The following is a 121,896-nucleotide window of genomic DNA, read 5'->3' on the forward strand; positions in this document are numbered from 1 at the left end:
ATTTTTAGCTATATTATAGCAAAAAGAAAGCTTAAAGGAGGCAACGGTCTTCATTACAGTCTCAAGAGCAATTCCCAGACATTAGCTGCTGCCTACATCAATTCTTTTATTAATGTGAGTATAGTATTCAGACCAGGGAACACGCACTCTTAGGCTTCATGCTATCCTCTGCTTAGTTAGATCCATTTAATTAGCTCCATTAATAAGCAATAAGGCTTTTAAAAGTAACAATTCCTTTCTGCTAATCATTTCTCCAGCTCCAGGACAGCAAATGCTGTCTTTTAATTGGTAGAACTGAGAGGGTAAAAAAGTTTGCTAAATCCATGAATCATGGAGGAAGCTGCAAGCAACTTTAATGACTAGGATATTTTTAATGCAAATTCTGATGCAGTTTGTGGCTTTAATTGCACTGGTTACTTACAAGAAATTTACATAATCAAACTCACAGCCGGTTACTGTAGGCAAATTGTAATGGAGGATTACTGACATCACCAGAGCATATACATTAATGACAGGAGTCCATCTCAACTATTGACGGATAAGAAAAGGCACAGAGACGGGGTCTGTGGGACTGACTGTGTCTCCTCAAAGCACAGGTCAGTCATGGCACCAGTTTCTTCCTGGGCTGATTCAAAGGACAAGTAGCTCTGAACAGCCCTGTGAACCGTGTCCCTCACAGCAAGGCAAACACAGCTTTACAGGGATGCAATCAAGCACTTCTTATCTCTTCGGTGTGCTCATTTTTGAGCTTTTTGATTCGGTGATTTTATTTGCCTAGAATTATATGCTGATAAAATAGTACTAACCTGTTTGATGCCCTGACTGATTACTGAAGCCTTACAGGCAACATAAAACCCCTACACCTTCCACCCACGTCTGTGCTGCATACAAGGGGTGATCCAGGCACTCTCAGATCCAACAGCAGGTTTCACAAGCAGAACCAGGGCAGTGCCTCCCTAGCAATAAATGCAGATGCTAATTACTTCCGCTGAGGCAAGGGTTGTGTGTGATGATGAAGGATTTCAGCTGTTTTGAGGTCAGCCTTAGACAGTAATTAAAAAAAAAAAAAACACAACCAAAAAACAACCTTCCCAAGCTTGTTTCACCAGGAAGAAACAAAGGAAGGTTGGGATGTTTTTTTCAGACAGCACACTAAGTCAGGTCTTAGGAGGCCAAGCTATACACATATTTTGAAATGCAGACATATAATGAGAGAGCTTTGCCTGCTGCTGAGCTGGAGGATTGCACATCCAATGCTGGGAGCCGGTGACCTGCTAGAGCTGACTTTTCTCCCAACTGCTGAGATGTGTCTTTACTCCTAAGGACCTAAAGTCAGATCTGTTGCTGAATCACCTGCAGCATTGTAGATTTCCTACTTTTCCCTTTTTGCTACTACTGGTTCCTTCTGTAGACACTTGCCTGCACACTCTTCTTCTGGAGTATGAGAGCTTAGTGCCTTTGCTATTCTTCTGCCACTTGTTTAAAAAAAGATCCCACTTCTTCAACTCTTCCATGTAGAGTGATCAAAGTCTGACTCAAATGCCTGGCACACAAGTCATAATAATACCCCAGGAGATTTTATCCACAGTACTAAAATGAGAAAGACCAACATGCAAAATGCTACTGAAAATGTTTGTAAGAGAAATCTGGCAAAAGAAAAATCCCATCCCACTAATCCAAACCTGGACAGACAAGCCCTTAGAGGATTCTTGTCAGAAGGAAGTTATCTAAGACATTTGCAATTATGCGATACCTAATTGCTTTTAAATTATAATGGTACCAGAAATGGTCGGTCTACAGCCTGTATGTTCTCTGGAAAATGTTTTTAATCTAACAAGACAAGAGACGTTTCAAGATGTTATTGTAAAATTCATGAGTATTTTTGAGGCACGGGCTGAGCAAAAACAGAAGAGGCCAATGGCTTTTAAGTCAATTTAAAAATATACTGATTTTCATGGCAAGAAAACAGTTCCTGTTGTGGGATCTCTGTGAAAGCCATTTTAAAGAGGATCGTAGAAACCCAGATAAGCCAGAACTGAAAATGCTCATATTGGAATTCACCTCTCTTCTGAAGGTAAGAAAACACAGAACATTAGACCCCATTAGATTTCTGGGCCATGTTTCTGTCCGCACAAACACTGATTTCAAAAGCAGTTAGTTCTGCTTCTCTTGCAGCTGAGGGGTAACATCCAGCCGTCTCCAGCTCCTGCTGAGCACACACCACCAACACAAAATTTGTTTTAAGAAACTGGACTCTCCTGCATGCCACTGGAAGAGCATCGGGGCTCTTGGATGAGCGAGTGTCCCTGGCAGAAAAGCGGCAGAGCCTGCCTTTGGGGACATGTTCCTGAGGAGCAGTGGTGGACACGATGCACTGGCCACGTTCTGGATCGCCTTGGAACACCAAGGCTGTGCATGTGGACAGCTGGGCTCGCCTGTGCAGCAGCAAATGGAGAGGCCCTCGGGAGAAGGAAGACCCGCTCCGCTTCCAGTAAGGTTTTTAGAGACAAAAGAATTCCAAGACTTAGGACTTTGTACCTCTTGCAACAAATGAACGGCAAAATGCATGTGCATGCTAGTCATTGGAAAAAGTCATGCTCAGCTGCAGAGAGTTCATCAAAAGTCACTGAAGCAATTGCTCCTTGATTTGTTGCCCTGTGTTTTTGTTTAGCTTGCCCAACAACAGCAGCACTGAATATCAGAGGCGCTGGCCCATGAGGAAATCCCAAACAGCAAGGGAAAGAAGCAGAATATTCCCCCAGCCAGTGGAACTACTGAACTGCAAAACTCAAGCTGTGGAAGGTAAACGAGGGACGGCATAAGAGCAGATATGGCCTAATTACCAGTGTCACCAGCCCCGTCCTTGCCTCTTCGTATCCCACCTAAAATGCCCCCTTCAAAAGCACTCCTGCTTGTGGCCACAGCCGCCGTTCATACAGGACCCGCACAGACCCAGCCAGCGCTCCTCAGCACCAAACGGGCAGGGGCTGAGCCTCCGCCCTGCAGCCAGGGAATGGAGGCAGACAGAGGGTAAGGGGTATGGTGAAGTCCTGCAGCACATCTGTGTCACATCACGGACAAAAAATAAGGGATTTGACCAAGCCCTGCAGCACATCTGTGTCACACCAAGGACAAAAAATAAGGGATTTGACCAAGCCCTGCAGCACATCTGTGTCAGAGCAAGGACACAGGATAAGGGATACGACCAAGTCCTGCAGCACATCTGTGTCGGAGCAAGGTACTGAAATAACGGTCCCAAATTTGCACGTTCCCCATCATGCCAGCCATCCCCTCTTTCTTCACTGCCTTTATGGAGGCTGTTCCTTTTCCCAGTTGTGCATTATATGCAGAAAGTCTGCTCAAACATCTGCAGACAGCCTGTCACTTTACCTTCCTTCCTTCCAAATTATTACTCTCAGTTCTGTTCCTTCAAGGCTCGTGCCCGAAGCACACGAGAAGAGCAAAAAACAACAGCATTTCTTCTCTTCCTATTAATGTTTCAAAGCCAACCGACTCAGAATCACTGCAGCAAAGCCGTAAATTATGCATCGCAGCCCACCGGAGCAGGGGGAGGTGGGGGGGGCATGGCTTTCCCACCACTGCTCCTAGGCCTGCCTGCCTGCTTGCTGCCGCAAGGTGCCATCCCACGAAGAAAATATCCCATGTTCTCTCAGAAAGTGGGAAAAGGGCCTCTTTCCAAGTTCCTGATGCTCCTTGGGATGGGCTGAATTCTTTGCTTGGGAGCTCGGGATGGGGGCTGTTGGCTGGCGGGGGGTGGGGTGGGTGGTGGGTAGGGTGGGTTTATGGATGGAACTTGAGGAACGTGTCCCTCATCCTCATGGGCCCTCAGCTGTGCAGGGATGAGGGTGGCAGGAGAAGGGTGGCGTTCCCCTGGGCGCAGGGAGACGCAGGCCTTCCCCTCACACCCTGAACAGCGCACCCAGGGCGCTCGCCTCAGCCATGGCGGTGAGGCTGCCGAAAGGCGCCGTTTGCTGGGCTGCCCTCGATGCGGAGCATGTCCCCATCTTGGCTGCCACCACCACACGGCGTCCCCTCCGCCTCCCCTGCCCGCCGGGGAGCTGCAGGCCCCGGCCCCCCCGGCCCGCAGGCCCGGCCGCTGCGCGGTCAGGGGCCGCCATCTGCCGGCAGCCGAGGGGAAGGCCCAAGGCCCGCCGCGCCGCCAGGCCTACGGCACGGAAAGTCTCCCCAGGCCGCTTCCAGGGCGATTCCCTTGCTCCAGGATCCTTCCCCGTGGATCCTTGTTCCACTGATTCATTGCTTTGGGCTGTTTGCTTACTTGTTTACCCATTTGGGGCCTTTTAGTTCGTTTTGTTCTGCCCAGGAGGGTTGTGCCTGGGGGCGGTTACCTCAGATTAAACCCAAAATGATTTAGTGAAGAGTGACCCTTCCTATCTGAAAGTTCATTATTACGATATGTTTTCATTTTTGGAAAGTAAAACCATATAGATCAGCAGTTCGGGTAATGTTAGAATCTTGGATCTGCTATGTCCAAGTTTCTTTAGGCACAAAGGATTTATGGCTACTGGTCCATTGTCATAATTTCCTGAAAAGTTCAGAATAAATTAATACAATAATAAGACAAATATTACTTGAATTTTAAAACTGCAATAATGTTTTAAATTCCTGGTCTTGTAAGTTAGCAAGCAGCAAACGCTGAATGTGCACGTTCACGCTGGTGAGCAAGTTGCCTTTGGCGATGTGTCATAGACACAGAGGGGCAGTGAAAAATGAATTTAAGGCATTAAGAACAATTAATGTTTATTAAACAAAGTTTATTGAAAGAAGCACAAAGCAAACAAATCAGATTCTTAACCCGTAAAATGATTAAATCTGTTCTGATGCAGATAATGCTCAGTGAAGTAAATAGTCCACAGGAAGGAAAAATGGTGATAATAATCAACCATACACAAACAGCAAATCTCATTCCTCAGCATAACAGTTTATCGCCTGTTCATCTGAAATGAAAACTATGGCCTGTTAATCCATTGCCTCCAGAATGAGCATTTCTGAAGATTAAGAGGTTGAGAGGAGTAAGTTAGTTGCAGATAAAGTGCCTTGGTTCATGGCCATAAGCAAAGATCACTGTGGTCAGGATTGATAAAGCCTTTCCAACGAGCAGGAAACCCATCTGTCACTCTATCAGTCACCGGTAACTATTAAAGGCAATGGTCTAGAAGTGCCCTCCAGCACAGGAAGTCCTTAAGACACTAACAGCCTGACAGCAGCACTATATATGCTCTATACTTTTGCATTCATCTCTAAATATTCACTACTGCTGTCGCCAAAACCAGGGTGTGAGACCCAGCACAGTCATTCTAAGCACCTCTATCCATCCCCGTGTCTTTATGCTGGGTTTAACAGCATCATTTGTTTGCATAAGCAGTGATAACGAAGTGTGTGTCATGCTCACTTTTAGTGGGTCGCCTCAAAGTGATTAACAGCCTCCTCATGCTGCAAGCACTTGGAATGGCTCCTGCTTAAACGTGCTATTGATCCGCACAAAGAGAAGGTCCAGCAGCCAGACCTGCTCTGCAGGGATCATTACGTGACCATCAAACCAAGCACGATGCTTCAACCCAAAACCAGAGCTGGAACGGCTCATCTTCATCGTGCTACACAAATGCCACGGCTATAAAATCCACAGCCCCTGACAAGCCAGACGGATAGGCATTTTGCAGGAAAGGGCTGTACTTTACGCTGCATTATAGGATGTGCTTAGCTGAATAGCAGCGCTTCTTTGGAACGCTTTCCAGTGGACATGTTTTTGCAGCTGTTCCTAGCAAGCAAAGAGCCTTCAATGGGCAGCGGGCAACAAACAACCTCTGCAACACTTTTGAAAATGGCTCGTCTTGCTTTATTCCCCAAAGCCTCTTCTTGAGGCCTCCCTGGGCTTCACAAAGGTCTCTGGCAAGCACAGGGATATTTCCCCACTACTATGCTGCTGCAAAAGCAGAAATCTAAGTGTCCAGCCTCGTCAGGGGGTGGTGTAAACTGGAATTTAATTAGGTCACTGCCTGGATACATTAAACACAGATGTCCAGAATCAGGAGATTACAGATTTATTGGGCATTGATTAAATGAAAAATCAAATAAGATCTAGGAGAGTCACAGATGACTGCTGCAGCCATTTGCCAGCTCTCCCTAAGGGCATCTGAGGCAGGCTATAATTAATATTACACAGTCCTGACAGGCAAGATAAAAGTTCTGGCCAGGCCAGGATGTAATTTAGCATCTATTTATTCTTCAGTATAATTTATTACCTTGAACAAACATAGTGCGGGCATATTTGTAGCTAATATGTTATGATTTCTCTGTAAAGGGTGTCAGGAGCACACTACACATGCTGTTGTTCTCGCTCCCCAGGCACGGCAGAAAGCTCCACCGCAACCCAACAGTCTCCAGCTGAAAAAAGAGAACTTTGCAAACAGAGCTGCCAGCTGTCCTCTGTGGGCAAGGAGCACTGGCTCACGCCACTGCCGCCCCATCAGTCCCTGGGAAGTTACACCACACCAGGCACCCTCCTGCAGCAGCAATCCCGGGCCATGCTGCTCAAATAAATGCTTTAGCAAATCCCTGCATTCATGCCCTTGGATTAGTGCCTGCTTTTAACACTGCTAGTGACAGGAAATTCTGGCTCCAATTAAATCGATGGCAAAAGTCCCATCGACTCCAACGCGCCAGAATTTCAGCCTGGTTCCCATAACCTCACACTGCAGCATGAACCGCTGTGTCCCAAACAAGTTCTGCTGGTCTCAGTACAGCCTTTGTGGAGCACTATTCATAACGAACATGGGCTTCCAGAGGCTGCCCTTTCAGAGAGCTGGTATAAATAACTAGAAATACCTAGGCAGAGCTGTGTGGGAAGGAGGCAGCAGTTTCTAGCCAGCTTTCAGGTTCCAGCATTCAGCTTGCCTGTACGTTCAAGACAGATACTATTTCTTCTGTGATGTTTGATCAGCCCGTAGCGTTACAGAGGCACGAACTAGTCCGAGTCCTGCATCGACTGACAAGTGCTTTTAAAAAATGAGAAGCCAGCTATGCACATCCCTTGGGATTCATAACTGCGTACTTCCACTTGGTCAGTATTTTCTCCTGAAGGAGGAGAGGTGCAGCTTTACCAGAGGGGATGGAGTGTTTATTCCCACTTAAAGCAGGACTAGTTCCTTCTCCTCACTCCAAAGATGTTACCAAAAATGGAAAGAGCTGCAAGAAGGAGATTAAATTAGTGAAAAGCATGAAAAAATGAGGACTGGCGTTGCCTGTGATGGCCCCATGCTCTGCCTCTGACAGCCAAACAATATTTCAGCAGCAGCACGTACTTCAAAGCAGCGATGTACTAATGCAGTTAATGGAGATGAAACACCCTGAGACTAGCGAGAGGCCAAGGAGCCGCGTTTCTGATTGGTATCGTACGAGCAAGCCGTAAGTCACAGGGCACTGAAAGCCTGTGGTTGGCAGCAACTCTCTTGTCCCAAATGAAGCAGGTTGAAAAATCCTAAATTAGTTCTACTGTAAAAAGGGGAGGGCAGTTTCTCAGGGGAGCTTGGGGGTAAAAATGTCCACTGGCAAGTAGAAAGAAAGAACCTGAGATTTGGATGAATACCAGAATCTCCCCTTTCTTTACAGCAGGAAGAGAAGTCGCAAAAATCAAATTCTTCTGGCAAGAGGCATACAGTTAGTTGGGAAAAAAACAACAACAGCAACAATACCCCCCAAAAATAGCTAATGCTTGCTTTGCTTTTATTTTCTTAAAACAATTCCTTACCACTTCCTCCATCTCTACAAAATTACTCCCTCCTTTCAGAACCTCAGCTGAGGCCCGGGTTGCAGGCAGCCCCTGCCCTGGGTTGATCAGGTGGCTTATTCCTGTTGTCATTGACAAGACTCTTTATAATCCTATTAATCAGGCTGTGGGCCATGCCAGGAGACACAGCAACTCTATTTGTTACTGTTGTCTGTGGAAGGTAACACCGGCTACACACAGAATACTGATTCTGAGCAGCTTCTGACCTCTGAGTTGCAATGATCGCTTCAAGTTAAACGTTGTCTATTGAGTATAGTGAAGCCAAACTTCAGAGCACTGGGCACTGCCCTAGCCACAGGGCATCTGACAGTTTAGCTTCCAAAACTCCTGGATCAATTATTAAACCTATAGCCTGAAACTTGACGTGTTTCGCGTAAGAGATGAGCAGCAAGAAAAAGGGAATGCATGTGGCCGTGCCCATCCCTCAGTGACCTCTCTCAGGCTAACATCAGACACTCTGGGAAGGGCTGGGGGGTAGGGAGGTGGCAAGTTCCATCACACAGGGTTTTGGCAAGGCTGGCTGTCTCTTCCAGGCTGCAGGCAGGAGCAGCCACAGCGTCAGAAAACACCTCTCACTGCTGGTCACAGACAATCCCTGAAGTACGTTAATCTCCACACTGCGACTCCTTCTCCACGGCTTAAGAGAAGTAAAAGAAACTTCCCTTTAGCTAGAAGATCCCGAGGGAAAGTTCCATGTGATGTCATCTCATCTGCCTATGTACCAGCCCTATCTCCTGCTGGCCCACGTGGCTCCTCATCACAGCAAACAGGCGTCCAGAGGCGTTTTGTTCAGCAAGAACTGACCCTGGGCTGCAACAGACTTTGCTGCTCCATTATGAGACTATGCAGATGGAAAAGAGAATCACAAAAGAACTTCTTATCATGTTCCATTTAGGAAAGCGATTTCCCCTTCATTGTCAAAAATAATTGCCTGCCACCCGAGCAACACAGTGCAGTTAAGCTGCATCTTGCACAGAGAGGTCAGTTCAGATGTGACTCCCACACATCAATAATTTCTGAAGGACACGCTTTTCTGCACTGCAGGTACATGGAAAACAGTGCAGATGTATCCTCTCATTTGTAGGGTCTTCTCTTTGTATTTCCCCTTTCCCCACCTCTGCACCAAACATGCTTTCCATGAGGTGCCCTTAAAGAATCCCTGCCCAGCGTCTTAAAATCTAATTCATCCTGACTGGTACGGGCCAGGACCTGTGTCTCAGTGTCAGTCTGTCAGGTCACTCAGCTTCCGGTGAAGACCCCTCTAGCATCCCAGGGACCATAGCACAATATGACCTTGTAAGAGTCCTTGGGTTTACTACACAGAGCTGTGCATCACAGTTGGACAGTTATTGACTTTATATTTCTTGTTGTTTATCCAATTCATTAACCATTTTCCTAAAAATCCCTGGTCAGTGAAGAGCAGCATCGCGGATGATACAATCACTTGTACAACTGCTGGTCCAGGACAGAAACCACTGCAACACATGTACTCAAGAATAAGCCACAGACCCACCGAGAATGGAGCATAAGACAGCCCAGATGCTGAGCTTGGGTGCGTGCACACAACCATTTGCTAATTTTCCATAGCAGACCTGAGAAAGCCTCTTGATGGATGTTATTACAATAGATAGCTTTTCGAGGAAAAGCTTCTACCACAACAAATTGATATTTACCAAAGGCAAAAAAAAAAAAAAAAAAAAAGGCCAAAACAATTCAGGCTGAAAAATCCCTAAATGCTTCTGGCTCCTTTCTGGGCTTTTTAAGCACAGGTCTTCCTGTCTCCCAGATCTCATGATGAACAATAAAGTTACCACAGAGGAGACTTGATTGAAGAAAGGATGTTCATTTTGTCTGTAGAACAAAAAGAGGTACCTCTGACAGATGTGATGAAAACATTTATCAGCAACCTACTTACCTGAGACCAGGGTAAATGTGTCTTCACATCACGGTAATATATGAACACGCAGACTGTGCCTTGCGCTTGGCAGGATGACAAGGCACACAATTAGTCAGCAACGCCAAAGATTGTTCCCAGTGCCATTAAGTCCTTTGTGGGCTGATAAGAAAGAAATGCATGCCAAGGAGCAGCACAAAAGCTTGTTGAGACAGGACTAAATACGAGGTCTCTAATGAAACAGGGGGGTTGCCAGCATCCACTCCCTCAGGTTCTCAGACAGACGCTGCTTCAAGCTGCATCTGGGCAGATGAATGGGGCTGCACAGCTCAATAGGGACAGTGGTTACCAGCTATGTACTCATTTTTAAATGATGTAATTTATTTCAATGACAAATGCCTGGTAATTTCCAGCAGCTGAAGCACGCTTTACCAGCCCCCCCCAACAAAAGCAGCTGAGCATCCCTGGACTGAGGCACTCGCAGCCCACTGCCACGAAGGGAAACTCATCACCACAGCCCAAGCAAAAAAGGCAGATAGGCTCGTTAATAGATGCACGGAGAGCTGACTCAAGATGGAGTTTTTGGATAGTCCAAAAGCATCCACTGGACTCACAGAGGACGTTTGCTCCTGGCTTTGTCACTAGGAGGCTATGTTCAGGCTGTTCTTCATGATTGGATTTGAGTCCTCTTCCACCCATTGTTTCCACGGAGACTGCAAGGTCTCTAGGATGTAAAATTCCTCTTAAGACAAGCTTATGCCTGAATTTAAAAAACCAAACAAAATAAAAACCAAAACCAAGCTGATGCTTTTCTTGACCTGCTACAGAAAAGGTGGTACCTTAGGTAATAACAGTAAAGTTAGTATTTCCGAAGGAAGAAGGTGGTGCCACACAAGTGCATGAGGTCTGGCCCCAGGTACCAAAGGGAACTAATAAAGCATCAGTGTTTTGACATCCCAGTGCTTCAAGCTTCCCACCATTCCCACAGCTGATGAACTGATCCTGATGACACCACTCGGTGGCAGGAGCAGTGTTGTGCCTTTGGATTAGCCTTTGTCTGGGGAGCTTAACCACCAATTGTATGTGCTTCACTGCTGTAGAGCTGATAATAACAACAATAGTAATTATGATTGAGAAGGGTCTTTGCAACAATTAACCAATTAACAGCGTTAAAGCCTTTGTTTGTGTTAGAGCATCTTTAGATGGAGGTCATTCCTCCAGCACACAACTGCTAAGGTGAGATGTCTCTGAAAGCAGCTTTCTCACTGGACTTATACACATGCATTCCCACCTTCACGGTTTGGAAGAGGAAGAAGAAAGGTGGCAAACAGGCTCAGAGACAGGTAAGGTAAGACCATACATGTCACAGCACTCTCCAAACTATCAAGCTGCAACAAGATCTTTTACCATCTCATACCAGCATACTCTTCACACCAGTCCCTCTGCTGCCTTCTCCTCATCTCATCGAGGGCACGTGTTCTCTCTCTGCTTTTTCCTCTCTCACCTTCTCTTCCTCGACTGCTCTCTCTTCATTGGCTCTCAACCACCTAACTTAACCAGCCACAGCTGCACCTTATCTACATGGGCCAACCCGCCACCCCTGAAGCCAACCCACAGTTGTATATTATCAATGCTAATTAACCCAGCTTCATTCCTCTACACATACACTGCCTTGTGATGTTTTTCTGTGGTGCTCCATGCTCTCTGACTGACTATGAAGGCTCTTTTGGAGCAAATAGATGCCTTTGCAATGTGTTTAGCTGAAGAAATCTCCCAAAGAATTCCTCTGGAAGCTCTTTCAAGAAACAGGAGGTAAGCCAGGCTGTTTGATGGGAACGTGGGGTGACTCACACCTCGGTACAAGTGCAGAAACATGACTATTTCAGCCCTTTCCTGCACCAGGAAAGAGTCCTGAGCCAGTAAAAAAAATAGTTACATTCAAGCAGCATCTTCCTCTGTGCATAGACCCTCCATGCACAAGCTCTCCTCGTACTCTTCCTCTTCTGCACTCACTACAAAGAGGCTATCAACAGTTTTATGCTTTCATCCTGGCCTTCTGCACACAGGAAAAGCTCCTCTGGTAGCTCCCGAAAATACTCCACTTGGCATTGAATCTGCAGTGGCATCTCATAGGCAGAGCACCTGGCAGGAGCCTCCCTCTGCTCTCAGCCTGCTTGGATGGGCGAAAAGTGTGGAGGAAGGAGTCACTGCACTTGCGAAGGACTCGAGAGGAGGAAGCGTGTCCTAGAAACCTTAGGTAAACTCAGTGTCTGTCCTTGCCAAACAGCGTGAGGAGGAGTCTTCCAAGCATTGCAAGTAACAGGAGCTACGCCACATCCTGAGTAAACTTAGCAGCTAGTCCAGGACAGTATATAGGTAGGAGAAATCATCCGCACGATACGGAGAGCGGTATGGACAATAGATGGGGGAGCATGGCAGGAGAAATGGAACGGATGAGCAAACTGAGTGTCTTGAAAATTAAGAGTTTTTTTGAGGAAGAAGATGGCATACAAATAGGATAAGGAGATGATAATGAAAACCCCTACAGAAGGAGGAGCGAGTAGCCTGGAGCTGCATTACGTGTGATGAGTATGATCTCCATTTCAGCCCAGATGGCCAACTGACAAGCGTGAGCAGGACCAGCCAGGTTTATACAAACCCCAGAGCACTGCATCGCACATGCGCCACTTTGACTCCATGCCTTGTTTTCCTCCTGGTCAGGCATCACGCCAGCTATCCCTTCCACACACATTCTCCCCTTTCTTTGTCCTGCATGATTTATATGGCATTTAAATAATAAATTGCATGGACGTTGTGGAAGTTATAGCACTTAGAGTAGGTCATTAAATAAATCACTATATAACTCATATAAATGAACCTGGATCTTGCAATGGTTGCAATGGGAGGGTTTCATTGCGGGGGGTGGGGGTGGGTATCAATCCACAGAGTTTATAAAATTGAAGGATTGTCAGGGATTTGCAATATTTAAGTGTTGTGTATATTTAGAGTAAGAATATGAGAGTGATTTATGTAGGATGACACGTTGGTTTACAGTCGTTCACCTGGATGCCTCTGACTCTGTCCCCCAGCCTTGCCTCTGAAGGATTGAAAGAAATGGAGAAAGAAAGAAAGAAAACCAGTGATGGGTGGCTGGCCAGAGGGACAAGGACAGGCAGGAAGGACAGAGCAATAGAAAAACAGCTGAGGGACAGGGAGCAGGATGCCTTCCCCCTCAGGAAGAAGAAGAAACGATGTGATGAAGTGACCGCAGCTGCCATTCCCAGTCCCCCGGGGGGAAGGAGACGGGGAAATCAGGAGTCTAATTAAGCCTGACAGAAGTGAGGCTGGGGAGAAGGAGTTTTGAAGATGTGGGTTTACTTCTCATTCTCCTGCCCTGATCTGACTGCTAACCAACTGAGCTGATCTCCCTGAGCTGGGTCTGCGTTGCCCATGACTGTAACTGCTGAGAGACCTCCCCATCCTCACCTCGACGCGTGAGCTGCTCCTTCTATTTCCCCTCCGCGGTCCAGCTGAGGAGGGGGAGCGATAAAAGCAGCTTTGGTCCAGCCGGGGGCAACCCACCACACCAAAAAATCCCCAGCAGCACAGGAAAGAGAGGGGGGCAGAAGAGGGGCAGGGGGGTTGGGGATGCACAAGAGGGGGGCCATGGCCCCAGGGATGCGGGGCTCACCACAGCGCTCGCTTTTGGCACCCGCCGGGAGAATTTGACGTGTCAGAGCGAAGCATTCAGAGCAGGAACACAAAACCCCCCAGTTCTTCAGCGCCAGGTCAAGGCATGCCAGGCCCCAGCCGGGAGCTGCCGATATTCCACTAAACTTCACCCAAAATGTTGAAGTTTCTTGTTTATTTCGACCCACAAAAAGCCAAGCGCTGGGCGGGGGGGAATCAGCGCAGGAAGGGAGCTGGGGATGCTCGTCCTCCCTCTGCATCCCCACGGCCGCCGCAAACCCGGCTGGGGGGGGGGCGCTGGACTGGAACCCGGCTATGGAGGGGGCTGAACTGGAACCCGGCTATGGGGGGGGGGGGCTGGACTGGAACCCATCTATGGGGGGGGCTGGACTGGAACCCGGCTATGGAGGGGGCTGGACTGGAACCCGGCTATGGAGGGGGCTGAACTGGAACCCGGCTATGGAGGGGGCTGGACTGGAACCCATCTATGGGGGGGGCTGGACTGGAACCTGGCTATGGGGGGGGGGGGGCTGGACTGGAACCCATCTATGGGGGGGGCCTGAACTGGAACCCGGCTAGGGGGGGGGGGGGGGGGCTGAACTGGAACCCATCTATGGGGTGTGCTGCACTGGAACCCGGCTATGGGGGGGGCCTGAACTGGAACCCATCTATGGGGTGTGCTGCACTGGAACCCGGCTATGGGGGGGGCCTGAACTGGAACCCGGCTATGGGGGGGGCCTGAACTGGAACCTGGCTATGGGGGGTGCTGCACTGGAACACGGCTGGGGGGGGGGGGGGGGGGGGGCTGGATTCGAACCTTGCTCTTCGAGTCGCTTGTGAGGCTGTTTCAAAAAAAAAAAAGCATTTGTGACCCCATTGCTCTAAAATATCGTTTTTGTTTTAAAAATTCGATTTAAAATTTTAATTTCCATTTTCCCTCTTAAAAGGAAGCCTTTCGTTTCGAGACAATTTTTTTTTTCCAAATTTTTTTCAAAATTTCTTTTTTGAACCGTTAATAAATACAATTATTTCTATTTTTAGGTATTATTTCATGGGGTTTAACTTTCTATTTATACCGCACAGATGTGCAAGCGTCGAAATAATTAATAAATCGATACGCGGGGGGGGGAGGTGGGGAGCTCAGCAATATTTTAGGGTCGGAGCCCCCCTGGGTTGGGGGGGGGTGTGACGTCAGGGCTCCCTTGACCACGACTTGCACCCACCTTCCCGGTGACGTCACTCTTCCACCCCGCGCGTGCGCAGGGCGCCGCCCCCCCCTACCCCCCATCCCCCCACCCCCCCCAAAGGCGGTGCGGAGGATGCGGGGCCGCAGGTGGGTGCGGGGCTGGGCGGGGGGGGGGGGTCCGGGGTGCTGGAGGGGGTGTGCAGTGCGGGGGGCGGGGGGGTGCACGCGCGGGAGGCGGGATTTCGGGGTGCAGCCGTGTGTGTGTGTGGGGGGGTGATGTATGCGGAGGGCTGCTGGGGTGCAGAAGGGAGGGGGCTGCTGGGGTGCAGCGGGGCGGGGGGGGCTACACGGTGATGCGGGCGCGTGCACGGAGGAGGGGGCGCATCGGGGGCGCGGCGCCGTGGTGCATTGTGGGTAATGCATGCCTTTCGGGGGGCAGCGGCGGGGGGGTGCGCTGGCGTGCACGCGCGGGGCAGGGGGTTTGGGCGTGCATCGTGCTGCAAGGGCCGGGGTACGTCGAGGGGGGGGGGCGTGCATGGGGTTGGGGGTGCCCCCGTTGGGGAGTGCGGTGGCCGTTGCGTTGATGGGGGTGTGTGTGTGCATTTTTGGGGTGCAGCACGGAGGGGCGTTGGGGTGCGGTTGCATTGAGGGGATGCCTGGGGTCGGGGGGGGGGGCAGCCGGGCACTGCCTGCCCCGGGGATGCTCCGCTGCGCATCAGCAGCCGTACAAGGGTGGTGCATTGTGGGATGCGCACGCGCTGCGAGGTGGGGGGGACGGGGACATTTTGGGGTGTTTGAGGGGTGGGGGTACTTGGGTGTGTGGATGCACAGCGCTGCACATATGGGGGTGCGTGCAAGCAGGGGGTGCAGCCTGCACAGCTCATGCATGTGCAGCTCATGCATGTGCAGGTCTGTTCGTGCTCCTGTTTGCAGGTGCCCGGGAATGGTGCAGGCATGTCAGGGTCTGTGGTGCATGTGCATGCCCAGAGGTGCATGCGTGTGCTAGGTGCATATTTGCACACCATGTGCGCTTGCATCCCTGTGCACGCACCCCCCTAGTGTGAATGCACCGCCTGAGCACGCATGCAGCGTGTGCACCATGTATGAATGCACTGCCCGAGCACACATCATCTGTGTGCACCCGTTGCACACGTGCTCACCCGCATGCGTGCAACATGGGGTGTGTGTGTTCTGCATGCATCCAATAGGGCAGGGCATGTGCAGAGTTGCAAGCAGGCACGAGGTACGTACCTGCAGCATGCGTATTCCCGGGGTGCATTGTGCACGGTGTATGTACATGCAGTGTTCTGCATGTGCACGCACCCTTTGCACACATGCACCATGACGTGCGTGCAGCGTATGTGTGCACCCTGCATGCATTCACCCACAGGTGCTCGCAGGGAGGGTTGCACATGCACCCACCCTGTGCATGTGGGGGGGTGCATGCATGCTCAGGGGTGCGGGCGTGCACAGGGTGCATGCTGCATGCGTGTGGGGTTCGTGCATGCACACATGCTGCACATGGGTGCAGGTGCATATGTACACAGACTACTCAAAGCCCCAATCTGGCCAAGTTTTCCCCCAAAAGATGTGGGATGTTTATGCTCTCCTCCCCCTGCCCAAGGGACGTGTGACCAGGACAGGGTGAGTGGGTTGGGGTAGTGGCACCTTTACTGGTTACTACTGGGTTACTATTTGCTTCCTGCGAGGCTACTGCTAAGATACTCTCAGTAACCTTTCGAGGGAGTAGTGAGACACTATAAAGACACAGCTGGAATACTCTGAGGATACTGCTGTGATGCTACTAAGATTTTACTAAAGTTTACTAAATACTGACAGGATACTCTGCTGACAGTACTAAGGCACTCGCAGGGTGGCACAAAGATACCGTCAGGATACTATGTGTATGCTGCTGTGGTACTGCAGGAAGGCTACTAAGGTACTATCAGGGCACTACCAGGATGCTATCAGGACATACTAAGGTATTTTCAGCATCTTTCCAGAACTGATAACGGTGATACTACTATGAAGGTACCACTGGAACAGTGCTGACACACCATCAGTGTACTCTCAGGATACTACAACAGATAGAGTTAAGTTGCTTTCACCATAGTAACATGGCACTAAGATAATATCTGGATATTACAGTGCACTATCAAGATACTCTCAGTACACTACTACAATAATAGCTATATAACATTACACACCACTATTAGAATCCTATCAGAACACTGCTCATATACTACCACGATACTGTCAGGGCACTAATAGCATGTAACTAGGATACTATCGGAATGCTCTTGACATACTATCGGGATGCACCCACCTGTGCTAATACAACATCAGGACAATGCTGTGCCATTCAATGGCTGCTACTAGGATACTCTGAATGTAGCACAAAGGTACTATCAGGACACTATTAAGGTGTTATTAGGGCGCTGCCTGGATACTACAGCTGAGATACTTTGACAATGCTATTGAGTCACTACTAAGATACTGCAAGGCCATTACTAGGATGCTACTAAGATACTATCAGGGTACTACTATGATAGTATCAGGATATTATCACAATGCTGCTATGATGCTGTCAGGACAATATTCATTTTTTAGTAAGATGCGATAAGGATGCTAGTAGAATATCTGTGGGATACTTCCGAAATACTATGAGGACACTAGAAAAGATAGTGGTAAGATACGTCTGGGATATTATCAGGCCAACACTCAAATTTTGGGATACTGTCAGTGTATTACAGGTACTAGTGTGATACTTTGAAGCCACTACTAAGATAGTAGTGATATAGTATAAATATACCACTGAGATGCTGCCAGTTCAGGAAGAAGGGTAGTGTTATGGTATTTTTTACATACCATCAGGGTAGCACTAAGCTACAGGGGCCACTGTCAATGCTTTGTTGCTACTAGTAAAGTACTACTAGTGTAGTGTGAGGATATCAGCATATTTCTATGAAGACAGTACTAAGATGCTGTTGGGATACTACAGAGATACCGCTGGTTGTGTAATAGCCCTGGCAGTAGGATTTCAGGCAGCATGGCAGCAGCAAAGGGAATGGGGAGCCCTGGTGTGGTAACCTGTGAGTAGCCCGGTGCCTCATGGGCACCCTCTCCCTGCAGCTAAGGCAGCACTCCAGCGTTGAGGATGGAGGCACCCCTGGTAAGCCTGGAGGAGGAGTTCGAGGAGGGGCCCGGGGATGATGGGGGGACCCCGCAACGCGCTGCGGACCCGGCGCTGGCCGAGCTGGAGAGCTTCTCGGCCGAGATGATGAGTTTCAAGTCGATGGAGGACCTGGTGCAGGAATTCGACGAAAAGCTCACCGTCTGCTTCCGCAACTACGACGCTGCCACCGAGGGTCTGGCCCCTGTGCGGGGCCGTCTCCAGGCGCAGGAGGAGGAGGAGCGCCTCCAGGATGAGGAGTGAGTAAGGTCCCCCTACTCCTGGGGGCATGCGCCTCCTCGCACACCTGCAAAATCCACCCCCCCCGAATGCGAACTGCCACCCTGCATTGCAGTGTGGATGTGCAACACACTAAAGCAATGGGGTAGTAATCTGTGAGTAAGCCCCCTCACAGCTTGTGTGCCTCCTTGCACCCTTGTGAGACTTCTCTGACCTGCTGCCTGCATTGTAGCGTGGTTGTGCAACGTGTTAGGAATAGCACTGTAGTATCCTATGAGTAAGGACTCCCTCAGGGTCTGCATGCTGCCTTGCATGCTGGCAAGGTACACTCCACATGCAACTCAGCCCCCTGCATCATGGTGTAGTCGTACAGCAGCATGGAGTAGTAGCTGTGTAATATCCTATGAGTGGCTGTGTAGGATCCTTAGAATACCTGTGTAGTATCTTATGAGTAGGCCACCTTTGGGCCTGCATACCTCCTTGCATGGTCATGAAATGCACCCTCTCCCATGGCATGCAGACCAGCCAACCCCATTGCAGCACAGTTGTGTAGCACATCAGAGTAACAGTGTAGTATCCTATGAGTGATGCCCCTCTGGGGCCTGTTGCACCTCCTTGCATGCTTGCAGGATCTCCACCACGTGCAGACCAGCCCCCTGCACTGTGGCGTGGTCGTGCTGCACCTTGGAGTAGCTGCATAGGATCCTTGGAGTTGCTGCATGGCATCCATTGGGTAGCGGTGTAGGATCCTTGGAGTAGCTGTGTAGCATCCTACAAGGCAGGCACAGTGGGGTGCCCCATGTTGCATTGCAGAGGATCGTGGAAGTTTTAGTATTCTGTGAGGAGAGGCCCTGGGGGGGTTGAGTGTAAATCTTGAGTAAGGTGTGAGTAGAACTTAGCCTCCTGCTTGCAACGTGAAAGCTCTGCACCAAGGCAGCAGGCAGCCACTCTGGGGCAAAACCTGCCCCAGTGTAGTGGCATTTGTATTAAAAATTAGATTTTCATTAAAACCCTTTTTCATTGTTGCAAAATGCCATTTTTGGGCCAAATTTGGTTTTTTTCAGCAACATTGCTATGTTAACTCTTTTCTGATGGATTTTTTTTGCTTTTAATTGAGATTATTCCCCAGGTTGCAATGCCTAATACTCATTTTTCACCATTCAAATTGGTTCTTTTCAACCCAAAAGCCCCCAAATCTGTTTATGTTGGGATGGGGTTTGGGGTTTTTTTTGGCTTTTTTTTTCTTTTTTTTTTTTTCTTTTTACCGAAACCTGCTGAGGCCGAATTGATTTTCATAATTGGCTGAATTGATGGGTTTTCAGCAAAAAACGCATTTTGGCCCCATGCCGGGAGCGCCGCGCTGTCGCCGGCAGCCGGTTCGCGGCGCCGCTTTGTGCTGCTTATTGTGTCTTTTTGGGTCAGTATGGGCAAAACAGGGCTTTTTCTTTTTTCTCCCTCTTGAATGAGCCCTGTGTGCATGGGTGGGGGATGGGCTGGGACCGTAAAGGCGTGGATTTCCCTAATTATTAACCATTTCTTGCCATAATTAAGCCAAAAAGCTGCTGCTTGCCTGACCCTGAGGGCTGCTGACCCTTTAAGAGCAGAGAAAAAAACCCAATTTTTGGGGGGTGCTTAATTTGCTGCGGTTTTGTTAAAAATAGGAATATAGTTGTTGTTTTTTTAATATACATATTTTTGTGCATTAAATTGTGAAATACATCATTTAGGAGGGAATGAAGCTCAAGTGAGGAGGGAGATGGGATAATAAGCAGGTTGGGGGGGAGGGGCAGATGGTTTTGGGGTGATTTTGAGGGAATCGAGCTGTGCTTGGGTGTGGCACGGTGTGGGAGCGAACATGCCATTTCTGGTGGGAAAATGGGATTCCCTTCACTGGGGTGGAATTTTCTAATTTCTTTGTGTGGTTTTTCCCCCATTTTTGACCTTTTCCCCCCTTTTTTGACCTTTTTCCTGATGTTGCCACTTTTTAGCTCTTTCCTCCCGTTTTCCCCATTTTTTCTCCACTTTTTCTCCCTTTATCCCCATTTTCCCCTTCGTTCCCCCTTTCTTATTACATTTTCCCTTTTTCCCCATTTCCCCTTTTCCCCCCATTTTTTCCTTTTTCCCTCGCTTGGCCGTTTCTCTCCCCCTGCTCTCCCTTTTCCCGTCTTTCTCTTCTCCCCCTTTTTCTTTTCTTTCCCTTTTTCCTTCTTTACCCCCTTTCTGATTTTTTTCCCATTTCCGCTCTTTTACTCCATTTTCCCTTCCCCCACTTTGCCTCATTTTACCCCTTTTGGCCCTTTTTCCACCCTCTTCTTTTTTACTGTCCCTTTTTTCTCTTTTCTCCTCTCTGTTTCCCCCTTCCCCCCCCCCCTTTCCCCCTTTTTCACCTTTTTCCATCTTCCCCCACTTTTCCCCTTCCCCTCTTTTCCCCTTTTTACCGCTTTTTTCTTTCCTCCCTTCCCCTTCCCCCCTTTTTTCCCCTTTATTTCCCCCTTCCCCCCTTTATTTCACCTTTCCCCCCTTTATTTCACCTTTTTTTCACTTCCCCCCCTTTCCTCCTTTTTTCCTTATTTTCACCTTTTTAAACATTTATTCTCTTTTTCACCCCCCCTTCCCCCCCCCTTTTCCTCCCCTTTTCTCCTCTTTTTTCCCCTCTTTTCCCTCTCCCCTCCCTCATGCACCATTTTTGGGGTGAAATTGGGCAAAATTCATTCAGCTCTGGGGGGGGGAGAATGCAGCACCCCCACAGCAGCGCGGGGGAGGGGAGGTTGGGGGGTCAGGGCAGCTTTGGGGTGCTTTGGTGCATTTTGGGGGCTGAGGGCCATGGTTTGGGGTAGTTTGGAGCAGTTTTGGGGTAATTTTGAGCAGTTTTGGGGTAGTCCCACGTGTTTCAGGGCTGGGTTTGGGTGGGTGTGGGGGACTTTCAGGGCATCACAGCTGGTTTTGTGGGTGTTTCAAGGTATTTTGGGACATCACGGTGATGCTTTGGGGTGGCTTTTTTGGGGCACCTGGAGACATTTTGGGATGTTGCGGTGGCCTTTGGGGATATTTTGGTGGCAACGTTTCAAAATTACATTTGGGGGCATCTCAAGTGGTGGGGGCAGGGTTTTGGGGTACTTTTGGGGTATTTCAGGGCAGGATTTCATGATGGTTCTTTGAGAAGCTTTGGGGTCTTCTAGGGCAGCGTTTGAGCTCTTCTGGGACATCGTTTGGGACGCTCTGGGATTTTTGGGGGGGGGGTGCATTTCAGGGTGTTTCTGGGGCTGCGTTTTGGGGTGTTTGGAAGCATTTTGGCACAGCTTTCTGGGAGGTGACATTTTGGGATCGCCACTCACCACCCGCCTCCCTGCAGGGTCTGGGATGCTCTCACCGATGGCTTCGCCCCCCGGGGTTCCCCCCGACCCTGGCTGCTCCCTGAGGCTGAGGCCCCCGACAGCACCGACCCCCAGGTATGGCTGCAGCCACCAGCTTGGCTCCCCCCAACCCCCCTGTCCCCACATGACCCCTTGGCGATGCCTGACAGCTGTCAGTCAGCCCCAAGGCTCAGCGACCATCAGGGCACTGCAGACCCCCCAGAAACTGTATTTTTGGGGTGCCACAGCACCCGTGCTGTGGGTGTCCACATTTTAGGCTGAAATCACCCTGGACCAGGCAGGGTGAAGGGTTTGGTTTGGCAAGCTGGTCTTTGCCAGTTGGCCCCCAAGCCAGGGGTGAGGTGGTGTGGTTTTAGGGGTAGAAAATAAAGTGTTTTCTTCATTGTAATGAGTTCATGCTGCGAAGAGCTGTGGTTGGGGTGGTGGGAGGGCTGCAAATACGCCCCCAAATCCACTGGATGTAACCCATGTGGATGTTAGGCAGCGAAATGGGGAAGAGAAATTTCTTGGGTTATTTTCTGCTAAAAAGGTGAAATAGACTCTGAAAGGTGGTAAAAAGGAAGGTGCCTCCCTGTCCAACATCTCCATCCATCATCTCCCCATCCCACATTCCCCTCTGTCGTCTCCCCGTCAAATGTCCCCATCCCATATCTCCATCTGACCTGTTCCCTGTTCAGCTTCACCATCCATCGTCTCCCCATCCCAACATCTCCCGCATCTCCATCCAGCATCTCCAGCACCTCCCCATCCAATATATTAAAACATCTCTACATCCGACATCTTCATCCAGCATCTCCATCGGACATACCTGTACTTCTCGCTGTCCAACTTCTCAGTCCAGTGTCTGCATCCAACAACTCTCCGTCCGGTGTCTCCCCATCCGACATCTCTATCCAACTCTTTGCAACACCTCCCCATCCAATGCTTCCCTCCTCATTGTCTCCCTCTCCCGTGTCTCCATCCAGCATCCCCATCCAATATCCCTGTCCAACATCCCATCCAGCATCCCTGTCCAGCATTTCCCCATCTAGCATCTCCATCCACCTCTGTCCAGTGTCCCTGTCCAACACCCTCCCATGGATGTTGGATGTTTCCATCCAGTGTCTCCATCCACCTCTGTCCAGTGTCCCTGTCCAACACCCTCCCATGGATGTTGGATGTTTCCATCCAGTGTCTCCATCCACCTCTGTCCAGTGTCCCTGTCCAACACCCTCCCATGGATGTTGGATGTTTCCATCCAGTGTCTCCATCCACCTCTGTCCAGTGTCCCTGTCCAACACCCTCCCATGGATGATGGATGTTTCCATCCAGTGTCTCCATCCACCTCTGTCCAGTGTCCCTGTCCAACATCCTCCCATGGATGTTGGTTGGATGTTCCCATCCGGTGTCTCCATCCAACATCTCCATCCAGTCCTCTCATCCAACATCTCCATCCAGCTCCCTTATCCAACATCTCCCCCTCCAGCATCTCCCTGTCCAATATCCCCATCGGATGTCTCCATCCAGTATCTCTCCACGTGACCCGCCCCATGCCGCATGTCCCCTGAGCTGTGGTTCCCTGGTGGCTCTCCCTGTGCCAGGGCCAGGGCCATGCCTGGGGCCATGCTGGGGCCATGCCTGTGCCGGGCCGTGCCTGCGGTGCCACCAAGGCCACCCAGCCTGTGTCTCCTGCAGTTCTGCGAGAAGGAGGAGGAGGAGGAGCTCACTGAGAGGAGTGAGCAAGACTCGGGCATCAACGAGGAGCCGCTGCTGACAGCTGAGCAGGTACCCTGGCCCCCGTGGGCACCGCAGCGCCTGCATGTCCCCCAAAATCCCGCTGTTAGCTCCTGCTGCGTGGCCTCAGCCCACCCCAGCCCCATGGTCGTGTGCTGGAAGCGCAAAAAAAGGCCAAATCCTGTCATGGGGAGGTGGGATGCGGGGCATGGAGTGCAGGTTTGGTGCAAGTTGTGGGTGCTGACATGGGATTTGGGTGCAGGTGGGAATGTGGGGTGCAGGTGCTGGATGCAAGTGGGTGGTATGGGGTGAAGGATGAGAACAGGGGGGCAGAGGCGGAACGCAGCTGCAGGATGCCGGTGCAGAGGCAGGATGCAGGTGTGGGATGCAAGTGCCAGATGCAGGGTGCAGATGGTGGATGCAAGTGCCAGATGCAGGGTGCAGATGGTGGATGCAAGTGCCAGATGCAGGGTGCAGATCCGGGATGCAGGTGCCAGATGCAGGGTGCAGATGGGGGATGCAAGTGCCAGATGCAGGGTGCAGATGCGGGATGCAAGTGCCAGGTGCAGGGTGCAGATGGGGGATGCAAGTGCCAGATGCAGGGTGCAGATGGGGGATGCAAGTGCCAGATGCAGGATGCAGATGTGGGAAGGGGATGTGGATATAGATGCAGGGTGTGGATGCTGAATAGAGGGCGCAGATGCAGGATCCAGGGTGCAGGGTGAAAGGAGCAGGATCCAGACGTAGGTGTGGGATGCAGATTTAGATGTAGATGCAGGTCTGGGGTGTGAGTACCCTGGCAGGGTGTGAATGTGGGATTTGGATGCAGATGGGAATACGGGATGCGGTTGCATGACGCAAATGGAGGACGCGGGGCACAGATGGATGCAAATGCAGGTGCAGATGCAGGATGAGGGGAGCAGGATGCAGATAGAGGATGCAGGTGGAGGATGACGGATGCAGGTGGAGGATGGGGAATGCTGATGCCGACGGAGGATACAGGTGCAGGATGAAGGGAGCAGGGTGCAGATGTGGGCACAGGGTACGGATGCAGCATGCAGATGCAAAGGCATGATGTAGCTGTGGGCTGCAGGGTGGAGGGGCGAGGTGGAGGTAGGATGCAGGTGCACACGGAGGACACTGGTGCCCTGCAGGTCATCGAGGAGCTGGAGGAGCTGATGCAGAGTTCGCCTGACCCCGAGGCCGACCCCGAGGCCGACCCTGAAGTGGGGGAGGAGGAGGAGGAGGAGGAGGAGGAGGAACCCGAGGCCGATGCTAAAGGCGAAGGTGGGGGGGGGGCCACGGAGCCCATCCTTCTGCGTGAGCTGCGTTCTTTCTCCCCTGCCTTCAACAACAACTGCTCCCACGAAGGTACAGCCAGCAAAACCCGGTCCAGACACTTTTTGGGGGCAATTCCAACCAAATTGGGCAACTGAGTCTCTGCAGGCTCAGGGCTGGCTTGCTCCAGCCTTTGCGCAGTTCGGCCAGGAGAGGGCTATTGGCCAAAAAATTAAGCCCACGTGGATCTTGCTTTTAGTATTGCTTTAAATGCACCCTGGGTTTCACCAAGAGCACCGTGCATTTTGCAGAATGTCTCATACGCTGCACCAAATGCATTTTGCTAAATGTGTTTTGTGCCTTTCCCTAAAGCACTCAGCACTTTGCAAAACGTGCTGTGTCAGTCATCAAACGTACTGTCCCTTGCGCCAGCGGTGTCGCGCACCGTCCTTTCTCGGTGTGCACTGAGCTCTTTGCTGCGCTTGCCCAGCATTTTGCAGAAATGCCTGGCCGTGCTTTGCATTTTGCGGTTTGCAGCCTGCGTTTCGGGAAATGCACTTGACAGCACCGTGCCTGTGACGAAACGTGCTGGGCAGTTCACTGAGCCCTGCAGTGCATCTTCCTGACTACGACATTTTATTTATTGCACCATGCATCGCACTTACTGCACTGGGTGTTTCACCAGTTGCACCAGGCAGCCCACTAATAACCCCATGCATCTTAATTATTGCACCGTGTGTCTCATTAAGTGCATGAAGCATTTTGCAAACATTAGGGTGCCTTTCCCTGATTGCACCATGCACATCAGGGATTGCACTGGGCATGTGACTGGTTGCAACAGGCATTTCAGTAACTGCTCCAGGTGCACTATGCATTTCATTTATCGCACCAGGCATTGCACTTATTGCACCAGGCGTTTCATTTATTGCACTGAGCATGGCACGCACTGCACTGGGCATTTAATTTGTTGCACCGGGCATTGCACTTATTGCACCAGGCATTTATTTATTGCACTGAGCTTGGCTCACACTGCATCAGGCATTTCATTTGTTGCACCAGGCATTGCACTTATTGCACTGGGCATTTCATTTATTGCTTCGGGCATTGCACTTACTGCACTGGATATTTCATTTATTGTACTGAGCATGGCACACACTGCACCGGGCATTTCTTTTATTGCACCGGGCGTTTCATTTATTGCACAGGGCGTTTCATTTATTGCACCGGGCATTTCATTTATTGCACTGAGCATGTCACTTACTGCACTGGGCGTTGCACTTACTGCACCGGGCACTTCATTTGTTGCACTGGGCATTGCAGTTTTTGCACTGGGCATTGCATTTGTTGCATTGGGCATGGCCGGCGCTGCACCGGGCGTTTCACCAGTTGCACTGGGCAGCCTGTTAATCGCCCCCTGCACGTTAATGATGGCGCCGCGCCCGTGGCTGAGGGCACGGTGCCCCTCGCTGTGGGCATGTGCCCACCTCTGGCGGTGCTGGCAGGGCTGGGGCGGCTGTCGGCGCGGGAGCTGGCAGCGGCGGCGGGGCGTGCGGAGGCGGCGAGCCGGGCGCTCTCGGCGGAGCTGGTGGCCCAGTTGGCGCGGCGGGACGAGCTGGCCTTCGAGAAGGAGGTGAAGACGGCGTTCATCGGGGCGCTGCTGGCGGTGCAGGGCGAGCAGCGGGAGCAGCGGGAGGCTGCCCGGCGCCGCCGTCGTGACAGGGGGCTGAGCCTGCAAGGGGGGCGCCCCGAGCGTGGGAACCACATGCCCCGGAAGGTGGGGGACACGGTGGCCGTGGGGTGGGGGATTTGGGAAGGGCATGTGGATGCGGCAGCAGGGACAGGGGAGTGGGGGACAGGACCAGGGACACGTGGCAGGAGGGTAAGGGATGGGGGGATGGGAAGGCACAGCATGGGACAAGGGGATGGGGGGCAGGAGAGGGGTTGAGGCAAGGGGACATGGGGGCAGGAGGATGAGGGGACATGGGTTTGGGTGGGTGGGAAAGGGGCCAGAGGGAGGGGGGATGCGGGACGGGAACGGGAGGGATGTGGGTGGGTGTTGGGGAGCGGGGAGGAGGTTGGTGCCACGGGTGGTCTTTGTCCTTGGGAGGTGACAGGGTGACACGTGTGTCCCCAGCGCTTTAGCATGGAGGGCATCTCCAGCATCCTGCACTCCGGCCTGCGCCAGACCTTCAGCCCCGCCGCCAATGAGAAGCAGGTGCCCTTTTGCCCTTTTTTTCCCCCCAAAATTACCCAAATCTGTCCCTTCATACACACGCCCTCCCCACACACCCCATTCCCCTACATCCCCCAAACATCTTTTAAAATATTTTTCAATTTCACCACCCCACTCCATCCCCCACACCCCCTAATCCATCCTTCAAAAATCACCATTTGTCACCCAAAAAAACGCTCCCAAAGCAGGGGTTCATGTTTGGGTGGGTTTTGCACGTGCAATTAATCCGGTACCCCCCAGAATACCTGCAGGTGACGTGCAGTCACAGGAACATTGCAGACATGTTCTGCTTTTGCACCAATTCGGGGTGATTTGTCTCAGGGTGGTGCAAAAACCAGGCAGTTTTGTACCATCTGGGGTTTTTTTGGTTGGTTTGTTTGGGTTTTTTTGCAGTATCTGAACACGGTGATTCCCTATGAGAAGAAGGGGTCACCCCCCTCCGTTGAGGACCTGCAGATGCTCACCAACAGTGAGTATTTGTTCAAGCTGCCTTTTGGGGGCCGAATCGGACATTTTTCATAGATTTGGGACACAAATGCACATTTTGCATCGCTGCAGCAGCTGTGGTTTGGGCGCATTGTTGCAACGCAGGCAGTTTGGGGTGCAGGCCCCTTTTGCATTGGTGCAGCACAGGCAGTGTGCTGCACCAGACGTTGCATCATTGCAGCAACGCCCAGCTGGGGGGAGGGGAGAAGGACCTGTTTTGCAGCGTGGCAGCACAGCCAGCTTGGGGGGCGATCACCCATTCTGCATCACTGCAGCAGAGCTGATTTGCAGCCACCCCCTGGTTTTTGCACCCTACACCAGTGCTGATTTGGGGGTAAAACACTTGTTCTGCATTGCCCCAGATCAGCTGATTGGGGTGAAAGTGCTTTTTGGGGGATGCTCTCAGGCCTGGTGCATTGTGGGAAACTCTGGCAGTGTCCCTGTGGTAACTGTGGGGCTGGTTTTAGGGGGAAAAGGGACATTTGGGGGGCAATGGAGCTGGGCTTACTGCTCTGTCCCCCCTCAGTCCTGTTCGCCATGAAGGAGGGAAACGAGAAGGTGCCCACACTGCTCACAGACTACATCCTCAAAGGTACCTGCTCACCTCATGCATCCCCTGTGCACCCTTCGCGTGGTTCCTGTGCAGCCCTTGTGCCTCTGTGTATCCGCCGTGGATCCCTTCTGCATCCTTGTGCATCTCCCTTGCATCCTTCATGCACCTCCCGTGCATCCATGAGCATCTTCATTGTATCTTCTGTGCATCCCCTGCCCATTCCTCACACACGGTGCATCCCTTACACATCTCCAGTGCATCTTCCGTGCATCCTCTGTGAATCCCAGGTACATTCCTTGTGCATCCTCCCTGCACCTCCCTCGCACTGTTACGTGGCCCATCTGTTTGCTTCGTGCAGCCTCCTGAACCCCTGTGCACCCCCTTTCACCCCTCACGCACTGTCATGCGCATCCCTCCTGTGCACCTCTCGTGCATCCCCGCGCCTTCCCCACAGAGCTCTTCCCATCTCTCGGGCAGCATCCTGCATCCTTGTGCACCCCTTGTGCACCCTTCATGCACCATCACGCATTCCTCGCGCATGCCTTCTGCGTTCCTCCTGCATCCTCTCTGCATCCCATTTGCAGCCACTGGGCAGCCTCCTGTGGTGCTCCTGCGTGCTTGTGCATCCTTGTGCACTCACGTGCCCTCATGCACACTCACACACCTTTCTGCCTGCTCGGGAATCCTTGTGCACGCTCATGTATCCTCATGCAACCCCTCATGCATTGCTGCGCCCTCTTGCACACCCTTGTGTGTCCCAGCACGTGCTTTTTGCACTCTTGTGCACCCTTGTGCATCACTGTGCTCACGCATCCCAGTGCATCTCTGCATGCTCGTGCATCCCCGTGCACACTTGTGCATCCTCCTACATCCCTGTGCACGCTCACATATCACTGTGCACCCGTGCACAAGCGCATACATCCCTGGTGCACACTGGTGCACACCCACGACCTCTCTCTTTGCAGTGCTCTGCCCAACCTGATGTGGCGCTGCCCTCGTGCCCCCCACCCCGGCGCCCCCCGAAAACGGGGCCAAACCCAAGGAAAATGGGTCGCCTGCGGCCCCCCCCTCCCCCCGCACTCCCCCCACCTTTGCACAGCTGGGAAATAAATAATTCGTTTAATTAATTAAGCAACTGGCCTCCAGTGTCTTCATCCCCCCCCCCGCCCCCTCATGATACTGGTTTGCAACTTTTCTGGCGGAAAATACCGACAAGGACTTTCGGTGCTCATGAATATTCAGAAATCTTCAAAATAATTCAAATTTCTGGCTAACGAGCTGCTGGGTTGGCGCTGCAGGCAGCCGCCGCAAGGTGAGGGGCAAAATTTTGGCTGCAAATTCCATTTTGATTTTTCTCATTTTGAACTTTTCTGCAGCCCCATTTTCTGCTAAAAATTATGCAAAAATAACCTTTTTTTTTTCCTCCCCCCCTACACAGAAAATCAGCCCATTAATTACCAGTGGATTGATTGGGGAATGCAGGGGGCCTTCCATTTTGGGGAGAATTGCTCAGGTTTGGGGTCTGTCTCTCATCTGGGGGGACAGCCCCTAATTTGGGGGTCATTGGTCATTTTTGGAGTGTCTTCCATTCTGGGGCAAATTCAGTCATTTTGGGGGAAGTCACGGATTTTGGGGAGGTGTACTAGTTTTGGGGAGCATCCCCTTTGGGGACAGCCACTCATTTTTGGGGGGATCGCTGGTTTGGGAGAGCATCACTGGGGGGACCATCACTCATTTGGGGTGTTACTGCTCATTTTGGGGAAGAATGACTCATTTGGGGGGAACATTCTGGGGAGCAGCGTGGGTTTGAGAAGATCGAATCATTTTTGGGGTACCACTCCCAAAAAATGAATTAATTTCAGGGAGCATCCCTTATTTTGGGGGAGCGTAACATGTTTCAGGGGAGATTCACTCATTTAGGGGCAGGGGGGATTGGGGGAGCATCACTCATTTGGGGTGAATGTAACTCATTCTGGGGGGAGCATCACTAATTTGAGGGGAGTGGGACATTCTGGGGGAGAATCACTCATTTGCGCAGAATATAATTAATTTTGGAGTGAGCATCACTCATTTTAGGGAGCGTGTGCTATATTTTGGGGTGAGCATCACTCATTTTGGGGGAGAATCACACATTTGGGGGGGGCCCTCTTGGGTAACATAATTCCTTTTGGGGGAGAATCACTCATTTATTGAGAATATAACTCATTTTAAGGGAGCATCATTGATTTGCGGGGTGGTGTAACATTTTGGGGGTGTATCATTTGGGGGGCGCACCGCTCATTCTGGGGTAAAATCAAATTGAAGCTCATGTTGGGGGGGTATTAGTCATTTTTGGGGGAGCATAACTTTTGGAAGTATAAATCCTATTTGTGCCCCATCACTCAAGTGCAGATTTGTGTCAATTCGCTCATTTTGGGGCCGATTCTCCTATTTGAGGGGAATTTTGCCCATTTTGGGGCTTCTCCACTCACAGGAAGAAGCTGCTAATAAAATACAGCTGCGAAACCTCATCTCGTAGCACTTTATAATAAATGGCCATGAATTAATACTAAATTACAATGAATCCTTTATGAAATTACAGATTACATTCACGCCAGATCAGTATTGAAAAATAGGCTTTTCTGCCCATTGCATCACTCGGGTGGTTTTTTTGCCCCCAGATGCTTTTTGTGGTTTGTTTTTGTTTTGTTTTTTTTTTGTCTCAACTCTTCAAGAGCCAAAAAACCAAAAGGACAAAACCAGCAAAAAGCCGCCAAAAAAAAAAAAAAAAAAAGGGGAAAAAAATCCTTCTTACAGAAACCTGCGTTTACAGGCGGAACCTGCAGAAGAAAATTCCTTTATTATTTTCGCCCTGTGTCGCCTGGGTTTGCTTTTGCCTTTCCCCCCACACCACGTTTGAAGGTGAGATTTGCCCTTTTGCTAGCATTTTAAAAAAAATCCAAAATACATTGGGTTTTTTTGGCAAAGCCGCCCTTCCCCGTGGCTTGTTCGGGGTAAAACTCCAACATTTTCCCACCAGGGTGGACGGCATCAGGGAGACACCATCGTTCCAGAAACATTATTGAATTTCCTTCCACCTGGTTGAATCTTGGGGGGTCACCATTCAATGTTGGGTGAAAAATCTGCTTTTTTTTTTTTTTTTTTAACCCCATTTTTTCCCCATTTTTGCCTGACCCGATGCCAAAACACTGCGGAAAATTCTCGCTCCCAACAGCTTCTGCCCCAACGCTGCATCCAGTCTCAGTCCTTAAGGATGGGGTGGGTTGGTTTTTTTTTTTTCCCAGATTCATTGGGTTTTTAGCACATAAATTAAAAAGGATTTGGGGGAATTTCCTCCCTTTTCCAGATAGTTGCATCCGCAGTCACCAAACGGCAGCAGCACAGGGGAGGTCTGGGCAATCCGGTGGGTCAAGAGCACCAAACCCTCCTCAGATCCAACCTGAAGCAGAATTTGCACTCGCCGATATGTTGGGGTTTTTTTCCCCCACGTGCCAATATTTTTCTTTTTGGGGGAAAACCCCAAAAAGCATAGGTCCTGGAGTTGAGTTGCAGTTGGTTGTTAGTTTGGTTTTTTTGTTGGGTTTTTTTTGCACCAAGAAATCCAAGTGATGGTGGCCCACGGTGAAAACCCACTGTCGCCCAACAGCATCCCAGCATCGCGTGGGGAAAACGGCTTCCCCTAAAAATGCTTTTTCTTACCAAAAATGAAGGGGAAAAGGGAAAATTAAGAAGAAAACCTGAAAAAAAATTAATCTGGCCACAATATGTGCCTTGTAAACATGTGTCCTTCACTGCCACGTGCCGACATGGTGGTCCCCGCGCTCCTGTGGGCAGCCGGGGCATCCGCCAATGCCTCCAATTTGCTTCTTTTTCACCAATTTTGTTGCTGTTCTTGCCAATTTTTTTGGCATTTTGGGGGGAATTTTGTTTCCGGTGCTGTCAATGATTTGGGGAGGTGCAGGAGGAGTTACTCCAGCGAGTCACTGTGGTCCAAGCCGAGGTCAGTGCCGGGTGCTGCTGGGAGGCCACCAGGCTCTTCCTCCAGCTCTTCCTCCTCTTCTTCCTCCTCCTCCATCTCGTCCTCGTCCTCCTCATCCTCCTCCTCTTCCTCAGTGCCATCGAGGGAGTCGTCGTGGGCTGCCAGCATGGCCTGCTGCATGGCCATGGTGGCTGTGGCTGACGAGAGGGGCTGCAGGTTGTCCATGCTGAGTGAGCCTGAAATTAAAAAAAAAAAATACAGAGAAATGAGGATTGCCCAGCTAATGTGAGAAAGACAAAAAAGTGCATAAACCCAGAGTAACCCAGGTGGGACGCTGCACCTAGACAGAGCGCCCTGTAGGGTGTCCCACCTGCCCCAACTGCTCCCCAAGGTGCAAGCCTTAATTTTTTTAGCTAATGTATCTTCATTAAATAACAGGACCCCTTCATTTTTGATCAGGTAGATGCCCAAATCGGTTGGGCAGATCTTCTCTTCATCTTCTTCCTAATTCCACCTTCTCTTCTCAGCCTTCTCTCTTGTGATCTTGTCTAGTCCATGCTCATGTCTACGGTCTTCAACCCTTCATCTTCTCCACTCCTTTCCATCATCTGTTCTCTGTTCATCCTCCCTTCATCTTCTCTCTTCCCACCTTGTCTCATCTATCCTCTCATCTCCATCCTTCCATCTTTTTTTCACGTTGTCTCATCTCCCCATCGCCCCCCTTCACCCCCTCAGGAGATATCCCACGGGATACCCCGCAGTGGGTGATCCTTGAGGGCTGTCCCTATGCCACGAAGCTGCCAGTGCCCCAGCACCAGCACCCTTGTGATGGCCAACTGGGAGGACCTTCTTGCATGAGCCGCCTCTTCAGCACGTTTTTTTTCCTCACAGGGGTATAAAGGGCTCTAGAAATACTTAATTATCAATTAAGGCCATGAATTTATGCATCGCCTCCCCATCCAGGAAGGGCAGAGGCTGTTGGGGTTTTTCCTTACCGTCAGGATTTGTCCCCGAATTGCCACCCTGCTGCTGCAGGACTCCGGCGGCGATGGAGTTGGGCCAGAACCGCTGGGTGGGCCGGTGCTGAGATTTGATTTTCTTGGCTTTGGGGGCTGGGTCTGGGTTGCTGGCGTCGAGCATTGGCTGCAAGATGCGCCGCCGGGCGTTTATGAACCTTTCCAGGGAAAAGAGAGACCATTCATTACACCCAGCTGGAGTTAAAGCAACAGATATTACAACAATTCAATGAGCTGCTATCTAAAACCCTTTCGAAAGCGGCTACACGGTCCAAAAAGCTGGTTTTTTACCCTATTTGTCTGTTACACCATTGCATTAATTTTTCCAGCCGAGCTGGAGGCTGCTGCATATTGGATTTGCCAGGAGAGGGCACTGAGACATTGCACACGAGCGCCGTCAATTAATGCATGAGCCCATCTCCCAGCAATCATCCCTAACTGCTCGGGTCACTCCCAAAAAAGCATTATATATCACCGAAGGAGCATGAAAAAATTTCTAAAACCAGCAAGGCGACTGCACGGGCTGCCGATGCGCTCACCAGTTGTTGACTTGCAAGAGGGTCAGGTTGGTTTGAGCCGCAATTTGCCTCTTCTCATCCTCTGTGGGGTAGGGATGCTAGGAAAAAAAAAAGAGAGACTGGGCAGCAAAGTGACATCTGTGTGCAAAACGGCAGCCCCAGGTGAAAAAAAATTAACTCCTCCCTTTTTTGATTTATAATTTGGTGGCTTCTTGCATTTAGAAGATGCAAGGCTGAAGGGTGGCATCTGAGAGCGTCATGGTTTCTCCTGTGTCTTTAGGGCTTTCCAAAGGCTTTTCCTTGGAGGAATTTTTTTTTTTTTTTTTTATTCAGTGATTTTCTAATAATGGTTGTTGGTAAAGGTTGCATTTGGGTTTCAAAACCCGCTGTGGCCCACAACGCTCCTGGTCAGATGCATCAATAAACACCCTGAAACATCCGCACTGGGAGACTACCAGCACTCAAAGTCTCAACAACCTCCTCCCAACCGCACCACAACACTCGGTCCAACCCCAAAAATGAAATTATTATCCAACCAGCCCCACGTGTCATTTTTCTGAGCCCCAAGCCAGCGCCAGTGTTGATTCACCTGACTTTTTTTTTTCCAGCTGTGCCCACAAAATAGTGTCATCTCCTTAATGAAACCCCCCAAAGTCACGGCACGCCGGAGACTCCCATCCCACGGGGGCCTCAGGGATGCCAAAGTGGTAAAAATAACTTTTTGGGCAAAAATATCCCCCATTTTTGGCATATTATTTCCAGCGTTCCTTCCTCCTGCTAGCGCTACAAACCCCAAACCCAATAAAATGATGAGCATCAATGCTATTAAGTTAAAAACAACATCACGTATGATGCCAGAGGGAGAAATCTCATGGGGAAGCCCAAGCATCTGCTGCCCATGAGGACCAGGCTGAGAGCAGAGGTCCAACCATCCAGTAGAAGAACAATTTCTGGTAGTTTTTTGATCGAGTTTTGGAAATCTTAGACCATGGGGTTCTCCTGGCAGACAGCAGAAAATTGCTTCTTGGTTTCTGGTCTGCTAAATCCTTTTTCTGCTTGCAGCTCTGCAGTTCAGCCCTCCAAAAGCATGGGAGATGCATGATGTGCCTTGGGATGATGGCCCAGCACAGCAATGCTCTTGTCCTCAATGCAATAAATCCAAAATTTCCCATAAAAAAAGCTGGGAAGTTCCCAGCCAGGGGCTGCTCCATGTCCTGGCTCGTGTTTTTTTCCAAGTTGCTCCTTGAAGCTGTGTTTTTCCATCTTGCTGCTACCTTGGGGGGTCTCCCACCTTCTTGGAGACCCTCGGGCAACTCTCTGCAACCCATGATCAAAGTGATTTCTTGGCCAAATTATGCAGGGAAAAGAGAGGGGGTTTTAGCTTTCTGCCCTTCTTTCAGCCCTGCTGATGGGAGAGGAGTCTCCTTGCATGGAAATATCCCGGTCGTGTCCTCCCCGCTCCCGCTGCCTGCCTACATCTCCATCCCCAAAAACGGGGCGATTTTGCGCTTCTGCGTTTCACCTGATGGCTGATGCACCACAACCATACCTGCAGGGCAGCTTTCACCCTCCAGCTTGCTAGAAAAGGGTATTTAGGAGCTGTTAACTGTAAAAAAATGCTCTATGATCCATCTGCAAAAAATTTGTGGAAGTCCCCCTCTAGTTTTCTTGGCTTCTTCATGCATTAAAGGAATATTCTTACCACCTGCAGCGAAAACGGTCCTGCCCAAAATACTCCCAAAATAAAAGCAAAGCCACTTGGTGCCTCTGAATATAGATTCAGACAAACCACCACCTTGATTTGTTAAGTTTCTGGGGGTTTTGCCTTTTTTTTTCCCCCCAGCTTTCTGGCGATGCTCACCATGAGATGCTGGAAGAGCCATGAGCGCATGATGTTGGTGGCATGTTTGGGCAGGACGCCCCGCTTGTTCTTGGACTTCTTGTCCTCACCATCAAGGAGGGAGGTGAGATCCAGGTTCACCTGCCAGGGTGGAGGAACAGGGGGGGAATGAGCTGAAAACAGCGATGGGCAAAACCAACCCAACGAGGAAACCAAAATGAGCAAAACCACCCCCAAAAATGAGCAAAACCAACCCTAAACGGGTGTGGGGCAGGTGCAAAAACTATACACTGGTAGGGAGCATCCAAAACTCATTTTTCCAAAAAAATTTGCATTAAATCCACATTTCTCCCCAGGATCTCTATTTAATAGCTCCATTTTGTTGCTTTGCGAAGGGCACTGGGTTTTTTTCTCCCTGTGATGGTACTGACACGGTTGGGGACCGTGGTGACGAAGCCAGACCCTTCTCCATGTGCAGTTAAAAACACTTCCACGTTAAAAAAACAACTTAACAACCCCCACACCCCCCCCAAACAAGATGACTTTTTCAACCTGAGGTTAAAAGCCCCCACTCATTAACCCCTTGCAAACCCGCATTCCTCACCCAGCTGATTCCCACCACCAGGAGAAACATGCCCATTGAGCGAAAATTTCCCTCCCCCCCCAAAATAAGTATCTTGCTGCAAGAGAAGTTTTAATGAGGATGCAGGAGCTGAGCAGAAATCTCAGCGCTTGAGTTAAAAAGGGATTTTTTAAATTTTTTTTTTTTCCCCAGCTCTTCATCAAAACACTTCTGGATGAATTAAACATCAGGCCAGCAGGTCCCTGTGATTCCCCTGGGCTCCGGCTGAATAAATCATGCCGGCGGCACGGGAAGAGCATCCGGAGGTGCTTGTCCAGGGCTCTCTCCCTGCCCTGATATTCCCTGCGAGCGTGTTTTTCCCACCACGCAGGGTTTTGCTGCAAGAGATTTAAGCCCGTGACAAAGAGATATTAAAGAAAGAAATTTTAAAAAGCATCACACAGGCAATAAAATTGCTAGGGAGGTGCCACACATTTCCAAAATGCCATTTTAAATTTTTGTTTTGTTTAAGATGCTTCTGCAATTAAATTGGTGCATTTCAGAAAAAAATTTGCATGGGAGGATTTTTGCTGATATGCAGCGTAAGCAGAAATCAGTGGTTTTTTGCCCAAATTCTGGGCAAATGGGGGTTTGTAAGAGACCACAGGCAACGCACTCAACAGGGGTAGCAAGTTGTGCTTATAAATCCATTTCTACCCCAAATTGTCTCCTTATTGCAAAAATACAGCCACGCAGGGAAACCACTCATAGTCAACTGCAATGACAAAATAAAGGAATGAAAAAAGGAGCAAAAGGCTAAAAAATACCCCCAAATCCATAAAGCAATGAAAAAAAAATGAGCCTTTCCCCTGAGCACTGTGATTGCTATACTGGACCGGGAATGCCAGTGATCCCAGACCCATAATATGACAGCAATAATATATAGAATAGAATTAGAATAGAATTGGAATAGAATTAGAATAGAATGGAATTAGAATTAGAATAGAATAGAATTAGAATTAGAATTAGAATTAGAATAGAATAGAATTAGAATAGCATAGAATAGAATAAGAACAGAATAGAATAGAATAGAATAGAATAGAATGGAATGGAATGGAATAGAACAGAACAGAATAGAATGTAATATGGCATAATATAATACATTATGGTATAATATACTATAAATAATATAATACAATAATTATATGCTGTGTATAATGTATATATTATAATACCACGTAAGATATCGATAATACAAGCATTGCTGCAATTTCTTAGGTTGTTGCTATAATTCGCTAGGTACCCCAAAGGCACCTGGCAGATGGATTTAATCAACTTTTCTTGCTAATTAAAAATTTAGGATACTCCAAGGGTTGAATTTATGGCGAAATGACAGGTTTTGCTGGCTGCAGCCGCGCAAAACATCGCGTCAAACGGCAGCGTGAGGCGGGACGGTCTCACCTGGGCATTGGGGATCTGTAGGGCGCCGGGGGCGATGGCTTGGGCGAGGACCTGCCCTTGCGACGTGACCATGGTCACGGGCTGGTACAAGGCTCCACCTATGGAAAAAGATGCTCATGGGGGGTGGCAACCTCCCCCCCCCGATTCCCACGCCGCTCCCGCGCCGGCCCCGCTGCGGTCCCTACCTGGCACGGCGGGCGAGCCGCTGCTGGCGCTCATGGCCAAGTTGCTTGGTGGCAGCGCGGCCGCCGGCACGACGATGCCCGGCGGTGGGTTGGAGGCGGGCGGCAGCGCCGCGGGGGAGCTCTGCAGCATCTCCTGAGAGAAAAAAAAAATAAAAATTACCCCCTTGAAATTTCACACGCAGAGGGGACCTGCAAGGGTGTGATTTTCCCCCTCCAATAAATTCACCCTTTTTTTTTTCCCCCCAGGTGGTTCAACAGGCAAAACTGCAGAAAAAGGGATTTTTCAGTTCATCGCAATGGCAAAAAAATTAAAAGATGGAAAAATAAGGATTTGCGCTTTGCAAAGTTCCCACTTAGCATCTTCCCCAAACTCATCCTCTCTGTGCAGCCACTATTTCCCATCAGGAAAAAAGGTGGGGGGAAAAGAGCACAACAGACAAGACAGAATTTCTTCAGTCTTCTTCTTCTTTCCATAAATTTCTATTTTTTTGGTGCTTCTACTGGAACTGGATGATGCAGCATTTGCTAAAAGCCACAGCAAGCACCACGGTTTCATCTTACTAGAATAATAGTAAAATGATGAAATTAATAATAATATCACCCCATTTGATATCATTCCTTGCAGTTTGATGCTAACTTCTTGCAAAACTGGGCACTTTTTTAGCCAAAAGCTGTAATCTTATTATCACCCCCGGCTCCGAAGCAGCTCTTGCACGCAATTGGAATTGGAAAAAGCTCAGATTGAAGGATTATTTGAGTATTAATGCAACATTTTGGGAAGGGAAGGGTGCCACAACTGAGGATATGGGGGAATACAGGGCGATGTACCGCAACCTCCCAGATGGGCAGGATTTTGCAAATAATATTTATAAAATTGTCATTTCAAAATAAGCCCAAGATAAGGATGCATCTCTAATTCGCCCAGCTGTAATGGAAATAAACCTGCACTTGTTTCTTGCAATAAAAAATATTTTCCCCCCTTTTCTCTCCATCTTCCCATTCTGCGTCACTTCCCTGGTATCCAGCTGGTTCTCAACTGTTGAACAAAATGTCAACAAGGGGCTTTTTTCACCTCTCAATTAGATTTCTCTTAATTTTGATGCATTTCCTCAAAAAAGCTCTTACTTGGTTTAAGAAAAGAGAATTTCTGTGGACTATCACCATGCAACAACACTGGAAAGGGTGACCCTGCAAAGGGGGTCAGGGTGGAGAAAGCCATAGCTCCTCTTTTCCTTGCAATAAAACTACAGAGAGAGTAATTTGAACACAGAAATCAATCATTTATATATCAAGAGATGACGTGGATGCATAGTTCAGCGGGGAGTCAGGGAACCCTTGTGTCCACATCAATGCATTTCTCATTGCTGGGGGGGGGGGGGCAAATGTCATTTTTGGTCTTTTTTTTTTTTCCTTTTCCTTTTTTTTTTTTTTAACTATCAGCCACCACCGATTTGCCTGTGCCTGGTTCTGAATAAACTCTGATTTCCCTGCGTGCTTTTGCTATTAAAATTCCTCGCTGAATTTTTCCCACCCGCGATGCTGAGCACAAAACGTTGCAGCTGACGCCTCTGCCACGTGTTATTTTTGTCCTCTCCACTGGTGATCTGAATATTATTTATCTGGAAATTTTGCTATAATTGCTGTGATTTTTTGCTTCGCCTCCCAGACATTTCTTTTCATAGCTACGTTAAAAAAAAAAAGTGAATATGACTGTAAAATACTCATACTTTTTTTTTTTTAATATCCCTTCCCTATCTCCAGCCTTTTGGGGGAAATGGTTTTCATTTTGAAAAATGAGGATTTCTTAGCAGACAGAAAGCAAAAAAATCAAGTTGCTTTTGCATGCACTTGGACTTGGCTTTTGCTAAACATCTGGCTAACAAACACGGTGGAAATATTCATATAAACCCAAACGTGGTCCTTGGAGAACCTCAAAAAGCAGCCAGATACAGCCAGGGGCAACCCGAGATTTGGACCAGCCTGAAGACCTCCAGCTTCTCTCTCCTGCCTTGTTTTTCCATGATTCCTCCAAAAGAAGGGCATCCAGGAGACCACTTTTGGAAGTGCATTGGGAAGAAGGAATGTGGGGTACTGGAATATGGGACAAGAAACTGCCGTTTCCTCAATATATGCCAGTCAAAGCCATTTTCAACAGCATTTTTTGGTGGCAAAATCCGCATTTTTTTGGAAATTAGAGGAAAACTGTCCTGAAACACCAGTTAAGTGGTGTCCAAAAAGCCAGATTATTGGTAATTATTAGAAAAAAATATGAAAGAAATTGCTGCTGCTTCTGCAACAGCACTGTGAAACCAAGGGTACCCAATGGACGTGATGGTTCTGCCTTAAAATAAATATAGGTGTCTCCAAGAAGATTTTAAAAATATATTTTACATACTAATTGCCTTGGATCGCAAATGTCAGCCAAATTATATTATGCTCGTGATTTTGCTGCAGTGGAAAATATTTTATATTTTAGGACTTCAAAGAAATCGAAATGTTTCTGGCAATTCTGAAACCTGAGTGTAAAAAACCGCATCACTAGGTGTCTCTGCAGATCCACATCTCAGCACTGACCTCCCACAGCTCTATGGCAAAAGGCGATTTCTCCGAATTAAAAGTCACTTTAATGAAGAAAAAGACCTGGTACATATTGTGTTGCACAAAAAAACCCTTCTTACAATAAAGCAAGTGTCAAAGACCATGTGCCCAAGTGTAAATAAGTGCTAAAATTCAGCCGCTACTCCAGCTGATGTTCGTCCCCTTGGGTTTTATGAAACAGCAATTTATTTCTGAGTGGCATACAGGCACAAAAATTTCCGTCTCATCCTAACTTGGTGAAATTTCTTTGCCATCAAGTAAAGCTGGGGAAAATGGGGGTTAGCTGGAGAAAAAGGAAACCCGTGAGGTGGCTGAGGAAGAGCTGGCCAAACTCAAACTCATGTGAGAAGAATCAAAAGGCTCCTTCGGGGGTGGGTGGATGGATGGAGATAAGAAAAAAGTTGGCTTTCAGTAACAGAGAAGTGCAAGCTTGTCCCCAGGGCAAACTTGGATACATTAAAATCTACACAGACCAGTACTGCATCAAGTCAGGCCAACCCAACCATGAGTTTCCAACCACCAGCAAGACCGAAGGAATTCAAGAAGATGAAACTCTGTCCTGAAAACGCTCAGTTTGAAAATGCCCACTGCCCATCTGCTGCAGTTCTCCCTTGAAATGAGAGCTGAAAAATGCAAGATTTAATCCAATTTAAAGGTCCCTGGCAGTGCTGTGGTTCCCAGTGTGACCGGCTTTGCAATGGGCTTTGTCTTGCAAGTCAACCAGAGAGCAGTGAGGACCACGTTGATGTCAAGGGAAAGTTGAACTGATCCACTTTAAACACTGGTTTAAATTGGCTTCCCCCGCCATGCAACAAGCACTGCCACTCTCCCATCCCTGCCTGAAAAAACTGGAAAATATTCATTAAAGGGAGTTAACAAGGGTCCAACGAGGACTCAAGGGAGAGGAATGAAGCCAAGTGAAAAAACACCAAGAAAAATGGAAGAAGGGGAATCGCTCAGTGGATGAGCTGGCCAAAGAGGCTAAAACTTCTCCACAAAACCAGACGAAACCCAAAATGAGAAAGCGATGGAGAAAGCGGGGCAGAAAGATGTCAACGAGGCAACGAAGGTTCGGGACCGGCTCACCGCACAGGATAAAACCCAACGTTTCACCCAAACTTGGCCAACACCAGGAGTCATCTCTAGACTTAGCGACGTGGGAAGATTTCAGCAACAGTCAAAACATCTGTTTGGGTGCTCTCTCATCTTTCCATCACCTCCAGGCATTTTTGCATTTCCAGAAATTCTTGCATTTCTCATCTTACAAGGCACAAATAACGCCAAGCCACAGGCCATCCTTTTCAGAAACAACAGGGAAATCCAACCACGTTTCTCCCACAGTGATATTTTGACAGGTCCAGACATTGTTTTCTCTGTTTTGGTCGACATCCTTGTTATTGTGTATCCATAATTTTTTGTGTAGGCTGTCCCACGGGGAAATATTTGGAAAAAAAAAATAATATTTTACTTGCATGACCAAGCTGGTGTATCTCCTTGCAAAACGATTGACTCCCCTCTCATACCCTGAGAAAACCTATTTTCTGATAAATCTTGTTCATTGGTATTAATCACATTTCCATGACGTAGATATATATAAAAAAAAATAATCCTAAATTAGTGGCTCCTTTGCTGTTTTACCTGCTCTCAGCATGAGTTTAACAGGACAATAATCAGCAAAATCTTCCCACTTGCCAGTTTTTAAAAAGCGATCCCGTGATTCTTCAGTTCTCCAGAGCATCACCAGCCCTTAAAACTCAAGCTGATGGATACAAAGTATTTCCACCCTTTTTTTTTTTAAGCTTCATCCATGAAAAACTCAAGTATACTCAGTAAGTTGAAGCACTCGGGCACTTGACATTGCTTAGTTGGATAATTAGACAAAAATTTGACATTGTGTCGTCCCTGGTGTGTCATTGGCATCCAAAGGCCAGATGAGATGGTGGCTCCTGGTCTATCACCATGAGCGGTTTGGCTCCCATTGCCTGCTGAAATCCCCTCGTTGTCGAGGAAGCGTTTCCCCTCCAGTTGGGTCTTTCCTGGGCACGTTCCCATTCATGTAGCAACTGCCTCCAAATCCTCACTTGCATTATTCAACTTTCAAGTCTTGCCCGGAAGGGAAACATCGGCAGCTCCGGGTTTGCAGGAATCAGAGGCACTCGGAGCCTCTCCATGGGCTTGATTATTTTCCAAAGACTTGTGCTAATTTTCTGATACGATCCCCACCTCTTTGTGAGGCACTAAATCCTCATTACTTTTCCTGACCGATGCATTCTAATTAGATCAACACTTTAAAAAAAAAAAAAAAAAAAAAAAAAAAAGGAAAAGAGGGGGAAAAAAATCACAATAGCCACAGGACGGCTTTCCATCTCATTAACTCCCTCACTTATTATTTTCATGAAAATTACTGATAAAAACCATGCATCTCCATTTGCTGGGACCGGGAGCTTCGTCGGCTCATATCTAACATCTCTCTCATCACCCGGGATGCGAGCTGTTGCCATGGTGACGCACAATAATAGAAACTAATAAATTACAAACGAGATGCTCGTTGAGCAATTATTGTTCTCTTTTATGCAAGTGTCTTGCTAATTTTGATCATAAGGAATGCTACCATAAAGCAGCGAAGGGATAATAAGTCCATTTCTAGAGATTATTAGAAAATAGAGAGAGGATGGGGGGTTTTAGATCAATTATTAAGTGGTTTGGTGCTTTCAGGAAACCCAAACAAGAAATAAAACTGGGGGGGGGGGGGGGGGTGGCTTTTCCCTCCCTATGCCACAAGCATCATGTTGGGAGCTTCAAACTCTGCAACACTTGGAGCCAAGCTGCCAAAAATGACAATTCTTTTCCTTTCCACCACTCTAAAACCGCCCTGAATAGCCCTAAAAAGCCACCACCACCTGCACCCTTTTGCGAGGGAACCCCAAGAGCTCCTTGGGTTATTTCAGGTTGGCTGGAGTTATTTCTAGTGGGATCGTGCAACCCCAAATTTCATTTCCCCCCACCAAAAAAACAGAGCATCTGAGAGAGAGAGAAATCCCCAAGGGACACACAATATTGCATCAAGGAAGTTTTCCGGGATGCAACCAACCAACATTTATTCCCTGCACTGTAAATGCACAGGAAAACTCCAACCCATGGGCAACTTTTTTCCCAAATATTATTAAATCCATTATTGTGCCCCAAAAGCCACCAAGATGCAGCTTGGGTTGGCCACTCCATCTGATATTTCTACAATTCTTGGGCATCTCCTTGTACTTTTCCACTATGCTTGAGGCACCAAATGTCGTCTTCTCCTAGCTAAAATCCAAATCATGAAAAAAAAATAACCCAAGGTGGGAATGTCGATCATGCTGGGGAAGAACTGCAAGATGTGTCAGGGCAAAAAAAGGTGCTGTGAAGCCAAAAAGGGTTATCCGAGACCCAAAAATCTGTTGAGCTGCTTTGAAATGAAGACAAGAACGGGGAGAGAGGAAGTAGTAAAGAAAATCACGGTGTTTCTGTCCCTCCTGCCAACAAATAGTATTTTTTTCATGAAAAAAATGCAAATTTCCTGCCCATTTTCCCACGCACTTGCACGGCTTCTGAAATTCCTCCCCCCCAAATTTCACTGCTGCAACGTAAGACTTTGGGAGAATTCCTCACCTCTCCCTTTTGGAGAGACACAAAACATTGGGGCTGTAGCTCTGCCAAACCCATGAAAAAAAATTTTTAAAAAAGCCAAACGATTGTTGCAGCACCACTTACTGCACCGCACGAACAAGATACAGGTTGTTTTGAAGTTATTTTCCTCAACTGGGGAGGCTTTTGATGAATTTCCACAAGAGTTACAGACCCTCAAGCCTTGTTGACCCAACTCATCCATTGGCCAACATGCAACAGCGGTGGGTTTTGAGGCATTTTTAAGGTGTTACCTGGGGGTGGAGGCTAATGGAGGAGGGGTTGGGGGAGTAGGGCCCCCCCAGGTCGTTCCTGAGTAGGTTGTCACTGTGCATCTTGGTTTTGAGGCAGGTGATGTAGCGGTTGCAAAAGTCCTTGCACAACTCGTTGACCTTCTCCAGCTCCAGAAGGTGGATGCGCAGCACCTGGATCGCCTTCACCATCTGTGCAAGAGCACACAATGGCAAAGTTAAAAAAAATACTCTTTTTCCTCGACTCATCCGAAAAAAAACCACCCAAAAATCAATATTCTTACCCAAAATCTAACCTGGAAACGATCCCTGCGGTAGAATTCAATGCATTTCCTTGCTCAACACACCAACAAAAGCCAAAAAAAATCAATATTCTTGCCCCAGCCCCATCCCAGAACCCATCCCTCTGCACCTCCGCATTTCTTTTCCCTCCCCATCAATCATTCCTCTGAAACACCAAGAGGTAAAAAAATCACAAAATTCCCCGTCGCCTTCAAGGGAATTGCTCCCCGTGCCCAAAAAAAAAAATTCCGAGCCAAAGCCCTGGATGTCGAGAAGTGTTTGGTTATTCTCTGGAGACCACTTCTTCTAACAAGATTACAGGGCTGCAGCTCTGCCGTGAGCTGTTGCCAGTGCAAAGCCTGGGCCTCATTAAAACGTACCCCATAAACGTTAAAAAATTTACACATAAAACATTCCTCTCGCCAAGCTGAAACCTTAAGTTTTACAGCCGCTGTTTGAAATCTTGCATAATATATAAAATTTCAGCTATTCACTCTGGGGCAATAAATCTGGTTTTATGTAACAAAGCGTCTTTGCATTTCAAAGGGTGTTTTTAACTTGCAAATTTTAGTGGTCATCTTTACAAACTGCGAGTCGTCACGGTTGGGAAGCATCCCGAAAAATCCAGGGCCAAACTCAGGTGGTGGCTCCACGACAGAGAAAGTGAATTTTTGGTTGGCAAACGAAGGCGATGAGGGGTTGTGGCTGGAAAAATCCTTTTGAAAAAAAATTTTTTGGCCTTTTTGGGCTTTTTTTTCCCCTACTTTCTTGTCCTCCTTCCCAGTTGGCGCAGGCAAAGTGCAAGGTAGAGGCATCGCGCCCTGGCTCTCCGCATCCTCCCAGGGCTCAACGGCCATGAAAGTCAATATTCAAGGGCAAAGGCAAGAAGACCTGACACATATATGTATAAAAAATAAATCTCTCAATTATCTCAGCTCATTTGCTTAGGGTCTCATTTTATGTCCCTGCTCCGCTGCGTCGTATATCTGTCCGGATAAAGAGTTACAGTCGGACGGCGTACGTGCGCGGGGTTGTAAAAAATACAGATGCTGAATTAATTGACTGTGTGGCACTCGGCAGCTGATTGAGTTGATAATGGTGAGATCTGACCTTTTTCTAATTTCTAATTATGTGCATCTCGGCGGTGAGGAATACATGACTCTTATTCTAATGATAGCTAATGCCGCTGGCCTTTTCATCCCTGCTTTGCCATCACTGATTTCCAGGGAACTGACGGCGTTACAAAAAGAAAACATGCAAAAAAATAATAAAAAAAAAAAAAAAAAAAGGGACAATGTCAACAGGGAAAAAGTGTCAGCTCGGGAACAGGTTGAAATAAGTGCTGAGTTTTGAGCACTGCAAGAGTTTTTCATCCAAAATTCCCTCTGGTTGGCGCTTCCCACCAATAGGAAGAGTCCTTCTTCATCATCACGTTAACCATCTCCTCTGTCTTGATGGAAACCAACCACATCGAGTGATTTGGATGGCTTTTGGAGAAGGTCTGGGAATTGGATGGAATATATACATGCAGATATGTCTTAGAAATAGGGCAAAAATACACACACACACATAGATATATGTATGAAGATGAATATATCCAGTGCTACAAGGTCATACATGGGGTCAGTGCAACTGCCCGTGGTCAAATCTCACCTTGGCAGCACAAGTTGCTCCAAAACATGCCCCTAAAACATTATTGGTGTGGGGTTTTTTAAGAAACCACCAAAAAACTGAGTTAAAATAGCCTCTGTGGACACACGTCCTGCACTGACCATTTCCTGGAGATGTTTCACCTTGATACATGTAGGGATAGGTTCTCCTCCCTCAAAATTTTATATCTTTTTATTTTTAGCTTCGGCTGGTTCCGTCTCTCTCTTCTTGCTACATCACTGCGCCCATTTTTAGGTAATTTAATGCGATGGGTTTTTTTTTTTTGGTGCACCTCAACATTGGATGCATGTTCAGTCCCCAAACTGAAATAACCCAAAACATTGCTTTTCGTGGTTGCTCATCCCGGTGCGATGGCTGTTTCTGGCTACACTGCAAAATGGGTTTAGAAATCTCCAAACAGGGCTTTGCACAGCCTGGAATTTTTTTGCAGGGCTCTCCACAGACTGCCAAGCCACTCTTGATTTAGAGATGTTGCGAAACTCTCTTCCACGAGCTGGTATCAGGCACAAAAAAACCCGCAGGATTTTACTCCATCTTGAAACTGTCTCTTGCTTTTCTAGGGAAGCGGTAGCTTTTGCACGTGGACGTGCATTGCTTGTGCTTCTTCCCTTCGTGACAGGTCATCGAACATGACCACCTTGAGATCTGTCATACTTGGAGAAAGCTGCCTGTGAACTGCCTGGTGCTGCTTCATTTCTGGGATGGAAATCCCTCTGCTACACATCCCAGGGGACATGCCAACCAGTGGGGAAGGTGTTTTGCACTTTGCATCATCAGAGGTGGGCAAAATTGCCAATTACTTCTTCTGACCCTAAAGATTTGCTTTGTGGGCATGCCAGGATGGTGCCAATGACCTGTCTACCCACATGTTTGCCATGGAGACCACCTGTGGAGTCTTTCTGGACAAAATAATGGGATTTGGGGATGCTTCCTGAGGTCCCCACAAGAGAAAAGCTCCATCCCAAGCACCTTGCAGCAGCAATGGGTACAGTAGGAAACTTGGGTTTCTACGACAGGGAAGCCACCAAAAACAATCCAAAGTGTCCCAAACCATTGCCATGCATCACCCTTTCTGGAAAAAGCTCTTATTTTGTCTTGTTTCTAGGACAAGAGCTGGCCATCACACTTGGAACAAGATGGTGCCAGCCAAGGACACAGGTGCTATTGCATGTTGCACCGAAGAGCAGTAATTCCTGCAGAGACTGCAAGTTTTGGTGCACAAACCAGCCACCGGGCTCCACTGCTTCCAGCAAACACGCTGACCCCATGGCATTTGTGTGGGAAACGAAGCAAAAAAATGGGCAGGGGTCTGTTCTCACAGGGGATCTATGGAGAAGGTCCCAGAGAAGGTCTCACAAGGTCTACAGAGAACATTGCCAAGATGGCCAACACTACAAATGGAGCCCAAAGAGGTTGCCCAGGGTGGTAGATCTTCATAGTTTGTTCCTCACCCCCTACCTTCTCCCTGTCCCCCAAAAACCATCTGCCAAGCCCCAGCTGCCTCTACCAGGTTGTCCAGCTCAGGGTCATCGCTGAAGAAGGGCTTGTGCTCCTGCTCCTGCTGGTGAACAAAGTTCTCTATGTCGACGTCAAAGCTGGCCGAGGTGATGCACTCAGAGCCCTGCGTCGCCTGCTCGCACTTCTCAAAGAGCAGAGTCAGCAGCGGGAACAGCGGGTGTCTGCAGAGGACAAAGGAGACCTCCCATCACGCACACTGGTTTAGGTCCCATGTCCATTTCCACCCCACACCATCCATCCATTCCCTCCCAGCTTGCAAGAGCCTGGTGGTGCAAACCTCACTTCCAAGCCAATGCTGGAAGCGCTCCCTCCAGACCTTCCCCAACAACAAAAAAAGGTTAAAAATTGCAAAAATCACCATCTTCTCCCCCAGGCAATGACCTCTCCCAACATCTTGGTGCTTTCCACCCTTGCACCAAAGCCGGCGTTTCCCAAATGTTTTGCCATGGGCTTTGGGGTGGCTGTCTTGGAGGCATCTGCTATCCTGGTGGCTTTGCACGTTGGGGATCGACTCCAGCACCCACTCATCTCTCTTGGTTGGAGATGCCAGAAGGAGGTGAGCTGGTATTTCTACGTGCCCGCAGCATCCTATGGACGGACCTTGCTGTGGGTTGCTCCTCCACTGAGAGGTCCCATCAAGCACATCCATGTCTGTCCATGAAGACGGGTCAAACCCCACTTCTTTCTTACCACAGGACGATTCTTGGAAAACAAAGATTTGCAATTCTTGCAAATCCACAGTTCACTCTACGGATTCAAAAACAGGCTCGTGATTCTTGCAAATCCACAATTTGCTCTGACGATGCTAAATTGATGCAATATAAAATGCCAATATACACACAACACCAAAGCACGTGGAGAAGAAGGGGATGAAGGCCACGAGGCACTGCACCCCTCACTGAGCCTCTCCAGCTGTGCAAATTTAAAAAAAAAAAAGAATTTATGGAGTCTTTCAGGGGAGGCATGCAAAATGCTGCTCCAGGGATGGTCCCCCCCAGCACCCCCATTATCCCAGCGCAATGGGATTTGCTCCACCGCTTTATCTCCAAAAGATGGTCCAAAAGATGATTACGAACCACTTCCCGCCAGTCTTTTCTAAGCCGGAGCCAGGCAAAGGGGTTAAACCCCTCTGCTAAGTCTTCATTTGCAGCCGCTAATACTGCAGCATATTATAGTTTAATCTGTCCTGATCCCGGTTTAATGCAAGATTCGCTGAGGCTGGAGCAGAGAACGGGGAGGTGGGGGGCGGGGGGAATAATTTCATAATTTCGGCAGCCCCGCCGGGGCTTAGCTGAGGGATATGAAAGGCAAATTCCAGGCAGCGGGCAGAATTATTGGGGCTTATCAACCGGCAGCTCAGTGGCAGGTGCCCGCTGCCATTTCCAGAGCCGCTCCATCAATTAGGAGCAAAGGCGCACGGAATTACCCCAAGGATGGGCTGGGGAAGGGGGGGTTGGCTGTTTGGTTTTTTTTTTGGGGGGGGGGGGGTGGATATTGCATCCTCTGAGCAATTTGTAGCCCCTTTGCTTTGAGGGGGTTGTATCAACCAAGGGGGGATTAAAGGTGCTGCCAGCATCGCCCCGCACTCGTCGGTGTTAATAATTGGGGCAGCGCTGCTATTGACCCCCAGTGTCTGGGAGTGCTGGGGGGAGAAGGGGGGGGCACATGGCACATTTTCAGTTGGAAAAAAAAATGAATTCAAATAATCCAAAATAAAATAATTAACTAAAATAACACAATAACCTAAAATAAAATAATAAAACTAAACCAATCCAATCCAAACAAATAAAAAAGAAATGAAAATAAAATAAAGAATAAAATATAATAAAACAAACAAACAAACAAAAAAAAACCCAAAACCCAAACCAAAATGAAATCAACTAACATAAAATCAACTAATAACATAAAACAAAACAAGGGGGAGGCGCAAAACCCGCAGGGGTGGGTTAAGGGAGAGCACTGAGCCCCCAGCCCAGCGCAGTGTCCAGGAGCGGTGGTGCAAGCGGGGTTTCTGCCACCAGCTGGATTGGTGTTGCAATCTTTTTTTTTTCTTTTTTTTTTTAACTTCTTGCATGCAAAAAATCATTGCAGTTTTCTCCATCGCCAGCCTTCCTGTGGCCGTGGCAGGCTGGGGAAGGGACGGGCCACCACGGGGGTCTGTAGGTATCGGTCGTGATGTGAAAATTGAGAGCTGAATCCCATCCTTGCTCTGACATTTGGGGGGGGGGGGGGGGGGGGGAAGATAGATATCCAGGATAAACAAGAGGATTTTCCACACTGCAGGTGTTACAGAAGTGGAGAATCACCCCTACAGCACAAGGAAGGGTTTTGGGGTGGAAAAATCTGCTTTTGCCCAATACGGTTTTGCAAAATCCACCCCCACCCCCCTCCTTTTATTTTTTTTTTTTTTCAGGGAATCCTCCTAATAAAAGGGCTGAACCGGCCCTGACATTTTCCTGCAGGAGAGAGGTCGTTTGCAGCCACTAATAAAAAGGATTCGACACGGGCTAATAAAGAGAAATGAATTCCTCTAATGGCCTAATTTCGCACCTTCAGCAGGGCTCTGCCCGCGAGCTGGTGGCATCCTGGGCACGCCACAACGTGGATTTTTTTTTGCCCAGCTCCAGTATACCCCTTTCCCCCTAAAAAAATAAAATCATCCCAAAAAACAAAACCAAACAAAACTTAATGCAAAAAAATCTCAGCCATTTCCCACTTGGAAAAATCCAGTTTGTGGTGCTGGGAGGTTTAAGTGTCAGTTCCTGCAGGAGCATCTTCTTCACTGGTCCAAAATCCGTCGGGAAGTCCCAGCCCCGCTGTTGCATAAAGTCAGGAAAATCCCATCAGCTGGGAAAAAACAGGGATGCTGCTGGAGCAGCCCCTGCGAAGATGCTCTCACGCCAGGCACGGAGGGGGAGGATTTTTTTTTCTTTCTCTTTTTTCTCTTTTTTTTTAATGGATGATAAACCTCCCACTAGAGCATAAAACCCAGTGGGGTGACTCGTCCAGCATTTTTCATATTTCCCATCCCGTTTTCCCAGCGATTTCCCTCCTGGATCATCAACTGACGCTTACAACCGATGCCTTCTGCCTTGGTGCAATTACTGAAAATTAACAAATATCCATCGTTTTGAGTGGAGGGGCTAAAAAAACCCCTGAGACATGCATGGTCCATATTATCCGCTGTAGAGGGGAATATTCCAATTTTGCACACAGCAAAAGAAGGCTTGTTGGTGTGGATGTAGAGATAAAAATGTATCTGGGAGACAGTTTCGGCTGGGACACAAAAATAAGCATCCAGGTTTGGGCAACCAAGACCAACCAACAATTTTTTTCCCACTTTTCAGGGTGGGAAATAGCTGCAAATAGGTGTTTCTGGCATTTTTTTGACCTTCAAATAAAAGCTGTGGAAAGTCCAAAGGGTTTTTTTGGTTTCCGTTATCCCAGGAATGCTGCAAACCCCTCACCGCAGTGCAAAGGAAAGGGGGGGGTGGGGTGTTCTTGAATGACCCTTTTTGCCTGGAGAAAATTATTTCCATCATCGGAAAAAAGTCTTGAGACCCACTGCGAATAATCCTTTGCATTTCCTGGGAAACCGGCGGGTTTATTCCATGCCTTCATCCGCCTTGCCAGACCTTTCAAACTCGTAATATTTGATTATTTGGAGTCAAAATATTTTAATTCCTTCACTTCCAAGCTGCGTTTTTTTGGTTCGCGAGCCCCCGCAGCCCTAGCCATTAACAGGGGGTTAATCCTTAACCTTAAACCTTAATCCTAATTATATTATAATATTATACATTGCTGTTTTACATCACTACTGTATACATTATAATATTGTAAATAATTACGTATCACTTATATAATTACAGATCACTTATACAATTATACTATTTACATAATTATAATGTTACTTATTGCAATTAGACAGTAACATTACTGCATATATTACATTATATATTATTATGTCCAAAGTACCAAAAAAAGGGGACTGAAGGGGCTCATCCATCCTGCACCTGCAGCTGCCCGCACCCCGTATGGATGCATGAACTTCATATTCCAGGTCAATACATGACTTTACTCCTTCTGGGTTCTTTTTTGGCCCCAAATCACATGGTTTTGGAAAAAAAAAAAAAAAAAAGGCTAATTTTGGGTTTTGGGGGAGCGACTGTTTTGTAGTTGGGGTGATGCTGCAACACCAGGTCCAGGAAGGAGCTCCACCCCGTTCTTACCGATAGTTCTTCTTGCTAGAAAGGATCTAACCGCTAATCATCCCGTTCCTGTATGTTAATTAATGCATTAGAATAATAATGAATTAATAATGCGTTATAATAATGACTTCATCAATGATCCGATGCATTAACCAACGCATTTAGTTAACGCATCGCTGAATCGATGCATTAGTAAGGCATTACAATAACTGATGCATTAACAAAATAATGCATTAATGAATGCATTAATTAATTAATGCATGCTGACAGTAGCCTGCATCCATCACCTGTAGACGGCTCGCTTGTCGGCCTCCAGCTGCGCCTGGGGGTCGCCGGCCGTGGCGGGTACCGGGGGGTTGGTGGCCACCGCCGGCGCGGCGAGATGCACGGGCTGTGCCTTGGTGGGCTGCTGGGCTGTGGCCGTCATCTGAGGGGGGGAAGGAGAAAATAAAGGAGAGGGAATAAAAAAAGGAAGAAAACAAAACAACGCTGGGGTTTGTCACACTTTTCCACTGAGCTGTGCAGCCTTTGCGTCGGGTTTTTAAAACTGAGGAGGAGGCAGCCCCGTGGTGGGGCTCTGAGCAGGATGGTCTGGGGGGAAGTAAAAATATATTTGAATTTTTTCTAAGCCTGGAAAGAGCAGGTTTAGGTTTTTCCCACTTTTTTTTACTTGGGGAAAATACAGGAAAAAATTCCAACATGCTTATTGCACCAGCAGCAAAGCAAAGGCGGGGGGTAATTTATTAAGGGATGCTTTGCAGAAGCCCCAGATTAAATCAGCTGCAACGCTGCTGCTCGCCAAGATTTTTTTCAAAGCAGGTATTATTGTCTAGACACACAGGCATTCGAAACTTCCTTCCAAAATTACATGAGCCTCTTCCAACTCACCAAGCCCAGGAATGAGTCATTTTTGCCCGCTGAGAAGCCAGCCAGAAAAAAAATCCAACCTTTTTTTATTCCCCCCCCCCATGCCCTGATCACCCACCTTCAACCCCGATGCTGCCCCAGATCCCAACGCTGAGCCAAATCACATCGGCTATGTCAGAAATCATTCCACTAACTCACGTTTTGTTTTTTTTTTTTTACAAAAAGTTGTGATTTAGTTAAATATTTGGATTTACAATGTGAAACGCGCGCGTGCCCCTGCCTGTGCAAACCACCGTGCATCCTTCCAGCATCACCCCCAAACCCCCACCCCCCCTGTGTACAGGATTGCATCTACGTAGGGGGCAATCACCACTTAAAATTAATTGCACTCAAATCTGAATTATCTGCAGACAGGTCCGAGATCTGCTGTGCAACACGTAGCTTTACCTTTGAAAGATTGGGTTAAAAAAGAGAAATTCCGGGAGAATTTGGATCGATTGGGGTTCAAACGCATCAGCAACCCCCTGAATGTGGTGCGTTTATCCCAAAATCTCAGTGGAAAATTAACGCAAAGTGGGTGTTTCACCTGCTTGGGTGTCAAAATGGTGTAAAAAAATTACCATTTGCCTGTTTTCACTGGTAAATTTTTGACATACCCCCCCTTGAGCTGGGTAGGGAAAGGAAGCCTCTGCTCTTGCTAAATGTAATTTATTTATTTTATAATATACTTATACATTCATTTCTGTTTAGCTATATATAATTAAAAAACCAGATATTAATTATTTCTTTGGTTTATACGTATATATTTATTTCTGGCTTTATATAGTAAGGAAGTATTTTTATATGATTTATTTATTTGCCTAACTACTTATATATTTACTTCTGTGCTTATGTACACAGAAATAAAATATTATTTAGTATATTTTATCTATTTATTTATTTATTTAATATCCTTCTGTAATCCCTTCTGTGGTCATTTATATATAAACAAAAAATTATATATATATATATGTATATATAAACACACACACATACATATATATAAAAATATATATATATTATACATGTGGATGCCCACAGTCTTCACCAGCCAAACCCACCCTTATACCCAGGTTTTTGCCACGAAAAAAGCAGATTTCTCGCTTCCCTTAAAAGCTGCATAAAGCCAAGCTGGGCCAAACCCATGACACCTTTGCTTTTAAAATGTTTGACTTTAATATATCCTGCCTGACCTTTTGCTGCCGATACAGCGCCTTTATTTTTTTTTTTAATCTCCTTTATTGTTCATAACTCCAAAGTTTGGCTCTGGCACCTGTAAATTCACCCAGTGCTATTTAATTTCTCACTCTCCCAGCCTAGAAGAGGATTTCCACCCCTTTTCCCTTCCCTGCTGCTAAATAAAATAAGCGAAAATTTGGGGTTCCCTCCCAGTTCCTGTCTCCCGTTTGGATTTTTCTTTCCCCCCCCTATTTTCTAAGCCCAAAAGGCAAGTGGATTTTGGGATGCTCCAGCCATGCCATCGAATATCCCCCCATCCCCTTTCTCTTTTCCCCCTTTTTTCTCACTGTTATCTCCCGTGAAAATTACTTTTTTTAAGGGGGAAATGGCTTTTTATTCTCGCTCGTTTTTCCTTTTTAATTTTTTTCCCCTCGTCACGTCATTTACCAGGATGCTGAAGCCTTTTTCGCATCCTGCCCCGAAATCCTGCCAAGTTGGCTGTTTCAAGCCAAGTTTGCAACTAATTGGGCTATTACCCCCTAAAAAAAAGAAAAAGAAAAAAAAAAAAGCCTCCTCTGCGGCTCCGTCAAAGCCATTACCTCACCTTGTACTAAAGAAAATAACAAAAAATAAATAAAAATAAGCTCAAGTCAGCGGAAAAAAAAGAGGTGAGAGGATGCTCAGATAGGGATGCTGGACAGGGAGGAAGGCAAAAATGCAGCCAAAAATGGCTTTACAGGTAGCAGGTGGGGATGGGAAAGGAGGAAAAAGGCAGCAGGATCCTGGCTCGGGAACACGAGCATCTCAGCAGGTGGAAAATGGGGGAATTTGGGGGGAAAGGGGCTGGATTTGGGTATGAAAGTTGCAGGTGTTGAAAAAAAACGCAGGTGGGGATTTATTCCCTGCCCCACCCAAAACGGCCAAAATTAGTTGCAGATGGGGAAAAAATAATAAAATTTAAAAAAAAAAAAAAAAAAACAACAACCAAAAAGGGGTGAAAAAATGTACAAAAAATCAGGTACAGCGAGTATGCTAAAAAAAAAGTTAAAAAGGTTAAAACCCACGCAAAATAATTACGTTAAAATATGTAAAAATGTAAAATAAAATGTTAAAAAATACGATTAAAAATATGGTTTCAAATCTTTTTAAAGGAAAGGAAAAAAGAAGGTAAAAATAAAATTGGGGTGGTGGAAAAAAGGCAAAAAAAACCCCCCACGCTTTTGTGCAAGACTCCCGGTTGAAGCGAAGATTTTCGAGGCGCGCGTCGCTCCGTGATGTGCATCACCTCCCCGTCCCTTTGCAGACGGGATTTCTGGGATTTTTGCTTCTTTAGGAAGAAAATCCTTTGCTGGAGCGAGTGGCTGCTCACCAGGCGCCGCAGGGGCTTCCCACAGGTTTAAATGCGATAATCCCCCTTGCTTTCGGGTTTTTTTGAAGGCTATGGCCAGATACATCAACTCTAGAGAGCGACCACAGGGAAGAGGTCTTCAGGGCAAGAAAATCTCCTAAATCAGCGATATTTCCCCTGGTCCTGAGCATTGCACTGGGAAATTTCTCTTGGGCCATCACCCGTGCTGAAATCTGGGGGTCTGAGCCCAAAAATGTGCCCAGGACACCAGGAGTTGGGGGTTTTCATTGATCCTACTGAAAAAATCAATGGCATCAGGCAATTTTTAATCTGTGATTGTCTTCAAAAATATTTTTTATACTTTTTAAAAAAAAAACTTGTATTTTTATATTTTTCCATTGTTGTTCCTGATATAATCACCTAAAAAGCACTTTTTTGGGGGTGGGGGTGGTAAAGCTGCTTTTATCCCTTTATGTGTGGAAAATTCTGAAAAGTCAACATCGCCCCCCCATTTTTAATACTTTTTAAAAATATAGTTATATAGCAAGTAAATGAATATTATTATTTTTTTCAATTGTCCATGATGTAACCGCCTAGAAAGCACTTTTAGGGGGGGCAAAGTTGCTTTCATCATTTTCCATACCTATTTTTAAAACAAGCTCTTTCTGCTAACAATGAAATGGCTGAAGCCTTTCTCTTAGCTTTTTCTTTTAATTTATTTAAAAAAATTATTAAATAAATGCAGAATTTTATGCAGACTCTTTAATTTTCAACAGGTAGAGTTGCCTGGCCAGTGTGATCACGCTCGGTATAAATGATGCTCCTTATTACCCCCTTTAGCAGAACCAGGTGATTATTAGATCTTTTTTTTTTTCCTCCAAAATGCTGCTTTTCCCACCATTTCTGCTCCCTTTTAGCCAAATGCTGACAGTGAGGGTGATAGCTTGCATAGCCTCTGCAGTAAAATATTAATGCAAAATTCCTCCAAACCCCTTTTTTAGCACTTTTCTCGCCGAAACGGTCCCCTTGAGGAGGAAGAGCTGGTTGTAGCTCTGATAAATGATTTTTTTTTTATTTCTCACCCACCCTCCCATCTAGGAAAAATCCCCCATCTTTAGGAAATTTGTGCAATTTACTGTTCCAACCCTTAGAAATCCCAGATTTCCCGGTGAAAAGCTCACAGCAGTCACAGCGTTGAGTCAAAGAAAAAAAATTTAAAAAAGCAACTCTTGGCTGCAGCTTTTTCTCCAAACCCATCAAACTGCAGGAAAAATGCTTGAGCAACCCCCTCGATAGAGGGAAAAAGGAAGGATTTGGCCAAAACCGCTCCTGAGGGTCCCCAGAACTGAACGTATTGCGGTGAGGGGCAGGTAAGGGCCACGAATGGGGAAGGTAGAGGGGACGTCTCCATAGGATGCCTGCAGAAAATCTCAGCTATTTCAGAATTCCCTTAAATTGCCCATTAGGACTAAAACGGCGTTGCGGCTCCCTGCCGCGTAAGCGAGAAAGGGGGCGTATTTCAAGGTGGGGGGGGAAGGAAAAAAAAAAAAAAAATTGGAAAAAAAAAAAACACCTTCTCGGAGCAGAGCAGTGAAGCGAGCAAATGATGACACAGAAGTTGGAGGAGCCATAAAAACCCCACCGAGGTGTCATTTGTGAGAAGTGACCTTTTCCCACCGAAGGAGATGAGTGGAAAGGAGACCCAGGTGGCTTGGGGGGGGGGGGGGGCGCGTTAAAGTCGATTTATTTATTTTAGCTTGCAGAGAACAAGGTTGATTTTTTTTTTCCTGGGAAGGGAGATTTTTCTGCTTATGCAGCCAGAAAATGGGGGAAACCCTCAAAATTTCCCGTATGAACCCCCCAAAAAAGCTGCTTTGAACACGGAGCCGGTTCAGCGCTCAATCCAAATCATCCCCATTCAGTCGCTGTAGCCAGGAAAGATGGAATTTGTGAATTTGCCCCTCCGAAAAATCTCGGGATGGTCTGCAAGGCATGGAACTGCCTCCAAAATCCAACCCCAACCCCACATCCAGCCCACTGGGGTGCTCCAGTAGAGTTTCTCTTGGACAAGCCCTTCTTTTAATAACTTAACTCCATAATGATGCTCAGAAAAGTTATTCAACCCCTTAGAGCAACGCTGGAGGTCAAGTCTTCCCCCTCTCCAGCACCAGGTTGCCAAAAAACGCCGTAAAAATAAACCAAAAGGCCATTCCTGTGGCTAAACCAGGACGGGTTCAGCCAGATGTTTCCCCTTTCCATCTTACTAACCCACTGGCTGCAAACACGCTGGTGTGTCACCTCTCCAAGACGACCCCATGACCCCAAAATAAGCCAGGTAGAGGAAAAAAACCCAAATTGTTGGACCCTTCAATCCTGGAGATGGTGTCAAGAAGGGTTTAAATTTTTGCCAGTCTCTGAAGAGAACGTTTTGGGGTGAAATACTTCGTAACGGTCATTATTTTGGAAGGCGGGATAATTAACGCGGGAGCTGGGTGTCACAGGGGGTCTGGAGGAGCTCAGGGGTGCTGGGGGACACTCACCTGCGGGGTGTCTTGGTAGGGAGGAGGGGGCACCGTCTGGGTGGCCATCATCGTCAGAGCCGGTGCCGGGGAGACATGGTGCATCCTGGGTGGGAGTCACATCGAGAACCTGCGGGCGGGAGAGATGCCATGGGATTAAGGGGGATCTCCCCCAGGAAAAATCTTGCAGAAAGAAGAAAAAAAAAAAATGGGGGGTGGGGGGGAAAAAGGAGAGCTGACATTTCTCGCACGAGCCCCCTGGCACAGTGCTCCACTTCTGGAAGAAAGTGCTTCCACTTTCTGGAAGAAACCCAAGGTGATTTGAGGACTATGTGAGATTCGTGATTTGGGGTAAGGAGTGCATCGGGGTGAAGAGAAGAGGGTCACGGGCCAGAAGATCTTCCACTGGAGAGCAGCCAGACCAGGGCAGGGCTCTTGAAGATGATGGCTGCCACCGGTGACCCTCACTGTATTTCCTCCCTTGGGAACCTTGGTGCATCCAGGGCATTTTCTTTCCGCTCCTCATGCCTCTAACCACAGTGCCTAAAAGAGGATTTCCATCCCTTTTCCAGTTATTCCTCCTTTTTGGAAGCAGGAAGACAAGTCATAAATGCAGAACTTTCCGTTTTCTGAAAATATACACTAAAAAAAAAAACCCAGACAATGTGTCTCTCTGCTTTTGGCCACCATGGAGTCACATCCTCAAGCACAGCATGCTCATTCCAAAGGGACATTGAATATCCACCGTTGGGTTGACCAACACAGTTGGTCAACTCCTACGTTGAGTTGACCAACACAGTTGACTCCGGCGTTGAGCTGACCAACTCCGTGGAGACTGAATACACTGAAGTGAGGAAAGAGGGTTCAAACCCTCACTTGATCTGAACTGGGGACCAAACTCTGCTTTTGCACGTCCCATATGGACATCCTGGAACCCAGGAGGCAGTCTGAGACGTGCCACCCTCAACCTCTCTTGCTCTGCTTTCCATAAATTCATAGTTATCTGAGGGGGGAACAGATTTTTTTTTTTTTTTTTTTTTGTATCTTCAGGTGCCAGGAAATGGGGAAAAAAAGAGAGGCACCAGGAAGGGATAAAACTGTTGAGGAGCTCTTGGCTGGATGCTGTCTCCAAGGGTAAACCTACTAGCAGATGTAACCAAAAAAGCAACTCTTGACCCCAAAACACCTCCTCTCTGATTATTTCACTGCAGCTGTGTGGTTGCTTCAGAAGAAAAGCCAATAACCTTGATTAAATCCTCAAAAAAAAACCCCTTTCCTGAGTCCTTTGTGAGGCTCTGAGCTCTACTTTGAGCCAACTCACAAAGCCACCTAGCAAAAAAGCCCGAGAGCCTCCAGAAGTGCATTTCTCCCTGCAGTGACCCATTTTGGTAAGAGATGACCCCATCCTGTTGCGATGCCCATCAATGTGTTGGGCTCCCCACCAGCTTCTCATCTGGAGAAGAGCCACAGCTCCATCCCATGAAGAAATGCAAAAAGTTGTGTAAAGTCCTCCGTTATTGTGAGGGAATCTACCAAAAAATTGCGTCAGCGTCACTTTTGCTGTGAACTGGTGACACCCAGGATGGAACGCGTTCGCGTGGGGCAGAGGAACGGGGACACCCATGAGTTCAAGAAAAAACAAGGCACATTTGGGGTCTTCAGATCGGTCTCCACTGTTTTTTGGGGGGAAAATTCACAATATTTTGGTCTCCTCCACGAGGTCCACAGTTGTTTGGGAGAAGATTCACAACATTCTGGTCTTCTCCACAAATTTTCGGGCTTGACAGGAACCACCAGGTACCAAGTGCAGAGATGCAATGGAAAGCCAAGTGATGTCTGCATGCATCAACCACTCTTATTATTTTGCATTAATAAATTAATTGGGTTTTTTCACTTTGCACTACTACAGGTGACCCATGAATTGAGGATTAAGAGAGCACACCCAAAATCCTGTGCACTGGGAAGGTAGACCGGCGTCCTTGCATGACACAGACCTCTTGCAGCGAGAAGGATATTGCATTTATGGGATTAAAACGATGCTTTTCATCTGTTTCCCCCAACAGCAAACTAGTGGGAGGCCAAATTATCCGCTCCTGAGTGAACTCCAGCTTAAAATCTTCAGTGTCCGATGTCAAAACCCAGCTCGCAGCTGCAGGCACGCAAGCGTGCGCATCCTCGAGGGGAATACCAAGGGGAAAACCTCCCCACCAGAAATAGCTGCAGCTGGAGAAAAGCAGAATTTAGCACCATAATGGTCTAGACATCTCGGTAAGAAGCTAAAAAAAAATAATAAAAAAAAAAAGAGATGGCTATTTTGGGAAAAAAAACCCTGCTTGGCATCTATTGTTCATGCCAGGAGTGAGCCTACCTCTAGCGCGTGGCAATTTCTGGTGGGGTGCAAGCTTCTTGGACGAATAATTTCCCAGAAGATGGCAGTCCGGAGCCCAATTTAATTGCCAGATATCATCTAACCTGCTAAAATCAAGCCTTTCGCCGAGGCCTTATGGGTGTTGATTTGTTTGGAGAATAGGACTTAGAGCCAAATGTTGTGTAAAAAAAAAAAAAAAAAAAAAAGATAAAAATGAGAGACAGCTGTTGCCAATAGTGGTATATTTATCTGGGGGGAAACAAATGCACTCGGGTGCCATAAATATCTGGGGAAGCGCCTGGTGCCCGCGGGAAAAACTGGACGGGTGTTTCACGCTGGAGCCCCTGGCCATGAATCTCGGGATACGGTACAAAACTGTCAGCCCCATGGATTTATTGGCAGCCAAATGCAGAGAAAGGTGGAAAGCTGCTATTTTATGCATTAATCCTTTCTCTTTTTTTCTATTTTTTTTATTTTACGCATTAATCTGCTCCTTTCCCCCCCCCCTCTTTTTTTCCCCCCCACCTCTTAAATCAATTCAGCCACATCAGCTCTTGACCATAGGCATCCAGATGATGGAAGGAGCAGAGCATCGCCAACCCCCCAGCAACCCCCTTGCAGAACAGGGCAAGGCGACGATCAAATCTTGGGCAAAGAGAAGATTTTTGGGGGGGCTGGGGGTCGAGGAGGGCAGGAATCGCAGCCAACTCTCAGGGCGCTTGCACCGAGGAACGAAATGGTGAGCAATAAAACCCCATAAAGGCTCCTTCATTTCCGCCAGCAGCAGTACTTTAGGTTTTGGCAGCAACCTGAGATCAAAGTATCCTAAATTTCCTTATGAAATAAAATTATTTCAGCTATTGCTGAAATATCGCCATTAAGTTGGAAATGTATTTCCCAAAGAGCTTGCATCTACCTAAAAGAGCCTCAGATTTATCGGCTGCTTTTTTTTTGCCAGCAATATATTATGTCCTCTTTCAGATAAAAATAATTAAAGATTAAGTTGAGAAGTCGAGCTGGTGGGTTTTTTTCAGCGTGGTCACTGATGCCTTAAAACATTTAAAAAATCCAAGTATTGCAGACAGTCGTCCACACCCCCCCAGGTGAATATGACCTCCTTGATTAATGAAACAGCCGCAAAACCATATTAGAAATAGAACTGAATGCAAAAAAAAAATTAAAAATCATATTGTTGCGACTCCACATTATCATTTTTAATGGCTAATATTATATTAGCTTTGCAAGGTGCAACTCTTCTTTCCAAATCAGTGGGAAAATGGGGACAGTTTTTTCTAGCTCCTTCAGCAGCTTCTCCCTCAGAGCCAAACATGCAATTGATAACGGAGGATCCCACGTCAGAAATCAGAAAATCAGCTTTTCAGGCGTTTCCTCTTCTCTACCCAAAGTTTCAAATTTATTGGAGATACCTGAGGATCTTTTTTTCCAGCCATGGGACGGTATTTCTCTGTATTAAAGAGCAGGCTGCCTCTTCTAACGGTTTGCTTTTTTTTTTTTTTTTTTTTTTAAGAGGGGACACTTTGGAATTTGCAGTGATGCTGTGCTAGCCATGCTCCCTCCCCAGCAGGCTGCAAGTTTTTTTATGTCACCGTCTTCACAGAGGGCTTGTGCGTGCTGAAGTTTATGATATATGCATTCATCTAGGTTAAAATGAAGAAATATAGCTGAGGGGGGAGGGAGAGGCACCTCCAGAGAACGATACATCTCGCTCTGAACTGCCAGCAAGGACAGGTTCACCCTCGGCGGGTGATGCTGACTCTTCATCGGCCATAAAGTGAATCGAGAGCGACCCTCCTGCTCTTCAACTTCTCCTTTCTACCCACCAACCTTCACCCTTTTTGCTTGTTTTTACCAAAATTCATCCGTCACCCTGAAAGATGAACACAAGCTTTTCACAAGCTATTCGAGGAACCCCCTTGTGCCACCCTGAACTCAGGAAAAATAAGCTGAATGCTATTAAATGATTGAAAATGTGGAAGAATCCCGTTTTTCAAGACGACATCACCCATTCCCGGTTATTCCTCATGTTCAAAGTTGCTTCCAAGGGGGCTCACACGATGCCTCACCTGAGGCTCTCAGGAGCATCTGTGCAAGAAATACCACCGAGTATTTTTAATTTTTTAGGGATATTTGGTAGCCAAGTTTCCTCTCCCCAAACCCAGGAGGTTTTTTGCACTGGGAGCATCCTTTGCTTTCAGCCAAGATGCTGATTCCGTAAATTCTGATGTCTGTACCCTTCCCAGCATCCAGTTATTTCCCAACAAAAAAGGACGAAGCGAGTCCGCACTTCTGCTACAACCATGGGCTAAAGCAGATGGACGCTGGGTATTTCTGCAGGATAAACCCCAGACCAGAGCAAACCCTTTGGCAATTTTTCTCCTAAAAAAGCTCTCGGCAAATGCATAAGCACCAGGCTAAAAGGGAGAGGGAAATGCCGTGTTGGACAATGCTAAAAACATCCTGCCAAGCACCAGTTTGGTTCATCAGTGGCTGGGACATCTCCCCTGGGTACGGGTGAAACAGCATTTACTCATTTAATATTTGCAAATCCTTCTACCAACTCCAGCTCCATAGAAAGGGGGGAGCTGCTACAGCGAATTTCCAATGAGAACAACAATTACCGCTAAATATTTCTCTCCTCTCCAAAGATACCCATCCCTAAAAGGCTCCAGGGATATCTATGCAACATAAACACGAGAATAAAATCTGCAAGAGCCAGTCACAGTTTTAGTAGACAAGGTTAATGTACCTTGAACGGCAGCATTAAACAACTTTGTTCTTGGTTTTTGTTTTTTTTTTTTTTTAAGTGGAGAGCTGAGATACCTACATAGATTTTAAAGTGTTATTCTTATAAAGAAAGACCATTAAAGCACCTTCCAAAACAAACTGGCACAGGGAAACATCAAAGAAGCATCTTCAAAGTAACCTGGAAACCTGCAGTTTGTGCAATCCAGCCCCTGGCCCAACGAAAGTTCCCCAAAGAGCAACCTGTGAATTTTTTCAGAGGGCAAATCAAAAAGCTTTGAAGCGACATGTAGCCGAGAAACCCCCCAAAACGCACAAACTTCTCTTGACGGACACAAATTGTCCAGGAGAAGTTTCTGATTGCCTTGACAGCGCTTGCAAAACACAGCGAGCAGATCAATCTCCCAACAGTTCTTCATGGCAAGCAATTAACTGTGAATAATTTATGATCAAAATCTTGCCCGACGCTTTCAAACCTTGCCTCACGCTCTTTGTTCTCCATCACTAATCCCGTGCAGGAGGAATCGCTGAGCACACCCATCCCCATCACACAAACACCAAATCTCCATCCCACGCCAGTCCTGCAACGGGAAGGTCCCAGCCCAAAGGTCCCAGCCGGGTTCAGAGGTGCTTCTTGAAGGACAAAGAAGACAACGGTAGATAAATGTGATGAGTTTTGGAGAGATGGGTTGGAAGAAGAGGCTTAAGTATGGGTCTGAGATTAACGAGGTGCTGGGAAAACAGGAGACTGGTTTTTACACATCTTCTGTCCCACCAGCAAAGGCCACATCACAGCTCTTGCTTCGAGGAAGGGCAGCCGAGAAGGAACATGCTCAAAACCAGTCTCGCTCAGCAAAAATTCCACCATCAGCCACGTTCTTTCATCCCAAACTGACAGCTGCAGTCCTCCACCGATTTCTCAGCTGCTGTGAGTCTTGCAAAGCGCAAATCAGACCAACGCCAGCGCAGAACTCAACAGAGCAGCGTGCCGATGGTCACGGCCAAGGTTCCACCACAACCTACACAATGACATTTTGCAACCCTGGCCGCAGCCCATATATTTATTTTATAAAAAAATAAACCCTCGCCGTTGCACCCCGTGAGCAACGCTGCCGTTTTTAACAACGCCTTTGGGGGGTGTTTTATTTTGCAAATCAAAGCCTGCGGGCTTCGTGCCAATCTCCCAACACCCGCACAAGTAATTGCACCAGGTGAACACCAACAGGCACCTACTCTTCGGTGGGCTTGCGGCAATCGGGCTAAAAGCAGCAGGACCTCAGCCGCCTGCAGAAGCGCGGGCGAGAGGGGTGCAGGAGCGTGCAAAGCATTCCCCACCCGTGGGAAAGCCTGGAAAACCCAGCAATGCCGCAGCACACCTAATAAAACCCTCTCCTCCCTTAAATCTGCCTCGTTTCTTACTACATCCTGCCATCATGCTTGCAAATTTTCCCTTTGGGAGAGGGAAAGAAATCCCTCTGGAGCCGGCTGTTTTCCTCTTTCCCATATGGCAGATAAATCAGCGCTCCCAACTTGCTGAGTTTCCGCTTCGCATCCCTCTCTTGCAGCTCTCCGGCTCCTCCCGGTCTTCACCTCCCCGCTGAATTTCCTTTTAAAATGCAAAATTCCCCATCAGAAATGGCTCTACAAACCAGAAGAGAGAAAGGAGGTTTTCCTTGAGGCGTGTCAGGCTTCCCAGGATCAGCAGAGAATTGTCCCCATCCAAGCCCTGAGCCAAGACACCGACGATCGCAACGATTCATCGCCTCCATTTAAACATTCTTCATTTGCCCACTTAAAAGCAACTTTTCTGCCGTATTTCCAACCTCAATGACAAAAGACAGCTTTGAGACCTAACACGGTGATTTACACATGCTCCAGCTAGCACAGGAGTCACAAATAGTTTTAAACTCCTTTAATTATGCTTAACGACACTATCTTCTCCATTTACTCCAAATGGTAGACCCTAAGAGATGTTCAGCCTGGTCTGAACTTGAGACAATGAGAAAATTTGGGACAAAAAAAAGGACTGGGAAGTGTTTACAGTGTGCCACCGATGTTCCAAGGTGGGGTTTTATTTCAACTTGTTTTGCATAATGACAAAACGTATGACCTGGCCTTGGAGATGCATCTCTGGGGACGTTGGGGCTTCAGGAGGAAAGCTGAAATGGTTTTGTGCCTGGAAAATGAAGGGAGGCCAAGGGGAACCAAGTTATTTCTTGGAAGATGTCTTCAGGATAGATAATTTGTACCATTAACCATTTAGAGCAATGGCAGCCTCCTGTTCCAGAAGGTCATTAGGTGGACACCCAATCACCACATCGTTCTGTGCCTCTAGCGGGAGGTGTCTGGACCTTGCTGGCACGATTTGCTGACTAGGCTGGGTTTGGTCTTCTCATTGGAGATGCTTTCCAGGCCAGGTTGTGCTCGTGTCCTCCACAGCGATGTGCTCGTGTCCTCCACAGCGATGTGCTCGTGTCCTCCACGGGCTCAGTTTATTCCAAGGGGAACAACCCAATGTGCCCAAAGTACGTCGCTGAGCACCAGGCACTGGGCAGCTCGCACCAAAATATTAATTAGAAAGAGAGCATCAAGGCAGGGAGAATCTCCCCAGAAAGAGGTCCTTGTGGGGACCCCAAGCCCCCCCAAAGCCACCAGAGAAGTCATTTCAAAGCGAACCTAACCTGTACCTTTGTCAGAAGGGGGGTAAAACCAGACTAATGAGAAATTCAGCTGCTTCATCACATCCTTAATCCTGGGGGTTTTTTTGGACCAAGGGAAGGTCACCAGCAAGAATCAGGGCTGAAAGGGCAGCCTGGGGGAAATAATCCTGCCGTATCGGCTGCTCTTTATTAAAAGGGACTTTCAGAGGAGGCAAGACTCAAAAAGCTCAAACAAAAGATGCTCTGCTGTGCCACGGACTGAAAAAAAGCTTTTGGGTTTTCCCCTGAGATGCCCCCACCCTAAATATCACCAGTTTAGGAAGGGAACAGGCACTTTTTCACGATATTTGCACAAACTGAAGGCGGCACCCCCGTTTTCAGTGACCAAAACCTTCCCTTTGCTCCTTTAGGAGGCAACTTGCTGCCAAGAGATTTTATTTTCTCTGTCACCTGCCGGGTGCCCATGGTTTTGGCACAGATCGACACATCTGTCACTCTGTCAAGCCCTAATTTTAGCGATCAGGGTTGACTAAAGGACTGCGAGACCCCTGGTTTCACGTACATCTTATTTTAAGCTCCGTGTTTCAGTTATTTTTAGCCGGTGACCATTTCTCCACATCCTACTGACGTGCCAAAATTCTGCAGTGATAACAGCCCATATTTCAGGGTATTTTTACAAAAACATATCTGTGTTTTCCTCCAGGCTGGCTACGGCTTGTAAGGCTCTTAACAACATGTTATCAGCACTTGAGTTTTAAATCAAGACTCCCTGAGTTCTAAAAAAACCAAAAGAAAACGTATCAAAAAGGTGTAATTCCCCCTTAAATGCTCACTGGATTTAGGGAATGGGTGATATAATTTGGTGATACAATATGGAGCAGAAATTCCCCCAGATAAAGCCGCACCGAGGTCACGACTCACCGCATCCCACTCGATTAATATGTATAATTGCACAGTTAATATATATAATTTCCTAAGTAATACAAAGCAAAGCCGCCTTACCGTTTGGGGGGTGCTCAAGGAGCTGCTGCCCTGAAACGTCCTCCCGCCGCCCCGAAACCAAGATTTTCTGGGTAGGGATCACAACCTGGGAAAGCAAAGGATGAAATGGTTGAATATTGAGAGAATAATTGAGATATTAAGCTCAGGGTGAAGCTTTCTGCACTAGGGAAGGTCTTTGAGTGGTGTCAGCGAGGCTGCGGTGGGCAAGCATGCTCTTAATGCACTTTTTTTTTTTGCAGGACAGTGGGGAAAATAGGAGGAATCAAAGAAAACTTAGGTGGGAGTATCCTCTTGAAGGTAGAACCAGGGCTGATGGCTGAGCTAGATCAGACCCCCAGTGTTTTGCCTGGGCAGGTGTGAACATTTCCATGGAAGGACAAAAAATAAATCAGATTTTTAGCTGTCGAACCCAGGTGTGTCCAGAAAACGAAGGCGTGCTTGCTGCTGGTCTATCCGCCAAGGATGAAGGGTGACGCAGTCTCGTCCCGTCCTTTTCGGCTCCTGGGGGATGGCAAATCCCTGGCACGAGATCTCACTGAGGGTCAGTGGTACAATCCAGGTCTGAAAAGGAGAAAAAAGGGAAAAAGCAATGGAACAGCGTTGCTGTTGGCCGTGCCACCATTGCACGCCGGCTGCCGCCATCCCTCTGGTTAATTATAATCTTCTCTTGAGTGTAAATGTGCTTTTATACTCGGGCTCGGATGACGGGAACCAGGGAAGAGCCATTAACTCAAGCACAGGGGAGCTCCCAGCTGCTATTGAATAGGGGAAAGTCCACACAGATGTTAGAGGTGATGTGGCATCTACCTGGGATTTGGCTTTTATGGAAGCTGGGATTTCTAGACCCACCTATGCAGATCCAGTGGGAAAAAAAAAGATGGACTGAGCAAGGATCAGCATGACCGCGGGGGTGGGGGTGGGGTGTCTGACTGCAGAAAAAGGAATAAAAGAGAGAAAATTCCCCAGATCTCTGAATATACATCACCTCTAGCGAGCCACTCAGATCTCCAATATACATCTGAGAAATGTCCCTTGATATACATCACCTCCAGATATTACCTCTATGTTAGGTGATAAACATCACCTGAGATCTCTGATATATGTCTGATATATCTACCTTGATATATATCACCTGGTAGAGAGCTCCTCAGATCTCCCATATATGTCTGATATATGCCCCTTGATACACATAATCTCTGTTGAGCTCCTCAGATCTTCAGTATACATCTGATATATCTACCTTGATACAAATCACCTCCAGACAGCTCCTCACCGATATACATCTGACATATACACCTCTGATATATGTCACCTGGCTGGAGCTCCTCAAATCTCCATTATATATCTGATACATCTAGCACGACGTACATCACCTCTAGAGAGCTCCTCAGATCTCTGATATATATTTGATGTATGTCCCTTGATACACGTCACCTCTAGAGAGCTCCTCACATCTTCAATATACATCCGATATAGCTACCTTGATATACATAACGGGTACAGAGCTCCTCGGACTGCTGATGTATGTCTAGTAGATATATAGATACACACCCCTTGATCTGCTGAGCTGCTCGGATTCAAATGCACATCTGATAGACGCAACTCTAAGATACACATCACCCCTAGAGAGCTCCTCCGACCCCCAACATACACCTGAGATACGCACCATAACGCACACCATCTCCAGAGAGCTCCTCTCTGCTATACGTCCCCAGCAGAGAGCTATACCTTGCGTGGTGAGGCTGCACCAGGGATCCAGCAGAACTGTTTCCCCTGGATTTAATTCCATCCCCAACCCCTTGCAGTAACGATGCTCACATTTCCGTGCCCTCACAGCCTGCATCCATCACCGCAGCTCCAAGTAGTATGTTCCTAAGTAGTAGTATGCAGTAAGTATGGAGTAAGGACGGCTCCAAAAGACAGAAGTATACGGGGCAGCTTGTATAGGAAGTGCCATTTCTGGAAAACTGGGTATCACCGAGGCCACTGCCCAAGGAGATCTATGGAAGCAGCTGGATTTCAAGGCAAAATGGGGCAGCAACATCCCAACGTGGAAAACCTGGAGTAAGGGGCGAAAGGTCAAGATAGAAGATATCTGCCTCTTGACTTCTAGGCAAGCGTAGGTCCAACCGAGGATGCTTAGAAGGGGCTCGAGTCCAAAACGCTTCCACCACAACAGCAGCTGAAATATTAAGGATATTTTTGATCAAGAACACATAAATCCCTACGGGCTGGAGCCTTGGAGAAGGATGCACGGGCTGACGCCAAATACACACCAAGGACCCAAGACTTGATTTGCGTTGGATTTGTCTGACAACATGATGAAAAAGTTCACGTCTTGCAGCAATCCTTAATCTCTGTAAAGACTTTCTTCCATCACATGGGAGAGAGTTTTGTCATCTGGGCTCACCCATGTGAACAAAACAATAGGACTGGAGGAAAAGGAGCAGCTAAATAAGGCTCCCCAGTGCTAAAACAGCTCTAGGAGACTGATTTCCATCCTTGGAGGCAATCAGGGCTGAGGTCTTGGGTGCTGTGTGCAGGTAGGACAAAAATATGGGTTTGTGCAGCTTCTGCAGAAAAGATGCCACATCTGTCTCCATCGTGAAGAGCACCAAGAGCCAACTCCACCGGGGACATCTCCCTGAACACCCTTGCCGAGGCAGATAAGTCTTTTTGAGCCGGTGCACACTTTTAGCAACTTCAAAAGGCATCCTTTGAAGTTTAGCGGAGGCCTTTGAAGTCTTCCTGACGCGAGAGGGAATGGAGGACATGCCTCCTTCAGGATGCTCCACCGCAGGCAATGCAAACCAGCAAGATACAGGGTGTCCCGGGCACTCGTGGTCGCATGGAGCAGGTGCCCGAGTGTCATAAATCAGACACCATTTATGACAAGCCATCAATCCCCCAAAATGCCTGAATCAATACCCCCAAAAGCCCAAAATCCTGATCTACTTGACCTGAGTAACATCCAACAGCGGAGACGGGAACCCAGCATCCCAGGACCTCAGCCTGTACCCACGCTGCAAAAAGCCAAGAGCATCCGGGTTAATAAAGATTTAATTAAGTGTGAGGGAATGCTAATAAAGCTGACATTCAGCAAACCAAAACTGAGGATTTCTGAAAAAAAAAAAAAAAAAATGTCTAGGATTTTAAAGCAAGAAGCCTTTTCCTGGCTCATCACCTTGCTTCCTATGTGAGCAGACCACGATGCTTCCAACCTGCTTGTATCAATGCTGTTTACATTGTGACTATAATTTTTGGATAAATTTAATGCTGGCTCCTCTGACTTCAGCAGAAACCACAAATAGTGAAATGCCCAATAATGCTGCTGTTTTCTGCCGGAGTGTTTTCATAGCCCATGCTGCACCCAGGAGCAAGCTGTACAAACCCCACACCTAGGGGACAACTGAAGAAACGCTGTAGGCATGAAATAAAACAGTATAAATGCACAAATCAAAGCTCCAATTTCAGTTTAACTCTTTAAGGAGCTCCAAGGGGCGAGTGCGACTCTCCAACACCCGCTGCCACCTGCCATGAGGACTACTGCAGTAAAAACCTTTGATTTGTTGATTTTTTTTCCCTCCCCACAGTGCAATTTCTGTAGCATCTTCCAGCCGCTGGGTAAGGGCAGGGGCTGGATGATGGGGATGCTTGAAGGTGCAAAGAGCAAGATTTCCATCCTTCCACCTCCCCAGTCCCGCAAGTTAAACCCGCTGATGCACTGATCCCATCCTTGCTCAGAGAGAGTGAAAAGATGCAAGACGTGGCCATACACCCCCAACATTTCTCTATTTCTGCAAAAGCAAAACCGTTTTGCTGCAAAACACGGTCCGGGAGAGATGAGTCCATTGGTGGAACGCCGCTATAGGCAATCTGCATTATCCAAAGGGGGGAACGTATGGAAATATTGGACACCCCCACACACACCCAGACGCATACATCCGGGCCCAGGGAACAAAAGCAGCCTCGCTACACCACGCCGATAAATAATGGAAAGTCAAAGTGCCCCGCAGAAGCAGCACCATACTGTTCGGCCTCAGGCGAGACGGAGGAAAATTCGGTACCCATGAGGTCTGGAACAGTGGGATTAATAACACATCAATTTTAATGCAGGGTGGGTTGTGGGGGTTTGGGGTTTTTTTTCTTTTTTTTTTTTCCCCTGCTTCACAAACAGCAAAGTGAATGTTTGAGCATCTCGGTGGGGGGTTAATGAGGACTCTGATTAGTTATTCAGATTTGCCGATGATGCTGCCTCCATCCGTCCTCGGATGGGGGAGTAACAGGAAAGGGTTTGCAGAAAAAGCTCTTAAAGACGACCTGCTTGGCTTTTGCAGCTCAGGGGGACTCAGGTTTTGGGGGGGCTCATGCTGCAGAGGTCCCCAAAACCAAAATCCTAGGGCAAGCTTTGGGGCAGGAAAGCACATCTTCCCATCATTTGGGGAGGGGGGTGTGAAAAGTTGCTGCACAGTGGCCCAGGTCAATTCCTGTAAGAATGGTTTGGATGCTTTTAATAGAATTGGTGTGAAACTATGGTCAGAGGCGCACCACCAAAAATGATGGATGGATGGGTGCACCGTTGCAGGGAGGCACAAATGCAAGGATGCATGGAAGAACAGATACATAGGTGCACGGATGCAAGGATGCATGGATGGAAGGAAGGATGGACCATCCCATAAGGCACCACTTGGCTGCAAAAATGCACCATCTTCCACCGCTACAGTGCTTTACACAGCATCCCATAAAAGTCTAATTGAGTGCTTTAAGTCCTTGCACAAAAGCAAGGAGCAAACCTTCTTCTTTGCCCCAGAAACATTTTAAGCAGGTTGTGCTCACCCACTGCTGGTGTACTTTGGGGTTTATTTCCAGATTTAGGCTTTTGTTCTCCACCTGCATTAAAAAAAAAAGGGGGGGGGTGCACCTGAGAAAATAGATGGCAGGTATCCAAAACGATGCTGAGAAAAGGCTTAGAGGATGGAACCAGAGCGGTGTTTCGTGGCATTGCAAAAGGGGCTCATCAAATAAACTAGGCATTATTTTAGGATTCATTATTTCTTCATCAAGAAGAAATATTCAGGGAGGGATGTGGTGGTGACAGCACTCTTTGTGATGAATTCATCCCAGTGACGGACGCCAGGCACTTGATATCTAGTTGGGTCTAGAGACCCAGCTGGCTCCTGCTTTAAGCATCACTCAGCATTCAGCGCGGACTTTGGGGGATCAGCTCCCCACTATTCACATCATTCCCCACAACACCTGCCTGGATCTCAAAAGAAAGCCAAACTGGAGTTATCCATCGGATTTTGCAGATGCCGGGGTTCTCCATCCCAAAGAGGCTCTTTTCCCTGGGACCGCCTCCATATGCTTCGCCTTGGTTTTAAACAGCGCGTTAATTGTTCTGAATTAACAGCTCCAGCTGGAGAAGCAAACAAGCAATTTGCAACCTTAAGATAACGCCCAACTTATCTCAAGTGATTTAAGTTGGGTTGGTTGGTTGTTTTTTTGTTGGTTTTTTTTTTTTTTGAGGGGAAAACTCGCCTTTCTGGTGGTGAAGACACTGCTCAGAGCTTGGCTAAAATCGCATCACCCAGGCGATGTGCACACCCCTTTAAGCAGCAGCAGCTATCACCAGCCAAGCACACAGCCACAGGAGGAGGTGGGGTGGTGAGACAAAAAAAAAAAAAAAAAAAAGTAGTAAGAACTACCCACATTTGGCTTTACTTTAGAGACAGGAGAAAAATCATTTGTCCTCTTCACTGCTGGACAGCCCAATAGCTCATGCCACGGACAGCTCATGAATAGCTTCTCCCCAACACACTTTTTTTCATATCACATTTACATTTTGTTTGAAAATATTCATGCTCTCAAAAAAAAAAAATCTTTCAAGCTTTACCCCTTTTCTTCCTCTGACCTCTTTCTCTGTTTTCTTTTTTCATTTGCTGCTAGATAGAGGAAGCGAGAAAGAAAGACCACAATTTTTTGTTTACAAGTCTGGATCTTCAACGTGGAAAGATATTTTTTTTTAAATTGGCATTTTCACCGCTTTAAATCCTTTCTAATGTCACCCAGGGTGCAGGATTCAGGAAGGCAAGTCCACCTCTGCCTCCCCACCCTTACATGCCTGGTTACAAGAGGAACCAGCGGTGCTGGCAGTGGAAAGGGCTCTACAGAAATGCTATTTCTCCTGGGGGAATGCAGAACTGCTTTGGAAATGCAAGAAAAGCTGTCTATGGTTACAGCCAAGTGTCTTCTCTCGACTCGAGTCGAAACTCCTCTTGCTACCCCTGCCACGGTTGAGTTGGGGGTCAATGTCCATCAACTCCCAACAGTTTTCCAAGGACATCAAGGTTGGATCCCATCAGATGACCAGCATTGTGGACAGAGTCATGGTCCTCCAATAAGGTCTTCTGCCAGGACAGCTGGTCACCGTTTCACAGGGAAAAAGGGGTTTAACTGTGCCCTGAAGACACTACAAAGGGACACTGCAATGCAACGTTGGATCCTTCTCCAATGACCAGAGGCACCTCCAAAACAGACCCAATGTCGGAGGCCACGTGCCGTGGGGCTGGTGGGGCAGCCTGGCTCCCCAGGACTTGGCCACGCGACCAGGTGACCTCCTGGCTCACGTATAAAGTACCAGGAGAAGCCATAAATCACGTTGGCACCTTCCCCGAGCACGGCAGCCCTTGAAAAAAGCCCAAAACTCAAAGGAGACAGCCTGACACCGCACTATTCCCAGCACACCGTTAGGCAGATTAATCCTTCTTGATGGAGAATTACAATTAGGGCTCCATCTTAAGGAGATATCAGCAATCAGATATCTTATCAAATGCCACCTCAATTATTCAAATAATCCCTGGCTCTTAGATTTGGGTGCTGTTTAGGGAAAGCGGTCCGATTAATGTGCTGACACTTCCCCATCACGTCCGACACCCTCAACTTCATGTCTGATTACGGAATTTGCATTCAATTTAATTTTTTTTTTTTTTTTCCATCTGGAGTAAATGAATAATCCGAGTACCTACCCCAGCCTTAATTACATTTGTTAAATTAAAAACCCGGGATGTGAGAAATTTAAATGCATGTAGCTCCACGGCCAGACAAACCTGCACATCCAACCTGCCGCAGCCCTGCCAGCTCCTGCTCCAATTTCTCTTCCTTCCCCACAGCCAGGCATCAAAGAAATTACAACTAGAAAACAAAAATTCTTTCTAAACGATGAAACAATAGATGATCTTTTGACATTTCCAGCGCTGTTTGCAGGGGAATGAGATAAAATGTAATAAATTCATATACTTCTGTGTGTTTCTTGGCTCCAGCAGCTAAAATTTCCATCTCTTTATGCAGGAGTCCTGGGGAGCAGAAATCCTTGATAATGCCAAACAATTCGACACTTTATTTTCTCTTTACTCCGCACCATGCAAAACACAGGCTTCAAGCTGCCAGCTGCTGGGAGTGAAACCAGATGCCACATCCCTTTTCCATATGGAAACAGAAATCCCCACCCCCAACGTCTGGGGGTGCACGCGTGCTCCCCTTGGTTACAGCCCCCCCGTGACCCCAGGGCTCCCACCAGCACATGGCAAAGCCTCTCCTCAACAGGAAGAAAAAAAAATAATTCAGGGGTGCATTGTCATTTTTTGCACATGACCTGGTTCAGGCCAGATCCTGGTACCATCACTCCCAGAGAACAGCAGAGAAGATTTGCCCCAAGCCACCAAATTTCCTAATTTTAGAATAAAAAGGTGGAAACAACATCGCTGAACTTGACCTTTTGGTGTTTGTTTTTTTTTTTAAATAGCTTTGCAGGAGCTTGATAAATTCCCCTTCTTTTGAAGAAGATGAAACTTAAAAGGTTGGAATTCATAGGGGGACTCAAGGTGGTGGTGAGAAAAGTCCCCAAATAATTAAAATCTAATTAAACAGAAACGGAAGATATTGCCAGCTCCAGCCATTTCAGGAGCAAGACTCCACATACCACATGATGTGAAATGTTAAATAAATATATTTGGGTGTCGACCCAGATGTCAGAACGATGAAGACATTGAGAAAAGTCTGTTCTTAGCACTCCCAAAGACTGAATTAAATAATCTATATGCGAGTGCAAGGGTAATAATCCCTCCAGTTTGAGGCTTGTAAGACCAGTAATAAAACACAGCTAAAAATATTCAGGAAAGCCACGCTCGGGTCAGCGAGACGGGTGAGAGCAGAGCCCAGAATAGCTTTTCCCTTTGCTCCCAGCTCAGGCAACATTTCTGCACACCAGGGAAGCTGGATTTGATTCCCCACCCCCCAAAAAAAAAATTTCCCCTTGGAGGGGTGTAACAGAGCATCCCCCTCCAGGCACAGCAGCAGGATTTGGCCATCAGAGAAATCCCAAGCAGGCAGCTCGGATGCAGTCTGATGGACGTTGCGGTTCCTCATCCTTCCCGGCTTTCTTCTGCTTTGTTTTGAGTTAACAGTTATGGTGCCAGAGGAGAAAACATCATGTTTTAGCAATGAGGTCCCCAGTGAGGCTGTTTAAAAATTAATTAGTGTCATGCAACATATTGGCGATGAATAGTAATTTTAGCTTTTGTACCTATTTCATCGCCTTCTACACCATGATTATTCCAGCTCTTCCATGGTCCTCCCAGCCAGCCAGGACCTAATACCAAAAAAATTGTTGCCTGCATCTCCTGGAAATGCCCCATCCAAAAGCAAACACACACCCCGGTGTGTTTTCTGTGGAGGTTGCAAATAAATGAAGGTCAAGTTTGCCGAGCTGGCTGGGAACCTGTCACAGCACTATCCAAACCAGCCGGCTGCAACGAGGCTTTTCCCATCCCATCCCCAGATAACTTCCCTAAGGAGTTCCCACACCTTGCCCTGGCACAGCCACCCATCCCCCACAAGGTTTCGACAGTCCATCTGCTGCCCGTGCTGCTTCTTCATCCTCTTCAGGCCAGTCCACCCTGCTCCTTGCCTCTGCTGCATCTGGATTCTTCCTTCTCCAGGCTCCTCTTCCAGCCAGCCTCTCCTCATCTGGCCCCCTGCTTCTCCTGGAGCATCTCCTTGACTCTCCTACATCCAAGGTGCTCTCTTCCTCTTCCCCCTGCTTCCTCTGGGTCTGTCTCCATCTAGCCCCAATCCTCACCCAGTGCTCCTCTTCCATCCCCCTCAGAGCTATTTAACTACTTAGCAGGAACCAGCCACAGCTGCACCTTATCCACGTCAGCCAACCCACCGCCCCTGAAGCCAGCCCACAGCTGTATGTTATCAATGTTAATGAACCCAGCTTCATTCCTCTGTCATTCCTCTACAGGAACCTGCTCACAGAGATGCCCACCATCCCAAAACTGCTGTTGTCCAAGGGTATGAGCCTGGCTAGAGCCACCCGTGGCTCCTACACAAGGTTGGTGGTGTGGTACGGACAAGGCTGTGGGTTCTGGTTTCATCCAGGATGAAGGATGGAGATCCTCCAACCCTGAGGATGGACAACCTTCAAGGATGGAGATCCCCCATGCCCAAGGGTGGAGATCTGTCAGCCCCAAGGATGAAGATTCCTCCCCAGACCCAAGGAAGAAGATCCCTATAACCTAAAGATGGAGAACCCCCCAACTCCGAAGGTGAAGACGGGTAAGCCTCAAGGACTGAGCTCCACAAAACACAAGGATGGAGATCCACCTAGCCCTGAGAATGGGAATCCCTCCAATCATGTATATGGGGATCCCCCAAGCCCACAGGTGGAGATCTCCAAAACCCAAGCATGGAAACCCACAAATCTCGAGGATGGAGATCCTCAAAACCCAAGGACCCTCACAACCTGAGGATGCAGATTCCCCAAAGTGCGAAAATGGAGATCTCCCAAGGAGACAGATCCCCTCCGGCCACAAGGATGAAGATCCCCCCCAAACCCCAAGGATGGAGACCCCACCTTCCCCAATCCCAAGGACAGCCATCACCCCCTGGAACCTCAATGGCTGGATTCCTCACCCCACGCTGCACTGGGCAGGACCTGGGGACATCACCCTGCTCCAGCGGTGGCCACCACCCAAACCTACATCCCTACAGGAGCCACCACCCCGCTCCTTTGGGCAGCAAGCGAGGCGGCAGCGACTGAGAAGCCGTGCTGGCCGCCTTCAGGTGGATGGCGAAGCTGAGGGGAATTGCAGGGACATCTGGAATATATTCATTTTACGGCATGTTTCATATCACAGACAGGTACTTTGAAGCAGTTAAGTAGTAGCAGGGCAGCACGTCCCCATGGGTGGGCTGCGGTTTGTGCTTTCAGCCCGAGCTGCCCCGGCATGACAAAGGGGCTGGGGAGACGGAGCTGACATTTTCCAAACACAGCTTTGTGCCTCTGGGGGCAAATCCAGAAAGAAATTAAAACCCAAAAGGAAAAAAAAAAAAAAAAAAAAAAAAAAAAAGGAAAAAAACAACCCCCACATCTAAGTGATGTTGATCCCTGCATCAGGCTATTAACAGTCCCATCACAAATTGTAAATGACTCAGATAAATTAAATGGCTTAGCAGCTGTGAGGAAAGGCCCTTCTGAAGATTCATTTGTTTCGTGGAAAAGAAATTAGTTAGGAATTTAAAATCTTTTCCAGCAGCTTGACGCAGACGCCCTGCCAAAGCCCACATGTTGCTGTGTACGCAGCCCCGGGATGCAGCCAGCCCCCGCAAGGGAAAGTCCTCTGCCAGCATCCCAAAGCGGGGGGATGCGGGCATGCTCCCATTAGCACCAGCATCCCAAAGCAGGGGAACACGGGCATGCTCCCATTAGCACCAGCATCCCAAGGTGGAGGGATGCAGACGTGCTCCCATTAGCACCAGCATCCCAAGGTGGAGGGATGCAGACGTGCTCCCATTAGCACCAGCACCCCAAGGTGGGGGGATGCAGACGTGCTCCCACGAGCACCAGCATCCCAAGGTGGGGGGATGCAGACGTGCTCCCATTAGCACCAGCATCCCAAGGTGGAGGGATGCAGACGTGCTCCCATTAGCACCAGCACCCCAAGGTGGGGGGATGCAGACGTGCTCCCATGAGCACCAGCATCCCAAGGTGGGGGGATGCAGACGTGCTCCCATGAGCACCAGCATCCCAAGGTGGGGGGATGCAGGCGTCCTCCCATGAGCACCAGCACCCCAAGGTGGAGGGATGCAGACGTGCTCCCATTAGCACCAGCATCCCAAGGTGGAGGGATGCAGACGTGCTCCCATTAGCACCAGCACCCCAAGGTGGGGGGATGCAGACGTGCTCCCACGAGCACCAGCATCCCAAGGTGGGGGGATGCAGACGTGCTCCCATGAGCACCAGCATCCCAAGGTGGAGGGATGCAGACGTGCTCCCATTAGCACCAGCACCCCAAGGTGGGGGGATGCAGACGTGCTCCCATGAGCACCAGCATCCCAAGGTGGGGGGATGCAGACGTGCTCCCATGAGCACCAGCATCCCAAGGTGGGGGGATGCAGGCGTCCTCCCATGAGCACCAGCACCCCAAGGTGGAGGGATGCAGACGTGCTCCCATTAGCACCAGCATCCCAAGGTGGAGGGATGCAGACGTGCTCCCATGAGCACCAGCATCCCAAGGTGGGGGGATGCAGACGTGCTCCCATGAGCACCAGCACCCCAAGGTGGAGGGATGCAGACGTGCTCCCATTAGCACCAGCATCCCAAGGTGGAGGGATGCAGACGTGCTCCCATGAGCACCAGCATCCCAAGGTGGGGGGATGCAGACATGCTCCCATGAGCACCAGCATCCCAAGGTGGAGGGATACAGGCGTGCTACCATGAGCACCAGCATCCCAAGGTGGGGGGATGCAGGCGTGCTCCAAAGCTAACGAGGCTGTGTCTCCTCCCAGCAAACCTCTTACAAGCCTCAAGCAACGAAGAGGTCTGGAAATGGGAAGATTTGACCCAGAACATTCCCACAGCAAGGGAAAGCTGGTGAGTGAGCTGCAGTTTTTAAAAAAAAAAAAAAAAAAAAAAAAAGGGGAGGGGGACAGTAACGTGGGGATGGCTCAGGGTAGGGCAAGAAGTTGGGGTTGCACCCCTGGGTGCAGTGAGGTGCAGTGATTCACTCCAAATAAATACAGTGAGCTGCAGAGATTTGCCCCAAGTGCAGTGACCCTGCAGCATCCCCTCCAGAAGCAGTGAGGCACCGGGATTCCCCCCTCCAGAATCAGTGGGATGCAAGGATTTACCGCCTGGATGCAGTGAGCCGCAGGGATTTCCCTTGGGGTGCAGTGAGCCGCTGAGGTTGACCTGATGGCTACCCACCAAGGCTGCCAATCCCCCCCACTTTCCTACGGCTTCCAGGCAGGGAAACACCAGCACCAAGCTGCGCCCGCTGCAGGCGCCCCCTCCCCAGCGTCAACACGTGAGATTCATGGATCAAACCTCCCCACACCCAGAGGCTTCCCTGGCACAGACCCCCTCCCCACCCACGTCCCCTTTAGCTCATGTAAAATTGAGGGGGGTTCACCTTCAGACACTGTTTCACGGGCGACAGCGTCTCCAAACCCTTTCCAGGGGGAGTTCAGGGGTATAAAAGATGCAAAACGCCCCTAAATTATTCACGCAGCATTTCAATTGAAGCCCTGCTATGGGATGAAGGGAAGGATCCAGTGACAGAGCCACCACCCTGGGATGTCTCCTCATCCCCGTTTGGGTGGAAAAACCCTTTTTGTATTTGCTGGGGAGAAGGGAATGGGGGAGAGGATAAAAGAAAAGGGTTTTCCCCATCCAGAAAGCTCTGGAGAGCAAGGACCCCCAAGGAGCAGCACCCATTTTCCAGGCGCATGCAACCGGAGCAACCCCATTGCATTTGCCCTTTGGCAAAAAAAAAAAAAAAAAAAGTTTTCCAAAACTTTTACGGGGCCCGAGGAGGAAAACTCAAGTGGGGCACAGGCAGAGAAACTGCAAACCACGAAACCCCACCCCAGCAAGAAGAAACAACCAAAAAAAGCCTGGTGAAAAATTAATAAGAAATGTGGATGCGATTTTGCATTCAAATACTGGAGGTTTTCCAAAAGGAAAAACCCTGGAATATCCTTTTCTTTCCGTTTTTCCTCTCTGCTTTGCTTTTTTCTGTTTCCTTGAGCATCCCGGCATTCCTGAGCTGGGATTTCCATTTCTCCGGCTGCTACTCGGGGCAAAACCCCAACAACCCAGTGCAAAACAACAACCCCAACCTCAGAAGTAGGACACCAAGCACCGCTGAATCCAAACTCAGCTTGATGCTCACTAATTACCCGGTAATAGTATTTATATGCTGCTGGCACGCTCGGAAACGCAGCTCCTAATAACCGAGGTCCGCATCAATATTAATGTCCCGGCTTGACTCTCAATACCCGGGGACCGGCGAGAGACAAAGAAACATCACAGCAAAGTGAAAAGAGGGGCAGAAAATGAATTTTAAAATTATTTTCCTGTGTTTGGCAGGAAAGGAGGGCTTGAGATCAAATAACGGGATTCCCACCCACCCGCCTTGGCGCGTACCAGCAATAAAAGCAACTATAAAATGGAAGTTCCCATCTCTGGGGCACAAAATCTTAGAGCAGCAGCAAGTTTTTCCCCGTCCATAAGCCCTGCTCCAAACTTAGGGTGTCCCATAGGCTGGAAAACCTCTTCTTTGCTTGTTATGGCAATAAATTTCTAAAATTTGGGGCTTTCCCCTTTAACTGAGTGACTCCGAGACAACTGGCTTCAGCCACCCCTGCAAACTTCACCCTGCTCTTGGTTGCTCACGCCAAACCAAGGTTGGCTTAGCCAGAGATGCTGCTTGAAACAACCCCCCCAGAAGCATTTTTTTTTTCCAGTGATGCTTCAACCTTTACACCCAGAGGCATCACCCCGCCCAAAAAAACCCACCAATATTGTATTTCACACCAAGACACGCATGAACGCTCGCAGAATTGTGGCTACGCAGGGCACGGCGCAGCTTGAAACGCTCCCCGGCACCGTGCCGTAATTCGATTAAAAACCTCTTTTCTTAATAATTTCTATGCAGAGACACTTGGCACACCGGGACCATTTAGGCAGAGTTTAAATGGAGTTAATAAACTATTAATAGCCTGCAGGAAAGCTGTGATAGATTTTTGCTCCCTGTGATCGCCACGCCTCGGTACAAGGTGTTCTTACCCGTGTCCGCGCTCAGTGCGCAGCAAAAAAATTCATGGAGGTCTTCCATGACAATGCACTTCCAGGAAATCTGGTGTTTTTCAAGGAAAGATGCATAGTTCTAGGATTTTATCCATCAAAATGAAATCTGGCAATTTGAGAGTAAGCGTGGATGTGACATTTACCCTGTGGAGCATTGGGTGTGATGTTAACCCGCACCATTGACCCGTTAATTCCTGTTGATTAATGTTCAAATAAAATGAATGGAAGCCATAAAGTTCACATCCAGAAACTCAACATTAGGATGATCCCAGCTCATCATTCTTTCAGTAATTTCATTTCCATGGAAGTCGTGAATTTCCCTATTTTTAACCAAATTCCAAGCGAGAAAAAGGCAAATTCTGGAAAGATGTTGAACACCAGTGTCCTGCTTCCCCAACCAACCACAGATATGGAGCATTGACTTGACACAGATTTATTTAAGCAGTTATTAAACAATGGCAATGAACTACATGTTGACCCTTCAGAGAAAAGCCAAGTTTGCGTTGACGACTATAACGAGTAACGCATTAACCCTCAAAGACCCAACCCTGCCGTGATGCCCACCAACAGCAACGAGTAACGTGTTGATCCTTCAGAGACAAGCCAACCCTGCGTTGATGATTACCATGACGAGGAACTCATTAACCCTTCAAAGACCCAACCCTGCCGTGATGCCTACAGCAATGAGTAATGCCTTGACCCTTCAGAGACAAGCCAAGTTTGCGTTGATGACTACAATGACGAGGAACTCATTAACCCTTCAAAGACCCAACCCTGCTGTGATGCCCACCATAGCAACGAGTAATGCGTTGACCCTTCAGAGAAAAGCCAACCCTGCGTTGATGATCACGCTACGCAGAAGCAGGACTCAAGCCAACTGCTTGCCAGAAAAATCAGATGCCGCTGTAAAGTGACTTCAGATATTGCAAGAAATCCTCAGAAAGTAGTTATTTATAACCTCGTTCGGCAATTTGGGCTAAAAAGAGCAAGCTGCAGTTGTAGCCTTGGCCATCAGTTCTGGTCAGACTCAAGAAGATCTTTCTAGAAAGCTGCTGAGTGACCCAGTAGAAATGGCAATTTTTCATATGGAAATTTTCCCAAAGATTAAATCATCTCTGTACTAAGTATTTCTTTGTTGTAACTTGTGGAAATGGGCTGCAAGGGCTATTCCAAGAGGAGCCGTCTGTGAGAAGGAGTCAGAGGGTAGAAATGCGCCTTTCTCAGGGAAAAGAGTGGGAATTTCCACTCAAGAGATGCTGACCCGCACCCCTGGAGGACCTGACCCCGAAGCCTAAGGAAGGAATTTTCTATCTTTGTTGCAGCAGTGGAAGGAGAATCATTAAAAGAAGCAAAACCTTCTCCCAACATCTCCAACTGCAGGTGCTCAACAGCTTTTGGGCATTCCGAAATGCCGTTTCTCCAGCCAAACCCACGTCAACCCACGAGAAGACCCTTCCCCACCACTTCCAACTGTGAGTGAAAAGGGTGCACCGTGTCCCAACCCCACCATCAGCAACAAACATCCAAATCACTGCGACCTGCAAATCCCTCCCTGCTGTTCCCCCTCCCAACAGCTGCTCTCCCCCCAGGCAACCTTCATGATGCCCAAAACTTGCCCAAAATCATGACCCACCAAAAACATCACCAAAATCAGATGAGAAACAGAGTTAATTAATTAATTGGGAACTGGCAGAAGCCAACACGCCGCACGATCAACTTGCCATACAGGCACCTGCGTTGGTCGTGGCCGTTGACGTTGTCCCCTGTTGTATTTACCATGAAACGGGAGCTACAAGGACTCCAATGGAGTCTGCAAGGACTCTGATTAGAGTCCTTGAGCTGCAAGAACTCTAATTTTACTCTAATAACGAGTAAAAGCAATTGTGAGGGTCGCTGTAGCTGTTCAGCTTGCCATTGAGATGCTGTTGGCTGATCTCCTACGCAGCTGCTCTTCGCTGAATAGGCACGTCCCACCTCCAGCGCCGTTGGCCACCAACCAACGTGGGAACAAATGCAAGTTTTGGGGGTGTTTTTTTTTCAGCTGATGTGACTTATTTGGAGATTTTTATATTTGGGGGGGAAGGAATACAGAGCGATTTATCCAATATTGCAATTAGATGGAAAAAAAACCCACCCTCCTTTGCCATCATCTCCATGGGTCTAGCGTGGTGACCGCCATCCCATGGTAAAGTGGGTCAGGGCTATTTAATACCAAAACTGGATGGAAATCTTTGATTTCTCCAGCAATAAACGCTCCTTTTTCGACAGCACTAGTTCAGAATGGAGGAAAACATTCAGTTTTGAAATTTTGGTTTGAATCAACAGCTTCCCTCGGTGCCATTTTAATGCTGTTTTATGTTGAAATGTCAATTGGAAACTAACATTTAAAAATGTCAAAACATTTCACGTCTGCAGACAGAGCCGATAGGTTTTTTGCTTCCATGTGCCCAAACAGAAAACATTTTTGGAATTTTACTGTGAAAAAAAAATATAATTTTATATATATATATATATATATATAAAAAAAAAAATCAATATTTTGACTTCTTGGAATGAAAACAAAGTTAAAATATAATATTTCCTCCAGGATACAAACAATATTTTCTGACAAGCTGTAATCACCAAAAAGTAATCTGAACCAAATGTTTGCTACCACGGTCTGTTATAGCGACATGGGAGAAAAAAAGAAACAGGGATATTTGTTATTGTAGGCTCTCTGAGCCCTTTTTCCCCCCAGTTATTTTTATATTTCCACAGCTTTTCTCTCTTATTATATCCAAGAGGATACAAATCTGGGTGCGGGAAAATCCTCCCACCATCCAGAACCATTCCCAACGCACGGAATTTCCCTAAGAGTGGAGTAAAAGCCCAGAAAAAAGATGGTTTTTCTCCTCCAGAAGAGGTAACATTTGATTTGCGAGGGGATTTTCACTGTATTTTTAATTAATGACACCTCCTCACTCCCACCAGTTTGGGGGGATTTGGGTGGGGAAACGACACTGGGAGCTTTTTCCTGCTCTCGTACCGGCTGCGAGGAGCACATGCACGAGGGGGTGGGTTTTTTTATCCAATATAAACGTAATTTTCCAGTGATCTCACCTTTTAAATTCCTGCCTTGGCCATGCATTGCCAAAAAAAAAAAAAAAAAAAAGAAAAGCAATCCAGGCTGCTTGCAGTAATAAAAAAAAAAAAAAAGTTTTACTGATTTTTCTGGTTCCAGAAGCAAGGTGTAAAAAATGGGATGAAAACTGGTGGTTTTGGGGCCATCGCTGGGCTCTAAAGCATGTTTTTCATCCCGAAGCTTGAAGCTCCATCAGCCTCAACAGAGCGGCTTGGCCACCCCCCATCACCTTTGCCTCTCCCCCCCAAATTTCTCTTTTTCTCTTTTTTTTTCCCCGAGCCCGGGCTACAGCCCCACGCGGGGAATAAGCGCAATTATCTCGTCTCGCCACATTTTTCCAGCCCTGCCTGAGGTTTAATTAAAGCCAAGAGAAAAACACAGAGGAGAAGCGCTCAGTTCCGATATCGCCCCACCACATGCGGCGGCGAGAGGGGGGGGGGATGGTGAAAAAAAAATAGGAAAAAAAAAAATAAAACCTTTCTCGTAGACTTTTTACTTTAGCAAACCTTCCTGGATATTGCTCCTTTATCATATTTCCTTTAAAAATACATATAAATATACACAGGTATGCATGCGCCAAGTATATAAGCATATATACGGGTGCGTTAGGATACACATGCACCCGCTCTCTATAAAAATATATATATATAAATGCGCCCTAATCCCCTGTAATCTCCTTGAATTACACCTAAACCACCCTCCTTGCAGGTGACCTTTCCACAAAAGGCTGTTTCTATGCCAACAGCATTGTTTGAGTCAGGTGAGAGGAAAAAATAAAGCGGAATAATCTTTAATTTTTGCTTATTTGGCACCAACGGCCAGGAGCCAGTCAATGCCAGAAACCCCCCTGTCACAGGCAAAAATTAGTATTAAAAATTAATTATTATATATAGGGTTTGACTGTTAGGGGGAGAGCGCAGTCACCGCGACCCAGTTTAGATTTGCCTAAATTCCTGGCATTGGTTTTGGGTGAAATTCCTCTCGTTTTGGGATTTAGGAGCAAAATCCTATGGGTTTAAAGTCCTTTTCACCTTAAAATCTGCATTTCTACCTCCTGCCCCATCCTGTCCTGCAAAACATGACTTGCGGCCATCAGCTCCTACCGAAAGGTCCAAGTATGTAAAATTCTGAAAATCCCCATTTTTTTGCATTTTCACTGATTTTTACAGAATTCCAGCAAGGAGTTTGTTTCCAATTCCAAAAAATAATAATCACAGTAAATAGCAGACCTGAACTCTGACAAATTCAGAGAAACTGTTAAAAAAATAATATGCATCACACCGGCAAGTAACACTGGGTAATAAGGTGGTGATGAGATTTAGCGGACAAAAAGCAGCTCACTCTAAATAATTTTCCATGGATAAAGGCTGGTTTGGGTCTGGATAACCTTATTCCATTGAAAATTTGGGATATTTTTCCTTGCTTTCTGGAGTTCCTTCCATTCCAACTCAGCCCATAAAGCCGCATCCCCAAGTGGAGCATTAGAGAAGGAAAAATGCGATTTTTCCACCCCAAATTGTCTGTTTTCATTTGTCCCAGGGGTGGTTTATTGAGCAGCACAAGGACCCGTGGCCCCCTGGATGGCAGCATCCCTCAAATTCCTGGTTTTTTTGCTCGTTGCAAGAGGAACATCATCCAAATTCCTCCACAATTTATTTTTTTTTATTGGCGGGCAGGGTTGTATTTTTATTTTTCTTCCGACCCGACCCCAACACCTTCGCAGGTCTTGGGAGGGAAGATATTTCCCAACGGCTCCATCTCACAAGGTGCCAAACCAAGAGGATAAAAATACTGGTTGCCATGGGAACATAAACTCCAGAGTTTGAAAATACCAGAATTAAACCTCGCACTAATTTCAGTCCTTAAACCCCTGGTTTTTGCATCCATGTTTGGGTGGGATGAGGGTTCTGGAGCAAAAAATCTAATTTTCAAGCAACACAACCAGAGTTTGACATCCTTACAGATGTTCTCCCATAGCTAGATGCATCTTAAAACTAGGAATAAATTTATGAAGAATTTTTTAAAATTGAAAATAAGGATTTATCCCAGCTTGTGGAATTGCTTCTCACCACCTGGGCTGGGAGCCATCATGCTGCACCGGCCCCACAGATGCATCCCAGCGCCAGGGTGAGGAGCTGAGCATCCACGGCTAATAGATATCACACGGCTTTTTGCATCTCATCCAGCAAAACTGCTCATGAGACTTAATTTTATTTGCTCAAAATACACTGTGATCACTTAACAAATATTAAATTAAAATAATAAGGCCCTGGCACTAACGATGCTCGGCCAGAGAATCTCCTTTTCCAGCGGCATCAATAGCTTTGAACAGGCTTAAAGCAACTTTTGGAGCTGGCGTCTGCAAAAGTGCTCAGTCCAAGCAAGGAAAACCCACGCAAAATCATTTTTTTACTTCGGAATGAGCAACAAATTTGGGATTGCAAGCGAGAGGACAGGCAGCAGGTCGCATAAGAAAAACGACACAGTAATAAAAGGATTATGAATTAAGAGGGAGCCCGGGTAATCCTCTGCGCAAAGGAAGATTCCCATCATTAAACTCGAGTTTCCAAAAGCGAAACAGAAGAGGGAATTCATTCCTCCTGTCACAAGAACACGGAGTTACTGGAACTAATTTGCTGGCGACGGCAATAAATTGGCTCTGCACTGACACCTGAGGAACTGTGCAAGTCTGAAGGTTCCGCGCTGCAATGCAATGCCACGCAACGTGCCGGCAGGCTCAGCAGCGCAATGCTTACTTCAGGTTTTTGCAATGCCGGCAGCAGTCTGAGCAACGCAAGGCATTGCAGCGCGTTTGTAGGTTTTGCAGCATGATGCACGCGCAGGGTTTGCAGTTTGCAATACAATCCCTCTGCAGCCTTCGCGGTGCTGTGCCACGTGGTGCGTTCGCAGGTTTGCCAAGTGCAACGCGCTTGCAGGTTTTGCAATGCAGCGTGCTTGCAGCTTGTGGCAACTCTGGCGCACACGGCACGCTTGCACTTTTGCAGCTTTCCAGCACAATGTGCATGCTCATTTTGTTGCAACTTCGCAATGCAATGCCCATTTGCGTTCTTCTTCCGCTTCGCAATGCAATGCCTGTTTGCATTTATTTTTTTTAAGCAACTTTGCCTGGATCTTTGCAACTTTGCATTGCTCCAGACACTTGTGCTGGAAGCACTGAATCACTTCAACCATCTCCACAACACGGGTTAACTTTCCTGCAAAATTCAGACCCATGCTTTTGAACCTCCCCCCCTCCCAATCCCAGCTGCAAAACTCCAGGTGACAGACAACACGGCACCCTGTTGTTTCCACAAATAACGACTTCCACTGTCTTTTTTCCCAAAATAGGGGGATTCTGCGTAATCAAATTTCTCTAGAGCAACCAGGCCACAATCCTGCTGCATTTTGAGGGAGAAAATTTGTTTTGGGGCATTTATGGATGCTCCACTGGGCGCAGAAGCAACCATGGGAATTTACTTACCCAGGCAAAGCTTTCCTTTTGCAGCAATATTCCCAAAAAAACATGATTTGGGGCAAAACAAGACTCTGTGCCCCAAAGGGCATTTTTCACGCCAAATTCCTAGCTGGGAGAGGAGGCCTGGCTGCTTGCATGCCTTTGCAAAATAAAAAAAGCTGAGGAAAGGCAAGCAAAGAAAGGGAGGAAAAGCTAAAAATGGGAAGGAAAAGCTAAAAATGGGAAGGAAGGGCAAAAAGAGGGAAGGAAAAGAAAAAAAGCAAGGAAAAGGAATGAAAAGCAAAAGAAAAAAAGCAAGGAAAAGCAAAAAAATCACGCAAAAGCAAAAAAAAACCAAAAAGGGCAAGGAAAAAGCAAGCTTGTTGGAGCAGTTTGGGGAAAAAAAAGGTTGAAATGAGCTTCGCCGAGCTGCTTTCCCAGCAACCCATAATACCCCAGTGTCCCCCAGTGGGCTTGTGCAAACAGCAGCCAGCAGCCAGGCTCCCGCCACGCGCCAAGCATCAATGGAGCCGTGGATGCGGGGGGGGGGGGCGGGGGCCTGCCCCTGGGGTCCCACCCCGGCCACCATCGGCATTGGGGTGCCGAGAGCTGGAGTGGGGGGATCTCCGGCTCCCCCACGGCTGAAAAACGTGATTTTCCGGGTAGCACAAGCAATCCTTGGCAATGGATTGGGTACGGGATCCGAAATATTCCAAATTAAATTGGCTTGTCGGAATAAATTTAAAAATTCAAGGTCTCATTTTAGCCAAGAGAGAGAGGGGAAGGGCCACAAGGTCACCTCACTCCATTACATGTTGTATGTTATGTTGTATATTATATGTCATAATATATGGGAATAATAGATACTAGTTATTATTCCACTAATATATTATGTATTAATCCCATATATCATTGTGTATCATATCCCACACATATTGGATATCATATACAGTCGTATCATATATGCTATAATTTATGGGAATGAGGAATTATTTATTCTCTATCACTCCCATATATAGCGATATATATGACATGGGAATAATATGTATTATGCCAATATATTATCTATTACTCTCATATATTATTTGAGAAATGAGAGATGAGATATAAGAGATGAGATTAGATTAGATGAGGTTACATATATGGGAGCAATAAATAATGTATTATTCCTATATATGAAAATATATAGGGCTAATAGAGAATGTATATTACACATTATATTTTTAATGCATGTATCATGTGTATGTACTTATAAATATGTGAGCTTCATTATTTTTCTTGGGTATCTGGGGGGAAAAGGGTTTTTTGACCACGGTACCTGATGAGAGGCAGAGGCAGCCCACTGGGACCCCGAGGTTATTCCAGGATGCAGGAAAAACCTGCAGGAAGAGGCTCTGGGGGGAATACGGGCCTTGCACAACAGGGGAAGGACGATGCCAAAAGCTGTTTGTAACCCTTGGCGCCAAACCCACTATTTTTCCCCCAAAAAAAATCCCCACTGCATCATTCCAGGGATGCTTTCGGCACTCTGAAATCAGAAACCCACTTTTCTCCCCCCAAAAAACCCCACCGCATCTTTCCAGGGATGCTTTCGGCACTCCAGAATCAGTCAGATGCTCCCGATGGCAAAAAAAATAATAAATATTTCCCTTACTAACCACCATCCTTGTGAAAAGGAGCCGGAATACGGTGCCTTTTCCCACCCCGAGTCTTCACCTGGCCCTGTTTTCCAGCCCTTCCCTAATAAAAACAAGCCGATAAAGTGAAGATGAAAATACATTCATTAGGATTGATAACGCTCATTAAAACTGGCTGTGTAGGAAAGCATGACTCCGCTTCGGTGAAGGAAGGGGGAAAAATGCAAATTCTTCTGCATGAAAAGAGGATATTTCCCTAATCGCCCCAATCAAATGCCAGCGCAATTATCTGTGGCCAACCCAACGGGTTAAAATTATCCTCTTCATCTCCGGACACAGTAAGGAGCCGAAAAATGTTTCATTTTAATAAAAATGAAATCTGGACCCTGCAGAAACCAGCTTCACTAATGACGTGTTTACACAGAAAAAGACAATTTCTATTTAATGGTGATTACCAGCGAGAAGAAATTAAACTTCCTGGAGTATATGGGTTAGAGATAATGGGAAGAAAAGAAAGTTATTGAGGGTGTGTAAATCAGGAGAGCTGCATATGGGGGGCTATATCCACACGTGCCACTTGCTGGGAGCGCATATCCCTGCCTCACCAGGCTCATGCATGGCTCTTTGCATGCAAAAACCGTCTCTATTTTGCTACGAGGCCTTTTATGCCTATGGATGAGCTTGAACACATGCAAATACACATGTGCATGCACGTGCAAACATGCAAATGCACATGCAAACTCGTAAACGTATGGGCGCATGCAAACGTAAGCATACTGAAACATGCACGTGCAAACGGGCAAACAGGCAAATGTGCAAACATGCACAAGCAGAAATGCACACACAAACATGCATATGCACATGCAAACATGCAAATGCATGCATATCCACAGGAGTCCTCGTAGCAAAATATAGACGGCTTTCGCACACTGAACCTGCCCAGGCCCACCGATGCTCCCAGATGTTGGGGTGATTTTTTTTGCTCCTGCATCAGGAGGAAAAAAAGTGCAAAATAGGGTTTGATGGTGGAACGGCACCGAAATTCAGGTTTTTGGCTCATCGGGTTACCGATGCTCATCCTTCCTATTAATTTTTTTGTTAATTATTCTTTTTTTCCAGGGCAAATCCTTTTTTTTTTTTTTCCTTTCCCAAAAAAAGCTGAGCTGAGCCAAGGTCTTTTCTCAACCAGTTCCTGCATAGGATGAAATAAATTTCAGGACTCCTCTTTGTGCCAAGGCCATTCCCATCCCACACTGACCTGTGCAAACCCATTCTGGGGCAAAATCATTTCGCCATCGGGCTTGACTGTCTGCTCCTTTATAAAGCGGAGCAAACATCTGCAGAACAAGCCCAGATGTGAACCATTCCCCCTCCTCCCCAATCCCCAATTCAGGAATTTCAGCTCCAAGGCACATAATAAGACAGCGTCTGGGATGCTTTAATAATTGCAAAATTAAAATTGTTACTGAAGCATAATGAAGAATGCGCTTGCAAGGAGGTTTAAAAAAAAATGAAAAAACAAAACAAAACAAAACAAAAACCTTGTGCTGAAGTCTCTGGGGAACTGTTGATTCAGAGCAATGTGCACAAATGCAACTTAATTATCTTTACAACCAGAGTCCGCAACCGGCTGCTGCAGCTTTCCAGGGATGCAGGCGCGGAGAGGTGCATCATCCCCGCCCTGAAGCCTAAGCATCCCCCAACCAGCCCCCAGAAGACTTTTTCTGGAAGCATTTTGCTTCAATTCGAAGCGAAATGAAGCGTGGCAGCTCTGTTGGGGGTGTTCCTGCTGATTTCTTACTCACCTGGGCAAAACTCAGCTTGGCGGTAATTTTTTTTGCTCTGTTTTTTATCTCTTGAGGGCAAGAAAGATGCAGGCTTGGCTGGAGCTTGGGCAGGTCCCACCACACACGTGCCTACCACTGCTCCCCCAGCATTAACACCTGCCGGGGATTCGCTACCCATCACTCACCGGGATGATCTACTGCGAAAAATTGCTGGAAAAACTGGAAATGGGCAGGAAAAATGCCCGAATTCAGCTCTTTACCCGATGTTCCAGGAACTCCGGATACAGACTGATTTTCTTACAAAGCAGAAGGCCCTGCACACCGTTTTGGCATCAGTTAAAGCTAAAATATCCAGGCAAAACCAGACCAAAAGCAGGAAGATACCTCACCATGGCGGATTTGGGAAGGAACATTTGGCTTTTGCAAGGGCTCAGTTTGTGCAAGAGCTGCTCAGAGGCTGCCGCAGCAGTCAAGACCATATATTTATGTGTATATTTATATTTTTACTTATATAAGCTGGGAATCATGTTAATTTAAACCAAGGATGCTGGCGGGGCTGCTGGCTAGGAGCAAAGCAAGGTGTTAAAACCAAAGCATGGGGATAGCTGGGATGAAACCAGGGATGCCAGCTGAAGTCAAACCAGGGATGCGGGATTGAAGCAAGGATGGGTGATAAACCCAAACCAAAGACAAGATGCTCCACAGAACTGGCCCAAAGGTGCTGGCTCAAATCAAACCAGGGATGCTAGGACCAAAGCAAGGACAGTGGGCAGGATTAAGCCAAGGATGCTAGAAGCAACCCGTGGGTGCCGGCTCTTAGGAAACCAAGGCTGCTAGCTAAATACAAACCCAGGACGCTCACGAGGTCAGAGCGAGGATGCTGGCTAAGATCCCACCAAGGATGCTACCTAAGAGCAAGCTGAAAATGATGGCTAGGACTGATGTAAGCTAGGATCAACCCCCCGATGCCGGCTAAGGATTCAACTACGGATGCTAGGTAAAATCAAAGGGCAGATGCTGCCTAACATCAAACCAAGGATGCTGGCTGGGACTGAACCAAGGACCCTAGCTAAAATCAAACCAAAGATGCTTTACTATTTTTTATATGGCATTATCATTATATGATATTTATTATTATATGATACTAGGAAAAAATTCTTCAGTGGTCAAGCATTGGACCAGGCTGCCCAGGGAAGTGGTGGAGTCAGCATCCCTGGAGGGATTTGAAGGATGTGTAGGTGTGGCACTTGGGGACACGGCTCAGTGAGGGACTTGGCAGTCCTGGGTTGACAGTTGGACTTGGTGACCTCAAAGGTCCTTTCCAACCCAAAATATTCAATGATTCTATGCTGGCTAGGACCGAAACACGAATGCTAGCTGAACTCAAAGCAGGGATGCTGGCTAGGCTCGAACCAAGGCCACTAGCTAGAAGCAAACTGGAGATGTGGGCAACGACCAACGCAAAGATGCTGCCCAAAAGCAAAGCTCAGCAACTCTCCGTTTTGATCCAACTTTTTTAAAAATGCAAATTTTTACACCTCCCCAGGCTTCCAGCAGCCCGGTGAGGCTCAGCGCTGCTCTACAGCCCCTCCAGCAAGGCGGGGATGGTTTTTTTATTAACTCGACTGAACTAGTTGGGAAAACCAGAGATGCTTTCTGGCACAGTTTGGATCCCAAAAGATCTGTCCCGCCCCTGGCTTGGGAGCTAAGGGCAGCCTCGGGCTGTCTGCATCCCGCCACCCGTGTGGTACAGGCATGCCTGTAAATAGGTTCAACTCCCCAAAACCCCACAGGCTATTCCTTACTGTGGCATGTTTTTTCTACAAAAATCATTCGCTGCTGCCTTTTAACTCCTTACACAGCTTCAGCACACAAATTCAGCGAGATTTCGGTGAAAAGGTCCTTTTTATCCCAAATTTCTTGCAAAACACACTTCTAATAATTTCTACTCCAAGCGCAGTGATGCTCCTTTTCAAGGGATAATTCAGCTTTTATCAAAGGCTTCCAGCAACACCAAATCAACCAAATCCCCCTCAAAAATCTGTATTTAGTTCCCAAGCTCATAAGAAAACCTTAAGATTTGGTGGTCTGGGGTTTTTTTGACACCTGTTTGCACATGTAAATCAGCCGTTTCAAGTGCAGAATAATTCAGTCCAGCCATATCCTTTACCAACCCTCAAACCCAAAAAAACCTTATGCTTTGAAATGCAATCAACTGCTTTTTTTTCTTCCATATTAAAAAAAAGGTGATGTCCCCCCCCCAAAATAGGATTTTTCGTCACTCCCTCAGCACACCCAAGCTAGATTTAACCCCCAGAAGTGACTCCACGACAGCGAAAGCTGCCAAAAATGGTGTTTTCCCTGCAAATCTAATAGTGATAACAGCTGGAGGAATAAAACAGTCCCCGACCATACACCCAAATTACACCCAGTTTCCAAACAGGACAGAAAATATTTCCTCTGCTGAGTTTTGAAGGCAACAAAGCCACTTTACAACATTTTTCTGCCCCAGGATGAAGATAAATGAAGCCCCCAGTGTCACTAAAGCCCCATTCAATGCTGTATCCTAAAAAAATACTAATTGCAAAATGGTTTTACAATTATTTTAATAAGGATGTGGCTCTGGTACAACGAGATGCGATGCTTTGCAAATATACCAAGCTTTTTTTTTTTTTTTTTTTTTTTTTCTTTTAATGCATCTGAGTGCCATAACATCACAATCTGGGGCTGGGGAGGTTTTGACACGTGGTTATACAAGCTCTGTGTTTAATGAGGGGCGCCTAATTAAGGTTGGGGAGCACTGGCTTCGTCAGGAGACCCTGCATCAAGTCTGCCCTGGGTTTTTTTGGAGGTGAGCATCCCTGGCCGTCTGGTCGCTCATTCCAGCAAGGTCACGTCTGCAATAATAAAATATTTCAGCTCATCGGGTTGCACCATCCTTGCACTATCAGGGCTGCTTTTTGCTCTGCACCAGAATAATCCCAAATAATATCCCAAATTCTGCTGATCAAGCTGGTGGTTGCATTCCCAGAGAAGGAAAAACACATGGAAAAACACGGACGCTCTTAAATTCCTTGGAAATAAGGAGGGCAGAAAGCTTGGAGGGATGCAAACCCAAGCCCAGATGCTAAATAGGATGAGGATGAGGGTGCTTGCAAAATAAGGACGAAGGCAACGGTGTGCATCCGTCCTGGCCGGCTGCCGGGTGGTGAGAAGCCCCGAAAGGACAGGGCAAAAATTAGCAAGAGCCATCAAGTTAACGAAATGGAGGTCTGGTGTCATCCCAGCGCTGGGTTAATGGAGCTCTGCAGCAGCAGCTGGCGGCCGCCTTCGCAGAAAATGCAGGATTTTGCCCCAAATCAGACGCTAAAAGACAGTTTTGGCGCAAAGCAAGGATGCAAACGGTTGCACAGGAAGGCAGCCAGGTGCTGGCCATTGCTTGTCCCCCCTCCGTGTGCACAAACCCCTGCAAAACCTATTTAAGGGACACCTTTTTGCAGAGGGTGGCTGGATTTGCACCACATCTCGGATGCTTCAGCATCATCTGGTGCAGACTGCCACCACTGCCGTTGCCTGACATTTTGCCATTCCAATTTTAGGTGCTTTTCTGTTTTCAACACTCAAAATTGCAACTCCAGCCAGTTAAAGCAAATCTAAGGTTCCCCCCCATCACGAGTCACCCCGATTTTGCAAAGCCGTTCGGCACCGATACGCATTTTGAAAAGGTTGTGCGCCTTAAAAAATGCCATTTTTCCAGGAAAAATCCCACTGCACACACCTTGCTGGGAGGCAAGACTTGAAGGTCTGTTAGTTTATGAAAAAAGATAAATTTTGCAGAGTTTTTTGAAATGTATTTTACCTCTTGAAGGGACTAAGGGTGAGCGGCTCTGGGCTGAGGATAGCACGTGGGAATGTCTCACGGCTCCCTGCAGGATGCACGGCTCAGTATTTCCACTATTATGCCAAAAGATAAATATCTTTACAACGAGAAACCCTTGTTCCTATGGCCAAATTTTTATTTTTTTTCATGGGGCACAGGCAGTTTTGGGGGGAGACACCTGACGTGTGCCAGACAGCGCTGAAGGGAACCATGGGATGCAATGATCAGCGGAGGATGCGGTGCCGGCCAAGCGGTGTGCAGAGGCATTTTAAATAAAAAAAAGGGATTTTCCAGAGATACTGTAAGACTCACTCCCCCGGTTTGGTGGGTAAATCTATATTCCAGTGGTTTAACACCCAGAAGAGTTGAAGCTCTCCAGCACCATGAATATGAGAAAAGCAGCATCCCTGTCTGTATGGACCGGGGGGGGGGGGGGGGGGGGGGGGGCCCTGCGATGCCCCTCCCGCTGGGACACTGACCCCCCCATGAATCTGCAACCGCTTCTTTTTATCTATATAAAATACATATGTGCTTTCATCCATGTTATCCAATTATATCCCTCCAATTGATAGATGATTTATTATACATATAGTAGAGATACATATTAGATGTCTTCATCCTCATTATCCAATTAAATTTATCCTATATATATTATTGGATTATTATATATATCATATGAATGTAATTGGATGTGGATGAAGACATATATGTAATGTCTATATACATAACGTCTATATACATATCTATATATAACTGTCCTATAGAGAAAGAAAGGAGGTATGGCGGGGAGAGGATACAGAGAGAGGATAAATATAAAAAATAGATGTGTAATATCTATTGGATATATTATACTACATATATCCAATAAATACCTTATATGGATATAGTATTATATGGGTATAATATATCCAATGGATGAATATAATATATCCAGTGATGGATATAATGTGATATATATCATAGATCAAATACATATCTAATATATATGTGTATATATATCCCAACCTGTATAAGCATTAACCCTTTTTGCTGCTCTTTTTCATCTCCTTCATCAAACTTCTGCACTCTTCCCCCCAAAAAACAACTTTTCTCAAGTTGTTGGCTTTTTCCCCTCCACCACAAGGGTGATAATTTGCATTTTTCTGGGATGAGCAATCGCCACACTAAAGCATCCCCCCCACACACACACGGGGTGCCCCTTGCCCCCCCCCCATGAGCTGTGCTTTGCAGATGCAGCAGGCGTGATGCTGAGGACAGCGACACGGCCGTTTCAGCCCGGATTTTCCCCATTTTCAGACATCCACCCAAGCACCTGATAATCCTAGTAGTGGGTCTGGCTCAGAGTATTTTGGAATTTTACATTTTTGAAGAACATTCCAGGAGCTTCCAGCTGCTTTCTGCTTTGCTCTGAAGCCCCATTCTTGCGCCAGCAAGATCCGTGTCAGGGTGCTTTGGCCCCAAGCATCGCGCTATGACCAAGGGTTTGCTTTTGCTTTTCCCCCCCCCCAAAAAAAATAAAACTCCTGGTGGGAATTTGACTGTTTTTTCTGCCATTAAAAAAAAAATATCCCCAAGGCACTTGACTCTGTGCAATACCAGTAGGAAGCCCCATCCCAGCATCTTGACCACATCCACAGAAAGCAGGGAAAACGCAGAGGAAGGATGGGGAAAACAGGAGAAATTTAAAAAGAAAAAAGGTTTTTAGAAATAAAAGTAACAGTGAAATAATATCTGCTTGAGGAGCAAAAATTATACCCAGCGAGACTCCAAATTTCAACCAAAACCAAAAAAACTTTGGCTCTACCCCTGGCAGCTGGGCCAACACATTTTGTAGCCAAAATGGGTCTTTTATAGTAATAAATAGATTATATTGCTATATATATGCTTACTGCTATTATAGATGATATATATAATCTATCACATATTCTGTGATAATTATATTATTGCTATTAGAATCTATGCTATATAATGGACAGAAATATAATCATTCTTAGCAATATTTCACTGTATGTCAAGCATTATGTATCAATATATTGCTTCTATCAATCAATATCTTACATATTTCTACAACATAGAATTATGTCGTGTAGTTGTTACGATTTCTAAATAGATGCATGTAGTGTAAGTTATTATTTACATTATATCATATAGCCATGTTATATTGCTATGTATCCTCTATTTCTATAATATAAAAGTATATGCATTATATTGATAGCAATAACTACACTATATCACTATATACATAGCAATAAGTAAGGGGGAAAAGCCAGATTTTACAAGCCAGCAAGAATTTAGAGGAAAATAATTTTTCCAATCTCCCAAAACCCAAAAAGGTTCAAGACTGGGTATGGGAAAAACCCACGCACACCTTGACGATGCTGCAAATACTATGGTCCCCAACACCAAAAACACCCCCAAATCCCTTTACACTGGGGAAAGTTATCCCGATAAAATAAAAGAAGTTGTTTAAATATCTTTTTTTTTTCCCTCCCTTTTTTTCCCCTTTTTTTTTTTTTTTTGCCCACAGAGCTGGAGCTGGGAATCCATTAGCCTTTAATGAAGTGAAACCCTCATCTTGCTGGAGCCACCTCATTTAGCGCAATTGTTTCGCAGCCATTACGGAAAGACAATTACAAGGAAGCGGCGAGAGTAATTGGAAATGCTGGCGGGAGTTGGGCGAAATGATAATAAATAAAAATATTCCCCCTAATAAGCTTGCCAGGAGGGGGGTGGGCTGGAGAAAATCAACATAATTAGAACTGAACCTCGGTGAGGAAAAACAGACAGCAGGGTGGCGAGCGCTCGGCAGTAAGAAGAAGGGGAAAAGTGGAGAAAACTTCATTTTTTGCCCCAAAACCAGCAGGAAAAAAATATTTTCCCACCTGTACGAAGCTATCAGGAGCAAAAAATGGTTTGAAAGGGCGATGCTGCCCACAGGGATGCAGGTGATGCTCCTCTGCTACCCGCCCGAGGATGGGTTTGCTCCTCTATCACCTGCTCCAAGCTGAAATTAAAGCCAAAAAAAAGCTTAAAAACGAGATGGTTTTGCTCGCGGGACGGCACTGAGGAGCATCACTGGGTAACATGAATTTCTCTGAAACAGAAGTGGGGGTTTTTGCATGCAAAATGCAATTCTTTTTGCAAAACCTGTATTATTTTAATTATCCTTAAGAATAAAAAAGCATTACGGATGGGGATTTGGGGGGGATTTTGCTTGGCAAAGGAAGGAAAAAATAGTTGAATCGCATTCTAAACCCCACTCGGGAGGCTGTTGGCGGGTTCCTTCCTTACTCCTAGAATCCCAGCTTCTTACCCCAAAATAAGCCCCGTGTCCTGCGCAGGCTCCATCCTCATCCTCACCCTGCCCTGACGTCGCCCTAGCAGCTCCTCCAAAGTGGTTTGCAGCAAAAAAAGTCCTTTAAATTGGGGGGTTGCAGCCAAAAAAGCCATTCAAGCAGGGGCTTGCACCCAAAAAAAATCTTAAAATAGGGGTTTGCACCCAGAAAAGTCCTTCAAGCAGGGGCTTGCAGCAAAAAAAAAGTCCTTTACACAGGGGCTGGTAGCAAAAAAAGGTCTTCAAAACAGGGGTTTGCACCAAAAAATGCCTTTCAAATAGGGGTTTGCACCAAAAAAGGCACTTTAAGCAGGGGTCGGCAGAAACAATGTCCTTCGAGAAAGGGTCTGCAGCAAAAAAAAATCCTTTCAACAGGGTTTTGCACCCAAAAAAAAGTGTTTTAAATAGGGTTTTGCAGCAAAAAAAAAGTCCTTACCAAAGGGGGTTGCATGCAAAAAGCCCCCCAGCACCTTCCCTCTCCGCTCCCACTCCCTGTACATGCAATACTTGCCCCAAAATTCAACTCCCGCAGCTGCTGGCAGCGTTTCGGTTTAAATTTGGCAGCTGGGTTAAATCCCTGCCCCATCACAGCCACCGCACTGTCCCGAATAAGGTGGAAAACCACTACAGGAATTCTGTTCCTTATCATTTCTTTCCTACTTGGAATCTCTGCAGTCCCACTGGGGGGGTGGGATAAGCCAAAGATGCTGGGAGCATCCCAAGCCCTGACCAGGATGCTCCCCAACATAAAATACCCCCTAACATAATAAAATACCCCACCACATTTATGAAATAATAGCTAAAATAATAAAGTAGCCGCCCAAATTAATAAAATACCCCCAAAATTAATGAAACGCACCCACAATAATAAATACACCAATTACGTAATAAAGTATCCCAAATAAATAATATCCACAAAAAATACTAAAATACCCCAAATAAATAACAAAACACACACCCCAAATAATAAAATCCCCCCCCCCCTAATAAAATCCCCCCCCAAATAATAAATTATCCCAAATAAATAATAAAACACCTCCAAAAACCAGTGAAATACCCCACATCTCAGCTCCAGCCCTCTGGAGCGAAGGCGACTTTCATTTAAAAACCACACACGTTTTTTTCCTTGCCATTTCCGATCTCCGTTAAGATCATTATCACAGAACGAGATCAGAGATAAAACATTTTTATTTTCTTTTCTTTTCCTTACGGTGGGATTTTTTAGCGGCGCATCCCCCCTCCCAGCTCCCATGGAAGTCAACTCATGTTGAGAGTTAATGTTTCGTTAATTTTTTTGTTGTTGTTAATATAAATATATTTTTTATTTTAATTTTCCATATATTTCTCCTTGGTCACCAATTATTGTGCTCTCAAAGGGGTTATCACAATTCTCCCAGTAACTTTTTTAGACTTACTGCCTCCTGTAACCCACAGGTGATGCTCACGCCACAATACCGCCGGTTTAAATAATACTAAATATTATTAAATGCAATTAAGTGGTATTAAATCTTATTAAATCTTATTAATTAATATTAAATATTATTAGTTAGGACTGAATATTATTAACTACCCTACAAAGCTGCATGCACATATATTTAGGAGCTTCAAAATGCTTCCGCCACCAGGCTGGGATGCTGCATTGGGTACCAGCCAGCAGGGTCCTGTGGGGGAGATGCTGGGCAAAGCTCTTGCAAACTGGGGGAAACTGGGCTGTGCTGGAGCTTCTTAGTTCCCTGGTGGTGGAGGAGGGAAAAGGGAGGCAGCGGTGGTGCCTGCTGGGAGCATGTGTGGGAATATGTGTGTGGGAGCATGCAGGCAGTGTGCAGGGAGCGTGCATGGGAATGTGCATGGGAGTGTGCATGGAGCGTGCATGGAGCATGCAGGGGAACATGCAGGGAGTGTGCATGGGAATGTGCATGGGAGTGTGCAGGGAGCGTGCAGTGGAACATGCACGGAAGCGTGCAGGGGGCATGCAGGGGAATGTGCATGGGAGTGTGCAGGGAGCGTGCAGAGGAATGTGCATGGGAGCATGCAGGGGGCATGCAGGGGGACATGCATGGAAGCGTGCAGGGAGCGTGCAGGGGAATGTGCGTAGGAGGATGAGTGGGAGCTTGAGGTGTGCACGGCAGCGTGCATGCGAGCATGCAGGGAGGCGCAGACAGCATGCATGGGAGCGTGCAGGGACCACGCACGGGAGCGTGCAGGGGAATGTGCATGGGAGAACTCAGTGTGTCACTGCACCCACCAACCAGCCAGGGATGCTCTGCGGAGGACTTGGCATCACTTCTGCATCTGTGGCAATGCTGTGGCAGCGAGCAGCTCCCCCTAATATTATTTATTATTATTATTATTGTTGTTGTTGTTGTTATTTCCATGATGTGGGAGAAATGGGGGTGTGAAAATGTGGGGCAGATCAACACCGCTGCTGTCGGCACACTGGGCTATCTGCTGCAGGCAAGGTGCGTGTCAGCCCGTGTAACGTGAAAAGGCTATACAATAATATATATATAAAATATATATATACTGAGTTCTACATGGTTTATATATATAATGCATAACTGTATATTTATTATATATACTACCTATATGACATGTGTTAATTATATTATGTAAGAGTTAATAGTTTATTTTATACATATACACACTATCTAATTATCTATTATCTCTATTACATTACCTATGTTATCTACTATACATAATAAATACACAGGGTTAATATAGTTCATTCTATATAATATATACACTATGTTACATATTATATAGAGACATAGATCATATAGATTATATGGTATCCATATACCTATATTATCTATATATTATATATTACATATGAATAGAGTTAATATAGTTTATTCCACATATACACACTATATAATATAGACTATGTAGATGATATAGACTATGTAGATAATTTATTATATGTCTAATTATACAATCTATATAATAAATATACAGCAATAATATAGTTTATTGTTTTCCACCCGAGCTCCAACTACAGGGGTAGTGATTTTCTTGAGCTGTTTCTCCAGAAGATGATTTACCGTAACGACTGGTGCTTAATTGGGTCCCTGTTAGCATAGCCGCAGCCCACGCCAGCGAGGGAGCGGTGATTAACCGGGGGCTAAATGGGTGTCAGCGCCAGGGCTGCCGGGGGGGTCCTGCCAGGTATCCACCGGGATGCCGAGGGGCTCCCAAAATTGGTACCCAGGGGGATGCCCAGCCACGGGAAGTGATGGGAGGGGAGGGTGCTCGGGGGGGAGGCCACGGCGGGGTGGGATGATCCCCCTCCGGATTATTCTCCCCATGGAAAAAACCCAACTCATGGACAAAATCCTCCCTGCAACGCGCCACCAACTCCACTTCGCCACCAAGGCTGCGAGCGGTCTTATTTCATGCAACCTCCATAAATACATTTTTACGTATTTCTATGCGCACACATACGGAAATGTATATTAAAATATGTCTTATATACAGGCAGAACTGCAGGTATGATATATATTCTGTATATGCAAATGTATATTAAAGTATGTCTTATATACAGGCAGAACTGCAGGTATTGTATATATTCTATATATTAATTATTATATATATGATACATTATCTAGCATCTAATGTCTAATATATTATCTATTATGTAATGAGATATTAATAATTATACCGATAATTATATATTGTAATTCTAAAAATCTATTATAAGTATCCCATGTTATATATTATCTATGATACACTATATCCATGATACGTATTTCATGCAAAAACAGGGTTCAGCACAAATATTTTATATAAACCATATAAATTTTAAGTCAAAACCCACGGCTCAGCTCCTGAAGATGCCCAAAAAGCTGCAAAAAGACCCCAAATCTCTGCTACCTGCAGCCGGACACCCACGAGCGGCGGCGCATTCCCCACCCCACCCCGAATTTGCATTATTTAGACTCATTTTATGATAGGGCTGAGATTTATTTCCAGGGTCGGGATCAGGCATGTGACCCATTTATAGGGATAGTTTCTTATTTGATTGAAATACGTTACTGTAATATTTGAGATATTTGAGAAAGAATAATCTCAATTCCATACCTCAATTGAGATATATGGAGAAATAATAATATTTGAGATATTTAAGAATATCTCATTCATACGGATCTATTCTATTTCAGTCTATTCTATTTAATCCAAAGCGAATTTGCTCGGAGATTCCCGTGGGGGCTGGCAGAAATAGGGATTTTTAGGAGAAAAAACAGCGCTGTGGTAAGAGATGCGCAACTTTGGATGGAATGAGACTTTCCTGAATTTTCAAGAACTTCCCTCCTGGATTTCCCAAATTCGTTCTCCCGAATTCACTGAATTCATTTTCCTGAATTTCACGATTTTGCAGGACTTTGCTATCCTGGAGCTTTGGAGAAAATCCAATTTATTCTTAAATAAATCCACCTTTTGCTCCAACACCCCTACATCCCAATGGCAAATTTGATCCTATTTTAGAGCCTCAAAACCCCGCTGGGATTTTTCCCAACCCATCCCCAACCCATCCAGCCCGGAGAAGCCAAAGCCTTCATAAATTTGGTACTTGGCAACCAAAAATACATCTGTTTTTTGACGCACGTGCATCCTGATGCGCAGACGCACCGGAGCGAAAAGGGGGATGCAGGGAGCAACCCCCTGGTATTTTGGGGGGATGGAAAAGCCTTTTTAGGGTTGGAAAAATTAATTAATTTGCCAAGGCGCTGTTTGCATCCCACAATCCCCCTGGGGGTTTTTTCGGTAGCCAAGTGGAAAGGTTTATTTAGCCGGCAGCCGCGATGGCTTCACAAACATTTCCCCCTATCCTGCAGGGAGAACCACACCGACCAAAAGGAGATTTAATTAGCGAAAATCTCGTTAGGCAAACGAAATTATCCGTAAGACAATACTCCTCTGGACAGGGGGTATGATTAAACAAAGCCATTAATTGAGAAAGGCGCTCCAACAGTCATCTTGGCTCGAGGATGGGGGAGGGGGGGGTATTTGGGGAGGGGGGGGGCGCTGTTAATTGTAAGACCCCTCCACGCTGGCAAAAAGCCCTTGAGCGTCTCATCAGCGCACCTTGATTGCATCATGCAAATTGCAAGCCAGCGCATGCTGACCCGCTCTTATTTTTTACTTTCCTCTCCCCCCAAAGTAAGGAAAAAAAATGCAGATTTTGGAGGCACGGGCACAACAAACCTTAAATTTTGGGGTGGGAGGGTCAGACCGGTACCCACCGGGACCACGCGCCCCCGTCATACCACTAAGCACTAAATGATGCAAAAGTTGTTTTTTTTTTTTAAGTTCTTTTAAGATATTTTGGCATTGTTTCTAGCTTTTACGCGAGGTTTTTTTTACCCTAAGGCTGCAGGCGTGTTCACACTGGTCCCTAATGACGCCTGGGAGCGCCCTGGCATCCACGTGTGTCGTAACGCTAACAGCGTCCGTTTAGACAGCACAGCACTACAGGGAAAGCTAAAATAGCTGATAGCATAAGCTGCTGTACTTAATAATTCCCCGTGATTTAAAAGCGGAGGTTATAACAACCGGCTGGAGAAGAGAAGAGAAAACGCCACTCTTCTTTTAACCTTTCGCTTTATTAGTGTATTACGGAGCGACCTATAAAAAGCATGAATCCAGGGCAAGAGAAGTTTTCCCACTTCCAGGGTGAGGTAAAAAATTGGGGGGGGGCGGGGGGGGGGGGCGGGGAGGGGAAGCAGAAACCTCAGAAAATCGGTACCCAGCCAACTCTCGGGGTTTATATTTTATATACATACATATCAGTATTTATTTACATATATATGTATTATTTAAGAGGAATCGCTGGGCATCTCACCCCTGCCACCGCCCCAGCTGCATCCTCCGTCTCCAAGTTTGAGCACCCCTGAAACGACGCTTCCCCCGCCCTGCCATCAGTTTGCAGGCAATGCCTGCGAGAAAGCGACAGTATGGCTGTTGCCAGCCCAAAAATTTGGGAAATTTGGGAGGTTTCAGGCATGATGTGAAGACACGCGCGCTGAAAGCAACCCAGGGCTGTGTCAGGTACCAGGGGGCACGAGGCGATGGAGCGGGCTGATGACGGATGACCCACCTGATGCCGGCAGGAGCAGCAGGTAGTTGAGAAATCCCAATGAAATCCCAGTTAAATCCAGGTTGGCAGAGCCCTGTAACCGGAGGAAAGGGTTTGCAAACAACCTCGTCAATAGCATCCTCTAATTTGGGGCAAATCTGAGCCCATTTTGGCCAAAATCCTTGCAAGCCCTTGCAGGGGGTGGCACGCATCAGCTCCTCCACAAACCGCTGCTGACAGCTTTTCCTGGTCCAGATTAAAAAGGCAAAGAGGAAAAATCCCAGTTTTCCACCGGCGAGGGAGGTGGGATTTTTTTTCCCCTCCTACATTGTGTTTTGGGGGGAAAACCCATGCAGTGCACCCCCCCGGGGACTGCAGGATTGCACCTCCCGCTGCTGCAGGTGGCAGCATCCCTGACAGGATGCCCAGCACGGCATCTCATCCCCCACAGCATCCCCGAAAATCCCAGCGAGATCCCTCTCTGCCCCCAGGGTCAGGATAAAATACCCTGCCGAGATATTGCAGAATAGATGGAATTATAGGGAATGGCTGAGCCCCGAAGCGCGGAACAAATTATCATTATATACAGGGAATATATGTGACATTCCCCTATATATGTATTTCTCTCAGGGAATATATATTCCCCAATATTACATACCTATACACATATATACATACACATATATATAAAAAAATATTCCCCAACATATATGTATTATTATATATTATTATATTTTTCACATTATTATATATTATTCAAAATATATATGACCTGATACGATATATAATATATCCCCCAATATACTATAATCCTTAATAGATTCCCTCAATATATTCCCCAATATAAAATATATTAAAAATACATATTATATTCCCATATATATACATACACACATATATATAGGGGTAATGGGATATAATATTATACAATATTCCACATTATAGATATAGGGGAATATATAATATCACCCAATATATTCCCCAATATTATACATTATTTGGGGGTTTGTATCTATATAATATATTTCATATTGCCCAATATATACAGGGAATATATGTTCCCTTTTTTTTTTGCTTTATTTATTTTTTTATATTTTAAATTGAGTTTTAAACTTTTATTTTAAATTTCATTTTCGTTTTCAACCCTCGCTGATTCACAGCCTTGGGCAGACCTAACGTGACTCCCCATTCCCCCACTGCAAAAAAAAATAACCTGACCAGAGGAATTCCAGCAGTTTTGCTCCTCAATAGGTGCATCCCCAGTAGGTATATATATATTTATTTTTTTTTACAGCAGCACTGGGGATGATGGAGAGGGAGCAATAATCCAGGTGGTACCCAGAACCAGAGGTGATGCTCCAGCTCCGCATCCCACCATGGAGCAAGATGCTCCCAGCGGTGCTCAGAGCATCCTCTCCCTTCTGGTTTGGTTTGGTTCCCACGCTTCATCACCCACCCACAGCCTCCATCGTTCCCAACCCCCCGGCTAAACCCCCCCATCCCCACTAAATGGCACCCAACCACCCCGGTTTGCCCTGCCCTTAACCTACAAGCAGCTCAGCGGCTGCAATTAATGCAATTATTTGATTATTTTTGCAATACCCATTCATTTTCCACTTCTTGGTGGAAACCGCAAGTAATTGCAATTAATGCAATTATTTTGATTTTTTTTTTTCAGTATCCATTCATTTTCCACCTCTTGGGTTCAACTTGCTATTGTCCAATTTCTGCCCCAAATTTGCTATTTGATTTTCCAGCAAAATTTTTTGCAGGCAAAAGGGTTTTACCCTTTAACAACGCTCGCAAGGTCCCACCCTTGACACACCAAAAAACATTGGGAAACGTGGTTTTATTTAAAACCCGGGTTCATCAGAAAATCAGATTTTGCAGGAAAAATCTGGTTTTAATTAACACCATTGATGGGCATCAGGCGTGGGTGGGAATTATGGATCTTGGGCATCCAACGTGCCAAGAAATTCGTTATGGGATGAAGCTGGGAGGGACCAGTTCGGCAGCACAGGATGTTTTTCGCTTGCAGAGAGGAGCCTTTTGGATGGCTCGTGGGAATTTTAACGCTAGAAGTGAGGCTGCAGCTGCTCGGGTCTTGAATTTGGGTGCCCTGCAAGCATCTTTGCTAATTAGGGTGCTCCATCAGGATCTTTTGCCGATTTAGGGACCATCCCACAGCCTGCTAATTAAGGCGCCGTGCCAGATTCTTTGCTAATTTGGGTGCCCTGCAAGCATCTTTGGTGATGTGGGTAGCATCCCATGGTCTTTTCTAATTAGGGTGCTCCGCAAGGATCTTTGTTAATTTGGGTGCCCTACAAGCACCTTTGCTAATTAGGGTGCCCGGCTGGGGTCTTTAATTTGGGTGCCCTGTGAGCAGCTTTGCTAGTCTGGGTACCATCCCCTGGTCTTTGCCAGCTGAGATGCCACGCCAGGATCTTTGCTATATCAGGTGCCCTGCGAGCATCTTCACTGATCTGGGTACCACCCCGCCATCCTTGCTAATTTGGGCATCATGCTAGGGTCTTTGCTAATTAGGATGCCCTGCAAGGGTCTTTCATGATTTGGATGCCTTGCCAGGGTCTTTATTTTGGGTGCCCTGCAAGCATCTTTGCTAATCAGGGTGCCCTGCAAGGGGATTTTTGCTAATTTGGGTACCACCCTGCGGTCTTTGCTAATTTGGGCGCCCTGCTGAGGTCCTTCATTTGGGTGCCCTGCAGGGCTCTTTGCTAATGAGGGTGCCCCGCCAGCATCGTTGCTCATCTGGGTCGCGAGCAGTGCTGCAAACCTTCGGCAGCGGGTGACACAAAAAGATGCTACGGAGGCAACATCCACTCCTGCCTCGGTCCTAAACCCTCCGCGGGTGAGCTCAGCACAGGTCAGGATGCATCCATCTGCATCCATCTCTTGACCACAGGCATTTTGGGGTGCCAGTGGCTTTGCATCCCAAAATCCTGCGAGGAGCACACAATGTGCATCCTCGCGGGGGTACCCAGGCAGCTCCCGGGATGCCTCGCTGGCATCGGAGCATCCCCAAATCCCCCACACAGCCCCCGCGCCGCTGTAACAGCTCGTATTTTGCTAATTGTACAAACCTAATGGGGGAAGGCATTGGCGGGGGGAAAAAAAAAAAAGGGTAATGGTCATCAGGCCAGCAATAAACCAAAATTAATGGTCCGTGGGAAGAAATCATGTCCACTTAATACCGGCTTTGAAACTAATAGAATAATGTAATACCGGGGGGTGGGGTGGGGGGCGTGTGTGTGCTCTATCCAGGGGTCGCTTACAGCGCCGTCCATCACCCACAGAGCAGGGCACACTCTGCCCAAGCCCCCACCACCCTCCGGAGCAGGAATATTTTGGGAGGGGAGCAAAGAGCGCAGGAGCATCCTCCCACAGCCTGGGAAGGGTGGGCAAACAGGAGGAGGTGAGGGGGGAAGAGCTACCAGCGCCTGCAGGAGCTGGGCACCTTCCTGGAATCCCAGCCAGAGGGGGCTGGAGGGGAGCACCCAGAAAACACCTGCCTGGGGCTGTGCCCAACACTGGTGGTATTGTCTTTTTATTTTCTTTTTTCCTTTCTTTTTTCCATTTTTTTAAATTTTATTTGGTTTTTTAATTATTTTTATTTTCTTCTTTTCCCAGTTTTTTTTTTATTCGTTACCATTTTTCCCTTTTTTTCCCCAATTTTCTTTTTATTTTCCCTTTGAGAAAGGAAAACAATTCCCCTGCCACACTGGTGGGGAAAAAACCCACCCAACCCTCTACCACACCAGCATCCCCCGCAAGACAGCAGCACTGCAGCCACACCAGCCAGGAATTCCCAATCCCTGTTTCCAGTATATCCCATCCAATCCTTTCCCCAGCCTTGCTCCATCCCAGTAAAAATGTAATTATTTCAGCATTTTTGCTCACTCTGGGATGAAAAACCAAGTGTACAGCTATCCCTGTTCCTGGCAGAGAGGGATGGGGAGGGGGCACATCCCGAATTTTCCCTTTGGATTAAAAAAAACAACAACCCAATGCGAAAAACTTTTGCCCGGGAAAGTTTGAGTGTGAGCAAAGCCCTTAATTCCAGGAAAACCAAGATTAAAAGCGGCTGTGGAATATTTATATGAAGTTGTATAAATACAGACGCGACAACCCAGCGGACGTCACCGGCACTTTCAAAAATCTAAAATATGCGACAGGAAAAATCTGTGTTTTCCAATCAAGCTACACCACCCCAGAGCCAAAGAAACAGAAAAAAACCAGTGGGTTTTGTTAATGCCCCGAATCATACTGGTAACACAAACACGACGTCTCTGACAGCATCCCCAACCCAGGCTGTGATCCCCATCGCCAGCTATGGGATGGCTCCCCTCCAATGATGCCAAAAAAAACCCACAGAGGCTCGAAAGCTTTTTCCCATGGAAAAATCCCATTTTTTTCCCCTAAAAATGCCGGGGAGAGATAATTATTAACAAATGCTCCTGCTGTTGAGAAGCCACTTGGGGCTGGAAGAGGATAGGGATGATGGATCATCCTGGGCTGGACCAATGATGCTCCGGGATGCTCCAGCTCCCTGTGTACAGGGCACCGAGCAAGGATATAGGGATCATCCTGGGCTGGACCAAGGATGCTCCAGCTCCCTGTGCACAGGGCACCAAGCAAGGATCATGCCAGGCTGCACCAAGGATGCTCAGGGATGCTCCAGCTCCCTGTGCACAGGGCACCAAGCAAGGATCATGCCAGGCTGCACCAAGGATGCTCAGGGATGCTCCAGCTCCCTGTGCACAGGGCACCAAGCAAGGATCATGCCAGGCTGGACCAAGGATGCTCAGGGATGCTCCAGCTCCCTGTGCACTGAAGGAAAAATAAGCACCAAGCGCGGATATACTCAATCCCCAGATTTTTCCCACAAGGGCTCAGGCTATTCATAAGGAAAACCAACCCAGTATCGCAAGCACAAGCCATTTTCATCCCCCAGCAAAGCAAAACTATGAAAAAGCAACCACTCATCTAAATAATCCCAGGATATCACCAAGGGATGCACTGGACCGGCCGTGCGACACGACTGCTGAGGCTCGTGTTGCAGGATCCGGCCTCACTGAGAGATTGCAGGGCCTTGTTGTAAAGCAGCTATTTTAAGATGGGGCTATCATTTTCCCAACAATTTCCCTTGGTTTCATGTGACATCAACCCAGCATCCCTAAAATAAACAGGTGACCACTCCCCCGTCTTAAAGAGAATACAAACAAATGTCAAATGTGATAATGCAGACCCCCAAATAATTGATATTAATAGTTCTTCTTATTCTAGGTTACTTATAGGAAGGAGAATAAAAGCACGCCAAGGGTGAAAAGTGCTTTGGATTTTGGCAAATATTTGGAAATCCCGTCACTTAAAGGAACAGCGGACTCAAAGATGCTGCTGAGATGTAGAGTCTGGGATCATGGAGGGATACTGGAAATTTTTACCCCCTATTTGGGGGAGTTTTCCCATGGAAATAAAAAAAAATAAATGAATGGCATCACTCTCCAGGCAGGATTGGTCCCCATCAGCCACATGCTCAGGGTTTTCTTACCCAAAACAGTGGTGAAGACATGATGCTCCTTGTGCTAAAATAGCAAAAACCTTTGGGAAAATTATTGTTCCACCGATTCTTTTTTTTTTCCACCTTATTACCACCTGTAACAAGCCCAATGGGGATTTTTGCTGTTTGGGGCCAAAAAACTCCGATTTCAGATTATCCCCATCCTTGCAGCTGTATCACTGCTTATTATTGTACATTAAAATAATATGTTATTATAAATTTAAAGAAATACACTAAAACAGCCCAATCTCTCAATTGAAAACTATCACTGATCAGCTGGAAAAATCATTTACATCTCTTGAGGAAGATAAATATCTCTTCTTGCAGCTAAAACTTGCTTGGCAGCAAGTCTCAAGAGTTCTTTTCCCCCCTACTTCTGCAGCTTTAGGCAACTCACCTCCGTGTTCTTTACCTTCCACGCTTTGCAAATGGGACATAAAGTTTGAAATCCATGTTGTAACCAAAAGATGCAGCACCCGGGCAAGGATTTTTCCAGGAATCCCAGCATCCACAAAGCTCGCGTGCTTGAACGCTCATGGGAAGTGCGCGGGGAGCACGCGTGCATCCAAGCGGTGCTTTTCCCTGGAAATCACCATCGTTTGGGGGAGGCAACAACAATTTTCCTCCCCAAAAGCCGCGATGGGGGAGACGACGCACGCCCAGCGCTCACCCCACTTCCCTGCTCGATAATTTCCTATTCTCAATCAATCAATCAATCATTTCCTCCTATAAATCAATCAACCCATGGTTTTCCATCCTACATCAATCAATCAATAGGGTTTTTTTCTTATAACTCAATTTGAATTAAATCGGATTTAATTAGATTTAGGTTTAATCGCCACCAGGCTGAACACCATCATGCACACACACCCCCCCCAAAAAAAAAAGCAGGTATTTATAGCCAGTGCATCTCATCCCCGCTGCCCTCAGCCCCAGCGATTAATTAAATTAGCACAAAGAGGGGCTTGTTGAGGGCTCCGGCCTCCCGAAGTTGAGCCGGCAAACAGGAAACAAAGGGTTGAATTCTGTCTGGTTGGCTGAAGGGTGCTGTGTGTCCCGGCCGGGCGCTGGAGCGGGGCCAGGGGTCCCCCCTTGGCACGGCCACAGCAATGCCATCAGATGGGAGAAGAGCCCCCACCCCCACCCCTGGTGCCACGGTGGGATGTGGGGTAGATGGGGCAATCCGGGCACTGGGCTGATGTGGTTGGGCAAAGGGGGCTTTGATAAGGGGGTTTTACTAGGGGGGCTTTGCTAAGGGGGTTTTAATAACGGGGTTTTGCTAAGGGGGCTTTGCAAAGGGTTTTTTGCAAAGGGGACTTTGCAAAGAAGGTTTTTCTAAGGGGGCTTTGCCAAGGGGGCTTTGCTAAGGGGATTTTAATAATGGGGTTTTGCTAAGGGGGCTTTGCCACGGGGGCTTTGCTAAGGGGGCTTTGCCAAGGGGGCTCTGCTAAGGGGGTTTTGCCAAGGGGGCTTTGCTAAAGGGGCTTTGCCAAGGGGGCTCTGCTAAGGGGGTTTTAATAATGGGGTTTTGCTAAGGGGGTTCTGCCAAGGGGGCTTTGCAAAGGGGGTTTTTATAATGGGGTTTTGCTAAGGGGGCTCTGCTAATGGGGTTTTGCAAAGGGGGCTTTGCTAAGGGGCCTGGCTAAGGGGTCTCTGCTAAGGGGGTCTTTGCTAAGGGGTCTCTGCTAAGGGGGCTTTGCAAAGCAGGCTTTGCTAAGGGGGTTTTTCCAAAGGGGACTGACTAAGAGGGTCTTTCTAAAGGGGTTTTGCACAGCAGGTTTTGCAAGGTGGGTTTTGCCAAGGGGGTCTTGCTAAGGGGGCTTTTGCCAAGGGGTCTGTGCAGGTCCCACCTGGGGGCAGATCCCCACCGCTCCCCAGATTTAGGCTCAGCGTGTCCGACCCGGAGACCAGGCTGCTGGTCCGGGTGTGTTTCAGCTACTTTCACTGCTGCCCTCCATCGTCACTGGGCAATTAATCGTTAAAAGAAGCCGGGGGCTGGGGGGGGGGGAGGGCAGGGAACAGACGACACTAAACCCCCTGAGCTCTCCCCAGCTCATCACAGGAGTGCAAGAGCACTTACACACCAAGCCCCTCTCTGAGCGCAATTAATTCAGGGTAAAAAAGCTCCCGGAAATTCCTGCAGGGATAACAGCACTGGGAATTTCTCTGGCTTCCCCCTGTCGAGCCAAATCCCAACGTCAACGGTTGCAGGGAAAATAACACACACACACACCCCCGATGTCTACGCCTCGAGATAACCTTGGCCACTTTCCAGGTGCTCTGCTATTAAAGATGCTACTAAATCACTTTATTTGGTGTTTTTAGCGTAAATACTCTCGCCGGGTCCTTCAGCTACCCTGTTTGGTATGTGAATTTTAAAAGGGGAGGAAGAAGGAGAAAAAAAACCACCAAAACCCGACGCTTTTGGAGGTTGTTTAAGTAAGGAGGAATGATTTAGCGCAGCGTAGGGTGGGATTAAAATGGAAAAGGTTACGTTCAAGAGAAGGAAAAGCTCCCCGATGGCAAGACGTGGCTCCCAGGATGAGGAGAAAATGCTCAACCGCTCAAAAAGAGCGAAAGGCCACTCAATAAAAAGCAACAGGTGCAACAGCGGGATTTGGGGGGTCAGGTTTGCATGGGGGAAAATAACAGGAATGGGGAATATGCCTGTGATGGGGACTGGTCCAGGGTGAGGAGAAGCGCCGCTGAAAATATGTAAGAAAAAATGTACAAGCACCATTCAAACTGCACGAGCATCACGAGAACTGCAGGAGCCTCCAGTGGTATTGCATGAACATCCCTAAAACTGCACCAGCAGCATCCCTAAAATCACACCAGCATCCCTTAAGTTGCACCAGCATCCCCAAAATTGCACGAGCAACACTAGAAGTGGATAAGCATCCCTAGACCTGCACCAGCACCCCTAAAACTACACCAGCACCCCTCAAGTCACACCAGCATCCATAAAATTGAATGAACACCCCCAAAAACTCCCCCAGCATCCCTAAAATTGGATGAGCATTGCTACAATCACACCAGCATCACTAACATGGACCAGCATCACTATAAGCTGATGAGCATCCCTAAAATCGCACCAGCATCCCTAAATTTGCATGAGTGTCCCTAAAATTGGATCAGCATCCCTAAAGTTGCACCAGCATCCACAAAACTCCATCAGCACCCCTAAAACTGCACCAGCATCCCTAAAAATGGCACCGGCATCCCTAAAAACTCCACCAGCATCCCTAAAACAGCACCAGCATCCCTAAAACTGGACCAGCATCCCTAAAAATTGCACCAGCATCCCTAAAACTGCAACAGTATCCCTAAACTCTGCACCAGCATCCCTAAAAACTCCACCAGCATCCCTAAAAACTGCACCAGCATCCCTAAAAACTGCACCAGCATCTCTGCTGCAAGGCGGAAAGCTGAGGGGGGCCGCAGTGGGGCCGGCTTGCCTGCGCTGATAGGGGTTTTAATTATTGGCTCATTACGAGCATCACAGTTATCAGATGAAGCTTCATCCAGCCAAGCATCCCTCCTGCGCCCCGGGGAGCAAGCAGAACCCCAAATCCAGTGGGACCAGGCTGCAAACAACCCCACTATCAGAAGGGAGAAGGGAAGGCATCCACGATCCAAGGATTTTCTAGCCCCTATTCCAGGAAAAGCGATGGATCGGGAAGGAAGTCCCACATTTTCTGGAATATTAAAAAAAAAAAAAAAAAAAAAAGTATTTTCCTTAAAATTAAGGCAAATAAAGCAGTCTCCTTGTCCCGTTATTCACCATCAGCTTTTAAAAACCACCCACAGCACTCAAACCCAGCAAGGGGGGATGCTCCAGCCTGACCCCGGGAAATAAATTCAGCACTAAAATTTGAGCCAAATTAAATTCAATTAGGACTTTTGACGAGAAGTCTGTCTCTTCACCCCGGCTTCTTTTCACCCATCTTATTATGTGCCAGAGCCTTAGAGGAAAAATAACCCACTGATACCATTTATTACTTATTTTGTCTTACTCCCTTTTGTGTACTTAATTATTATTAACTGGTTTTTATTATTATTTACACTTTATTATTAAGAAGAACGTTTGTTCTTTGCTGTCACGCTGACAAACTACCCCAATTTATAGAGTGATTTGCTTCAAGCCAAGCAGTGTCCGAGGGCTAAATATTTGCCAAAAGGACCATTTCCATTTAGTGAACGACTTCAAGATGCATTTAAAATGCTATTTTTAAAGGTTAAAATGTACTCCAGAAACAAAGGGGTGGCTGCGGTGTATCAACGCCTGACAAAATACCCCACTTAATTTTTTTTTATGGCAATTAATTAATTGCCAGAGTTAAGAGATGTTGGATCTGGCACCGAGATATAAAGAAACCAATTTCTGCATGTAAATGCATTAAAAGACCTTTCCGGGCACTTTGTATAAATGGGATTTTCTTGAGATTGAGATAATAAATAATAATAATTTTTTTTTTTTTTTAAACTCCACCAGCAAAGTTAATGTACTCAGAACCCAGATTTGGGTTTTCTTTAAGAAAAAATAATTTTATCTAAATTGGGTGAGTCATACAGAGGAGCAAGGTCAGGGAGAGGATGCAAGATGTGAGAGGTGGGATGCGGGATGCTCCAGAGGGGAGCCCCACCCGCCACCTCTGAGCCAATTCTTTATAATTATTTATTACAAGCTGATCAAGGAGCCAAAAAAATGTAAGACTTGGAGAGGGTTCGGCTCATCGACCTCACTCACCTGGGGTCTTCCCATTGGAAAGAGGCAGCGGAAAGATGGAGGGAAACAGAAAATAGGGGGGGAATCAGAAAAATCAAGCAGGTAAAAAGTCATTTTTTCTGGGATAGGCACCAAAACCCCCAAACCGCATCCCGGCCATCCCCAGCATTGTCACTGGCAACAGGCAGCGGCATTTGGATGGAGAAATTAGCAGCTTGGAACAATAAATTCCCTTTTAAATTTATTGCTCAGGAGCATTAAAAATGTCTAAAGTGGTTTACATCCACCATCGCAGTGGGAATTTGCTCAGGGATAAGGGAGCTGGTAATTGCGATTCTAAAACTTGCCTTAGAAGCTTCAAGTGGTGTTTAGAAAAACATTTTAAGGGCTTTATAAAGCTATAAAGTGCCTTCCGACATACCTAGAAGTGATATATCTGTACCAGACTGGTCCTGCCTCCCACAAATAATCCGAGGAATAACACGCCGCTGAGCAGCTCATGCGAAATGAAACCACTACAATTAAATATTCTAATTTTTTGGTGAATTATTTGGAAAAGTTTTGACTCGCTGCTGGATCAGTGGTGGTATTCTGGCATTGCTTGCGGCACAGGAGGGGGATGAGCATCGGGAATAATCCCCAGGGACACGGAGGAGGCTGGTCTGGTGGGCTTTGCTGCCTGGTCCAGGCTGCTGGAAGGAGAGCAAGAAAGGAATAAAAAGGAAAAAGCTAAAAAATAGAAGAAAAAATGAAAATCAAAAGAATGGAAACGAAAAAAGAAAAAAAAAATCAAAAAAGGAAAAAGAAAAAAAGAATGAAAACAAAAAGAAAGGTAAAAAAGCAAAAACAAGCGGGAAAGAGAAAAAGGAGAAAAAGGGGGGAAGGGGAAATAAGGAAAAAGGAAAACTGGAAAGGGGAAAAAGGAAAAGGAAAGGAAAAGGAAAAGAAAGGGAAAAAGGAAAAGAAAGGGAAAAAGGAAAAGAAAGGGAAAAAGGGGGCAAAGGGGAATAGGAAGAAGAAAAGGAAGGAAAAAAGGAAAAGGGGAAAAAAAAACAGAAAAAGAAGGAAAAAAGGGGGGAAAGGTGGGTAAAAGGAAAATAAAAAGCAGCTTTTCCCATCAAGGAGAAATGCCGGGGGGGTTCAAGCTCTGAGCCCAGCCCGGGGTGCGAGGGCAGCGTCCAGCATCCCCCCGGTGCCGCCGCAATCGGCTTCCTGATGGGGGGCGAGGGGATTTCCACGGCCCCCATCCTGCGTGCAAACACATCCTTGACAAAATATAAAATCCGGGCGAAATAAAATAGGAACCTCTCCAAACAGTCCAAAATCGGGATTATTTTTAATTGGCTTTAAGGGATTTATGGACAGGAGCAAGCCAGCCGTCGCGGCCGGGGAAAGGGAGAATCAAGCAAAAAAATAAATGTGGTTTTGGTTATAACTTTTTTTTTTTTGCAACACCTTATTAAAGTTGAAAGCTCCATATAGAACATTATTGGGGCTTTTTTGGTTGGTTTTTTTTTTTCCCCCATCCACCCAAGCAGGATTTCATGGCAGCTTGCAAAAGTCTCCTCCACCTGCACCTACATAATCTGGTTTTTCAGGGTGGAGCATCAGCAGTACTGCATCCCTAACTTGAATTTTTATGGCCTTGTGCTGGTTATTTGGGATTTTCCTGCCTGGATTGTATTGGGTGTGTGTGGGACGGGACAGGTAGCATGGCACGGGATGCTGAAAGATGGCTGAAGCATGGAACGGAAAAAGAAACTTGAGATAAAAAAAATAAAAAGAGAGTAAAAAATCATAAAAAATGATAAATGACATAAAAAATGAAAAATAGAATGAAAAATAACATAAAAAATTAATGGAAGTAAATGTGCAGCTGTGGTGCTCGGACACATGGTTTAGTGGTTGACTTGGCAGCTGAACTCAGTCCTAAAGGTCCTTCCAACCTACACGATTCTACATTATATAAAAATAAAAAATAAGATTTAAAAACCGCCTGAAAATAAAACCCAATAATAATAATAATAAAATAAATTAAAAATAAATAGATTAAATAAAAAATAAATAAATTAAATAAAACTTCAAGGGTCACGGAAGATTATTTCTCATTGAAATTAAAGAGTTTTAAACACAGTTTAAACCTGAGTTTTAGCTAAACCTCACCCCCTCCCCAAGCCCTCCTTCCCGGTCTCACCCCTTGCTCCTCCACCGTCGGTCCCTTGGAGCATCTGCATCTCGTTAGTCACAACAAGCATCCCACCAGGGCAGTGCTGCCCAGGGGGAAAAAAAACCCAAACAACAACAACCAAAAAAAGCCCTTTTTGGCCTCTCGAAAAGAGACAAACCCCCGAAAACAAACCAGCAGAAGCTCACAAATATTTAACAGAAGCTAATTTCAACTGAGGTGTTGACTAACGAGGGTTTATTTTCCCTTTCAGAAGAGGGAAGGCCAAAAAAATACGATATAATCAGGCGGGGGGAAGAGCCGAGGCCAAATTCTCATCTTATTTATACAGCTGCAAATCACAGCTGGGCAAAGGCGACCTCATCTCGCTGGGATCCTGGCTCCATCCCGCCGGGATCCTGGCTCCATCCCGCCCCGGAGGGGTTGGCTTTCCCATAGGGATTACCTGGAGCATCACCTCGGTCCATGCAAGGCTGGAGGGGGGGACAAACCCAGGTCTAAATTTAATCGAGGATTAATTCCCATCCCTCCGGATTATTATTTTGAGCCGGCATCTTAATGATCTGACTAATGACGCCAGGAAATAATTTATTTTTTTGCTAATTAGAGGGCATTTGTTAACACCCTCTTTGGTGGCGGCGAAAATTATTTGGGAATTGAGTTATTCAGCAGTGCGTGGGATATTAAATTCGACCGAGAATTGTCTGGGTCCAGCAAATTATCCTGCTAAGACCCCAAAAAAGCGGATTTCCACAGCTCGGAGTAAAATAAGGACGAAGGATAACTGGGGCCGGGATGCTGAGATGTGCTAGGGGTACCCGCGACCTCAAAGAAAGAAGATAGTGGTGCTCGGTCCGGGTTTCCCACTCAGGGATGGACTCAGGGATGCCAAACCTCCCCTAATTTATCCTTAATCATGGCAAAAGTTTCCTCTTGACTTTGGGAAACCACGGCTCGCTGTTCAAATTTGGTATTTCTGCGAGGAAAAAGGAAAGACAGTGAAAAGGAGTTTTGTCCAGAGCCAGGGGAAAGGGAGCTCAGCATCATGAAATGCTTATTTTAGTATTTTAAATTAATATTTCCTATTTCATCAGGGGTTTAAAATCCTCTCATTTTATCCCTGCCTGCTTTCGTGCCACGCTTGTGATGGGCATCCCCGCCCATCAACTCTCAGCTGCCCCATCCCATTGCTGGGACTAATTTTACTAATTATTTTAAGCTGAAGCAGCTCCCAGGAAAATTAATTAGGCAAAACTAGGGGTGTACCAGCAGCCCAACTTATTTTTCTCCATGTCCTCAGGAAACATCCCTGGGTATCCATCACACATCCCAAACCCAACAGTGTGCTGGGACTTGGATAAGGACGGTACCCGGAGGCACAGTCCAGCCCCTGCATCCCTGGGGATGAGGATGGATGGGTGAAGGATGCTCCTTCCGGACGGACCATGACACTATTTTAACTTTCCTGGGAGATAAAAGAAAAAAACCCTATTATCACTCAGAGACTTGTGGATGCTGTCAGTCAACTTGAAAAAAAACCCCATGAAGTCATTCAAAAGTTCCCTGGAAAAGCAAAAATCACCCAAAATTCAAAGCTGCCCCAGCACAGGAACATGTTTTATCCACAAATCGGGGAAAAAAGGTTATTGCCTGACGCTCCAGTGGGATAAAACCTCCTCCCAACACAACTTTTGCCGTTTACTTACAAAAAGGCAATTTCCTTTAAAAAAGGGGGCAACTTTCTTAAGAAAAAGTGAATTCTTCAAGAAAATATTCCCTTTAAAAAAAAAAGAAAATTTATCTTTAAAAAAGTTATTTCCTGTAAAAAAATGAGATTTCAGGGGAAAAAAAGGATATTTCCTTGGAAAAAAAAAGGGTATTTCCTTGGGGAAAAAAAAGGATATTTCCTTGAAAAAAAAAAAAAAAAAGATTTCCTTTCCCTCCTCCTCCCCAAAACGATGGTGGGAGAATGGAAAATGTTCCTGCAAGCCTGGCGGGGATGCGGAGCATCACCCTTCTATCCTTTTTTTCCCCCCACCCCATGATATCAGGGCAGTGTTTAATGTTTTATATATATATATATATATGTATATATGTAACATGTTTTATATATATATATGGGGGTTACAGGACAGCCACGATGCTGGTTTTGGGGGGCCGGGACTGCAATGTGCCCTTGGAATCCCAGTTTGGGGATGATGGGGAGCGCAGCATCTCCATTGCTTCCTGATGCCGCCAGCTCCCCCATTAACCTCTCCCATAATTAGCCTCCAGCAATTAACTTCTGCCCCTAATAAAGGAATCTCAGCACGAAGAGTTAAATAAAATAGGAAGGAGGGGGGAAAAAATAAGGGGAATCCCAATCCCATCATGCATCTGTGCCATCCGGCTTGAACCTCCCCAAAAGTGTTGTTTTTTAACCCAAATCACCCAAAACCCAATTAATTGACTGAAATCCTTCTCCCCGTCTGCCTGAGGATGAAAACAGCCCTCCAAACATCAGCCCTCAAAGGTTGTGGGGTGGGTTTTTTCAGGGAGCACCCCCTTTTTCCACGAGGGGAAGATGCCAAATACGCCGAGTCAGCACTTTTGGAGGCGCGACGCCCAAAAGTTTGGCCAAAGCCGGGTCCGCTGAGCCGTGCGCCAGTTTTTTCCCCCACTCCACTTCCAAAACCTTGTCGGATTTCAAGGTAAAATAAGTCTAAAAAAGCGAAATTAAGCCGTTTCCCCTCCTCTCTTCTCCTGCTCCCCAGCAGACAGCTGCCCCCGCATCCCGGCCAAAAATAATCCCCCCCCCCGCCTTTCCCTTAATCTAATCTCCCCGGCTGGGAGTTTGAAAATATCCTGCCGGGTTTAGGGTTTCCCGTTACCCGGCGGGCAGCGAGATAGTGGGAAAAAAGATCCTTGGGAGCCAGAAAAACCGGGAAGAGCCCAAACAAAGAGCCGGAGCCAGAGCCCAAGTTGAGCTTCGACGCCCGGTGAGGACCGGGATGATGTGGGGGGGGGATACACACACACCCACCCTGCCCCGATCCTTTAGGAAAACTTCCCGAGCCGCATGATGCCGCCGGCAGAGCCACCCCTCCAGCGGATGTAAATGCACTAAAAAATTCAAAAATAAATTAAAAATAATAATTATTATTGAAACAGACCCCCCCCCGTCCATGGCTGCAAAGCTGCTAAAATGGATTTTTTTAGTATTTCTCCAGTGCATGGACGGGAGGGATGTTGGGGGGGGGGCTCCTGTGGAGCTGCCCTGCGGGGAATGGGGTGCACCGCAGGGAGTGGGGTGCACTGGGGTGAAGGGGTGCACTGGGGTGAAGGGGGTGCGCGGGGGGGGTTGCCCCCAGGAGACCCAGCACGCCGCTGAGCGCCGTTCCAGCACTGGCGTCAAGCCCGCGTGGGGCCCTGCAAGGCGGCACAGTGCCCTCCCCCCCCCCGGGGGGTGCCCTCTGGGTGCTGGCAGGGGGCACCCCAAGGTACAGGGATGCCTTACACAGCTGGGGGGCTGTGGACAAAGTGTCCCCCCTGCTGCAAGTGTCCCCCCCCAGCCCCGTTTGCATAGGGGGCAACTTTCCAGCTGTAAAATGCAATGACCTGGGGGGGGGAGGGGGAGGGGGTGCTACAAGCCCCCCGGGGGTGGGGGGGGGCATTGCAACTGGCTGGGGGGCTGCAACACCACCCCCACCCCCCATAAGCCACTGCAATGAGTTGGAGCGGGGGGGGGTGTGTGTGTGCAACTGCCCAGGGAGCACTGCAACTGGTCAGGGGTCTGCAAAGGGTATTGCAACCAGCTGTGGGGGCTGCAACCCCTGGGGGGCACTGCAGCCGGCTGGGGGGGCGGGGGGGGAGGGGGCTGCAAACAACCGGGGGGCACTGCAACCACCTGGGGAGCACTGCAACTGCTCGGGGGTCTGCAAAGCATCTTGCAACCGGTTAAGGGGGGGGGGGGGGGCGGTGCAACACTCCGGGGGGCACTGCAACCGGTTGGGGGGTCTGCAGCAAGTCTAAAGGGATTGCAAATTGCCGGGGGGGGCTGCAACCCCCCGGGGGGGACCTCTGCAACCAGTCGAAGGGTCTGTAGAGGTTATTGCAACCGGCCGGGGGGGGTGTCTGCAACCGGCTGGGGGGGTTGCAGCCGGTCCGAGGGCACTGCAGCCGGCCGAGGGGGCTGCAACCCCTCCGGGGGGCATTGCAACCGGTAGAGGGGGGAGGGGGTCTGCAACCGGTCGGGGGGGGGGGGCAGCCCCCCGCGGGGTACTGCAACCGGCCGGCGGGGGCTGCAACCCGCCGGGATCCCCGCAACTGGCCGGGGGTTGCGGGGGGGCTGCAACACCCGGGACTATTGCAACCGGCCCGGGGTGGGGGGGTGGGAGGTCACCGCAGAGAACCGCAACGGCGGGGGCAACCCGCAGCCGGCTGGAGGTCAGCCCGGGGGGGGCGGGGGCGGGAACCGGACACCGGGGACGGACACACGCTGCAGCCGCGGCCCGCGCTGCCCCCGACCCCGCACCGGGCGGGCAGGCGGTGCGGAACGGCAAGTTACTTCCCGCACCGGAGGGGATGGGGTGGGGGGGGGGGTGGGGGGGATAGGGGAGGGGGGTGTCCCCACCGCCGCCGCCGCCACACGTGCCCCGCCGCCCGGGCCGCTTTGTCCGCGGCGCTCGGCACGGCTCCGCCCGCCCCCGCGCGGCAGCCCGCCGGTGAGTGACAGCCTACCTGCCCGCCAATCTTCATCACACCGACACCGGCCTGACAGCGCGGCCGCCGCTCGCCGCCCGCCCGCCCGGCCCCGCCGCGCCGCCGCCGCCCCGCCCCGCCCCGCCCCGCCCCGCCGCCGCGACACGCCCCCCGCCCCCCCGCGCCGCCGCCGCCGGGCTCCGAGGACACGCCCCCGGACACGCCCCCCCGCACCGCCTGGCACAGCGCCCCCTGCTGGCCGGACCCCGCGGGCGTGCGCGCCCCGCTCCTGCCCCGCTCCCCCCTCAACGCCGCGCTGCGACCCCCCCCCCCCAGCAAACGGACCCCCCCCGCCTCTGGGTCTCCCCACGGCATCGCTGCGCCCGCCAGCATCTGTCCCCCAAACACCTGCCCCCCCCAGCATCTGCTCCCCCAAACACCTTTCCCCCCACCATCTCGGTCTCCCCGTGGCATTGCTATGCCCCACTGCAGCATCTACCCCCCAAACACCTTTCCCCCCAGCAGCATCTGCCCCCCCAACCATATTTCTCCCCCAACAACACACTTGCCCCCCCCTTCCCCTTCCCTGCTGCATTTGCCCCCCTGGCCACACTCAGAGCCAACCCTGCCGGCCTATGACCCCCCCCAACCCCAACCCCCACCCCAGGCTCCCCCCAGGGTGCCACCCCCATCATGGTCACCAACCCCCTGGGAGGGGTCCCCAACCCCCCTCCTCCTTGTATGACTTTTATATTCAGGGCCCCCCAAAAAACCCGTCCCAGGGCCCTTTCCACATGAGGCCCTTCCTGCAGGATTATCCCCAAGGCAAAATGCCCCAATTTTGGAAGTATCTAATAATTATTATTAATTAGGGGGGGTGTCCATCAGACACCCAATTTTGGGGTGCATGAGCTATTACCCCCCCTCCCCCCAGGGACCTGGGCAGGGGGATTCCCTGGAGTCGTTCCCCCAGGACTACCACCACATTTTTCCCACATTTTACTGGAAAAGCCAGAGGGACGGATTGTTCTAGATCCACTCGATCACAATTTGATTTCTCCTGATTTTCCATCCACTTCCCCAATTAAAAAAAAAAGCCATCAGAAGCAGGACTGGTTAAAAAATGCTGAAATTTCTGCCAGTATCCT

At 47.4% G+C, this 121,896-nt stretch overlaps 2 protein-coding genes across 4 annotated transcripts; one reads left to right on the plus strand and one right to left on the minus strand.

The window, feature by feature from the left end:
- Positions 1-14,689: 14,689 nt before the first annotated feature.
- On the plus strand, positions 14,690-28,775 carry FEZ1 (fasciculation and elongation protein zeta 1). Of its 2 annotated transcripts, none has more exons than XM_080366973.1 (10): positions 14,690-14,742; positions 17,728-18,027; positions 21,360-21,456; positions 23,056-23,145; positions 24,249-24,465; positions 25,875-26,146; positions 26,507-26,587; positions 26,999-27,074; positions 27,618-27,683; positions 28,610-28,775. In XM_080366973.1, exons 2-10 carry the CDS (start codon positions 17,753-17,755, stop codon positions 28,624-28,626), a joined length of 1,191 nt encoding a protein of 396 aa, XP_080223099.1. In that variant the 5' UTR covers positions 14,690-14,742; positions 17,728-17,752; the 3' UTR covers positions 28,627-28,775. The 2 variants fall into 2 exon arrangements, with proteins under 2 accessions (XP_080223099.1, XP_080223100.1); XM_080366974.1 differs by having other exon boundaries at positions 14,708-14,742; positions 17,696-18,027.
- Positions 28,776-30,464: 1,689 nt separating this feature from the next.
- On the minus strand, positions 30,465-120,859 carry PKNOX2 (PBX/knotted 1 homeobox 2). Of its 2 annotated transcripts, none has more exons than XM_080366971.1 (13): positions 120,788-120,859; positions 66,548-66,699; positions 66,139-66,223; positions 57,367-57,475; positions 51,681-51,820; positions 47,175-47,346; positions 43,718-43,906; positions 37,206-37,338; positions 37,021-37,118; positions 35,019-35,138; positions 33,179-33,255; positions 32,619-32,797; positions 30,465-31,859 (listed from the first exon to the last, which is right to left on the minus strand). In XM_080366971.1, the coding sequence occupies exons 4-13, from the start codon at positions 57,448-57,450 to the stop codon at positions 31,612-31,614; spliced, it is 1,440 nt and encodes a 479-aa protein (XP_080223097.1). In that variant the 5' UTR covers positions 57,451-57,475; positions 66,139-66,223; positions 66,548-66,699; positions 120,788-120,859; the 3' UTR covers positions 30,465-31,611. The 2 variants fall into 2 exon arrangements, with proteins under 2 accessions (XP_080223097.1, XP_080223098.1); XM_080366972.1 differs by lacking the exon at positions 120,788-120,859 and adding an exon at positions 103,598-119,278.
- Positions 120,860-121,896: the final 1,037 nt, after the last annotated feature.

The sequence above is a fragment of the Falco punctatus genome (genome assembly GCF_963210335.1).
Source record: "Falco punctatus genome assembly, chromosome: 16".
In the NCBI taxonomy this organism is placed as follows: domain Eukaryota; kingdom Metazoa; phylum Chordata; class Aves; order Falconiformes; family Falconidae; genus Falco; species Falco punctatus.

Coding starts and splice junctions, on each gene's coding strand:
- PKNOX2 (XM_080366971.1), bottom strand. CDS start 57,450: ATGCACCATGTCTCCCCGGCACCGGCTCTGACGATGATGGCCACCCAG. Junction 35,139..37,020: donor TACAGATCCCCAATGCCCAG/GTGAGACCGTCC, acceptor CCACCCTGGCAG/GTGAACCTGGATCTCACCTC. Junction 31,860..32,618: donor TTCGGGGACAAATCCTGACG/GTAAGGAAAAAC, acceptor TTTTAATTTCAG/GCTCACTCAGCATGGACAAC.
- FEZ1 (XM_080366973.1), top strand. CDS start 17,753: ATGGAGGCACCCCTGGTAAGCCTGGAGGAGGAGTTCGAGGAGGGGCCC. Junction 23,146..24,248: donor CGCTGCTGACAGCTGAGCAG/GTACCCTGGCCC, acceptor GGTGCCCTGCAG/GTCATCGAGGAGCTGGAGGA. Junction 27,075..27,617: donor CCTGCAGATGCTCACCAACA/GTGAGTATTTGT, acceptor GTCCCCCCTCAG/TCCTGTTCGCCATGAAGGAG.